This window comes from Rana temporaria, chromosome 5 (assembly GCF_905171775.1).
Source record: "Rana temporaria chromosome 5, aRanTem1.1, whole genome shotgun sequence".
Lineage (NCBI taxonomy): Eukaryota > Metazoa > Chordata > Amphibia > Anura > Ranidae > Rana > Rana temporaria.
In genome coordinates this window covers 359,204,729-359,326,624 of record NC_053493.1, presented here as the reverse complement: position 1 = coordinate 359,326,624, position 121,896 = coordinate 359,204,729, and the positions used below count along the sequence as shown (strand labels likewise).

The window sequence follows — 121,896 nt, the reverse complement described above, 5'->3', positions numbered from 1 at the left end:
GAGTGGATTATAGGATTGTACAAGCATTTTAACTCAGTTTACACTGGGGATTCCTGACAGGCAGGGAGGGAGAGGGGGAGAGAAGACAGCACATTACATGGTAAGACCTACCCCGAAAATAAGCCCTACTGTGTCTTTTGTTGGCATAATTAATATAAGACCTGGGCTTATTTTTGGGGAAACACGGTATATAAAACGCCTCTGTAGTAGGAGGAGGGGGGGCGGCTGCAGAGCTGGCACAGAATTTCCAAACAATAAAGAAGGCATCATGATATGGAACCGAATATAAAGGGGGCTTGACTGGTTAATCTATTTTGGTGCACCCAGTATTATACCATCTCTCAGGAGAGCCAAAATATGTTAACATTTTAAACAGTTTTTACAATACACATATTAAAACAAAATAAAATATTTATCAGTTTGCATATTTCAAAGCACAGGATTTATACAACTCAATGATATAACATTCACACCGTCTCTTGATCTTTATCCTCAAGCCCACAGTACAAACAGCCAATACTACACACATTAGATGGAGCCATGATAACAAGACCCCATGCTTTGATAGACACACACACACACCCATGAGGGCCTTGGAAGAAGAACCGCGATGCATCACAAAGTCTCAAATGATGGTCACCGATATCATAAATCCTCATGATTGTCAGTACTGGAAAGATATAAGAGTGTTGATTTTATATACAAAATAGGACCTGTTCCAGAACACTCTGGTGAAGTAATTCACATATGGAGAATAATTCATTTTTATTTCATGGCAGAAGCGTCCATATTTTGAGTAGGCATACATATCCCCATCCTCGTTCAGCACCTGTCAGCAGGAAGAACAGGCGGTCAGAATTATTAATGCAGGTACATAAAGCATCAACTAAAGACATCTATAAATATGCAGATGGACAACATTTGCTTAATTACGTAACCCAAGGAAGCCAGAACTGCCAATATGCAGGCAGAAGTTAATGTAGATTTACAGTAATATGAATCATTAAAAAAAAAAAAAAAAAAAAAAATAACAAAAGCTTTAACATGTTAAAGAGCAGTTCCACCCAAATTTGGAACTTCCTCTTATCCCACTCCTCTCCCCCTTACATGCCACATTTGGCATGTCATTTTTTTTGGGGGGGGTGGGGGCTTCAGGAAGAGTGGGACTTCCTGTCCCACTTCCTCCTTCCTGTAGGCGACTAAGCTTAATCGCCTTCAGAAAGGGGCTGCTGTAGGCGATCGCCTAGGACACGTCACAGGTCCTAGGCGATCTCCTGGCCAATTACACGGCGCCGGGCCGCACCGCTCGCGCATGCGCAGTGCCGCTCGCGCATGCGCAGTGGGTGCCCGGCCGTGAAGCCAAAAGCGGTCACGGCCGGGTGCCCACACTGAGTCGCTGGAGTGCTGGAGCAGGTAAGTGTCTGTTTATTAAAAGCCAGCAGCTACACTTTTTGTTGCTGCTGACTTTTAATAAACATACAAATGGCTGGAACTCCCCTTTAAAGCGGGGGTTCACCCAAAAATAATTTTTTAACATTACATTCAGCTGAGTTGTCATAATGACTATCGGCTGTTTTCTTTTTTTGTACATACCTTATTTTCACCGCCGCTTCCGTGTATGTCTTCTGCGGGACTGGGAGTTCCTAATTGATTGACAGGCTTCCGACCGGCGCATACAGCGCGTCACGAGTTGCCAAAAAAGCCAAACGTCGGTGCGGCTCTATACGGCGCCTGCGCACCGACGTTCGGCTTCTTTCGGCAACTCGTGACGCGCAGTATGCGACGGTCGGAAGCCTGTCAATCAATCAGGAACGCCCAGTCCCGCAGAAGACATACCCGGAAGCGGCGGTGAAAATACGGTATGTACGAAAAAAAAAAAAAAAACAGACGATTGTCATTAGGAAAACTCGGCTGAATGTAATGTTAAAAATTTATTTTTTGGGTGAACCTCCGCTTTAATGTTTCTTTATAAATATTTTCAATATTTTTTTAAATTGCAACATCCATTTAAATGAAACCTTGTGATCCTGCTCTAAGGGCTTTTCTTAGGCGACAATGCTTTATCCATATCTCCCAATCGTGTTCCTGCATTGTCACCAGATCTTCTGATGAAGAATACAAATGGCCATTCCAACACACATTATACAGACATGACACAGTCATCACAAACAGGAAACTCATCCTGGGAATTGCCATGAAGCCATCACTGGATTGCATGTTAGACACATTGGGGTTTATTTACCAAAGCTAGAGAGTGCAAAATCAGTCTAGATTCTGCAGGGAAACGGGTCAGCTTCTAAACCTCAGCTTGTTCAATTAGGGTTGGCAATAAAACCTGGACGCTGATTTCTATGCAGAAGTGGGACTGATTTTGCACTCTCCAGCTTTAGTAAATAAACCCCATAGTGCTTTAGCAAACAAAATGTCACCCCCTTGGAATTCACATCTACTTAAAAAAAAATGTTTTTTTTTTTATATGGTGTTCACATAACAAGTTACTTCAACATATTATTGAAGTTTTTTTTCTCAGGCCCATTTAGAACGATGATGAGCTGCATCATTCAGATACAGCTTCTCATTTCACACTGGTATGTGTGTTCCTGCACCCATGAGAAAGCCTCAATTCAGCTGTATAGATGAGCAAAGCTTCCAATCACACAGCACGGGAAGGTGAAGTAACAGACACATGCTTCTCATTTGTCATGTAGTCTCCAATACCCATTTGTACTTTTAACTGTGCTGTAAATGAATGGCAGCTCTGTACATCCATAAAGATGAAATGATCATGTCGTATTGTTGGAAAATGTGTATAAATACCAGGTGGTGAGCTGCATCTTGCAAACTTGGTTAATCACCGGAATAAGATGCTATTGAATAGCGGTCCCCAAACTATAGCCCAGTGGCTGGTTGCAGCTTGCTGTAAATCAGCTCGTACAATGACTTTAATGCTGGGAGGCTTTTTCTACTTCTACCATCACCAGTCCTGGTGGTGGTACCTTTTTCTACCCCTACTGACACCTTAGGGCAGAGGTGGCAAACACAAGGCCCGCGGGCAGAATCCGGCCCGCCAGGCCTTGTCATGTGGCCCGCGCAGTGGCACGCCAGCCTCCACTTCCTCTTCTCACAGCCGCTATCTGCTGCTAACACGAAACGGGTCTCCTTGGCAATCAGAGTAAACACTTCCTCCCTCTCCTCCTCAGTACTGTGTGTAGCTGAGCGCATGCAATGTGGATCCAGCATGTACCTCCCCCAGCAGTTTTTCAGCCTATCTCCTGCAGGCTGCTGCTTGAGTGGGAGGGAAAGGGATGTGCCTGACCCCTGAGACCGCGCCCGCCTGGAAGAGGGAGGTGTGAGCAGCGGGAGCCGAGTGACTGTGAACTTCCTGGAAGGTAAGATCATCAAGCAGTACATCTTGGATTAGTTAACAGGCACCTCTATGCTGAGTCTGCTGAGTTACTGCAGCTTAGCATAGAGGAGCTGTTAGCTGACAAATCAGATTGAATCTTTTCAAGTGGCACAGTGGTGCATGCTTTCCTGACCTCCCTGGTGTGTGCTCTCCTCACCTCCCTGGTTTGCTTTGGGAGGTGGGGGGACTGTGGGGGTGTGTAGGAAGATGCGTTTAGAGGTGGGGGTTGGGGACATAGTGCTGGGTGCAGGGGTCAGAACCCAGGAGGAGGGGTGGAAGTGAGATGTTGCACATTGGGCACAGCACACCCTAAGCTCTGCCCTCCGTAGCGCACCCCTGAATTCCTGCACTCTGTACGTAGCACACCCCTGAATTTCTGTACATAGCACACCCCTGAATTCCTGCACTCTGTATGTAGCACACCCCTGAATTTCTGTACGTAGCACAACCCTGAATTCCTGCACTCTGTATGTAGTACACTCCTGAATTTCTGTACGTAGCACACCCCTGAATTCCTACCCTCTGTACGTAACGCGCTGCTGAACCCTGCACTCTGTACGTAGCATAATCCTGAACTCTGCACTGTGTATGTAGTGCGACCCAGATACAACTGGCCCTTTGAGGGCAACCACACTGCTGATGCGGCCCTCGACGAAATTGAGTTTGACACCCCTGCTTTAGGGGATAATTTACTTCTTCTACAGACACCAGAACTTAATGGGGGGGGGGGGGGTGCTTTTACTAGTCTCACCGATACCAATACTGGATGATTTTACCATTTCCACTGATACCAATGCTAGAGGGGGGGGGGGGGATGTACCTACTTTCACTGACACCACTGCTAGGGAGGCTTTTACTACTCTCCTGGATATCAATGCTGGGGGGCATTTACTTCTCTCACTGATACCAATACTGGGGTGGGGGCTTTTATTACTTCCACAGACCACCAACATAGGAGCATCTGTGATTCCAACTGACCACTGATCCTGCATGTGCTGCCATATTTTTGTGTAGGACTGAACAGGCATCTAAGTGATATGTTTTCCCCTAGATATGTCTGTCCACCTTTTCGGATAAAGGCTTTAATTCTCTATCAGACCTTTTCTAATTTGATTAAGTTAATCCAAATTGTCCAGATCAACAAGCAAGGCATGTCAAAAAAACCCAAGCTAGGAATTTACTGCCGCAGCCACTGGCTGTGCCGGATCATTCTGGATGATATACATTTGCATGGTCAGGGATCTGCTTTTGACCACTGGATGGTACCTTAACATCCAAATGCTCTCTAATATCTATGGGTAGCTTGAATCACTGAACAGTTGCTCTCTCTGGGTAAGTGGAAAGGCAGTGATGATAAATACGGAGGCAGCCATGGCCGACCTTCTGAAAATGCTAGGTAACTGGCTATTATTCTGTTCCACTCATCCCAATCTAAAACTAAAACTTTACGTTTGGGAGGACCAGCAGGTTTATGTCAGACATTATCCACTTACTGGTCTTAAATGCTTGTAGCTTTGCCTTTAGCAAGTGTCAGAGAACTAAAGTCTGTGGAAGCAGGGAAGTTTTGGAAATCATGAACTTCAAACAAAGCATGCTATGCTGCCCCTGAGATGCCAAGAAAACTATGCATGTGACTGTTGCGAAGTCCATCTGGTCTTTAACTACAATTATGGAAGCCAGTGCCAACATGCAATGAGGAATGAATCACTGAACAATTGCAAGGAGTCATCGTTAATTTGTTTGATAAGCCAGTGATGTCATTAAGCAGGGCTGGTAATCCCAGCCGATCATTACACATTGGAATCAATGATGACCAGTTCGACTTTCACAGGGAGTGCAGTCAGAAACAAATAAAAAGGGCTTAAAAGCAAAGCAACACTTACTCTTTTGGGGACCTTTGCAGTTCCCCTGCTACATTATATTGGTGAAACCGTTTTATGGAAAGGTAAACTTACATGATCATTTGCAATATCCAGCAAATCTTTTACTCTGCAGCCCTTGATTCCAGCTACCTCATTACAGATTGAATCTTCGATCACCACATAGTTTGCTTTATAAGAGGTTAAGATCTTGTATATGTCTTCTGCTGACCTCATGCTATAGATCTGATAAATCTGAAAAAGACAAAAAGAAAAGTACATATGATACAAACAGAGCTGTGAGAGAAAAATGACTAATATATTAGTTCCTAATTCATCCAACTGTTGCTCTGGCTCCCTCTAGTGGCCCATCAAAGGAACGTTTTTAAAGAGACACCAATATGAATGCAATTTGTGTTTATTGAATGATCATGGAGAAGGTTATCTTATATGTGTTTTTTATCAAGCAAGTGCCAAATCTCCCATCATTTAAACTGTATACAACAATATAATCTATCTAGTGTATATCTATGACAATGCCTCCGGAATTCTTGCTGAATGACTCCAGTAATAACATCTAGTACAGGCCAGGCCATTCTGATAATGTGCTGTATTCCAGATTGTATTATAATTTAGAAAGACTTTGCAACTTGTTAAAGACACCCCTGTGTTGAAGGTGTCAATGAAAACAGAAGTTTTCAGAAGTAAAAAAAATTGTACTTAGCCACTTGCCCAAAGAGCACTTTCACCCCCTTCCTGCCCAGGCCAATTTTCAGCACGGTCACACTTTTAATGACAATTGCGCGGCCATGCAATACTGTACCCATATGAAATTGTTATTTTTTTCACACAAATAGAGATTTCTTTGGATTTAAATTTTTTTTGCTAAATAAACAAAAAAAGACTGAAAACTTTGAAAAATAACCTTTTTCATAGTTTGTTATAAAATGTTGCAAACAGGTAATTTTTCTCTTTCCCTGATGTGTGCTGATGAGGCGGCACTTCTAGGTGACACTGATGGGCAGCACTGGAAGCATTGGTGGGACTGCACTTATAACCAGGACACTGATAATCAATCCCGAGCCATGCTGCCTACATCCATAGACACAGACAGCACAGATTGGCTCTGCCACCATTCTCTCGTCACAAGATTTGATTGACAGCAAGATTTGATTGACAGCAGCAGGAGCCAATGACTCCCATTGCTGCCTCCCTTTGAGAGAAAAAGAGAAAGAGAAGAGAGAAAAAGAGTGTAGAGATCCACTGCTCTTAGGCAAAGCGCTGGATAAAAATTGGCCTGCATTAAGATAAAAAACCTTAAGTCTTTAGAACCACTTTAATGCAAACTCTCTAGACAGAAGCGTGCATGGGAGCTACTAAAACGCTCACAAGCAATGATCAAAGTGCTCCAAATTCCTGACTACAAGGACAACATCTCAGGCTTATCCCAGCCTCAGTGTGTGTTCACCACTGAAAGCTCTTACAGGTCTGTTGCTGCTCAATTCCTAAACAGTATATAGGCATACCCCACTTTTAAGTACACAATGGGACCAGAGCATGTATGTAAAACGAAAATGTACCTAAAGTGAAGCAATATCTTTTTCACTTCTGGGGGGGGGGGGGGGGTCAGGGCATATAGTGGAGGGCCATGGGCTGTAGTGAGTGGGTCAGGGAGTAAAGTTTACAGTACTGTACAGTAATCCACTTACGTTTAGGGAGTAACTCTGGGCGGGCAACTCTGGGCTGGCATGGCGGGCAACTCTGGGCTGGCATGGCGGGCAACTCTGGGCTGGCATGGCGGGCAACTCTGGGCTGGCATGGCGGGCAACTCTGGGCTGGCATGGCGGGCAACTCTGGGCTGGCATGGCGGGCAACTCTGGGCTGGCATGGCGGGCAACTCTGGGCTGGCATGGCGGGCAACTCTGGGCTGGCATGGCGGGCAACTCTGGGCTGGCATGGCGGGCAACTCTGGGCTGGCATGGCGGGCAACTCTGGGCTGGCATGGCGGGCAACTCTGGGCTGGCATGGCGGGCAACTCTGGGCTGGCATGGCGGGCAACTCTGGGCTGACAATGGCGGGCAACTCTGGGCTGGGCATGGCGGGCAACTCTGGGCTGGCATGGCGGGCAACTCTGGGCTGGCATGGCGGGCAACTCTGGGCTGGCATGGCGGGCAACTCTGGGCTGGCATGGCGGGCAACTCTGGGCTGGCCGGAACTTTGGCTCTTCACTTGCGGCCTCTTCACTGGCGACAACTCTGGGCGGCAGCTCCACCTCTTCCAGGCCATACTGCGGCTGCGCGGCGTGGGTTGTCTGCACTTGCAAGGTACTTTATGTACACTCGCGGGTATGTCTGGACCCGTAAGTGTACTTAAAGCAGGGTATGCCTGTAGTATAGAAATTGTATACATTACATGTTCATTCCTCTTCATCAGTTCTTCGTCATTGTACACAGGTAAACTTGTCACCATCCATCCGGTACAGAGTTTAATGGCACCCATCAGCTGAGGACTCCCAGCAAACACTGCAGCCAAAGGAGCCTGGCCTCTGCAAGCAAAATGACAATGAAACTTTTATGTTATTTATTATTATTATATACAAGACAGAATCCTCTCATCAGTATGGCATTATTTTTTTTTTTTCAGGCTTCTTGTCCTAGGGTGACAATGTTCACTCATTGTATGTTTCTATGAGGGAGCAGCGCTGTCACCCTCAGACAGGGACTGTGTAACCTCACATGCACACTCGATGTTTTTCTATCCCTCCTAGAAATCTTTCCTCCTGGCAGGGGCGTATTGGAAGAAAAAATGCTTGACGCTTGTAAAAGTGTGTAACATACAGTATTTAGGCATGTCTAGTTGTGTGAAATGTTTGGGAATTAATTCATTTCATTATCCATAATAATAAATTATTCTGGGCACTGAAATTAACACTCAAATCGCTAAATACGCCTAACGTTTATCGACGTGTTTGCACGTGTTTAGAAGCATCAAGCGATTTTTCTGGAATAAATTCTGCTACTCCGGGACTGACAGTGAGTTTTCTTTCCTGCTTCTAAACGCCAATGTGAACATAGACACATAGGCCAACATGAACGAGAGTTTAGAGGCAGGAAAAAAACAGCAGGCGCCCCCAGGAGAAGCTGAAAAAACATCCAGTGCGCATGAGGCCTAAAGACTACAGAGCACCTCACCTCCTCCTCTCCATAACATATGGGGGTGTTCTGCAGTTCACAGAGGTGAACTGGTCACCAGCTTCACATAAGGCAGCAAACTGAATAGGACAATACCGGATTTCCTGGTGGATCAATTTTTGGCCCTTATCAAAAAGATTTAATAAAAAAAAAAAATCAATTATCTATTTGACAGATCAAAAGGGAAAATAGGATTTTTATAACAGCTTACCTGTAAAATCCTTTTCTTTTGAAGTACATCACGGGACACAGAGAAGCATAGTAATTACTATGTGGGTTATAGAGAGTACCTTCAGGTGTGGACACTGGCACGCCCTTAAGGCAAGAAGTTCCTCTGTGCTCTGTGTCCCGTGATGTACTTCAAAAGAAAAGGATTTTACAGGTAAGCGGTTATAAAAATCCTATTTTCTTTATCGTACATCACGGGACACAGAGAAGCATAGTAATTACTATGTGGGATGTCCTAAAGCAATGCTATGAGGGGAGGGAGACCTCAAGAAATAAGCCGGGCGCCATCAGACATGAGGAATCAGACTGCAGCCTGCAGCACACTGCGCCCAAAGGCGCTCTCCTCATTCTTTCTTATGTCCAATTGATAAAACTTAGTGAAAGTATGGACAGACGACCATGTCGCGGCCTTGCAGACTTGAGCCATGGAGGCTTGATGATGCACTGCCCAGGAAGTACCCACCGCTCTAGTGGAATGTGCTTTAACCTTAAACGGGGGAACCTTTCCCCTCAAGCCATAGGCTTGAGTAATGACCTGCCGAATCCATTTGGAGATAGTGGACTTCGACGCTGCCTGCCCACATCTGGGACCTTCTGGCAGGATAAACAATGTATCAGTTTTCCGGACCTGAGCAGTAATCTCTTAATACGTCTTAATACATCTAGCGTATGTAAAGACTTCTCCCTTGCAGAACTAGGTTCTGAGAAAAAAGACGGGAGAACAAGATCCTGATTCAAATGAAATTTTGAAACAACTTTAGGTAGGAAAGCCGGGTGGCCAAGCTAGGAAGCTTATTATGGTTCACTGGAAGGCCGAGGCTCCTCCGACGCTGGCTGAATGGATCAATAACATTGGGACAGTGCTGAGGATGGAGAAGGTGATATATCAACACAGGGGTAATGCCCAAAAATTTGAGAAGTTATGGGCAAAGTGGCTGGATGTGCCGGGTCTGGCCCCTGTGGACCTGGTGATGGACAGGCTTCTGGGCATTAATATTGGGTGAGGTGGGCATTGAGCCAATTGTCGGGAGGGAAATGTTTGACTTGCTGGGGGGGGGGGGGGGGGTTTACCTCCTGTTCATAGATGTATTCTGAGTATGTGGCTGTCTCGCTGCAGATCTTTATTTTCCCCGCACTGTTAAGGGGACTTTGTATACCTTGTACCTCTGTAAACTAAACTAAATAAAATTTTGTTGGATTTAAAAAAAAGGAAAGCCGGGTGGGGCCGTAGGACCACTCTATCCTTATGGAATATAAGGTACGGTTCCTTACAAGACAAGGCCGCCAACTCCGAAACCCTCCTGGCGGAGGTTATGGCTACCAAAAATATCACCTTCCTGGTCAGAAGGACCAAAGGAATATGAGCCAAGGGCTCAAATGGTTGTTTCTGTAAGACAGAAAGGACCAGATTCAGATCCCATGGACACAAGGGAATCTTGACTGGTGGACTAAGCCGGATCATACCTTGCAAAAAGGTTTTGATCAGGGAATGTGTAGCTAGTGGCCTTTGGAAAAAAATCGATAAGGCCGAGATCTGGCCCTTAATGGTGCTTAGGGCCAACTTCATGTCTGCCCCTAACTGCAGAAACTCCAGAATTCTGCCAATGAGATACCTCCGGGGATGCCAACCCCTGGTCTCGCACCAGGCCACATAAGATTTCCAAACTCGGTAATAGATAAGTCTGGATGCCGGTTTTCTGGCATTAATCAAAGTAGATGCCACCGCATTAGAGAGACCCCTTTTCTTTAAGATATGGGACTCAATAGCCAGACCGTCAAATTGAGAGACGGTAAGGAAGGATGGAATATTGGCCCCTGGGACAATAGGTCTGGCCGAAGCGGCAGGGACCACGGTTGCCCCACGGACATCCTTACAATGTCCGCGAACCAGGCCCTTCTGGGCCACGCTGGAGCCACCAGAATCACTGGTCTTCCTTCCGACTTTACCCTGCGAAGAAGACGGGGTAATAATTGCAGCGGAGGAAACGCATACATTAGGGAGAACTGATCCCATGGGAACACCAGTGCATCCGTGCCGTAAGCAAGTGGATCCCTTGTCCGGGACAGAAAGTTGCCCACCCTTGCATTGAACCTCGATGCAAAGAGATCGACATCTGGTGTTCCCCACCTCTGACAAATGCTCTGAAAGATGTCGGGGTGAAGAGTCCATTCCCCTGGAAGCACCTGTTGGCGGCTTAGGTAGTCTGCTCGCCAATTGTCTATTCCCGGAATGAACACTGCAGATATGCATGGGACATATTTCTCTGCCCAGGTCAGGATTCGATTCACCTCTCTTTGGGCTGCACAACTTCTTGTGCCCCCCTGGTGATTTATGTATGCCACGGCAGTGACATTGTCTGATTGAATCCTGACCGGAAGACCCTTCAACCTGTCTGACCAAGCTGACAGGGCTAGATAGACTGCTCGAATTTCCAGCAGATTTATGGGTAGAGACCTCTCGGAGGCTGACCATTTCCCCTGGAGAGACAAACCTCCCAGGACTGCACCCCAGCCTAGCAGACTGGCGTCCGTGGTCACAACCTGCCATGTCACGGGAACAAAGGACTTCCCCTTTAGCAGGTTCCGGGGAACCAGCCACCAACAAAGGCTCTGCCGGACTGACCGGGAGAGAGACATAGGGAGATCCAAGGCTTGAACCTTTTTGTTCCAAGCGGACAGAATGGCATGTTGAAGCTCCCTTGAGTGGAACTGCGCAAATGGGACGGCCTCGAACGAGGCTACCATCTTTCCCAGTAACCTCATACAGAGGCGAATGGGAGGCTGACGCTTTGCTTTGACTAGTAGAACTAGTTCTCTTAAAGCCTCGAACTTCCTTTGGGGCAGGAAGACCCTTCTTAGCTTTGTGTCTATGAGTAGATCCAAATATTCGAGCCTTTGCACAGGCATTAAGGCTGACTTGTCCATGTTGAGTACCCAACCCATGGATTCCAGAAATTTTACGGTTCTGTGTACCGCTGAGTTTAGATCGGCCACTGACCGGTCTACTACCAATAGGTCGTCTAGATAGGCTACTATGGATATGCCTTGAGACCTTAGATAGGCTAACAGTGGAGCCAATACTTTCGTGAAAACACGAGGAGCGGTGGCCAGACCAAAAGGTAAGGCCACGAATTGGAAGTGGCGCTGATTTACCGCGAAGCGAAGCAGCTTCTGATGGTCGAGAAAGATAGGAACGTGCAAGTATGCGTCCTTTATATCGATGGACGCTAGTAGTTCCCCTCCTTGCAGGGAGGCCACCACTGACCTGATCGATTCCATCCGGAATGATTGGACCCTTAGGAACTTGTTTAAGGCCTTGAGGTCCAGGATGGGTCTTACATCCCCGTTTGGTTTGGGGACGGTGAAGAGATTGGAATAAAACCCCAAACCTTGTTCTTCCACTGGCAGCTCTCTGATTACCCCTTGGGATAACAGATGATCTAAGGCCAATGCTAAGGACCTTCTTTTGCCGAGGTCCTTTGGGACGTTCGAGGTTAAGAAGCGCGGTGGAGGAAATTCGCTCAACTCCAGCTTGTAGCCCCCGGAGACCGTAGAGAGGACCCACCTGTCTTGGATCCTGTCTAGCCAAGCCTCCGCAAACAGCTGAAGTCTTCCCCCCACCCGGCTGAGTGGGGGAGAACCTTCATAATGCTGACTTAGTTGCTGGCTTGGCCTGTGGCTTACGGTTCCAAGGTTTTTTAGAAGCCTGAGGCTGGCCCTGTGGCTTCCCACCTGCATTGAATCGTCCAGGAGGCCGTCGGAACTGCCTGGTACCGGAAGTACTAGGGATAGGAGAGGAGGATCGCTTAAAGGAGGGGGGACCCCTAAACCTTTTCTTTACTGGCAACAGTGTACTTTTGCCACTGGAAATTTTCTGAATGTAAGCATCCAGATCTTCCCCAAACAAACGCTCTCCATGAAAGGGAAACCCCGCCAGTAATTTTTTACACGGGGCTTCAGCAGACCAGTTCTTCAGCCAGAGTAACCTGCGCATATGAACCAGCGAGAGAGTGAGACGTGAGGACTGCTGAATGGAGTCCTTAATAGCATCTATGGCAAAACATAATGCTCTGGGAAACTCAGCCAAATTCTGGGCCTGTTGTGCCGGCAATTCCTTTAAGACCCCTTTAAACTGGTCCTGCAAGGCCTGGCAAATCCCAATAGCCGCAATTGCAGGCTGGGTTATTCCTCTCGCCGAAGCAAAAGAGGTTTTTAATAAAGTCTCTAATCTCTTGTCTGTCGGATCTTTGAATACCAGAACATTGTCTACTGGACAGGTCAAAGATTTGTTTACGCAGGACACAGCTGCGTCAACCTTGGGGATGCCCCATCTTTTAGTGAATTGTTCCTCCATGGGGTATAAAACCGAAAACTTCTTAGGAGGAAGAAAATATCTATCTGGATGTTCCCAATCCTTGTAGATAAGCCCTTCCAGCAGGGGGTGAACCGGGAAGGAATAATTAGCTTGAGGAGCTTTTAAGGAGCCTAAAGATGAGACTGCACTTGAAGCTGGTTCTGAAAGTGGCAACTTGAAGGCCGAACGGACCATCTCAGTGAGGGACTGGACCCACAATTTTTCGGATTGCGACGCCGAAAAGGGTTCTCCCAAAGTGGAATCCTCAGAGTCCACTACTTCCAGCTGACCTTCTGCCAGATCTCCAGAGGGTAAATCAACCTCTTCTGAGGATGCATGCCCCAAATCGAGGGACTCCTCAGAGGGAGAGGGGGACCTTGTGCGTTTTTCCCTTGAGAGAGAGGATGCAATCAAGGTCGCTAATCTTTGCTCCAGACCCCCCATAGCTGAGGCCAGAGCCTCCTGTGTCACAAAAACTGGAGCAAGTGGGACAAGGGCAGAACAGGCATCTGACAGCCCTGATGGTTCACCCTGGGCCTCCTTCAATTTTTCAGGAGAGGAAGCAGCCGCAGGAGCATGCCCGAGATCCTCTGAGCCAGATGGCGATCCCTTTGCTTTTTTGCTTCTAGTCCCTGAGCCTTTAGCCATGATAAAGCTGAGGTTCTCACAATAGTTGCAACTACTTGCGAACCTATAGACCAGCACTGACGCTGCTATTTGATGGTTGCAAGGTGCAGAGCCCACTATGCGCCTTAAGCAAATGTCACTGTCCACCACCAGTACTAAATACTGAAGTATGTGCACAAGATCTCTGTGTCCACCGTCAGCCAGAACCAGTTAGGTGGACTGGAGCATATAAGGACTAGGTGTATCACCTGACCTGCTCTGTCCTGTAATCTCAAGTCTCATAGAGAACAGCTGAGATAGACCCCCTGCGCGCATGCGCACGCGCGCCGCTGCTAGGCGCGCACCACGAGGCTACGCGCGCACATGTCGTCACACGCATCTCACGGAGCACGCCGCGCACATTCGTGCGCATCGGAGCAGCGTACAAAAATTTCATTTGTGCACGCGCGTGCGCCTAAGACACATCAATGTCGCGCGCGCATGACGCTACGCGCCATGCATGAGGATGGAACCCACAGCTCCATGTGAGAACCAGGTAAGCCAAGTGAAGCCAAACATTTTGGACAACTTTTTTCTGCTTTTAACCTGCACAGGAGGGGCTAACTACCTGACTAGAGATACCCCTCCTCCCCACAACACACAGGACCATATAGGAGAAGCACAGACAGTTAGCTTTAGGCAAACATAATGGCTCAAATAAAGGAAGGTTACTCCTAGGACCAAGTCCTGAAGCACCTTCACTTACCTGATCCAACGCTGCAGGACTCTGCATAACAGACAGTCCAATCTTCACCCATCACGGAGAGCAGCGTCTATAGACCTTCAGGGACCGGGGTCCATGGACAGGAACACCACACCCCTGGACCCATATCGCACCCTGTCAGTAAACTTTTGGTATTAGGAAATTGACCAAAGTACTGAATAACCAGGATCCAGCTCTCAAAGAGAAGCATTACAGGCCAAACCCCGTTCTTCTTAACCGGGGCCCGGGTACCGTCCACTTTGGCTCAGAAGCACTTTGGACGGATCCGGATTTCATGGAGGCTTTTTACATCCAATATGGATCCCTCCAGTGGAGCTCCTTGGAGCACATGTTCACTCGTGATCAACACCTTAGACACTGGCAAAAAACTGAGGCACTCCCGGTATGGGAGGGGTTATATAGGGGAGGGAACTTCTTGCCTTAAGGGCGTGCCAGTGTCCACACCTGAAGGTACTCTCTATAACCCACATAGTAATTACTATGCTTCTCTGTGTCCCGTGATGTACGATAAAGAAATAGCATTTTTGGTATTGTTTACATACATCTTAGTATGGTGCTTAGAAACAAGATTCAAAGCTGAAAAGCCCAATGTGATAAAAACAGAAGTAAAAATGTTGGCAGGTACAATTTTTATGATAGACTCGACTGCAGGTCTCCTTTGTTATAATTACTTCTCCCTGCCTATCAGCATCTATAGGCCCATGCAGAGCTCAGCGAACAGCTTCAGCACAGTCGTCGTGTTCTGAGACAAAGTAACTTCCATGTGCAGGAATTTCATTTCCAGCCTGGCCAATCAAGAGGCCAAAGGCTCTGAACTTGGAAGAGAAAATGTAAGCGCTGTCAACAGAGGGAAGTGCCAAGATTGTAGTGCTTGAAGGGATCACTTGTTTGGCAAGTCTGCCATAATACGATATGCTTACTAGCTTCAAGGGTGCCCAACCAGTGGCCCGCAACCTCCTGCTCTGGGATGGTGGGTTGGCAAGCCCAGATAGCAGGTTGCCGATGCGCCATCCCAGAGCATCAGTGTTATGAATGAAGTCGGCGTTAGAGAAAGAAAGCAGCTGCAGAGCCGAATAAACTGATGCTTCCTGTATAGCGCCAGCTCCTGTCACAATCAATACCAAATGCACTCTGCCTGGGACAGCAACAGCCGGTGAAAACTGAATGGAAGACTGTTATTAAAGGTGTGTTTATTACTGAAATCAGTGTATATATGGGCATATCTGTTCTTCAGTGGTTACTAGGCCACTTTTAAACGAATCCTGCACCTGCGGGTTACCTGCACTGAGCCAAAGACTTCTGTTATTACCTGTGGGTTTGCAGCGCTTTCAGAAAGTGTACTGTACCATCAGGCTATAATAGAAGTCTATGGCAAAGTGCAGCTAACCTGCAGGAAAGCCACAGGTGCACGTGGCGCATCAGTGTGAAAGCAGCCTTAGGACCCAGTCAGACTTTGTCTACTTACCCCTGCTTACCTTCACTCCAATACGTAAAAAACACAACAGAAGGGTATCTGTCCACTTACGTCGGATTGAATTGGAAGGACCATAGAGTAGCGTGGGCTGTGTCCGTATCCGCTCTGCATATGCAGCGAAGACACAGACCTGTCCGCCCATTACACTTATTTTGGCCCATGACCGGTTACCAAGTCGCTTCGATAGTCCCTCGCTCTTCATAAGGTTGGGCAACCCTGAGCTAGCTCCTGGGGTCCCAAAATATTTTATTGTGGTGGTTTTACTTCCTTTTAGAGGCTAGTCCCACTCTTTGCACCATGTTACACCCACAACTATTCCCTCTTTGTGATGGCGTGCTGGGGTTCTTCTCCCCACAGCATCTGTCACTTTTGAAATCGGCACATTGTCCCATTCACAAAGATCCGTGAACGAATAAACTACAAATCCTGTCCGCCTCTGTGGCAGTTCTTCATGGAACAAGAGTGCTGTAATCACCAAACTCGTCCATTGACATTTCCTTCAGCTCTCCAACTGAAAGCCCGTACTTCAGTATGAACAGAGAGCTGGAGGAAGAGTCTGCTCTGCAGGCTTCTATGGGAAAAAGAATAAATACACTTCTTCCCTGCAAATGTATTACTTTTTTAAGGTCAACTTAGCCTTTAACAATATTATTACAATCTACACTTTTAAAAATGTCAGCAAACAAACTTTAGCCCTGGAATATCTGATCATGGTTAAGCAGACATTGGTTGCTACTCTGACTCACTTCAATGCAGTAAAACCTGTATTATTTCTGGAACAAAGATCAGCACAGCTGCTGATGACCAAGAATTGTGTACTAAACATTGAATAATTATTGTTTAGTACACAAGACTTTTTGAACCTATGGTACGTGTAGATATAAATGTTCAAACATACAATTTTGGCTTAAAGACCTATAATTAAATTCAATAAAAGGATAAAATGTCCTGCAAAATAAATTATGGAAACGTCCAAAAGAAATGTTTTGTTTATTTGTAAAAGGTTAGTTGTACTAAAGATTATACAATAAGGGATCGTTCAGCGTTGGCGGGGTTATTAGCGTGTTAAAGCTGATCAGAGACAAAACACAGAAGACAGAGGGTTGTGGCTTTTATGTTTTTCCCAAAATAGAAAAAAGTCTAAATAAAAAAAAAAAAAACAGAAAGGACAGAGTGGGACTTTCACAATCAGAAGATCTCAAGAAATGTAATATGCGTTTAACAAATCCCATTAAAACTATACTGTCAGCAAAGGGTGCAATTGACTTTTAATTATACAGAAAGTAGAATACATTCATAAATCTGCATTTATAAAAGGCATAATGAGCTAGTATGCATAGCATACTAGCTCATTGTAAATTACTTACCTGAGAACGAAGCCCCTGCAGCGGTCCTCGGACACCTCCTCCGTCACAATGATACCCGGAGTGACTTCCGGGTATCGCTGCTCCGGCGCTGTGACTGGCTGAAGCAGCGATGACGTCACATTCGCACACGCATGCAGGAGCCGCCACCAACTGCATGATGCCGTTAGTAGCGGCACGCTCAGTGCGCCTGCAAGCCGTTGTCTACGGCGCATGCGCCGTGGACATCGGTGCCGTCTTTCATGGAAATATCTCCTTAACCGTGTAGGTTAAGGAGATATTTCTTGGACCTACAGGTAAGCCTTAATCTAGGCTTACCTGTAGGTCAAAGTGGTCTGTAAGGGTTTACAACCACTTTAAAGCAGCTGTGCAAAGTAAAGGAAAACCTGAAAACATGGCCCGTTGGAGGTACTTGAGGACTGAGGTTGAGAACCACTACTCTATACAATACTTAAAGCGGAGGTCCGCCTAAAAACATAAATATTAAAAGCCAGCATCTACAAATACTGCAGCTGCTGACTTTTACCCTGTCCAGGGCGCCCGTGATGTCGGCAGCCGAAGCCGAACAGTAGCTCGGCTCTTGGCAGCTGCTGACACCATCCTCGGTGAGGGAATCAGGAAGTGAACCACTTCCTGGTTCCCTACTGCGCGAGTCAGGCTGTGCGTCCTCACTGGTCCCTGCTGTCTTCTGGGACCTGTGTATCTCCCAGAAGACAGCGAGACAGGACAGAGTAGGCGCAGGAAGTGGTGTAGGTCACCTCGATCACCGAGGTGATCTATGCTCGGAAGTGGGAGTAAATACCCGTATTAGACAGGTATCAGCTCCCTCCTGAAAGGTGCCAAATGTGACACCGGAGGGGGGGGGGGGGTTTCCAAAAAGTGGAAGTTCCATTTTTGGGTGGAACTCCACTTTAAGTGTTGCCATCAGCTCAACCATTAGGCTACTTTCACACTGGGGCCTGTCCGCATCAGGGGTTTTAGCGGCGCTCTACAGTCGTTTTAGCAACGCTTTTTGGGCGATACCCCCGCTAGCAGCCGAAGAAAGGGTTAAAACCGCCCATGTTGCAGCACTTCCGAAGCGCTTTCGGAAGCACTGTCTATGCATTTTAATGGGCAGGGGAGGTTTAGGAGTGCTGTATACAATGCTCCCAAACCGCCCCAAAGATGCCGTTTGCAGGGCTTTTACTCCCCGTCCTGGAAAACTAACAATAGGGAGGCATGCAAGGTGATTTTCAGGCGCTATTTTTTAGCAATAAAACGAATGAAAAACGCTTTCAGTGTGAAAAGTAGCCCAACTGTTACTTCTTTACTTCCAGGGCCTTAGGCTTCATTCACACTTCTCAATTTGGAATTGCAGGCAGAATGGCCGTTATTCTGCATTTGTTTCCAAATTGCGTGGCAATCTCTGCACAACGTGTGACGTGCGTTTGGGTGCCATTATTCTTTAATAGCACCCCAAAAGATAAGCGATTCTGTCGAAATTGTCACATGACAGGATCACGCGGCATACCGCGTCTTAAAAAATCGCGTGAAGCTTGCCGTCCGAAAAGGAGTAGGTGCTTCTTTTCGGATAACAAGCGTGCATAGGGCAACCCATTCAACTGATGGCCATATGTGACATGCAAATCACTCAACTAAAGTCGTAAGCAGGATCGCTTGTTCCCACAACATAAAAGTGTGAATGCAGAGTCATGCATTAGCCCTGAAATGAATCCACAGGGCAGCTAGTTCTATTCAATCAACAGGCATACACTGGAGTTATGATACAAATGTGTTTTAATTTTTGCTTTTTTATAAGAGAAACTGAACTCTGCAAGTTGTTCCCTAAAAGAGGCAGGCAGAGGGCAAAGGAATAGTCACCAGTATTACCCATTGTTTCCCTGTAGCTGATCGTTCCCCATTACTGACCTACCAAGCCTTGTTCTGCATTGTACAGCTCTGTGGAGGTGGCCATCTTGGTAGAGACAGAGCTTTGCATCCCCATGTCAGAACCTCCAGCATAGAGAACTATGAGCAATGCCTCATTCTAAATCTCCAAAGGCAGCAATATCTTAGATCCCACACTGCAAACATACAGCTATGAAGCTCTAGGCACAGGCATGCTCAACCCGTGACCCACGGAGCCCTCTGATGTGGCCCGCAACCTCAAACTGAGGAAGTGCATGCCCGGGTCAGATAACCGGGTGATTGCAACACATCATTGTGAAAGCAGCTTTATAGGGGGCTCAGACAGTAAGGGCTTGTTTATATTTGTGTTCTGAGTGCGGTAAAGCCCCATAATTCATTGTGGCCCGTGACCAGTTACCATATCACTTAAAGTATAACTTAAGGCAAAACTTTTTTTTCGTTTTGGACAAAGTGCAGAGGGATTAGAACGCTTGGCAGGTTTTTAATTGTGGTCTGTGACCCCGTTAGAGAGATTCATCCTCTATTTATCTTGCTTACCATTATCATCCCACATTTTGGGTTGTCCCCAGAAAGGTAATAGAGGGGACACCAATTCTGGTGACCTGGGGGTCCTGGAGAAATCTCCTCAATTTGCAGGGATTTCCCTCACTTCCTGGTTGGCTATGACACAGGAAGTGAAGGGAAATCTACAGAAAGGGACACAGATGGTAAAAGAAATGTTTTGCCTATAGTTCTACTTTAAGTGGCCCACACTATTCATAAGGTTGAGCGCACCCCTGGCCAAGGACTTCCAGAAAAAGTAGATTAGGCTCAATTAACATTTCTAGATGTGCCCTAGAATACAGTAAATGTACACTTATTGAAGCTCTGGTCGAATTTAAAGCTCTGCATCTTGCAAAGAATGCTGCAGAGGTTCACCTCCCACAGTCCGTTTTACTGTAATAGAGCATTCTGAGGTTCTTCTTTAATGAACCCAGTGTAGGGCTCATGTACAGCTCTACCTATGCTGCACACTTCTATTAACATGCATTATACATCTGTATTAGTTAGTGCTGACTGTACAGTGTGCGAGAAAAGAGGACAGCGCTATAGAATTAATATTACATTTTTTTGTGTTGCTTTTACTATTGCCATTTGTGGGAAACATATCATTTCTTACTTTATCCAGTTCATGAGCTCCACGGTGTCAGACTCATAGTGTTCCTCCAGTTCTGATAACTCACTGACAATTCTGGGTATGAACTGTTATTGAAAGCAAAGAACAAACTATGAGGTAACAGCCTGTTTATTACATTCTACTAGCCTGTATGCGTAATAAGGAGCTATAATAAAATGGTTCTTCAAATTCTTATATATAAATGCCAACTGTCCACCTAACGTACAAAATATCTGCAGTTATTACAGATCATTTTACCTGATGACTAGTTTTCTTGTTATAAATGGAGTCTCCTTCCCTGATAATAGTGTAAAGTGACAGCCCGGTGTCATTGTGAAAATAAACCTGCCCAATACATCCTTTCCAATGTCATCAGTGACTATGCGATTCATGTGCAGTTAGATGTGTCCAATTTGTACCTGCGATAGGTACAGCTTAAAGCACAATTTAAAATCTCTGAACTCTGGGCATTAAAAAATTTTTTTATCCTACCTAAAACATCCTGACACTGATACTAACTGACACTAATAGTAATTACATTTATTTTTTAATCCTACCTAAAATACATTGACCCCGCCCCAAGTCAAACTGATCTACTTTTTTTACATTTTTCTCCTCTAGCAGGAGAGAAAGATGCAATGGTGTTGAGAGTGAAAATCTGATACAGCTGTGCTTTGTAGCCAATCAGCTTGTTTAAAGGGGTTGTAAAGGTAAATGTTTTTTCACCTTAAACCGGTTCTCCACCCTAAAGTGGAGTCCCGCTGATCGGAACCCTCCCCCCCTCCGGTGTCACATTTGACACCTTTCAGGGGGGAGGGGGGTGCAGATACCTGTCTAAAGAGAGGTATTTGCACCCACTTCCGGCCACACGCTATGGGAAAAAGACGGGCATTCCGTCACATCCCGTCTGTCGCCCGTTGTGTGCTGGGAACACTCGGCTCCCAGCACACAGCGTGTGAGCCAATCGGCGGGCGCAGCGCGACTCGCGCATGCACCGTAGGGAACCGGGCAGTGAAGCCGCAGCGCTTCACTTCCTGGTTCCCTCAGCGTGGATGGCGGGGGGAGCAGCAGAGTGACGAGCGATCGCTCGTGCTCTGCTGCGATCGGCGCTGGACTCCAGGACAGGTAAGTGTCCTCATATTAAAAGTCAGCAGCTGCAGTATTTGTAGCTGCTGGCTTTTAATATTTTGTTCCCATGGCACATCCGCTTTAATGTATCCTATGCATTAAGGTGGAAAAACATCCGATGATACGGCCCCCCCCTCCCGTTTTACTTACCTGACCCCTTGAAAGTCCCGCGCGCGTCCATGTGATCCTCTTCGGTTCCCGGCCTGGCCGTTGATTGGCTAGGCTGGAGGGATTGATAGCAGCGCAGCCATTGGCTGGCGCTGCTGTCAATCACAGCGGATGACGCGGTGCGCGGGGCCGAGTGATACAGTCGGCGGCTATGCCCGCCGCTGTATCACGGGAGCGCTCTCGCAAAAGCTTTCCACCATGTGAGCTCGCTCACATGAAGGTGGAAATCTTTTGCAAGGAGGAGCCGAGACAGCCGCCGAGGGACCCCAGAAGACAGGGTTTGGGAACACTCTGTGCAAAACGAGCTGCACAGTGGAGGTCAGTATAACATGTTTGTTATTTTAAAAAAAATTGCCTTTAGTGTTCCTTTAATTAAAGTGATACTAAAGGTTTTTTTTTTTTTTTTTTTTAAATAACAAACATGTCATACTTACCTCCACTGTGCAGCTCGTTTTGCACAGTGTGGCCCGGAACGCCGTTTTGTGGGGTCCCCGGTGGCTCCTCCCACTTCAGATAACCCCCTATGGGAAGCGCTCTCCCAAGGGAGTTACCTTGCGGGCGCGAATATAACCCACTTCAGCGAGGAGAGATTATATATAAGATCCCTCTCTCGATAGATAGATAGATAGATAGATAGATAGATAGATAGATAGATAGATAGATAGATAGATAGATAGATCTCTATCATATATATCTATCTTGGCTTCCCAAAGGCCAAATGTGAGGGGGTATCAATGTACAATACTGCAACAGTCAAATCCACTAATATGGTCTCGGAATTCAACCCCGATTGATGATTGTTCCCAGCTCCTGGTCATTATTAGGGACATTTATACGGGCTGCTTAGCCTGCCTTTGGTTTGTGTATTGCTCTACCTTATTAGTGGTGTTCTATAATGCCCTGTCTTACTTTCTCATATGGAGTTGTCATATATTCTTTCCATTGTGTTTTCTATAATGTCTGATTCCTTGAACATTAAATAAAAAAAAATCCACTAACCCTTGAAGTCAGGATGTTATAGTAACATTTGGGCCTATAAATGACCTTACCTCTCTCCATAAGCTGAAGCCGATGACTGTGGGGACAGCTGCACTTAAGATGAAAGCCTATAAAACAAACAGGAAGAGTTGGTGTGTGAAAGCTGAGATTTAGTGTACATACCTGTACACCTAATGGGTAAACCTATATGACACAATGGGGTCGAGTCACTAAAACTGGAGAAAGCAAAATCTGGTGCAGCTCTGCATAGAAACCAATCAGCTTCCATTTTTTCTGTTGTCAAAGCTTAGTTGAACAAGCTAAAGTTAGAAGCTGATTGGCCACCATACACAACTGCACCAGATTTGGAACTCTCCAGTTTTAGTAAATCAACCCCAATAAATTGATTAGTAATGTAAACAGGTAGGACATTTTATTAAATGGATTAATCTAATAAAACATTATATAAAATAATGCAGCACTGTAGGGAAGCCGTCTTTCATGACTCTAGTACACAGTTTAAGACTAATGTGGATTTCTTACCATCAGGACTGGATGTACAGCTTTCACACGGATCCACCTGAGCAGTGTAATCCACATCTCAGGGGAACAAACACCGAAGGCAGCAAGGACACAGACATAAGGCGTCCACAAGTACTTCACTCTGAAAATACAAACCTTCACGTGTTACCCTAAGCATTACATGGTAATACTAACTATTGCTATAATCATGACAATATAATGATGCATGTCTCTGTAACAGCGGGCCACAAGTTCCACAGAGTCTTTAGCAGTACAGGTTGCCCAAGTCTGTTGAATGTAATCTGATATTTTTTATTTTGAACCTATACACAGTGGGGTAGATTCAGAGAGAAATTACGCCGGCGTATCCATAGATACGCCGCGTAATTGCTAAGTTGCGCCGGCGTATCTACTTTCTGTATTCAGAAAGCTAGATACGCCGACTTTAGCCTAAGATAGGACTGGCATAAGTCTCTTACGCCGTCGTATCTTAGGGTGCATTCTGACGCTGGCCGCTAGGTGGCGCTCCCATAGTTGTCAGCGTAGAGTATGCAAATTACATACTTGCGCCGATTCACAAACGTACGTGCGCCCAGCGGTAGTTTTTTACGTCGTTTGCGTAAGTCGTTTTCGTCGTAACGTTGCTCCTGCTATTAGGAAGCGCAGCCAATGTTAAGTATGGACGTCGTTCCCGCGTCGCGATTTGAAAATTTTACGTTGTTTGCGTAAGTTGTCCGTGAATGGCGCTGGACGCCATTTACGTTCACGTCGAAACCAATGACGTCCTTGCGACGTCATTTACCGCAATGCACGTCGGGAAATTTTAGGGACGGCGCATGCGCAGTACGTTCGGCACGGGAACGCGCCTAATTTAAATGATCCACACCCCCTACTGGATCATTTGAATTACGCGCGCTTACGCCGGCCCCTTTTACGCTACGCCACCACAAATTACGGAGCAAGTGCTTCGTGAATACAGTGCTTGCTCCTGTAATTTACGGCAGCGTAGCGTAAAGACGATACGCTGCGCCGCCGTATCAGTGCGCGCCCCTACCTGAATCTACCCCATTGAAGGCAGTCAGTCTGTATAACATCCACAAAACAACATTTTTGAAAGTGAGGGCAGAGAGATCAGAGAAGACACCACATCCCAATATAATCGTAAGAAAAAGGGATAAAAAGAGCAAACCTGGGGACTTTTTGGGTGTCAAGTCAATAAATAGATTACAACAGATAAAATGTTATTACAACAATAAAACATGATAAAAAATTCCTTATTATATCATGTGTTATATTCAAGGCATATACAGACACTACCACTCTACATGTTTCACTTCAAAAAGCAGGAGATTCAGGTGTACTGTATTACTGTATGTGTGTACTGTATTATATATGGATAGATTTAGATCTAAATTTGATAAAACATGGACAGAATAAGTCTAAAATGGTTTCAGTAGACACCGTGTTGGTTGATTTCATAGTGACTACAGGAGGGAGATGGATATAAATTATATTTCTTATATGCCACTTATAGGAGTTGGAAACAATGATAAGCATCTACTAGTGGTGCAACGGATCGTCACTGATCCGTGATCCGAACGGGTCACCGTGTTCTGATTGGCACACCACGCGATCCCTGGAGTGCTCCGGAGCGGCACCATCTTGGTACACCCGGGGGCGGCTGTCTTGTCAGGAAGTGACGTTTCGTCGCCGCCATCTTGCTCCACCCCACACTCCTGCACAGTAATGATAGTGAGAAGGGGGCAAGCGGACATCTTGTTGCACCCAACGGAGGTTTAGATTTCACAGTTCTTTTCAACACAAAACTGAGCTTATGTGCTTAAACACAGTATTTGGAAATCCAACAGACTGTTTACATGTTAAATTTTAAAAGCAGCAGCAAACCTTACATGCTTGCTAATGTGACAGAACACCTCTGATTTTCATATTTAACTAAATGTGAAAATAAGATGTTCTTTCACATTAGCAAGCATGCAAGGTCAGCAGGATTGCTGCTGCTTTTAAAATTTAACATGTAAACAGTCCGTCAGATTTACATATACTGTATTTAAACACATAGGGCCAGATTCAGGTAGGGAGCGCGTAACTCTGTGCGGGCGTAGCGTATCCTATTTACGCTACGCCTCCGCAACTTTGACAGGCAAGTGCATTATTCACAAAGCACTTGCTCCGTAAGTTGCGGCGGCGTAACGTAAATTGCCCGGCGTAGGCCCGCCTAATTCAAATGTGTAAGATGTGGGCGTGTTTTATGTAAAATCATTGTGACTCCACGTAAATGACGCTTTTTATGAACGGCGCATGCGCCGTCCGTGAACTTATCCCAGTGCGCATGCTCCAAATTAACCCGCAAATAGTCAATGCTTTCGACGTGAACGTAAATTACGCACAGCCCTATTCGCGAACAACTTACACAAACGACGTAATCAACGGAAAATTCGACGCTGGCCCAACGTCCATACTCAACATTGACTACGCCTCATATAGCGGGGGTAACTTTACGCCGGAAAAAGCCTTACGTAAACGGCGTATCTGTACTGCGACAGCCGGGCGTACGTTCGTGAATAGGCGTATCTAGCTGATTTACATATTCTAGGCGTAAATCAGCGTACACACCCTAGCGGCCAGCGCAAATATGCAGTTAAGATGCGACAGCGTAGGAGACTTACGGCGGTCGTATCTTAGCAACATTTAAGCGTATCTCAGTTTGAGCATACACTTAAAGTTGCGACGGCGCGGATTCGGACTTACGACGGCGTATCTACTGATACGCCCGTCGTAAGTCTTTCTGAATCTGCCCTGTAAGCTCCGTTTTGTGTTGAAAATAACTGTGAAATCTAAAACGCCGGTGGGTATAACAGGATTTGTCTTTTTTTTTTTTTTTTTTTGCTGATCCGAAAAATTATCCGATCCGTGACTCTGATCCGATCCGTGAGTTTTTTGATCTGTTGCATCCCTAGCATCTACTGTATATCTCTACTGATGAGATATTCCGATATACCATATTTATCGGCGTATACCGCGCACTTTTTTGCCCTGAAAATCAGGGCAAAATCGTGGGTGCGCGGTATACGCCGATACCCGCGCCGAGTTTGAATACTGCGCCGACATATACCGAGCGCAGTACACTCGGGTATAGTCGGGCAGTCTCGGCTCCTTCCGCGCTCACGTCCTGGACGTACAGGACGTCAGCGCGAGAGTTGCCGAGCCTGCCCGACAATACACGAGTGTACTGCGCTCTGTATATGTCGGCGCAGTATTCAAACTCGGCGCGGGAAACGAGCGGGAAGGAAGCCGGACCCGACGAAAAGGACACCCGAAGCCGCAGACGGACGCCGGACCCGACGAGGCCGCCGAACAAGACACCAAAACTGTAAGTACAAAAAAAAATTTTTCCACAGGAATCCACTGCAACTTTAGGGGTGCGCGCTATACGCGGATAAATACGGTATGCTAACCCATACTTATCGGATACTCGGCACACTAGTTCCTCTCCATACCTGCCACTCTCCATCCATATTGTTGGCAGCAGGATAATTAAACTGATCCAACTCTAAGTGTCATATAGGAAATATACTTTATATCAATCTCCCTCCTGTGGTCACTATGAAAACCAACCATTATGCCACTATGAAACCATTTAGGACAGGTCTAAAGATATCCGCATATAATACAGAACACCCGAATCTCCTGATTAAACTTTTTGAAGCGAAACATGTAGAGTGGTAGTGTCTGTATATGGCTTGAATAAAACAAAGGATATGAGGATTTTTTTTATCATGTTTTATTGTTGTAATAAAATAAAATGTTATCCATTTGTTGACTTGACATCTAAAAAGTCCCTAGGTTTGCTCCTTTTCATCCACAATACAAACACAAAAATCCAGCGGCTCTTACCCCTCAAAGGTCATAGCAAGGGAGCCCAGGAGAAGACTTTGGATGACATGGTAGATGACCTCTGGTCTTTCTCCTATCCGTCCTTCCCTAGCGAGGATATGAGCACTTACAGGCACACCACTGTAAGAAGAATATTGAATTTAAGACATAAATCCTCTGGGATGAGTTCATAGCAACAGTACACAAGAGACTTAAAGAGGCACTGCAGTCTGCTCACATAATTTGCAATAAAAACATCTTTGCTATTCTGAAGCTTCCCTCCAACCACTTTGCATATTATTTTATATATACTGGGATTCTGTACTTGCCAAATATGCTTCAGAAATCTCCCTCCACTGAGTCTGGCTGCAATCATTTTAACTGTGAGCAGCTGAAGCTGCTGCCTCTTCACTTCCTGGATTTACAGACACAAAGACATACTTCCAGCTCTGCAGCTCTCATTGGCCCTCTTATGACTCATTCCCCTCCCCTTCTGGCAAACTCTCACGAGAGTGAGAGAAAGGGCTGGGCATAATGTCATAAGCCTAGGCTTTTTATCAGACAAGAAACAGGAAGTGGGCTGTACAAAGTATTTACAGGCAGAAAAAAAAGATTTTACTATTCAAAGTTAAAACAGCAAAGGCCGAAGATTTAATAGATGGAAAGATGAAAAAAAATCACTGAAGGTCCACTTTAAGCAGCCCGCAGACAACTCGATTTGCTTTCATTCCACTCCAGCTGTCAGGAGAGAGAAAATTAGCTTGATTCCCCTTATCAACAGTCAATGTTGATGGGGGGGGGGGGTGAGCCTTAGATAAGCTGTGTGTTTCTGTGATAAATTTGAGTATGAATTGCTCCACGGTGCAAGCAGCTACAGGAGGTCAGTGGGGGCTTGTTATAAAGCCTATTTACAAATTATAAACATGTAATTTTTTTTGAATATTAATAGTTTGGCCACTGTTGCACTTTAAAAGCAATGTAGAACAGCTTGTACAGGTCAACAGTTTTAGTGACCATTGTAAAAGTCAGGGTACTTAAAGTGATTGTAAAGTCTTGTTTTTTTTTCCCTATAAAAATAACAAACACTTGCCTGCCCTGTGCAGTGGATTTGTACAGAGCAGCCTGGATCCTCCTCTTTTTCGGGTCCCTCTTTGGTGCTCCTGGCCCCTCCCTTCTTTTGAGTGCCCCCACAGCAAGCAGCTTGCTATGGGGGCACCCGTGCCGAGCTGCAGCTCCCCGTTTCAGGCTCAGGCAAGTATTAGGGAGGAGGGGGCTGAGATACACAGGCTTTTTAGAATGCATTAAGATAAAAAAAAAAAACTTCTGACCCCTTTAATTTCAGAGTCTTAAATATACAAGCAAAATGCAGCTATGCTAAATCTTATATATTCCATACAAAAAGCATTAGACTGCAACACAATATACCCACATGAATGAAATTAAAGTGGTTGTAAACTTCAGACATACAATATGAACAAAGCATATCCTTCTATAGTGTTTTCTTGTCTCAATTAAAAGTATAATTTCTGTCTGCTGCTTCACTCCTCTGTCAATTTTTCCTGACACCAAGAGAAAAAAATTGACAGGGGAGAAACCTCCAGCAGATTGACAGCCTCAGCTCTGTTCCTGTGAGCTTTGTGAAGGAGGGCGAGTCCCTTCCCTCCAATCAGCTCTCAGAGCTCACCTTACCAAGCTCTGCAGAGAGTAACTTCAACTCTACACCCCCTTTTTTCTGAACTCTCAAACAAGCTTCATATATTCTGGGCTTTGAACAGATGTAGAGAAAATACTGCAGACAAGCAGGTATAACTTATGCAGTAGGATTTGTTTCATCTCTGTGTATCACCTGAGGCCAGTCACTTCACTGGGTATATGTAACGGTTTACAACTACTTTTTTCTAAAGCAGGGAATTTCTTACCAAATTCTTTTAAATATTCCCTGGCATATGGAGCATAGGCAGATGAGCAAGACAAGGATGTAGAAAGGCAACAAGGAAGACTGAGTGAGCCGTATAAGGTAATCCTGAGATGGTGGCTGGAAGGACTCCAGGCAAAGCAGCCAATTCACTGTGAAGTTTCTATGGTACAAAAAAAAAAAAAAGACAATACGGTTAAGGGCAAATCACAACCTGGCAAATTAGTCCAAACTGCAGACAAAATATATTTTCTTTTAGATCTGGCTGGAGTAAAAAAAAAAAAAAAAAAAACTTTTAGGACATTTCTAAGCTTTTTAAACACTTGCCACCCAAGCCAAATTCTGGAATTCCTCTCCTACTTGTAAAAATCATCATTAGGGCAGCACAGTGGTGTAGTGGTTAGCACTTTCACCTAGCAGAAAAAGGGTCGCTGGTTCGAAACTCGACCACGACACCATCTGCTTGGAGTTTGCATGTTCTCCCTGTGTTTGCGTGGGTTTCCTCCGGGTACTCCGGTTTCCTCCCACACTCCAAAGACATGCTGGTAGGTTAATTGGATCCTGGCCAAATTGGCCCAGTATATATATGTATACGACCGTGTCGCAACCGTGTCAAGGTCCTACAGGGTAAATGACCGCATCAGCCAGGAAGACACTGGCTGTAAAAAGCGCCTAGAGGCGATTCAGTTTGCATGTGTAGCGCTATACAAGTCATTCATTCATTATTTTGCAAGAAAAATTACCCAGGACCTCCAAATATTATATATTTAGCACAGGGGTTGACAAATTTGCTTGGAATCTAGGAGCCAGCTAAAAAAGTTAGGAGCCAGAAAACGCACCCCGTCCCGGCGAGCTTGCGCGCAGAAGCCAACACATACGTGAGCAGCGACCGCATATGTAAACGGTGTTCAAACCACACGTGAGTTATCGCCGCGATTGGTAGAGCGAGAGCAATAATTCTAGCCCTAGACCTCCTCTGTAACTCAAAACATGCAACCTGTAGAATTTTTTAAACGTCGCCTATGGAGATTTTAAAGGGTAAAAGTTTGTCGCCATTCCACGAGCGGACGTAATTTTGAAGCGTGACATGTTGGGTATCAATTTACTCGGCGTAACATTATCTTTCATAATATAAAAAAAATGGGGATAACTTTACTGTTGTCTTATTTTTTAATTAAAAAAAAGTGTAATTTTTTCCCAAAAAAGTGTGCTTGTAAGACCGCTGCGCAAATACGGCGTGACAGAAAGTATTGCAACGATCGCCATTTTATTCTCTAGGGTGTTGGGATAAAAAATATATATAATGTTTGGGGGTTCTAATTAGAGGGAAGAAGATGGCAGTGAAAATAGTGAAAAATTACATTAGAATTGCTGTTTAACTTGTAATGCTTAACTTGCATTACCAACGGCCACCACCAGATGGCGCCAGCTTACACATCTGGTGGTAATAACTTGTAATACCAACGGCTCACCACCAGATGGTGCCCCCCTTCCAAGCCAAGTCGCCAAGTCGCCAGGACCCTATTTCTAGTTGCCATGGCGACCTGGCGCCCGGGATTTGTCTAGCCCTGATTTAGCATAGACCCTAGGGAATAATAAAAATGGCGGTAGAAAAACAAAAAACAATATTTACCCCAATTTTTAGTATAATGTGAAAGATGTTGTTACGCCAAATAGACATCAAACATGTCATGCTTTAAAATTGCGCACACTCGTGGAATGGCGCCAAACTGTAGTACTTACAAATCTCCATAAGCGACACTTTAATTTTTTTTACATGTTAAAAAAGGAGGTCTTGTTCTAGAAATATTGCTCTCTCACTACCACATGTGTGGTTTGAATGCCGTTTACATATACGCGTGCGACCTACATATGTGTTTGCTTCTGCGTGTGAGCAGGTCTATGATGAGCCCCTGCCGGAGGCAGATTCATTCTCCAGCTCCCCAATTGCCTGGGAAAGACGGAAAAAGCAACAGAGGGCGGCGGGAGGACGTTCCCCCCTCCCCCTGTAAAAGCAATCATGGCTTTTACATTGCAGGGAATCTCCTGCTGAAAAAAAAGGATATATCTGGATGATGCCTGTAGCTCCACTTTAAGTCCCCGACATCATATGACGTCAACCCGGGGGAAGTGGTTAATATTTGTGTGGTCCCACTGCCAACATTTGGCCGACCATACTTCCTATTTAGTAATCAAAACGACAACACTGGCAGTAATAAAAATTTGCAAAGGTTTTGACCAAGTAAGTATTTTGAATGTAAGAGTTACGTCATACAAAAACTTCAACAAAAGTTTCTTGGACGTAACAACATTGTTTCAATACAATATATTTAAATTATTTAATTTACATGTAGATCAAAGGTTTGACCTTTGATATGCATGTGTCAGCAAGAACCACACAAGTAAAAGAATAGATACACCTTTTTTTAATTAACCAACAGTTAAAGCTAATCAATTTTCAATAACACCTTCCCCCTACTCCCTTTAGCAATTTTTTTCCGCGGATGTATTTTTCTATTTTTTTTTTTACCATTAATATTTTATTGTAAAAAAAAAAATTTTTTATTCAGAACATAATATTTTTTTTTTAGCAAAATTAAAAATAAAAAATCATTTTTTCATTTGCAAATAACTTTTTTATGGTTTGAGTCAGAAACATAGGGCCAGATTCTCGTAGAACTCCGGCGGCGTAACGTATCGTGTTTACGTTACACCGTCGCAAGTTTTCAGCGTAAGTGCCTGATTCACAAAACACTTACCTGTAAACTTGCGGCAGTGTATCGTAAAGACGTCCGGCGCAAGCCCGCCTAATTCGAATGGGGCGTGTACCATTTAAATTAGGCGCGCTCCCGCGCCGAACGTTCTGCGCATGCTCCGTTCGCAATTTTCCCGACGTGCTTTGCGTGAAATTACGGCGCCCCGACGTGTTTGTGAATGGCGACGTACATAACGTACTTAAAAAATGTATAATTCGAAGCGGGAACGATGGCCATACTTTAACATGGCTGGTGTAAAGTTAAGCAATGAAAAAGATTGCTTAACTTTGCGACGGGAAAAACCGACGTTACGCACGCGAGTAGGTTCGTGGATCGCCGTAAATGCTAATTTGCATACCCGACGCTGGAAAACGACACGAACTCCACCCAGCGGCGGCCGAAATATTGCAGCCCAAGATCCGAAGGCGTACGAAGCCGTAAGCCTGTCGGATCTTAGCCAAAAGCCGTCGTATCTTGTTTGTGAATCACAAACTAAGATACGACGCGGCAAATTTGAAAATACGCCAGAGTATCAGTAGATACTCCGGCGTATTTGTTCTGTGAATCTGGCCCATACATTTTAAATATATTCAATTATATACTAGTTACAATTTATAGTAAAAAGGTACATTAATAAAACCAAACGCAAGGGCAATTTTTTGGTATTTTTGTATATCTTTTGTCGATAGAAGATATTATTTTTTGGGGGAAAGTCAATATTACAAAAAAAGCCTAGTTTGTCCCCAAAACTATGTACAGTATCTTACAAAAGTGAGTACACCCCCTCACATTTCTGTAAATATTATATTATATCTTTTCATGTATCTTTTCATGTGACAACACTGAAGAAATGACACTTTGCTACAATGTAAAGTAGTGAGTGTACAGCTCGTATAACAGTGTAAATTTGCTGTCCCCTCACAATAGCTGAACACACAGCCAGTAATGTCTAAACCGCGGTCCTGTTAAACGGCTGTATGGTCTTGGCCACCGTTCTACAGCTCAGTTTCAGGGTCTTGGCAATCTTCTTATAGCCTAGGCCATCTTTATGTAGAGCAACAATTATTTTTTTCAGATCCTCAGAGTTCTTCGCCATGAGGTGCCATGTTCATGTTGAACTTCCAGTGACCAGTATGAGAGAGTGAGAACACCAAATTGAACACACCTGCTCCCCATTCACACCTGAGAACTTGTAACACTAACGAGTCACATGACACGGAGGAGGGAAAATGGCTAATTGGGCCCAATTTGGACATTTTCACATAGGGGTGTACTCACTTTTGTTGCCAGCGGTTTAGACATTAATGGCCATGTGTTGAGGTATTTTGAGGGGACAGCAAATGTACTCAGTTATACAAGCTGTACACCAGGGGTGTCAAACTCAATCTCATCGTGGGCTGCATCAGCCTTATGATTGCCCTCAAAAGGGCCAGTTGTATCTATAAGATTTGGTGTCCAGCGCATCCCCTGCCCTTTACATTAGATGTCAAGAGTCACCCCACCATCAGAAGTTGAGTCCCCCACTCTCCCTTACAACCCAGTGCACCCCCTTTTCCTTATGCTGCTGCTGGGAAGAAGCTGGATGCATTGCTTGAAAGGGCCTGGAGTAGGACCAGAGGAGGGCTGGAGCTCTCCTGCAGCTGCCGGAGAGGTGCAAGGGCCACATGAAATGGTCTGGAGGGCCGAAGTGTTTGACACCTGTGCTGTACACTCACTACTTTACATTGTAGCAATATGTCATTTCTTGTCACATGAAAAGCTATAAAATATTTACAAAAATGCGAGGGGTGTACTCACTTTTGTGAGATACTGTATATATTACTTTATTATCCCATGTAAATGACAAAGTTATCATCCAAATAAACAGGCCCCTGGGGGAAATAAAAACATTACTGTGGTTCATAAAGGGTTTACAGTTACAAGAGCTAAAGTACTTTGTCTACTCTACCCTACTAATTTGAAAAAAAAAAAAAAAAAAAAAAAAAAATCGGAGAAAAAAAATGTTTTAATCAAAAAGATTTTGGCCTTATTTAGCATTATGTTTAATGTAAATAAAATTCTGTTCTACTTACTTAGTCATGTTCAGTCCAAACTTTACTTCAAGAGATTTCAATAGTTGCCGGTTTTCTTTATGAGGAATTACAGTCTTAAAATAAAAAAAAAATATATATATAAATCTTTAGATTTTCCAGTCTCATGTTAGACAAAGAGGAATAATTCACAAGCTGGGTGGATGACCCCTTGTGATCCTGAACTTTACAATTTTGAATTGGCTAAAATGAACCAATTATTCATCCGTGCATATAAAATTACTATCCAATGGTGGAAGAATTGGTCAACTCAGCCTGGTGTTGATGAAAACATACTAGAAGATATTTAACCAGTAAGGACAGAAATATAGAAGCTCCAGAGCTTCCATTCCTATTCTTTATTCACTGCTTGGTATGTAACTGACAAGTACCAGGTGTCATGGCTGGTTTCTTGAAGCTGTACTCCGGGAAAAAATCTAAAGTCGTATTAAAGGTTTGGCTTTTAAAAACAAAACAACATGTTATACTTACCTGCTCTGCGCAATGGTTTTGCACAGAGCAGCCCCGTTCCCATTCTTCTCGGGTCCTCCGCCGGCGCTCCTGGCTCTTTCCTCTTGACCAGTGCCCCCATAGCAAGCTGCTTGCTATAGAGACACTGGTAACGTGCTCGCTCCTAAACCCTGCTCTATGTGTCCATAAGACACAAAGAGATGCAGCTCGGACCCGCCCCCTCCTCATTGGCTCACTGGCTGTGATTGACAGCAGTGGGAGTCAATGGCTCTACTGCTGTCTAAGCCAATGAGGAGAGTGAGTTCATTGACATCTGAGCCTCTTGTGCACATTGCTGGATCCAGAGGGGGCTCAGTTGAGTATAAGGGAGAATCTCTGCAGGGAGCAGCACATAGAATGCATGAAGGTCAAAAAACTTCAGTTTTTACAACCACTTTAACCTTCCAGTGGGGCTTTCCTAGCACTGCAAGGGTTAAATGCTCTTTTTTTTAGGGTACTATTAAAAAGCAGTTTTACTTACCTTATTCCTCACTCCTGCAGGCTTCCTCCTCTCTGTGCCAGCAGCCCCCCCAATGCTGCTTCTATTCACCACTCCATTGGTCACAGGCACTCGGACACTGTTATGTACAAGGCATCATTTGCTGACTCTGCATTGCAAGTGAGAACACGGAGGGCCCACCCATACCCCCAAGTTGCAAAGAGAAGAGGAAAGTCCCAGCTGCCAGCAGAGCGAGAGATAATGTAAAGGAAACTTAGTGAAGCTAGGCTTAGTCCACCCAAAATCAATGGTAGTGTTTTACCCGAGGTTTGAATAAACCCACTGGTGCTTAGAAACAATGGGCCAGATTCACAGAAGAGATACGACGGCGCATCTCCTGATACGCCGTCGTATCTCTGAGTGTATCTATGCGACTGATTCATAGAATCAGTTACGCATAGATAGCCCTAAGATCCGACAGGTGTAATTGACTTACACCGTCGGATCTTAGGATGCAATACTTCGGCCGCCGCTGGGTGGAGTTTGCGTCGTTTTCCAGCGTCGGGTATGCAAATTAGGTTTTACGGCGATCCACGAAGGTTTTCGCGTTCGTTACGTCGTCGCTAGTAATTTTTTCCCGTTGCAAAGTTAAGCCTGCTTTAACATGACTTAACTTTAGATGAGCCATGTTAAAGTATGGCCGTTCCCGGCTCGAATTTCAATTTTTTTTTTAATTTGCGTAAGACGTCCGGGAATACGGAAGTAGGTTACGCACGTCGCTCTTCAAAAAAATGACGTCACTTCGCGCAAAGCATGGCGGGAATTTCAAAACGGAGCATGCGCAGTACGTCCGGTGCGGGAGCGCGCCTAATTTAAATGGCACACGCCCCATTTGAATTGGGCGGGCTTGCCCCGGACACCTTTACGTTACACCGCCGTAAGTTTACACGCAAGTGCTTCGTGAATCAGGCACTTGCGCTGAAAACTTGCGGCGGTGTAACGTATAGACGATACGTTACGCCGCTGCAAGTATATGTGAATCTGGCCCAATGTTTCCTAATAATAAATCACTCCATAGACTGATAGATACTCCATCACACAACTGCTTCAGAAATAGGAAAAGTAGCATTTTTGATAATGTGTTAATTTGTGTAGCTGTGCTTTAATTATCCTTGCAAGTAAAATGTCATACAAGTGCTATTCACAGTACAAGACTACTTACCCTTATCAAATAATGCAGGGACACAGAAATGGTAAATGCCAAGTAAAAGTACATTATCTTCATCACTTTCGCTCTGAATGTGCCCTTTTTAACGCCAACCTAAAAAATTGTAAAAAGTATAAGTTAACTGACATGCAACAAATGACAGGGAATGCTTCTAGTGATGGGTCATCCTCAGCAGAAGAAAGATCTCTTTTAAAGGGGATGTAAACCCAATTCATAAAATTTGAGCTGGGCAAATATATCTGCAGTGCTTTCTTATCTCTTCCCAAAGCCCTCAGTCCCGTGGCTTTCTCCTGCTCATTTATTCTATTATCAGCCCGATAACTCCTGACAAGTTCTCAGTCAAATGTGATAAAACCAGGCTGAAATGTGTGTCAGTGCGGGTGCTATAAATAGATTAGCAGAGAGCTGGTCTATTCACAGCACAGCTCTGCAAGTCTCTGCCTATGTGGAGGGGGGTGTGCCTTTCCTCCAGTCAGCTGTCTCACAGTGTATGGCAAGAATCCACACCCACAGATAAATAAGGAAGAGAAAATTCTAGAAGGATGTGTACTTTCTAAACAGTATATAAAGTTGAAGGACAGCAGATATACATGTAAAACTTATGTAGGGAGACTTGTTTAAACCCTGTGTATCATCTGAGGCTTTTCACTTCACTGGGTATATGTGAGGGTTTACATCCACTTTAAGGGACTTTGACCAATCTGACATTATCTGGGATTGTAATGTCACAGCTAGTTTCAGACGAAGGGCAGGGCCCTCCAGCGAGAACAGAGCTCCAACCACTTATCAACTGGTCCTTTAGGACAGCCATGTCCTCTACTGAAAAAGTGTAATGCAGGGCTCTGTCAGATCCACAGTGGCAATAGACCACTTTTGCACAAAATCCTCACTAAATGCATACAAGGCTAATAGGTGTTTAAAATATAAGTTTACCTTTAAAAAAATAAATGCACATCTTTTTTGCAGGTGAATTTTTTTTTTGCATTTATTAGTTTTTTTACTTGAAGCCTGGAAAGCATTGCACCCGTGATCTGCTGATCTTGCAGACTTGTAAGTGTATCTGTCTGCTCATACTTTGTACAGGCAGGCAGGCAGATACAACAGCGCCGTGGTAGTTCATTGAGAACTACAAGCCGACAGCTGCAAAGACTGTCAGTACTTGTAGTTCCCCATTCACAGAATTTTGTGAATAATTGACGCACCAGGGCAGGCAGAGCCCCGCACGGCCGCATTTAATTTTTTTAAATAGTGACCGTGAGTGAGAGAAAGAGATCCCCTGCTTGCTGTCACTAGAGGCAGCAGAGCAGGCAGCGGCTGCAGGAGTGGGAACATGTTACACGCTCCACCCTAAAAACAGGGAGATACAACAAGCAAAGGTCACTGCCCCTACCTATGACTGGTCTATACAATAAGGAGCGCTGGAAAGGGCGCATATACATTCAAAAACTTATAATATCCAGGCTCAAACTTACCGACCAATCAGCAACCAACAAAATTCACCTGTCTAACTGTGTGCGTTAAAAACAGAGGTTTAGTTGTACGCATTTGCAAATGCATGTGTAAGCTGCAGGCCCCGCCAAGGCGCTCTGTATACTGCAGTCCTAACTATAACATTGCATTTTAAGTCTCCTCAGTAGGAGCACATGACTGCTGATGGATAGATAAGGGGCAGGTGACTGGAGGTAGCCCAGCCCTCATTAAAGGGGCAGGAGCACACTGCACACTCAGCACATGGAAGCAAAGGTGCCAGTCACCTGCCCCTTATCTATCCATCGGCAGTCATGTGCTCCTACTGAGGAGACTTAAACTGCAATGTTATAGTTAGGACTGCAGTATACAGAGCGCCTTGACGGGGCCTGCAGCTTACACATGCATTTGCAAATGCGTGCAACTAAACCTCTGTTTTTAACGCACACAGCTAGACAGGTGAATTTGGTTGGTTGCCGATTGGTCGGTAAGTTTGAGCCTGGATATTCTATGTTTTTCTAAAAACAGGTAGAACATGTAATATGCTCCCAAAGATTAATGCATCATTTAAAGGAAGCAAAGAGCTTGATGGGGTGCCTCCAATCTCCATAGAGAAACAGTTGGAAATGCAGGTGCAAAGTGAGGGTCTTTGGGGCTTTAGAAGTTTTAAACAATCTAAAGCTTGGTTCAAAAGTTACCTGCTGATCTGATGAGGTTTTCAAACATTACCACAGATTGATAAGAGCAAGTTGATTTCTTTAACACATTTATCAAAGAAATTAAAATAAAAAAATAGTACAATACAAGAGGTACTATGAATTAAATTCCATCATGCAGTACCTGGAGGCTTTTGGCAATCATACAACCCACAACAAGGCTTAGAAGAGGGGATGTCAGCAGAGCCGAGTTCTCAAACTGTAGTAAATATCCCAGGAACACAGAGAACAGGTACATCTTATGGACTTCATAAACCTAAGAAAAATAAAAAACAAAAAAATCAAATGTTAAAATACAAAAATTGTGGCAGGACCACCTTAAAGCCTAGTAAACAGGCCAAATGTCTCGTGCAGGTTGAACGGAAAAAAAAACAACAACCTAACAGCTCAGGTTGGAGCCGCTGAAATAACAATTTGATGTTAGTACAGTGATCTCCCCTGCTGTGCTATTGTGTTCTGACAGGAGCATACCTCCCAACTGTCCCTGATTTCGAGGGACTGTCCCTGATTTGGAGCAATGTCCCTCATTCTCCTCATTTTGGTCTGATTTATACAGATGTATATAAAATGCACTTTTTATCTATCACAGAGTGTTTCCCAGTGCTAAACCTTTCATCTGATTTCTAAATTGCTGCATTTGTAAATTCCAAAAGCCAATATAAAGAAATAGTAGTGGTAAAAAAAAGCACTTGTGGGTTTAACCAATCTTATTTTTTTGTACAATTCTCCTTTAAGGGGGCGTGGCAAGGGGGTGTGTCCTATGCCTGCATACTTTTGCTGATAGGTGTCCCTCATTCCCATCTCAGAAAGTTGGGAGGTATGCAGGAGTACGCCCCCACCCAGAACACTCCAGTCAGCCATTGGCTGAGAGCGCTGATTGGAAGCTGGTCAGCAGACCTTTTTTGTTCATAAGCCTTCGACAGAAGCCAGCCAAATGGCCGGCTTCTGTCAAACCAGCTGCCATACACACAGGCCGAATGTGGGCTGGCTTCTATTATGCCAGCTAATGTCACCTGATATTCGGCCCGTGTGTATCAGGCTTTAAAGTGGATGTAAGCCCTTGCATATACCCAGTGAAGTAAACAGCCTCAGATGATACAGAGATTAAACAAATCCTCCTACATAAGTTTTACATATATATCTGCTGTCTTTCCCTTTCTATATTCTTTAAAATTCTTATATCGGGCTAGAATTTTCACTTCCTCATTCAGCAGTAGGAGTGTATTCTTGGCTTACACTGGGAAACAGCTGATTAGAGGAAAGGCACCCCCCCCCTTCGCCACATAGGCAGAGACTTGCAGAGCTGTGATGTGACAAGACAAGCTCTCTGCTTATCTATTTATAACACACATTTTCAGCTGCTTTTATCGCCCTTCTCTGAGAAATTGTCAAAAGTTATCATGCTGATAACATAACAAAACAGCTAAAAACATTACAGATATATGTGCCCAGGTCAAATTTAATGAAAATCGGGTTTACATCCACTTTAAAGCGGAGTTCCACCCAAAAGTGGAACTTCCGCTCACCGGATCCCTCCCCCCCCCCCTCCAGGGCCACAATTGCCACCTTTCGGGGGGAGGGGGACAGGATACCTGTCTGACAGGTATTCTTTCCCACTTCCGGGAGTCTGGGCTGCGGCCCGTGACGTCAGCGCAGGGCTCCCTTCTCTGGGCCAGTAGAAGAGAGGAGTGGGCCTTGCGCATGTGCAGTAGGGCTCCCAGCGTGAAGCCGAAAGGCTACACTGCCAGGTACCCTTATCCGCAATGGCGGCGGCAGCACCCGACAGCTGATGGAAACATCAGCTGCCTGTGTGGACATCGCTGAACTCCAGGACAGGTAAGTGTCCATTTATTAAAAGCCAGAAGCTGCAGTATATGTAGCTGCTGGTTTTCATTTTATTTTTTCTGGGTGGAACACCTCTTTAACCACTAGCCGACCGCGCACCGTCATTATACGGCGGCAGGTCGGCTCTCCTGGGCGAGAGCCCGTAGCTATACGGCGGCTCTTTCAGCCGCCACTAGGGGGCGCGTGCGCGCCCCCGCTCGCCCCCGACTACCGTGCGTGTGCCCGGCGGGCGCGATCGCTCGTTACAGAGTGGGGACCGGGAGCTGCGTGTGTAAACACACAGCTCTCGGTCCTGTCAGCGGGGGAAACACTGATCTTCTGTTCATACAATGTATGAACAGAAGATCAGTGTTTCCCCTAGTGAGGCCACCCCCCCCCACAGTAAGAACACACAGGGACATACTTAACCCCTTCACCGCCCCCTAGTGTTAACCCCTTCACTGCCAGTGGCATTTTTATAGTAATCCAATGCATTTTTATAGCACGGATCGCTATAAAAATGCCAATGGTCCCAAAAATGTGTCAAAAGTGTCCGAAGTGTCCGCCATAATGTCGCAGTACCGAAAAAAAAAATCGCTGATCGCCGCCATTACTAGTAAAAAAATATATTAATAAAAATGCCATAAAAATACCCCCTATTTTGTAAACGCTATAACTTTTGCGCAAACCAATCAATAAACGCTTATTGCGATTTTTTTTTACGAAAAATATGTAGACGAATACGTATCGGCCTAAACTGAGGAAAAAATAAGTTTTTTTATATATTTTTGGGGGATATTTATTATAGCAAAAAGTAAAAAATATTCATTTTTTTCAAAATTGTCGCTCTATTTTTGTTTATAGCGCAAAAAAAAAAAAACGCAGAGGTGATCAAATACCACCAAAAGAAAGCTCTATTTGTGGGAAAAAAAGGACGCCAATTTTGTTTGGGAGCCACGTCGCACGACCGCGCAATTGTCAGTTAAAGCGGCGCAGTCCCGAATCGCAAAAAGTCTTCTGGTCTTTGGGCAGCAATATGGTCCGGGGGTTAAGTGGTTAAGGGTGCATTTAAACCGCTGTGTTGTTGTAGTGTGTAAAAAGAAAACCCCATCTACTGCATAATGCATGGGTCTTCAAACTACGGCCCTCCAGTTGTTCAGGAACTACAATTCCCTTCATGCCTAGTCATGTCTGTGAATGTCAGTGTGTTATAATGCCTCATGGGATATGTAGTTCTACAACAGCTGGAGGGTCATAGTTTGAGGATCCCTGGATAATGGGTGGTGTTTCCAGCAAAAGACACCTTTTATTAGGAGAAATCATAACTCATAAAAACGCACAACACTTAAAACACACCAAAAAAAAAAAGGAAGGAAGGAAGGAGGAGTTTGAATGTAACCCAACCTGTATTCAGCTATGTGTGTTTTATGGTGCACCCCCTTTCTAGTGTACATACATGGGTTCGCATCCTGCCAGGCTTTACCAGTTTTGGTAAATTTAAAGGAAACTGTACAATGAGACTGTAATGTGCATCGTTGGCTTCAAGTGACAAACATAACGGCCAAAGGTGTGTAAGCTCTCTAGCTCACCAACACTGTTACAGAGAAACAGGTAGGTAGGACACCATCACGACTTCCTGCCTGGCGGTCTCTGGCTTCAGTACTTTCAGAGTTAATTACCCAGAACAAGCACGCAACCAAAAAGGTCATAAGATCTAATGTGCACATTTGTTTCAGATGACAAAACTCTGAAGCCACTGAATCTGCATTATCGCCAGGCAACTAGCATTTTCAAAATGAGAGGTCTGAAATGGTAGTTTCCTTTAGCTTTGCTTGTCTTACAGCATGCTAGGCTATCCTTCTGTGTTTTCAAGATCAGTAAAAATGCTGTGAACACCTGCTAGGACTCCTGTATACTGACACTACACCAGCACCTTTATACTTAAAAACCAGTTCTGCTTTAAGTATATCTTTCTCCTTCACAGGTAACAGATTGCTTTAGATCAGTCGATCTTTATTTGTTACAGGTACTGTATTTATACAGTACCAACAATTTTTGCAGCGCTTTACATATTGTGTCTTGCAGTGTAGAACGAAACTGGAGTACCCAGAGGAAATCAATGCTAGCAGAGGGAGGAAATGCAAACTCCATGCAGATAGTGTCCTGACCAAGACAAAGTTAGCGTTATGGGTTTATGTATCTTAACAGTATTAACCACTTAACCCCCGGACCATATTGCTGCCCAAAGACCAGAGCACTTTTTGCAATTCGGGACTGCGCCGCTTTAACTGACAATTGCGTGGTCGTGCGACGTGGCTCCCAAACAAAATTGGCCTCCTTTTTTCCCCACAAATAGAGCTTTCTTTTGGTGGTATTTGATCACCTCTGCGGTTTTTATTTTTTGCGCCATAAACAAAAATAGAGCGACAATTTTGAAAAAAATGAATATTTTTTACTTTTTGCTGTAATAAATATCCCCCAAAAATATATAAAAAAACTTTTTTTTCCCTCAGTTTAGGACGATACGTATTCTTCTACATATTTTTCGTAAAAAAAAAAAAAAAAAAAATCGCAATAAGCGTTTATTGATTGGTTTGCGCAAAAGTTATAGCGTTTACAATATAGGGGGTATTTTTATGGCATTTTTATTAACATATTTTTTTTACTAGTAATGGCGGCGATCGTCGATTTTTTTTCGGTACTGCGACATTATGGCGGACACTTTTGACACATTTTTATAGCGATCAGTGCTATAAAAATGCATTGGATTACTATAAAAATGCCACTGGTAGTGAAGGGGTTAACACTAGGGGGCGGGGAAGGGGTTAAGTATGTCCTTGGGTGTGTTCTTACTGTGGGGGGGGGGGGGGTGGTCTCACTAGGGGAAAACACTGATCCTCTGTTCATACATTGTATGAACAGAAGATCAGCATTTCCCCCCCTGACAGGACCGGGAGCTGTGTGTTTACACACACAGCTCCCGGTCCCCACTCTGTAACGAGCTATCGCGGGTGCCCGGCGGCGATCGAGCCCGCCGGGCACACGCATGGGAGTCGGGGGCGAGCGGGGGGCGCGCGGGCCTCCGGCGGCGCGCACGCGCCCCTAGTGGCCGCTCAAAGAGCCGCCGTATAGCTACGGGCTCTCGCCCAGGAGAGCCGACCTGCCGCCGTATAATGACGGTGCGCGGTCGGCAAGTAGTTAAGATTTATGCTACTGAGATGCAATGAAGGATCAGAACACATTACTAAGGCCCCTTTCACACTGGGGCGGGAGGTGCGGCGGCGGTAAAGTGCTGCTATTTTTAGCGGCGCTTTACTGCTAATTTTGCGGAGCTATTCAGCCGCTAGCGGGGCAGTTTTAGCACCCGAAAAAGGGTTAAAACCGCCCGCAATGCGCCCCTGCAGGCGCATTGCCAGTGGTATAGCCGCGCTGTCCCTTTGATTTCAATGGGCGGGAGATGTGAAGGAGTGGTATACACACCGCTCCTTCACCTCTCCAAAGATGCGGCTAGCAGGACTTTTTTTCCTGTCCTGCTAATCGCACTGCTAGCAGCAGCTGCTTAGGGTGGGTTTGCTGGTGCTATTGTTAGCGCAATAGCGTCTGCAAACCGCTCCAGTGTGAAAGGGGTCCAATATTAAATATTTGCTCAAGTTCAGTCTTTACCTTCTCTTTCTTGATCATGGAGAGGCCATCAAGCAGACACAGCGATAAGGCCTGTATGAAAAGCAGGTAGTGGCTGTACTCCCACATCATTATAAATGTGTAGGTAGATGCACTCATCAACAGGTAACAGAATCTCTGGAAAGAGAACAGAGCATTAACATCTTGATATTAAATGGTCCTATTTGTAATCACAGCATCAGACTCTAGTGCCCTATGCCACAGACAAAATTTCCCTCGGTTTAGGCCGATACGTATTCCTCTACATATTTTTGTTTAAAAAAAAAAAAAAAAAAAAATCGCAATAAGCGTATATATTGATTGGGTTGCGCAAAAGTTATAGCGCCTACAAAATAGGGGATAGATTTATGATTTTTTTTTTTACTAGTAATGGCGGCGATCTGCGATTTTTATGTTAGGCCTGCGATATTGCGGCGGACGTATCGGACACTTTTGACACAATTTTGGGACCATTCACATTTATACAGCGATCAGTGCTATAAAAATGCACCAATTACTGTATAAATGTGACTGCAGGGAAGGGGTTAACACTAGGGGGTGAGGAAGGGGTTAAATGTGTATCCTGGGTGTGTTCTAACTGTGTGGGGGGAGGGGACTGACTGGGGGAGGTGACCGATGCTGTGTCCCTATGTACAAGGGACACAGATCGGTCTCCCCTCTCCCTGACAGGACGTGGAACTCTGTGTTTACACACAGAGCTCCACGTCCCTGCTGACACCGACGATCGCGGGCACCTGGCGGACATCGCGGCCGCCAGGCATGCGCATCGGGTTCCCAGTGATGCGCCGGGCACGTTGTTTTCCCGCTGCGCGCCCCCAGCGGCGCGCACGGGGAATGTCAACAACAAAGACGTCCACTCGGCAATTGAGAGCCGCGCTGTGGACGTCTTTCGTCCATAGCGCGGATCCCAAGTGGTTAAAAGGAACCCCTTTAATGAGGAAGTAAACCCAGATGGGTTTTAGTTCAATTTTTGCTCAATGAAAACCCTGTAAATTAAAAGCATAATGGGCTAGTATGCATCGTCCTTCCCCTTTAGAAGAGGGAAAATACCTCAGAGGCCTGCTGTGACCATCCAGAGAAAGACATTTTGTTCAGGCGACTCACCTCTGCATATACATTGCTGCTGTTTCTTAAAAAGCCTGTGAGTGCGGCAACCTGACATGCGAAGTATGGGAGAGCCCAGTTTTCTCTCAGAGGAATGGAGTCTTCCATGCGGGTGGTATCTGTCCTGAAATAAAGTGCATTTATTGATCAAAAGCATCCCTAGCTAAATTAGAAAAAGTCATATTTGTGTATATAATAGGCTTTGGTGATGAGCCATTTATTTCTCAGACATTATACTGAATGTAAACCCGTGCAATATATTTCTCTTTTTTGCTCCATTTCAGTTTGTTTCAACAATTTGGAATTTGTGACACGATCACCATGTATTTTTTGTGATTATTGAACAGAGATAGCAAAATACTTTCAATGGTATATTAATTACACTGTATTTAAATTATTAATTATCATGATATTAATTAATGTTATACATAGATTAATCGGTACAGCTTGGCTCACTATAACTTTGTATATGACATACCTGGCCAATGCCCCTGGAAGCTAGAAATCGCTGAAGAAGACACCGCTACTTCAGTGATCTCTACTTGCTTCTGGGTTCTATGCCAAGCAGCTACTCTCCTGCGTTGTGAACATAGAAGGTTGGCCACTCGGCATGGGCGACATTCAGAGAATGCTTTGCATTCATACAGAAAACGCAAAGTATTCTCTGAATGGTGCCCACGTCATGCAGCCGACCTCCTGTGTTTACAATGCAGAAGATCAGCCTCTCAGCAAGGGACCCCGAAGCAAGTGGAGATCACTGAAGTAGTGGGTGTCACTGTCTATCTGTCCTTTGCTTCCAAGGCAGCGAGGCCTGCGGAGGCTGCTAGAGATCTTTCAAATTCTCATTAGCTTATTTGATACAGCCATACAACCCAAGGCTCAGGTGGCTTTGCTGATCACAATGCCCCGTGCCTGAGCAAAGTTACAACGGCAGCCAAGAAAACTATTGCTAGGTCCTGGAAAACGCCCGCTCTCTGCATTTTTGGCCTTTTTCAATCCAATTTTAGCACCCAAGAAAGGATACACGCCAAAATTGTGGCCACTGTAGATAGATAGAATCTACAGTGGCCACAAGATAGAATCAGCCCATGCTTAAAAATTCGGCAACCCTTGGCAGACAAATTCTTACCCCGACACTACGCTGTTAGAGCCCTGACCTCTAGTACTACTCGCCCCCTATTTTTTTTAGTGCAGAGACACTTGTCGGGTCAACCCCCGGAATGCCCTCCCCTCTCACCCTACCACCCTTCTCCCCCTACCCCCTTATCTTTTCCTATTCTTTACTCCAGATATATCTGGTGACTATTTGCCATGAGCGAGCCCCAAGCTATGGCTGGGGAGGGGCATTACTTTAATCATAATGTCTTCATTGTATGCTGGTGTTTCAGGGTCTTTGGGGATTCCCTGAACCCTTCAATTATTCTATAATGTCTTTATTGTTACTTGTTTGATTCTGAAGTTGTTGTTTTTTTCCCCATTCTTGACCCCCTTTATTTTAAAGCGGTGGTTCCCCCTTAAAAACAACTTTTTCTTATTCCACTGCCCCCCCACATTCCATCACGATTAAGGCTATTATTATTTTTTTCATGCTGTACATACCTTAGTACAGCATATTCACCCGTGCATCCGGGTTGCGAGTCCCGCGGGAGTGGGCGTTCCTCACATGCTGTTGATTGACGTTTTGCCCAAAAACGAGCTCACCCCCTGTCGCGTAAGCCGCGTCACGATTGGTGAAAGGAGCCGAACGGCGATGCGCATGCGCAGTATAGCGCCGACTCGCCGTTCGGCTCCTTTCGCCAACCGTGACGCGGCTTACGCGACGGGGGGGAGCTCGTTTTTGGGCAAAACGTCAATCAACAGCATGTGAGGAACGCCCACTCCCGCGGGACTCGCAACCCGGATGCACGGGTGAATATGCTGTACTAAGGTATGTACAGCATGAAAAAAATAATAAGAGCCTTAATCGTGATGGAATGTGGGGGGGCAGTGGAATAAGAAAAAGTCGTTTTTAAGGGGGAACCACCGCTTTAATAAGCTTCTTCTCACCACTTCTTAGAGAACCAGGCCGCTTTCTATTTCTCCCTTTATGGAGTTTTGTTTTGCCTAATTTGGTTTTAAACTCTTTTTTAATAAAATTTTAGGAAAAAATATAATACAAAACAATTAAAAACACGGGTACAAAACAAGTAAACACACTAGTAGTATTCCTAAAATAAGCACACAAAAAAAACAACATTAAAAATCGAGGGGATTCCACGTACCCCGCCGTATGCATACAATTACCAGTTTACATTACATAGAAAGTAAAAAAAAGGAGGTATGAGACAAACCCTACTCTTTAAGGAATGAATACCTTTTCCAGTCTTCCTCCCGACTGTGGTCTAGAGTCCATCCAACCTCTCTGTTTAGACCCTATGTACCCACCCCCCCAAAAAAAGGTACAAACTATTTATATTATTTAGGAGGGAAGTACCAGGGGGTCCCGATGTGGCTACCTCCCTGATTCTACCCAACGCTTCCCATTCTGTGCTCTATTTCCCTTCACCGCCAACCTTCTCAGCCACCTATTGATCTAGTCCAGCCCAATTTTGGCATTCTAGTTCTATAAACATATTGCCCTTAAAAAAAAAATGTGAGCTATTTGTTATTGTTTATGGGTTATTCTCAGGGAGAGCCACCTATAGCTGCCATTTCTATTTCTTCCTGTGTGGAGTTTTGTATTGCCCAACTTGGATCCCTTGGGGCAGATCCACAAAGATCTGCATCGGCGCAGCGTATCTAAGACGCTAAGCCGCCGTAACTTACTTGGCATAAGTTTGAATCCTCAACAAATTTGCGCCGTAAGTTACGGCGGCGTAGTGCATCTCTCGCGGCGTAAGGGCGCGGAATTCAAATGCGGCGGGTAGGGGGCATGTTTAATTTAAATGAAGCGCGTCCCCGCAGCAAACGAACTGCGCATGCGCCGTCCCTAAAATTTCCCGCCGTGCATTGCGCTAAATGACGTCGCAGGGACGTCATTGGTTTTGACGTGAACGTAAAAATGGTGTCCAGCCCCATTCACGGACGACTTGCGCAAACGACGTAAAATTTTCAAAATTAGACGCGGGAACGACGGCCATACTTAACATTGAGTACGCCACCATATAGCAGCTTTAACTATATGCCGGAAAAAGCAGAACGGAAACGACGTAAAAAAATGCGACGGCCGCGCGTACGTTCGTGGATCGTCGAAAACAGCTCATTTGCATACTCGACGCGGATTACGACGGGAATGCCACCTAGCGGACGTCGAAAAATTGCATCCGAGATCCGACGGCGTACGAAGACGTACGCCTGTCGGATCTAACCCAGATGCCGTCGTATCTTGTTTTGAGGATTCAAAACAAAGATACGACGCAGTAATTTTTAAATTACGCCGACGTATCAGTAGATACGCCGGCGTAATTTCTTTGTGGATCTGCCCCCGTATGTATTTCAGGAAAAAACGTTTGAAAAAAAAAAAAAAAAAAACGGGTTCCAATCCTTCCCTACTCCGTAAAACAAGTTTTGGCTATGCACACAGTTTAACGCTAATATAAACCACTGTGGGTGGTGTGAACCTCCATATACTGGTTGGCGGTTTAAACCTTACAATGTTATTAGTATGGTACACTGCTAATGTCTGGGAAATGCCCACTTTTCAGGGGTTTTACAGCTAGAATTTAATATTTAATAGCATTATTGTGAATAACCAATCTTTTTTTATTTCTTAAACAGAGTAAAAAGTCAGCTTTAAATGAATTCCAGTTAGTACCTGTTAATAATAAACCAGGCAGCTGTCAAAATCCCAGCCAGCCAGGTGCCACTCATCATCCAGCTGGTGACAAATAAGGCACCGATATATATTCCTTGTAGGCCAAATATGATTCCGATGTAGAAATATACGGGGTCCACGGCACCCTGTGAAGAGACCAGACACAGTGGTAAGAATATCTGCACTTTGTACAGGAGAAGAAACAATCTCAGTTCTGTCTCTGTGATCGATTCCAGGGAACCCTTCCCTAGAGCATTTGGTCACATAAAAGGCCTCACACAGCGACAAAAAAAAAAAAAAAAATTAATAATAATAATAATAATAATAATAATAATAATAATAAATATAAATATATATATATATATATATATATATATATATATATATATATAAGCGCTGGCGAGAAGAATTAAGGCTGCTCTGTGCAAAACCACTGCCCAGAGCAGGCAAGTATATATATATATATATATATATATATATATATATATATATATATATATATATATATATATATATATATATATATATATATAAAAAAACGTACCTGCTCTGTGCAGTGGTTTTGCACAGAGCAGCCTTGATTCTTCTCTTCTCGCCAGCGCTCCTCCCCCTTGACCAGTGCAATAGCAAGTCACTTACAAAGGGGGCAATGGTGTGTGCTTACTCCAAAGCCCTGCTCTATGCATCCATACGACCCAGAGCCACAGCTCGGGCCCACCCCCACTCTCTCCTCATTGGCTCACTGGCTGTTATTGGCTCCCACTGCTGTCTCGGCCAAAAGGGAGTCCTGGGACAGTCAAAGCACTCATACACACAGCTGGATCAAGAGAGGGCTCAGGTGAGTATTAAGGCCCATACACACGATCTGACTTTTCGAAAACAACGGTCAACAGATGTGTTTTATCGTACAATCCGACTGTCTGTATGCTCCATCGGACAAATGTTTCCGGGTTTTCAACGCACAAATGTTCGATGTGCATGCTCTCAAACTTTCCGACAACAAATGTCCGATGGAGCATGATCCGATCGTATGTACACAAGTTCATCGGACTAAAGTATAAAGTACAAAACACGCATGCTTCGAACCAATGCTAAAAATCAGACAATAGCAGAAGTTGCCCAAAGGGTGGCGGTAAAGAGCTGAAAAGCCACGTTATTTGGTGAATGTTGGCTGAAAAAGTTCTGCCATGATTATGTAGAACAAGTTCACGGTCAACGCCCTTTGAACAAAAATCCACGGATAAGTCCGATGGAAGTCTAATCGTGTGTATGAGGCTTAAGGAGGGGACTGTGGGGGAAGCAGCACACAAGGTTTTTTACTATCACGCTTAAAAATGCATGAAGGTAAAAAACCTTTAGCCTTTACAACCAACCACTTTAACTTTAGCTCTCCTTTAAAGTGGTTGTAAACCCCCCCTTTCACCTTGCTCCCATAGGTAAGCCTAGATTAAGGCTTACCTGTAGGTGCAAGGAATATCTCCTTAACCTACACAGTTAAGGAGATATTTGCAGTATTGAATGCACCGATGTCTACGGCACATGTGCGCCGTAGACAACGGCGCGGGAGGGATGTCATCGCCGCTCCGGACAATCACAGCGCCGGTAACAGGAAGAAGCTCCGAGGGGACATGGCGGCGGCGGCCGAGGAGAACTTCGATCTCAGGTAAGTGCCACATAATGAGCTAGTATGCTGTGCCTTTCTCTTGCAGGGTTTTTTTTTTTTATATATAAAAAAAAAAAAATTGTGAGGGTTTACTTCCTCTTTAATGACATTTCTAGGGAAGTGACCCTGAAAGTTGTAGAATTTACCTTACTACCAGACATGTGATACAGGGCACTGGCTATGAGCTCCGGGTACAGGGTCATCTGCTGGACAGCATTGATAGTCTTCATGGGCACAGTCCTATTGTTATAGGCCAATTCAAATACACCTGAAATAAAAAGCACATCAATTAAAATTCAGAGGCAAACAAGAATAGTCCAAAACAAAGTTAAGCTAAGTATCATGTGTTTGATAGATAGCTAAGAGTTCTAGATTACTATACCTCTTTCAAATGACGGGGCTCGCAGCATGTCTTTATAAAATGAATAGTACACGGCTCCATCTCCCTGAAAAGTGATTTCTCGTTCAAGATCCTAGAGAGGAAATAAGTGCAACACAGTGTTAACTATATACCCATTTTATTTTTATTTTTTATACCCATTTTAAATCGGTATTACTAGAACTTTGCTATTGTTATTCCTGTTCCCTATAGAATTCTTTTTTTGATAAATGTTCAACCTTGCTCTGCAAAAATTACAAATGGAGGCAAATGAGTCACTATGGGCAACAAGAAGCGTCACCTACCAAAAAGCACTACACCACAATCAGAGTATCAAACCTTAAAAGAGAAGTTTTGTTTTTCTACCTAGGTGGATGCAGCATCGATCTGATGCTACAGTTGATCCCAGTCGGCTTTAAGACTGAGAACTGAGCGATCAAACACTACTGATCGCTCAGTTCTCAGTGTTCCATCACCAGCACTCTGCTCTTCCCTAACCCGCCCCTGCACTCACCTGAAGCACTGGGCTGTGTAGGGGGTGGGAGCAGCTGGCTCAGTCTCTCAGAGGCTCACTGAGAGGCTGAGCCAGGCGACGGCCCATTGCTGGGTAGATCTGGTCCATATGATCATGATCTTTCCACAGCATGGACCGGCTCTGTGACATCAGCCGACCGTGGGCTTCAGCCCGCTGTTGGCTGAAAATGGGTCACAGGACTGTAGAACGAACTGCACTTCTGTAATTCATGGGAGAGGTACAGCCAAACAAGCTTTGGTTGTACTTCTCCTTTATAGAGGAATTCCAGATACAAATATTTTATACATAGTTATATCAATCATGGCCAATGTTCCTGGAAGCCGGAAATTAATGAAATAGACACCGCTCCCCATTGATCTCAATTTTTTTTTTTTTGTAAAATCTTTATTTGTGAATGGCATAGCAATACATCACAACTGATGTTGTCAAAAGCGTCTTACATCAAACAATAAGCCATCTATATACGGGTTTTCAACATAACATAGAAAGAAAAACAAGGCTGTCTTTGAGAAAAGAGAAGGAGGGAGCAACTAATCCCATTGGGACCCATTACTTATGGTAGTATCACAGGGAGCCTGAGGGTCTGAGGGTCAGGCACATTGATCTCAATTTGCTTCTGGGTTCAGGAGGTAAGTCGCTCTGCTTTGCATTTGCAGAAGGAATCCTCCGATTGGATGAGGTAGAGAGACGGGGTGGTGACATCACTTCAGTGATTTCCAGATTCCAGGGGCATGCAGCAGGAAGGATGGTGGTATGTACAAAGTAACATTGGTCCAAGCTAGTGCAAAATTTAACAATGATAGATGAAATTCCTCTTTAAAGAGTAAATAGCTCTTACTTTTAATTCTGATCTAGAGATATTTCAAACAAGAGATGTGCCCCACCTTTACAATCATGACGTCATTACTGCCGATCTTTTCCACTGGAAGCTGTGTCACACGCTTATGCCGCAATTAGGCTAAACCAATGGACCTCTCCGAACTGTGACTGGTGCACCACAATCTACAATTTAAATTATTTACCCTAGATTGTGGTGATCAAGGGACCCTCCGCTTCTCCGATTAGAGAGGAGATGCCCACTAACTGGTGGTTAGTTTTGTACAACACTTAGTCCAGGAACCCTATTTATATAGCTACCTTGATGATGAGAGAAAGCACAATGAGGGACATTTGTCAGAATGCCAACATTACTGGGCTTGGCATCCAAATACACTTTTGCACACTGGTACCGACTAGTATTCCAGTATTTCTCTCTCCCTCAGTTTTTCTCCATCACACTAATGAGACCCCAAAGCTGATGGAAAGAGGCAAGGGAGGGTCAAACAAGGATGATATGCAGGCAACTGACATACTCATCAACTGATGATGTCATTGGTTATTAGATTGTAAGCTCTATTGAGCAGGACCCTCTTAATCCTCTTGTATTCTATTGTATTATAACTGTATTATCTTTCTTTTATATGGTAAAGCGCTGCATAAACTGTTGGCGCTGTATTAATCCTGTATAATAATAATAATAGGAGGTTAGGAGGTTGGCAGCTAGAAGGTTGTAATGATGTACAATGAAATCCTGTGACTTTGTGTAACTAAAAAGGCAGATTTCATCCACTCACTGACTTGTAAACAATTTTGGGGCAATTTTTAGGCATTTTGCCTGGGCACCCTGGTTGAAAAAGGCTGCTTTATACATTGTGCTGTACGTTACATACTCAAGACTACAACAAACCATACTCTGCGCCAGGGCCGATCCGCCCTATAGGCTCAATATGCAAGCCGCCTCCTTCCTCCTCCCTCCCCCGACCGCCCGTGTTTCGTCAAATTAGGCGACCCGTCAGAATGTGTAACGGAACCGATGTTATGTCACTGCCATCTTGCTACACCCCGCACTCCTCCATAGTAAAGATACACTGAGAAGGAGGAAAGCGGACATCTTGTTACACACACTGGAGTTTTGCATTGTACACTTATTTTTAACAGTAAAGTGAGTTTATATAGTGAAATACAGGACTTAGAAGTCTGTGTGACTGGTTACATGTTGAATTTTGAAAGCAGCAAACTTCAGATTAGCAAACCTATGAGATGAGAAGGCTTCCCGCTGCTTTTACAATCCAACATGTAACCAGTCAGACGGACTTCTAAGTACTGTATTCCACTATATAAACTCACTTTACTGTTTAAAATAAATGTAAAATGCAAAACTCTGGTGGGTGTAACAAGATGTCCGCTTTCCCCTTCTCAGTGTATCCCTACTATGAAGGAGTGCCGGTTGTAGCAAGATGGTGGCGACGGAACGTCACTTCCGTTCACATTCTGACGGGTCGCCAAATCTGATGAAACACCGAGCCAGGAGGAGAGAGGAGCGGGCATTGCATATATGCCCAGCAGGGTTCCCAGCGTGAAGCCGAAAGGCTACACTGCCGGGTACCCTTACCCGCAATGACAGCACGCGACAGGTGATGGAAACACCAGCTGCGGGTGCCGACATCGCTGGACTCCAGGACAGGTAAGTGTCAATTTATTAAAAGCCAGCAGCTGCAGTATGTGTAGCTGCTGATTTTTAATTATTCTCTTTGGGCGGAACACCACTTTAAATTCCTTCATTCCTTTCAAGAAATGGACACACTTTTGCTAGGTTCAGACAGACTGCTATGGACAATAACATCACTTAATTTTGCACTATTTTCACATCAAAGTAACTTGGATGAGAGAATTCATAAGACACCCCAAGGCCCTGGTCAGAAGCATGTGAAAGCATAGCTGTATATTACACTTCTCTTTTATGTTTTAAGCAGTTAGTAGATAAAAGGGAGAATCGAATACACGCTACTGAAAACATACTTTCAATGACGAAACTCGCTCTATTACATCAGAAGCATTTCCAGCCAAATGACTCCACTAGAATCTTTGGTTATTAGGGTAAGGCATGTTTAAATAAAGATAAAGGATAGCTCAAATCTTTTTTTCTTCTAATTAAAAACAGCTTTGCCCTGGCCTTTGCTGACCCCTGGTACCACAGGTAAAACATGGTGGATTAAATGCCTGACCTAGTGTGCCACAAGCCTTGTTTACTTCTGGTGTCCTGAGGTCACAAAGTCGCCAGCTCTAAGTGGATCCTTAGGACAGCATTTATCTGGCCGGCAGACCTCTGCAGCATAAAGAATGTTTCTTGTGAACTCAAATAAAATCTAATGCTTGTGAGGCACTTATGCTAGCCATACACTTGCAAATTTCCCCATGCATGCTAAACAGCATATAAGGAGGTGTCTACAATGCTGGATATTGTACTGCAGCACCCATGGTGGTGCGAGTACCCCAACAGTAACTGCATCTGATTGGATGCAGTGGCTGTTTGGCTGACAATTTTCTACATCTGAAGTCAACAAGTCAGGTGGACAGGGTCTCCTATGGCTCAAATCTTGGTTGACCCAGCAGAAATCAGCTGAAATTGGAGTCACATAGAGCTAGCCTTAGGGTGAGTGACCCTACACAAAACTACTATTATTATAATACAGGATTTCAATAGCGTCAACCGTTTGTGCAATGCTTTTCATTAGGGCAAACCGCACATTTACAATACAATACAATACAGGAGGAATCAGAGGGAAAATGAAAGTACAGTTGTTATGTGGAGGCAGGATAGGCTTCTCTGAAGAGAAAATAAATCAGGGATTGCCTAAAACTGTACAGAGTTGAAGATAGTCGGACAGATTGGGGTAGGGAATTCCAAAGGATAGGAGAGGCTCGGGAGAAGTCCTGGTAGACGAGCATGGGAGGAGGTGACGAGGGAACTAGAGAGTAGGAGGTCTTGGGAGGAACAAAGAGAACAATTTGGTTGGTATCTCGAGACTAGGCTAGTGATGTAGCTGGGGGCCAAGTTGTGGGTGGCTTTGTAAGTTACTGTTAGTATTTTGAGTTTAATTTGTTGGGCTAATTTGTTGGGCGAGTATCAGCTAATGAGTTAAAATGTGATTCCGCGCTATGGATATTTTAAATTGGCAGGACTTGCATTCCTAGGGAGTTGAAAAAAAGAAAGGACTGCAGCCTCTACGCGTTACGGTCACCTAAATGAAGTAAAAGTGTATGAAGAAAAATGGTAGAAGATTTGGCGCTGTTCTATAATTCAATTAATAAATTTGGCATAGTAAAATATTAAAAAAAAACGTTGATATCATTAAAGTGCATACATGCCTGTGTGCAATGGTGGAAAGTGCCCAATGTTGCAATAAATAATTTGCAATCAAATATAGACCACTGATGTGATCATATACAAGTCCATATGGAAAATAATCACAGAATCTGAATATTCCCACTCCTGCTGAGTGATATAATACATGCTAGTAAACAAAGTGAAAACAAATGTGCAATCAAATATAGACCACTGATGTGATCATATACAAGTCCATATGGAAAATAATCACAGAAAATATTCCCACTCCTGCTGAGTGATATGATGCATGCTGGGTGCCTTGTGCCCGCACTAATATATATATATATATATATATATATATATATATATATATATATATATATATATATATATATGTATGTGTGTGTGTAACAAAAAAAAAAAAAGAAATAAATTACTGACACAGTCCTCACCTCATCAGTGACACCTATCAGTGCTGCATATTAGTACCACTGTTACATGACATAAAAAAAAGTATTGGTAATCGTTATTCGCGAGTACTTGAAATCCCCTCTCTTTTCCCCATTCTCTCTGCAGGGCTTCTGGGACAGATCAGAGCAATTCTGATTGGTCAGAGCCGGCACAGAGAATTTCCCCCGATCTATCCTGGAAGCCCTGCAAAAAGAAGAAGGGGGAATTTCAAATTCACAGATTGCTACACCAGCTATGTGGGCACTGACAACTCCATTACCAATGGAGGCAAGTACAGTGGGGACCAGGGGGTAGGGAGGATGTAGGATGTTAGTTCACCTTTTCATTTTTTTGTGACAATGTGAACTAACCCTTTTAATTAAAGTTCTTGTGCCTGTCACTCAGCTTTAGAGTGTCACAAGAGATGCAGGATCTCACCACTTCCTCCACTGTACCGCTATCTCCTATCATTTTGACTTCCTGACAAGTTACTTGCTGCCTCTTGGTACGGATCACAGCGACAGATAAGCCTTGCAGAACTTCAGCAACTAACAATATTCTGTAGAATTCTTACCCTCCGACTAGAAAACCAGAACTTGCGCTCATGATACGTGGATAGGTAAATTGCATACATCATGCCACATGTGACCATTAACAGGCATCCAACAAACAGCTTTGCAAACCACTGCACACCTGAAAAGATGAAAGAAAAAAGTACATGAATGTCTATTTATTCTTTTGAAAAAACATCTTTGACAACAACTTCACCCAAAAAGCCGTTCTTCACAGGAAGCTTCGTGAGTCACAGTTGTTACGGGACCCGGACAGCCTTACTAGTACTGTAAAGCAAGCTTTGTGGGTTCACCATGTCATCTGCCCTCCATTTGTCTCTCTTTAGTGACATAAAGTATCTCACAAAAGTGAGTACACCCCTAAATATTTTATTATATCTTTTCATGTGACAACACTGGAGAAATTACACTTTGCTACAATGTAAAGTAGTGAGTGTACAGCTTGTATAAGAGTGTAAATTTGCTGTCCCCTCAAAATAACTCACAGTCATTAATGTTTAAACCAGCCATCATTAAATGGCAGCCCGCAGTCCATCAGATCGCCAGTGTGTTGCCGTATTTCAGCAGTTATTTGCAAGGACAGTGAAGTCGCGTTTGCACCCCGCCTCTGGTTGCTGGGACACCGTTGCGTGTGGGGGCCCACATCCTCCTGCGGCTCTCACTCCCAGCTCCTTCCCCCAACCGAGCCACGAGTTGGGGCATGATGTCACGTGCGCACCCCGCCCCTCTGCTGCTCCCGTCTCGCCTCTCCCTCCTTGCGAGGTATGATGCAATATTCCATGCAACTGGCTCACTGCAAAACTGACTGCAACCTCCGTTTCGAGTTCTAGGAGAAGCAGTATGCAATACAGGAGAAGTATGTCATAAAGAATATTTTTAGGGTTGCACCGATACCGGTGATACAGATTTTAAGCATTTGCACGAGTATCGGTAAAATACACCAATACCTAAAACTGATACTTTCAGACTTGTTTTTGTTAGCCGTCAGCGGGATTCTCCCACTACCTGGGCGGTGAGATCACAATGGGTGGGGTCTTCAGAAGATGTCAGCGGATGGCCGTACCCCAGGACTATATGAGTAAAGGCACACGTCGGGAACACACACACACACACACACACACACACACACACACACACACAAACAGTGGGAGCTAGTGTTGGGAGAACTGGAGGAAGAACCGGCAGAGGAAGAAGAACCGGCAGAGGAAGAAGACAACAGAGAGAGAGAAGAACCAGCAGAGGAAGAAGACAGCAGAGAGAGAAGAACCAGAGGAAGAAAAACCGGCAGAGGAAGAAGGCATCTGCACAGCGAGAAGAACCAGGAGGAAGAACCAGAGAAAGAAGAAATCAGCGCAGTGAGAAGACAAGCTGGAGCTGCTTTAATAAAAGACTTGTGTACTGGTTTTATTTTTTACATTTTTTGGGGGGTGAATGTACCCCATACTCATTTACTTAGGGTGGTGGGCTGAGATCTGGGGCCCCCCTTGTTAAAGGGGGTCTCCAGATTCCGATAAGCCCCTCTGCCCACAGCCCCTGACAACTACCACCCAAGGTACTTTGGGGTGGGGTGGGGGGCCCCCCTGCCCCAAAGCACCCACCCCCCGCACATGTTGATCCTGACCTGCCAGGGTGTGTGCTCAGATAAGGGTCTGGTATGGATTTTTTTTGGGGGGGGGGGGCACTCCATTTTTTATTTTGGCGTGGGGGTTCCCCTTAAGATCCAAACCAGACCAAAGGGTCTAATATGGTCGAATCAAAGTCAGATTCATTGAAGTCGCATGGAAGTCAGACATGAAGTCGTACGACAAAGCCGGAGTGGAAGTTGTCCAACTTCCATGTTGTACCAGTGTGAACCTGGCCTGAAACACTAAGGTAAAAAGAAACCGTGCATCTTTCGGTTTCTTCATCTACAGTCTCTGATTTTTTTTTTTTTATGTTCCTCGGTTTAACCCCTTATTAACCCTTAATTTACTCTAATCAGCCTCAATGAACGCCTTATTCTCCTCCATTTCATTATAATTTTTAAGCCGATTTCTTTTTTGGTTCACTTCAATTTATAAACCATTAATAATTACAACTTTTCTTATTCGTTATTTTTACACATTTAACATATATTTACATGTTTCACATTGAAAAAAAAAAAAAAAAAAAAAAGCACAAAATGAAAAAAAAAAAAAAAAAAGTTTATTTTTCATTTGTAAATAAGTTTTAGTTGCTTTGTACCATTGCTGGCAGCTGAAGTGCAAGCAAAACTGTTGCGGCAGGTATCAGTATCAGCGAGTATTAAAAAGTATCAATTTTTTGTAGCTGCAACAGTAAGCAGATATTCCACTATTCCCTGTACAGATAAAGATGGCAACTTTAATGATGTCACCGGGAAAATGGTTCCGCCCACACGCTGGATGCACATGCTCAAATCAACACTCCAAGTGAACACTATTTAGTATAACCACTTGAAGACCTAGGTAGTTTCTGGCTCTTGTGTTTACATGTGACAATCAGTTTTTTTTTGCTAGAAAATTTCTTAGAAACCCCCGAACATTACATATTATTCTTAAAGCGGAGGTTCACCCTCAGAGAGCACATTTTCCCCTTAGATTAATGCTCGTTTTTCCTAGGGGAATCGGCTAGTTGTTTTAAAATATGATCCGTACTTACCGTTTACGAGATGCATCCTCTCCGTCGCTTCCGGGTATGGGCTGCGGGAATGGGCGTTCCTTCTTGATTGACAGTCTTCCGAGAGGCTTCCGACGGTCGCATCCATCGCGTCACGATTTTCCGAAAGAAGCCGAACGTCGGTGCGCAGGCGTAGTATAGAGCCGCACCGACGTTCGGCTTCTTTCGGCTACGAGTGACGCGATGGATGCGACCGTCGGAAGCCTCTCGGAAGACTGTCAATCAAGAAGGAACGCACGCTCCCGAAGACCCATACCCGGAAGCGACGGAAGAAGATGCATCTCGAAAACGGGTAAGTACTGATCATATTTTAAAACAAATAGCCGATTCCCCTAGACCAAACGAGCAGGAATCTAAGGGGAAAAGGGCAAACATTAAATAAATGGGTGAACTCCCGCTTTAAAGCAGAGACCCTAGAAAATAAAATGGCGGGTGTTGCAATTTTTAATGCCACATTTTATTTGCGCAGCAGTTTTTCAAAACATAATTTTTTGGGGTAAAAAATATACTTTTTTGAATTTTAATGCAACAAAAATAACACAATACATAACTCAAATTTTTGGTAAAATATAAAGATAATGTTATGCAGACGAAATGAATAACCAACATTTCACGCTTTAATATTGTGAACACGCGTGCAGCGGTGGCAACAAACTGTGTACGTTTTACTATCCATAGGCAACGCTTTAAAAGCTTTTACAGATTACCACTTCAGATTTACACAGGAGGTCTGCAGGCATCATCCCAGTATAACCACCTGAATTCCAGCAACGTGACGGTATGTCCCTGGTTGTCCATTGGATTAATGTTGCTCAGTTTTGTCAACTCCAGGTTTATGTATTGTGAATTTTGGCAGGTACTCTTCGACAAGCACAGGCATTTTCAAAAAAGTAACCATCACTGAACTTACCGCACCCATGCTTGGTACAATAATTGTATTGTGAGACACAGCTATAAATGGCTGGACCCTGTGTAATGAACACTGAGCTTCCTGCAGTTGTCCAGGATAACAGACCCTCCTATAGAGTTGAAGTGGCCTCTGTGTGAAATAATGAAGACTTCTTTCAAGCTTCATGCTCCTGAGAACTGCTGGAGCGGATCAGGCTGGATACTGTGCTGTGAACTACTCTACAGCCACATACAATGGCCGGTCTGTATATGGCAAGCAGTGCAGGGTTGTGTCTTCACCAGGATTACAGGAAAGATAAGATGACTGCTGATGCCCCAAGTAACACAAGACACCAGGATATTACAAGTGTACATTTCTTCATTTATACAGTCACGCTCAAAAGTTTGCATACCCTGGCAGAAATTGAGAACTTTGGGCATTAATATTGAAAATATGACTGATGATGCCTATCAAAAGCTACTATAAAAAGGTAAATAAAAGCTGTGTGCATTGCAGAATCAGATCTCGATGACTAGTTAGAGTCGGTTCACACTGCAGCGGCACAACTTTGGGGGCGACTCTGCAAGTCGTCCTGAGGACGACTTCAGAGGCGATTTCTTCTATAGAGAAGTCAATGCAGGTCGCCCCGAGCCGCCCCCGAAGTCGTACAGGAACCTTTTTCTAAGTCGGAGCGACTTGCGTTGCTCCTATTATAACGGTTCCATTGCATTCAATGGGACGCAACTCGTCAGACGGCTGAGCCGCCTGTCGTGTCGCCCCAGTGTGAACCGGGTCTTAAGATGTGTCTCTAGAAACAAATCCAATCCAATGTTTCATGTTGTTGCATCTACAGTTGCATACCCTGGCAGAAATTGTGAAATTTTGGCATTCCTATTGAAAATATGACTGATGATGCCAAAAAAAACTTCTTTTATTTAAGGATAGCAATCACATGAAGCCATTTATTATCACATCGTGTTTGGATCCTTTTTTAAATCATAACAACAGAAATCCCCCAAATGGCCCTGATAAAAAGTTTACATACCCTGGAATGTTTGGCCTTGGTACAGACACAGAAGGTGGCACACACAGGTTAAAATGACAATCAATTAAAAAGGTTAATTTCCCAAATTTTTGGCTTTTAAATTCTCAATTAGTGTCTGTGTTTAAATAGTCAATGAGTTTGTTAGCTCGCATTGATGCACTAAGCATGCTAGACACTGAGCAATGAGGACAGTCAAAATACCTGCGTAACAAGGTAATGAAACTTTACAAAGATGGAAAAGGATATAAAAATATATCCAAAGCCTTGAATATGCCAGTCAGTACGGTTTAATCACTTATTAAGAAGTGGAAAATTAGGGTCTCTTGATACCAAGCCAAGGTCAGGTAGACCATGAGAAGATTGTAGCCACAACTGGTGAAAGAATTGCCCAGGATACAAAGAAAAACCCCACAGGCAGGAGAAATACAGGCTGCTCTCCAAAAAGAGACAGTGTGGTTGTTTTTAACCACTTCAGCCCCGGACCATATTGCTGGTCAATGACCGGGCCACTTTTTGAGATTCGGCACTGCGTCGCTTTAACTGACAATTGCGCGGTCATGCGACGTGGATCCCAAACAAAATTGGTGTTCTTTTGTTCCCTACAAATAGAGCTTTCTTTTGGTGATATCTGATCACCTCTGCGGTTATTATTTTTTGCGCTATAAACAAAAATAGAGCTACAATTAAAAAAAAAAAATGAATAATTTTTCCTCAGTTTATGCCGATTCTTCTACATATTTTCGTAAAAAAAAAAAAAAATTAAGCGTTTTTTTGATTAGTTTGCGCCAAAGTTATAGCGTCTACAAAATAGGGCATAGTTTTATGGCATTTTTATTAATATTTTTTTTTTTTACTGTATTGACTTCTATACAGAAGTCGTTTTGCAAATCGCCTCTGAAGTCTTCCTCAGGACGACTTGCAGAGTCGCCCCCGAAGTCGTGCCGCTGCTGTGTGAACCGACTTTAACTAGTCAGCGAGATCTGATTCTGCAATGCACACCGCTTTTATTTACCTTTATAGTAGCTTTTGATAGGCACTGGAACCACCCCGTTTGAACTATGAAGGTGAGATTTTAATTGATTATGATGGATACCTCTCACACTTTTAAACATGAGCTCTGCCAAGATTTTCAGATATGACAACTGCATTTGCACGCCCTTGAATTGCACACTAACTGTGCAGGATATACAGGCCAACAATGCATAGTAAGCATAGATTCAGCCACTCCACTATCACCACAAGTTTTGGGCATGTCAGCAATAAAAAGTAATAATGCATTTTGTTATGTGAAGATCTTACATTTTGCCGATATTCCTAGTTTCGACCTTCCTTTTGGTTTTTTGGTCTCTTCAGGGTCCTTCGTTACTGTTTCTTCTGAGGATGCGGACGTGTTTCTTTGTCTCAGCTCTTCTTCTGGTGCACCTTACAAAAAAAAAACACACACATTATTAAATAAACAGTATAATCTTTGCTGATAATTACAGTATCTCACAAGTGAGTACACCCCTCACATTTTTGTAAATGTTTTATTATATCTTTTCATGTGACAACACTGAATAACCACGTCAGCCACGGACCATATTGCTGCTCAATGACCGGGCCACTTTTTGCGATTCAGCACTGCGTCGCTTTAACTGACAATTGCGCGGTCGTGCGACGTGGCTCCCAAACATAATTGGCGTTCCCACAAATAGAGCTTTCTTTTGGTGGTATTTGATCACCTCTGCGGTTTTTCTTTTTTTGCGCTATAAACAAAAATAGAGCGACAATTTTGAAAACAAAATGAATATTTTTTACTTTTTGCTATAATAAATATCCCCCAAAAATATACAAAAAAAAAAAATCCTCAGTTTAAGCCAATACGTATTCTTCTACATATTTTTCGTAAAAAAAAAAAAAAAAAAAAAAAAAATCGCAATAAGCGTTTGATTGTTTTTTTTCGCAAATAGCGTTTACAAAATAGGGGATAGTTTTATGGCATCCTTCTAAAAAAATTTTTTTTACTAGTAATGGCGGCGATCAGCGATTTTTATCGGTACTGCCTCATTATGGCGGACACTTGACACCAATGGCATTTTTTTTAGTGATCAGTGCTATAAAAAATGCATGGATTACTATAAAAATGCCACTGGCAAGGAAGGGGGTTAACACTAGGGGGCGAGGAAGGGGCTAAGTATATTCCCTGGGTGTGTTCTAACTGAAGGGGGGGTGGGACTGACTTGGGGAAATGACAGATCGCTGTTCATACATTGTATGAACAGGCGATAGGTCATTTCCCCCTGACAGGACCGGGAGCTGTGTGTTTACACACACACAGCTCCCGGTTCTCGCTCTGTAACGAGCGATCGCAGGTGTCCAGCGGCGATCGCGCGCTGGGATCAGGGACAAGCGAAGGGCGTGCGCGCCCCTATTGGCTGAAAGGCGAGATGACGTATAGTGTGTTTGGGGGTTGTTATGTTGGAATGCTACCATGCGACCTAGTTTCTAAAGGGAGGGGATCATGCTCTGTTTCAGTATGTCACAGTACATGTTGGCATTCATGGTTCCCTCAACCCCCACCCCCCCGTCCCCCCCCTCCCCCCCCGTCCCCCCCATTCAACCTCTGCAGCAATGCTAGCAGCACTAACACATCTATTTCCCACAGAAACCTCTGCATATGAAGCTGAGCACGTGCACTCCACTTTTTTGGTTGTCCATGGTGAGGTCTGTTCTGAGTGAAACCTGTCCTGTTAAACCACTGTATGGTCTTGGCCACCGTGATGCAGCTCATTTTCAGGGTCTTGGCAATCTTCTTATAGCCTAGGCCAGGGCTCAAAATTTCAAGTCCTGAGCTACTAGCCAGGCCTCAAGAGTAACTCGCCACCAGTTACCCCACCTAATTGATACATTGCCCTGCGCCTAATTGCACCCGTAAACACGCCCTCGTAGATTACCTCATGGAATGACAATGTTTTATGCAGAATCGAGTTACAAAATTAAATATTACCAACAACAACTTTAACAAAATGGGACAGGGCACTGGGGGCAGACCAGAGGGACAGGGCACTGGGGGCAGACCAGAGGGACAGGGCACTGGGGGCAGACCAGAGGGACAGGGCATTAGAACTGGGTCTCTCCCCCATTCTCTTCCTGTCTCCTCTGAAACTCCCATCCATCCTCTCTCTCTCTCCCATTCATCTCATCATCAGGAGCCTGTGTGTGCAGCTCCACGCTTGCATGTCCCCACTTCCCCCTTTTATTGAGGCTGGCAGTGAGGAGAGGAGCTGCAGCACAGCGGGAGGGAGTACAATCCAACGCTGAGATCCACACAACTGCACAGCCATTGACACCATAGCACAGCGCACACTGACAGCGCACAGCACACATTGAGACCAGTCTGCTCACAGTGCTCAGGCTAAACTGTTGGACACTTACATAGAGCACAAGGAGAAGAAAACGGCACAAACTGGAAGGCTGCCGCTCTCATGTCAGGGCAACTTTCAGTGAGCGCTGCACCAGAGTGGTAATTTTTGCAATCCTCCACCTCACTCATTACTTTCTGCTCTCCAGCTACATTGGTCGGGGCCCGGGGGAGGGGGGCAGGCTCAGAGAGGTCATACTGTTAGGTCCCATGGCTTAATGAGAATTGTAAGGAGAGCACCTGTGTACTGCTCTGCCTGTGCGCGGCTCACCAGACTACTTTTCCTGAGCATGCACCTTTCCTCTTCGGGACTCTAAGTGTAGGCACAGATTGGAGGGAGATTGCTCATGCAGCCCGGGCATCACTCACCCCCAGCTTAAATCCACTCGCCAAATGCTAGTAGGCGAGTGGAAATTTTGAGGGCTGGTATATACTGTATACTGGAATTTGTATTTATTTTTTATACTAATGGTGGCGAGTAGCGACTTATAATGGGACTACAATAGTGCATGAGCAAACTGCCATTAAATGATGCTAGGTGGAACAGACTAACTGCCACTGACAACACCAGGGACATTATTACAGTGATAATATTATACACTTTCACTGTACTGACACTGGCTGGGAAGGGGTTAACATCTAGGAAAATCAAGAGGGTAAATGTGTGCCTAACTATATTTAATGTGTGCCGCTTTTACTACTAGATCTCTCCCTGGAAGGCTCCTGCTGTGTACAATCACGGTGGATGTCAGACGGGGGGGGGGGGGGGGAGGTAGACAGCGGTGTACAAGTACATCGCTTTGCATATTGCGAACCACCTGTCTGCAGTACATTGCGGGGGGGGTAGTCCACAAGTGGTTATAGTGGTTATAGTGACGTAATGAATGTTAAGTAACTTGTGAACAGTAGACTATTAGCTGGATTCATGTAGACGTGCCCAACGTTAGGCAGGCTACATCGCCAGTAAGTTAGAGAGGCAAGTGCTGTATTCACAAAGCACTTGCGTCCTAAGTTACACCGGCGTAGCGTAAATGTGCCGGCGTAAGCTCGAATAATTCAAATTGGGAAGAGGTGGGCGTGTTTTATGTAAATAAAGCATGACCCCACGTAAATGACGTTTTGAACGAACATGCGCCGTCCGTGGACGTATCCCAGTGCGCATGCTCCAAATTACGCCGCAAAGACTTATTGGTTTCGACGTGAACGTAAATTACGCCCAGCTCCATTCACGGACGACTTACGCAAACTACGTAAAAATTAAAAAATTCGACGCGGTTCCGACGTCCATACTTAACATTGGCTGCGCCATCTTTTTGGTGGAATATCTTTAGGCCTGAAAACGCCTTACGTAAACGGCGTATCTTTACTGCGACGGGCAAGCATACGTTCGTGAATAGGCGTATCTCGCCGATTTACGCATTCTAGGCGTAAATCAGCGTTCACGCCCCTAGCAGCCGGCGTAAATAGAAAGCTAAGATACGACGGCGCCGGCGGTCGTAACTTAGCTAGATTTAAGTGTATCTCAATTTGAGAATACACTTAAATATACGACGGCGCAGATTCAGAGTTACGACGACGTATCTACTGATACGGCGGCGTAACTCTACCTGAACCTGGCTATCTGGGTGCAATGTCAGGCTCCTGAACAGTCTTCTAGCTTTTCTGCAGAAGTACAAAAACAGTGACCCTGCCAGGTATTCCATGAGCTACTAACCTTCTGTATTGAGGTGACAATGCTGCTTTTGCTGCACTAAAATCTCAAGCAGTGTTGTCAGCCCTGCCTATAGAACAACTTCATTTTATGTCCTGAAGAGGAGAGGGGAAGATGCTCTGTAGTCCAGCAGGACAGCACTGGCAGTATATATCATTTTGTTCTTTCAGACTGCAGGACGTAAAATAAGGGCTCTGTGTGCATGTGGATAGATCTTTCAAATATTTAGGTAGAATGCACAAGTAGTGTAACTAATCGGTGCTCTTGCTACAGGGCTGATAACAGCTTCCTCTTCATAACTGCTGTGAATTAGGAAGGGGAAGATCTCACACAGTTGTCAGTTCTTCTTACTACCCTGTGAGTGTTAACCGCTGCTGTACAAACTAAGAGACAATTTGTTGCCAATAAGGCATTAAAGAATGGTATTATTGATGGTGAAAGAAAACCTTCATTCCTAGATACCCAGTAACACCTGTATTCTATGTACTCCCTAAAATACATAAGGATTGAAACCAGAGAGACCAATTGTGGCAGGAATGGATTCTGTGACTGCACCTGATTCTAGATATTTGGATAAGATTTTAACCCCTTGATACAACATACAAAAGTCATATCGTATCACAACTGATTTTTTTTGACAACATATTACAAAAGGAGGAGTACAGCCAAAGCTCGTTTTGGCTGTACCTTTCCTGTAGATCACAGTTTGTTCTGCACTCCCGTGACCCATTTCCAGCAGAGACCCGGCTGAAGCCCGCTGTCGGCTGATGTCACAGACGCAGTCCGGGCTTGGGAAAGATCATGACAATGAAGTCGAGATCCACTCACATGCCTGGACCGGCACCCAGCTTAGCCTCTCAGCCCAGCGCTCCAATGAGTAAGGAGGGGGGCAGAGCGGAGAGCAGTGACTGACCGTCACCAGCTCTCCTGAGAACCAAGCGATCGGTAGTGTTGTAAAAAAGTCCATACATTACTTCTCTTTTAAGAAAGTGAAGGTGCCTGCAGACTCCATTCTTGTGAGACATTTCCAGCTTATATACTTATATAGCACATAAACTTGGGGCCAGATTCACAGTGAGAGTACGCCGGCGTATCTACTGATACACCGGTGTACTTTCAAATTTGCCGCGTCGTATCTTTAGTTTGAATCCTCAAACCAAGATACGACGGCTTCTGGCTTCGATCCAACAGGCGTACGGCTTCGTACGCCTTCGGATCGTAGGTGCAATACTTCGGCGCCCGCTGGGTGGAGTTCGCGTCGTTTTCCGCGTCGGGTATGCTAATTACTAGCAGCTAGTTTTTAGAATTTTTTTTTTTGCGTAAGTCGTGCGTGAATAGGAAAGGACGTAACTCACGTCTACGTTCAAAAGCACGGCGCAAAGCACGGCGGGAAATTTCGAAACGGAGCATGCGCATTTCAATCGGCGCGGGGACGCGCTTAATTTAAATGAATCACGCCCCCTACCCGCCCAATTTAAAATACGCGCCGAGAAATACACTACGCCGCCGTAACTTACGGCGTGAAATCTTCCTGGATTCGAAATTCCGGCAGGTAAGATACGGCGGCGTAGCATATCTCTGATACGCTGCGCCAGGGCAATTCTTTGTGAATCTGACCCTTGATGTTTTAGAATGCCGTGCGGTTACAGGAGTCTGAATTGTATGCTCCACATGAATTCAAATTTTCCCTTGATCTATTACAATTGGAATTAAGGCCGAGTTCACACCTATGCAAATTTAATGCACATTTCCCCAAATTCAATTCGCATAGCAGGAGAATGTGACTGGCTCTCTATGGAGCCGGTTCACATATCTCCGCAGTGGGTCTGGTGTGGTGTGCCGGAAAAACGTGTGCCTTTTTTGGTGCGTTTCAGGTTCTATTTCAGCCCAAAATTCGGGCTGAAATCGGTCCTGAAATGGTGAACCAGCTCCCCTGCTGTGAGCCGCTTGTGGCTACGGTGTGAACCCGGCCTGAAGAATAAATACGTTTTTTTCAAGGATCAGCATTATGTACAATTATTGGGTGCATCTTTGGGCTCACTTGTTGCCACCCCCATATGCTAATGTGTTTATGCCTATGCTGGTATCGGTTTATTGACAATATTTTTGCAGTATGGGAGGGTGAGTCTTTATTTTTATTTGATTTGTTTTCGAAATATCTGATACTGAGTTGGGAACTTAGGGCCTGATCCACAAAAGGGATACGCCGGCGTATCTACTGATACGCCGTCGTATCCCTGTTTCTATCTATGGAACTGATCCACAGAATCAGTTTCTCATAGATAGGCAGAAGATCCGACATGTGTAAGGGACTTACACTGTCGGATCTTAGGATGCAGTACCGCAGCCGCCGCTGGGGGCATTTCTCGCTGAAATCCAGCGTCGGGTATGCAAATTAGCACTTACGGAGATCCACAAAGCTTTTACGCTTCGTTTTTTCTCCGCAAGTATTAGTTTGCCGTCGTAAAATTAGGGCTGCTTTTACAAAGTTTAAAGTTAGTACACCATGTAAAAGTAGACCCTTCTTTCCCGCGACGCTGTCAAATTTATTTTACATTTTTTTTTTTCCCGCCGCATCTTTTTTTTTTCCGACACAACTTTTTTTACCCGGCGCGATTCACAAAACTCGGCGTAACGTAAAACCGCGCAAAGCACGTCGGGAAAATAACGTCGGGAGCATGCGCAGTACGTCCGGCACGGGAGCGCGCCTAATTTAAATGGGACTCGCCCCATTAGATTAGGAACGCCTTGCGCCGGACAGATTTAAGTTACACCGCTCAAAATTTCTAGGTAAGTGCTTTGTGGATCGGGCACTTAGGTAGAGATTTTGCGGCGGTGTAACTTAAATGTAAAAAGTTAAGTTACGCCGGGTTTTTGTGGATCAGGCCCTTAATATCCTTTCAGACAGGCATTCTTTTAAATCTCTGTGATTTATATGTCAAACTTGCAGATCAGAAACTATTGCTCTATTAACCTAGCTTTCATCCACATGGGGTGTTTAAATCAATTCCCCATAGCCACTGCCAGTTTACAAGAGTTAAAGTGTTAGTGCACCTTTACAAAATATTAAGATGAGCTAATACTGGACACCCTCTCTACCACCCCGCCCCCCCCCCTAGTCCCCACTGTACTTACCTCCAGCAATGCTAAACTGTCACCACCCCAGGGATTTAAAATCTAAGCTCTTTTCGGGATGGACTGGAGATCGATTCCGATTGGCTAGTGCTGCCGTCAGAGTGATTCGATCTCACCCATTCTAGAAGCGCTGGGATTCCAAATCTCGGCACCGCTGAACTGGCTGCAGGGGTGGTGACAGCTCAGCATTGCCAGAGGTAAGTAGAGCAAGAAACGGGTTGGTGAGGAGACTGCCCTGTTTACTGTGAAAATGACAGTTGCAGTTTGGGAGTTAACCACAGGGGGCGCTGTAGGAGTTAGGGTTCACCTAGTATGTGTTTACAACTGTAGGGGGGTGTGGCTGTAGGACTGACGTTTACAACTGTAGGGGGGGGGGTGTAGCTATAGGACTGACGTCATCGATCGAGTCTCCCTATAAAAGGGATCACTCGATCGATGCAGCCACCACAGTGAAGCACAGGGAAGCCGTGTTTACATACGGCTCTCCCCGTTCTTCAGCTCCGGGGAGCGATCGCGACGGAGCGGCTATAAATGAATAGCCGCGAATAGCAGCGCCGTCGTCCCGGATCGCTCCCCGTGGGAATCCGAGAGCCGCATGTAGCGGGGGGGTACCGATCGGACCCCCGACCCACGTCTAGGCAGGGACGTACAGGTACGCCCATGTGCCTGTACGTGCCATTCTGCCGACATATATCTACAAGCGGCGGTCGGGAAGTGGTTAAAAAAAAAAAAAAATAGTAACAGATGAAACATATTGGATTAAGACCCCTTTCACACAGGGGCATTTTTCAGGCGCTTTAACGTTAAAAAAAAAAAAAGGGCCTGTAAAGCGCCTGAAAGAAGCTGCATCTGCAATCCCAATGTGAAAGCCCGAGTGCTTTCACACTGAGGCGCTGCGCTGGCAGGGCGTCAAAAAAAGTCCTGCAAGCGGCTTTTTGCAGCGCTTTAAAAGCATTGAATACACCGCTCCTAAAGCCCCCTTCCCATTAAGGGAGCTTTTTTTTAACGCCAAAAGCTCTTGAAAAACGCCCCAGTGTGAACGGGGTCTTAACGACGCTTTACCAGCGTTTTTTGGGTGCAGGCAGTGTGAAAGGGTTCTGAAAGCACTCAGGCTTTCACATTGGGATTTCATGCACTTTACAGGTTGTTTTTTTTTTTTTTTAACGCCAATGCGCCTGAAAAACGCCCCAGTGTGAAAGGGGTCTAAATGATAAATAAACTGCCAGCTAGGGATTATTCCCCCACTGCATTAAGGAAGGAGTACATCTAGATATACAATGCAAGAGTAATGAAAACAAGCATATTGCATTTGTTTCCCAATATCATCCATTTTCTCAAGAAATGTATCCAATAATTTCAAAGCATTTTGGCAATATTATGTAACAACTATCTTGATATTCCAGAATTTATTCATCAGCCACACCCTTCCTATGAGGAAGTAAAGTACCATCTTCGAGAACATAGTTTGAGCAGAATTTTTTATTTATTGTTTAGGTCCATGTAAAACAGGTTCCTTTCCATGCCTTATTTGCATTGCATGTTCTTGTATGATCAAAGGAAATGATTTTAGCCACCTGCATCAAGGTTACCAAATAAGAAAGAAGGGCTACTACACCTGTCAGACTAATTTTGCATTATATTTAGTTAAAAGGAGAAGTGCATTAAAAAAAAAAAAACACACAACACAACCCCTACACATTCACTTATATGGCTGCAGCTGTCCCCTGCTGATTCTAAGAATGTGAACCGAGTGATCACATGACCGCTGATTGCTCAGTTCTCTGCCTTCACTGAGCAGAGAGCTGGCCGGCTGTATTTGGGTCACAGGAGTACGGAAATAAGTGCTCTTCTGTGACCCAGAACAGGAGAGTGGCCAAAGAAAGCTTTCTTTTAAAATCAGAGGCACCCTGTTAGTCAGGAATTGAGTTGTGACTCGGACAAACAGATGTCCTATGTTACACTACAGACTTGCTGTACAAACCCCCCTGCATTAAACTGTGTTAGTTAATTGTCTTGCTGGTAAGACTGTAAACCTGGCCCCAGGTGTCCCAGTCTCATTCTGCCAATACCAGTTAAGCCTGTCACCTTTACATTCATAAAGGGCAATATAATTACTGTATATACTCGAGTATAAGCCGAGTTTTTCAGCACATGCCTCCCTCGGCTTTTACTCAAGTCACCTTTTTGCACCTAATCTCCCGGATTTTTGGGGACCTGGTACCGGCCGCCCATAGGTCCCCTGGACCCCAAACTCATATAGCCCCACTCTTCTTCTACAAGTGTGCAAAGTTTGTTGTTCGGGGGACCTACGGCCGGGGAGTACCGATTTTTCAAAGCCGGGCACCCCTTCCATAGACTCCCATGTTAAACGGTAATTTCTCCGGTAAATTTGGGGACCCGGTACCGGCCGGCCGTAGGTCATCTGGACCCAATCTTGGCACACATATAGCCCCACTCTTCCTCTACAAGTGTGCAAAGTTTGCTGTCTGGGGGACTTACGATCAGGAACAGGGCTGTGGAGTCGGAGGAAATTTTGGGTATCTGGAGTCGGAGGAAATTTTGGGTGCCTGGAGTCGGAGTCTGCAAACAATGCACCGACCCCAACTCCGACTCCTACTAAATTTAGATTATCGGAAAATTTAGGAGTCGAAACATTTATCTACCGACTTCACAGCACTGATCAGGAAGCACTGATTTTTCAAACCGGGCACCCCTTCTATATACTCCCATGTTAAATGTAAGTCTAGTCATGGACACAGTGAGGCATGGGCACAATGAGGCATGCAGATGGACACTCTAGGCTTATACTCGAGTCAATACGTTTTCCCAGTTTTTTGTGGTAAAATTAGGTGCCTCGGCTTATATTCGGGTCGGCTTATACTTATATTTTTTAGGCAGCCTACCAAACTACATAGCAATAACAAAGTAAAAGTTCAAAACTTTAGACATGTTTATAGTTTTCCTAAAGAATTAAACCTCAAAGTTTGTGCTCACCTTCATTTTCCATATTGAGAAGTTTGGAATGTACTCGTAGAGCCGAGTTTATGTCTGTCTGTATGTTGGGAACCAGACCATTAACACGCAATGCAGTTACAACATAGAGCAGCCGTTGTTACAGGGAAAAGCAGTGTGTTGATTCTCATTGCAGACCTTAAAAAAAAACAGAAAAAAAAAAAATCATAAATTTAGTACTTTAGTACTATACATCAATAGCTGAGTTTACAAAAAGGAGCAGGAGCTTCTTTGGGGCAACAAGCATCACACTAGGGATGTCCCGATACCGATACTAGTATCGGTACCAAGCATTTCCCAAAGTACTTGTACTCGGGGGGGAAATGCTCCGATGCTTCACCCGATACCTGGGCAGTCAGGTATCGGGTGGTGGGGGGGAGTTACAAGTCTTCTCCATGTTGTGTTCGCCCCCCGTGTTGTCTTCTCCCAAGTGCCGTCTTGTCCCCCGTGCTGTCTTCTCCCCGTCCGTGCCGCTCTCCCCCCGTGATGTCTTCTCCCCATCACTGACTCTGTCCATTCACATAACTGAGCATCGTAACCTGTGTTTACGATGCTTCAGTTTATGAATGGGGAGGAGCTTCTCTCCATTCATTTCAGCTGAGGCTGCAGAGAAAGGGACTGGGGAATCTGTGTCCTTAGTCCCTTTCTCTGTCTTAAAGGGGAGATGTCAGAGGTCTGTTAAGACCCCTGATATCTCACCAAAGCCCCCCCAACAGGGCTAATGAAAAAAATAAATAAAAATTTGCAATAAATAATTAAAAAAATAAAATGTAAATAATAATAATTAAAAAAAAAAAAAAAAAAAACACACACACACACACACACACACACACACACACACACACACACACACACACACACACACACACACACACACACACACACACACACACACACACACACACTGACAATCCACTACCCCCCCCTCTAAAAAAATAAAAAAAATCATTGAAAAAAAAAATAGTGTAAAAAAAAAAAAAATACTGTCACATGACATTAAAAAAAAAGTATCGGTATTCGGTATCGGCGAGTACTTGAAAAAAAGTATCAGTACTTGTACTCGGTCTCAAAAAAGTGGTATCGAGACAACCCAACTTCACACAATGCGCTTTGCTTCATGACAATCGTGGTGAAACCGCTCCACTTTTTAGGTTCCATTGAAAATCATGGCACCTGAACCTGTGTTTTCTGATTGTAGTGTATTTTGAGATCGCGGGCAGAATTGCAGCGATTGACAGGTGTGACTGGAGGCCTAAAATGTTTGTATATTACAAGTCAGCAGATGCAGTGTTTGTAGCTGCTGACTTTTAACGTTTTGTTTTTTTATAAATGATCGGAGCTTCACTTTCAGTCTTATCTTATCCAACAGATATTTTTCAAGCAATTTGTCAGGAAAGAATAGATACAAATATTACTATTCTGACAGCATTCAGTGCAGGGAAAAAAGAGAAATCTGGAAGGCAGAAGTTGTGTTGCCGACAGGCGAGTGAGCTAATTAGAAACAGGAACTTTTATGACCTTCATATTCAAATGTTTTACCCAAACTAGCCTGTCTATGGCCAGAAGCACAATACATTACCTATGAGTGTAGGAAAATATGCATAGAGCCGCTTCTAGAACTATGCTGGCTTACCAGCCGTGCTCTGCACACAGACTACAGAAGAAAATGCATCAAATCCTTGACTAGAAGAGTATTTTTGCTCCTAGGGCTGCCGCCTCTGATCAATTTATTGGGACAGTGTCGATGTCAGAATATAATGTCCCCAGGGGGGTGGCACCTGGGTGTTTTGAATCGCAGGCAGATTTGCCGCAATTTGCGAAAACGCCCGGGTGTGAATGACAAATCGCACATTTTAGATGCCATTCATTTACAGGGCACCTAAAAACGTGGTGTGGTTCTTACACGATAAATCGCACTTGCAATCACAGCAAACTGCCTCGCGTGAAGCTTGTCGCCCCAAAAAGTTTAGACGCTTCTTTTGGGTGACATGCTTTACGCGATGCGGTGTGCCGCGATTGCAGCATAATTTATCGTGCAAAAATAGTGGCAGAACCGAACCGTGTTATTTCAGATGCCATTCAAATGAATGGCATCTAAAATGTGCGTTTTGTCATTCACACCTGGGCGTTTTGGAATCGCAGGCAGAATCACTGCAAATCTGCCTGCGATTCAATACACCCAGGTGTGAATGCAGCCTAACACTACCCTCCCCCCAGACTGACAATGCTGTGCCCCCCCCCGCTCCTTCATCCAGAGTGTAGGCAGCTAAATACGGGAGGCATGTAACTGGCCAGATCAACTGGTGAAAACAAAAACTAAAAAAAACTAAAAACAATGCATAATGATTGGCAAGTTGTCAGGGATCGCATTTGCAACCCGGCCCCCCTGTACACCTGGATAGGAGGGGCAGCATATGGAGAAACTGATTTTCCTCCTGCAGCTGCTGAAAGCCTGCGTCTCCTCCTCTCTCTGCGGCTGAAGGAGGAAAATGGAGGGGGAGCAGCTTCTCTACATGCTTCCCCTGCCACAACTTCTATCCAGGTCCTGCTGCCCCCTGTGTGCCCTCCTGCCCCCCCCCCCTCCACCGGTGGCTGCTGTGGGGAGGTGTCTGGATGGAGAGTGGGGGGAAGAGGCTAATAAATATGTCATTTACAGACCCCTTCCTTTTCTGAATAGACCGAGTCAGTGATAGGTGCTAATCACCAATTCTGTTCATTCATAACGAAAGCATAATAAACTGTTTACTATGCTTTAGTTTGCGAATGAATGGGAAGCTCTGTAAAGAGCTATTCCTGTCCATTCATCGTGTGCATCTGAGGCTGGAGAGAAGGAGATTGAGGGCTGGGTCCTCAATCTCCTCTTTGTCTCAAAGGTGGAAAATCAGAGGTATGTCTAGACCACTGATATCTCACCAAAACCCCTCCAGCAGGGCTTCTAAAAAAAAATGGTAAAAAAATAAAAAAAAAAAAAAAATAATAAAACACACAACAATAAAAAAAAAAATTCTGACAACACCAGTGGCAGAACTACTGGGGTCCCAAAGGTCACACTTGCGACCGAGCCCTGGCATTCCACCTCAGGGCTCAGAAGGAAGGGCCGGGGGGCACTATAGGTTTTAGTTACGCCTCTGTAAACTGCAATATATTACATTTTTGGGTTTGGAGCTTATTGCCACTTTAAATGCCTGTAGGTTGTTCTGCAGTCATGCATGTGTGAGTGGCAGTGCACATTCTTCTACAGGTTCCCATGCCGAGTCTAACTGTCCATGAAAAGGCTGCCTTCTGCATGTACTCAGCGCACCATAATACAAAATAGTGCAATGTGGTGTGCTGCAGCTCATGTCCATTAGCAAGAATGAATGGCGCCAATGTGCAGCTGAACACTGCGGTACCTTGCACCCGAACACATGAACTACTGCAGTGCGAGAGTAAAGTGAGCCTTTTGTCAAACAACAAACGATCTCATACATAAACACAGGGGTTGTGGGGTGTACACCCCCAGAGGGCCCCCCTGGAATTTATGGGGAAAGAGGGCAAAGTCCCCTATCAAAGCCCAGCACACTGGAATGATGGGCATACAGAGCTGTGTACACGGGAATGATGGGCATACAGTGGTGTGCACACGGGAATGATGGGCATACAGAGCTGTGTACACGGGAATGATGGGCATACAGAGCTGTGTACACGGGAATGATGGGCATACAGTGGTGTGCACACGGGAATGATGGGCATACAGAGCTGTGTACACGGGAATGATGGGCATGCAGAGCTGTGTACACGGGAATGATGGGCATGCAGAGCTGTGTACACAGGAATGATGGGCATACAGAGCTGTGTACACGGGAATGATGGGCATACAGAGCTGTGTACACGGGAATGATGGGCATACAGTGGTGTGTACACGGGAATGAGTATACACGGGAATGATGGGCATACAGGAGGTGTGCACACGGGAATTGGTATACATGGGAATGACGGGCATACAGGAGCTGTGTACACGGGAATCATGGGCATACAGAGCTGTGTACACGGGAATCATGGGCATACAGAGCTGTGTACACGGGAATCATGGGCATACAGAGCTGTGTACACGAGAATGAGTATACACGGGAATGATGGGCATACAGAGCTGTGTACACGGTAATGAGTATACACATGAATGATGTGCATACAGTGGTGTGCACACAGGAATGAATATACACGGGAATGATGGGAATACAGAGGTGTGTACACAGGAATGATGGGTATACAGAGGTGTGTACACAGGAATGATGGGCATACAGAGCTGTGTACACGGGAATGATGGGCATACAGAGCTGTGTACACGGGAATGATGGGCATACAGAGGTGTGTACACGGGAATGATGGGCATACAGAGGTGTGTACACGGGAATGATGGGCATACAGAGCTGTGTACATGGGAATGATGGGCATACAGAACTGTGTACACGGGAATGAGTATACACGGGAATGATGGGCATACAGAGGTGTGTACACAGGAATGATGGGCATACAGAGGTGTGTACGCAGGAATGATGGGCATACAGAGGTGTGTACGCAGGAATGATGGGCATACAGAGGTGTGTACACAGGAATGATGGGCATACAGAGGTGTGTACACAGGGATGATGGGCAAACAGAGGTGTGTACACAGGAATGATGGGCATACAGAGGTGTGCACACAGGAATGATGGGCAAACAGAGGTGTGTACACAGGAATGATGGGCATACAGAGGTGTGCACACAGGAATGATGGGCATACAGAGGTGTGCACACAGGAATTATGGGTATACAGAGGTGTGCACACAGGAATGATGGGCATACAGAGGTGTGTATACAGGAATGATGGGCATACAGAGGTGTGCATACAGGAATGATGGGCATACAGGGGTGTGCACACAGGAATGATGGGCATACAGGGGTGTGCACACAGGAATGATGGGCATACAGGGGTGTGCACACAGGAATGATGGGCATACAGGGGTGTGCACACAGGAATGATGGGCATACAGGGGTGTGCACACAGGAATGATGGGCATACAGGGGTGTGCACACAGGAATGATGGGCATACAGGGGTGTGCACACAGGAATGATGGGCATACAGGGGTGTGCACACAGGAATGATGGGTATACAGAGGTGTGCACACAGGAATTATGGGCATACAGGGGTGTGCACACAGGAATGATGGGTATACAGGGGTGTGCACACAGGAATGATGGGTATACAGAGGTGTGCACACAGGAATGATGGGCATACAGAGGTGTGCACACAGGAATGATGGGCATACAGAGGTGTGCACACAGGAATGATGGGTATACAGAGGTGTGTACACAGGAATGATGGGTATACAGAGGTGTGTACACAGGAATGATGGGTATACAGAGGTGTGCACACAGGAATGATGGGTATACAGAGGTGTGCACACAGGAATGATGGGCATACAGAGGTGGGTATACAGGTGTGTGCACACGGGAATGATGGGTATACAGAGGTGTGCAGACAGGAATGATGGGCATACAGAGGTGTGCACACAGGAATGATGAGAATACATAGGTGTGCACACAGGAATGATGGGCATACAGAGGTGGGTATACAGGTGTGTGCACACGGGAATGATGGGTATACAGAGGTGTGCAGACAGGAAGATCTTACAGGAGCTGCTGCACTGTCACCCCCTGCACAGCTCATACCCGGCAAGAAACAAAGTAAAGTTATCACAGTCACCAAGGAGACCATGCTGAGCTTCTGGGAAAGAAATAGTTACAGTGCCTTCCTCCAGAACACCCTCCCCCACATCTTCCCTCATTGCTGTCCCCCCTCTGGCCCGGGGGCCACACTGTTACCTACCAGCTGCAATGTCCCCCAACCTGGCCGCACAGTGCAGAGCGCCGAGTGCCATTCACAGAGCCCAGACACAGGAAGTAGGCGGCCTCAATCGAGTGCCTATCCGAGGTTGAGCCTGATCATTGTAAAAAGAGGAGCCTGAGAAATGCAGATCTGCAGGCTGAGGGCTTTCCTGGTGTTCATCATCCACCTCTATTCATTTGTAACCAAAACGAATGTCCACAACTGCATGCAGCAGATACATATTAGCACGTCTTTTATACTTACTGTATATGATATCAATAATGGGAATTGTATCAAAGACTATCATTTTCCTGAACGCATTCTTTATTTACTTACAACATTATTTCACACCGACTAAAACTTTTGCACAGTACTTATATATATATATATATATATATATATATATATATACACACACATATACACACACATATACACACACATTCATCGGCCACTTTATTAGGTACACCTGTTCGTTTGCTTGGCAACACACATTGCTAATCAGCCAATCACATGACAGCAACGCAATGCATTTATCAATTAAAGTGGTTGTAAACCCATAGACCCCTTTCACACTGAAGCATTTTTACAGCGTTTTATTGTTAAAAATAGCGCTATTAAAATGTTCATAAAACGCTCTCAATGGACCCTTTCACACTGAGTCCTGCAAGCAGCATCTTTGGAGCAGCTTTTGGGCGCTGAAAAAAAACTCTCCAAAAACGCCCCTCTCCATTGAAATAAATTGAAAGCGATGTACAAACGCCTTACCCTTTCACACTGAGGCGTTGCACTGGCGGGGCGTTTAGAAAAGTCCTGCAAGCAGCATCTTTGGAGCAGCTTTTGGGCGCTGAAAAAAAACACTCCAAAAACGCCCCTCTCCATTGAAATTAATTGAAAAGCGCTGTAGAAACGCCTTACCCTTTCACACTGAGGCACTGCAAAAACGCCCTAAAACGTTAGGGTCTTAGCGGTGCTTTACCAGCGTTTTTCGAGCTCTGGCATTGTGAAAGGGCTCTGAAAGCACTCAGGCTTTCACATTGGGATAGCAGCTGAGGATTCGCTCAAATAACGATCCAATAATGCTCCAATAACGCTTGAATAATGCTCAAATAACGCTCAAATAATGCTCGAAAAACGCCCCAGTGTGAAAGGGGCCTTACAAACCACTTTTTGATACAGGTAAGCCTATAATGAGGCTTACCTGTAGCTACCCCGGATATCTGCTAAACTGCACGGTTTAAGAGATATCCCCTGTATCTGCATGTGCCAAAGTCATCGGCGCATGCGCACTGAACCAATGGCACATCATGCCGTTGCTTCAGTTGGACTGTGCCGTTACCGGCTGCTCCCGCGCGCACGTGGCTCCGGCCAATCACAGAGCCCCGGAAGGAGGAGTGAGAAGATGGGCGCAGTCTGCACAGGAGACAGCGTTGGATTAGTTTTGCAGGTAAGTGTCACATAATGGGCTAGTATGCGATGCATACCACCTGGGTTTACTTCCTCTTTAACAAAAAGGAAAGTAAATGAACAAAAGAGAAATCCAAATCAGATCAATAATTGATGTGACCACAATTTGCCCTAAAATCATCATCATAAATTCTTAGACTTACACACAGTTTATGAAAGAACTCTGCAGGTAGGTTTTTCCAAACATCTTGGAGAACTAACCACAGATCTGTGGATGTAGGCTGCCTCAAATCCTTCTGTCTCTTCATGTAATCCCAGACAGACTCCATAATGTTGAAATCAGGGCTCTGTGGGGGCCAAACCATCACTTTCAGGACTCCTTGTTCTTCGTTACACTGAAGATAGGCTGTATGTTTGGGGTCATTGTCCTGCTGCAGAATAAATCTAGGCTAAACGCCTCCCGAATGGCATGGCATGATGATAAATATCTGCATATGCGTGTGCAAGGGGTGTGCCTGGGCACACCCTAATCCTGGGGTTGGCGACCTGTCAATGGTGGGCAGGTGACAGGTAAACCGCAATCCTTCCTTGCAGACCCTCAGAACCTGGACAGGAGAGGTGGCGGGGGTGGAATTCAGTGGAAGCAATCTGTATTTTCCTCCTGCAGCAGCTGAAAGTAGGCTTCTCCTCCTCTACCTTTTGTCAACATTCAGCTGCCACAGGAGGAAAATATAGGGGATCCGTACTAATATATGCAACCCCTCCTTTCCCTGTTCCTCTTCCTTCTGTTGCCCGGGTCCCCCATGTGCTCCCTTCCTCCCTCTTCCTCCCATTGTTTCAGGATTGGAGCTTTGGGGTGCACACCCTAATGCAATAGGCTACGCACACCTATGAATATCTGCCTTTGTTTCTCAGCATTGAGTAACCATTGATCCTGATCAAACTTCCAACTCCATTTTCCGAAATGCAGCCCTAAACTTGCAAGGAGCATCCACCATGCTTCACGGTTGCCTGCAGAAACTCATTATTGTACCGCTCTTTAGCCCTTTGGTGAACAAACTGCCTCCCGCTACAGCCAAATACATACCTCCCAACTGTCCCTGATTTCGAGGGACTGTCCCTGATTTGGAACAATGTATCTCTTTCCCACCATTTGTCCCTCATTTTGGTCTGATCTATATAGTTGTATATAAAATGCACTTTTTAGCTTTCAAAAAGTATTTCCCAGTGCTAAACCTTTCATCCAATTTCTAAATTGCTACATTTGTTTATTTAAAAAAAAAAAAAATAGTAGTGGTTAAAAAAAGCACTTGTGGGTTTAACACTTTTTTTTGTATGTTTCGCCTTTAAGACCCCATTCACACCTGAGCGACAGCCGCGTTCGGCGGTAGCGGCGTATTTTGCCGCGGGTGTGAAACTTTCAATTTTTTTTTTTTCAAAAGTCTTCCCATTGCTGTCAATGGGAAAACGCCACTGTCGCCTGAAAAAAAGGGTCCGGGACTTTTTTTTCAGGCGACAGGCGTTCGGCGTCTATGAGATGTGAACCATCTCCATTGACAGCAATGGGAATTCTCCCCTCTAGCGGCAGAAGCGTCCGGCGTCGGGCGTTTTGTCGCTCAGGTGTGAATGCAGCCTAAAGCGGCGTGGCAGGGGGTGGATCCTATGCCTACCTACTTTTGCGAATAGGCGTCCCTCAATCCCATCTCAAAATGTTGGGAGGTATGTGATTGACTGCTATCCCCAGTCGCTCCTCGGTATCCCCCGCAGGCCGGGAATTCCGCCAGCAGCCGCCGTACACTCGCCTGCACTGAGCACCGCTTGGGCTGCCCATGTCACGCACCTGAGGAATCATGGGGGACAGGACAGGCTGGACCACTGGAGTCCCTGGGTGGGGGAGGTCCGGGTGCTGCGTAGTCTGCCTCATTGGAGGTGTACGGTGACAATAGGGGCTGGAGGAAGTCACACTTGGGACAGCAATGGCAGTCACGGCAGCACAGGATTGGAATGATGTTGCTTACACACAGGAGAGGGAGCACCGGCTGCCCACCCCCACGCTACACCACTGGGCTGGCCCCGCTGGATGACATCATCGACATTCGGCAGTTGATGGAAAATCGCGAACGGGCTGCATCAGTTTCATTCCGGGACACTGTACTGTCCCGGAATGAGGGTGTCCGGGACCCAGGACAGAGCTACCAATTGCGTGAGAAGGTCCAGCCAAATCAGGGACGGTTGGGAGGTATGCAATTATCTGTGGATGATCTTCATGGAGTCCTGGCCTGGAGTGGTGAGTAAAATCCACTGATCTACCTTGTGTATGTGTGGGGGAGTAGTCAGTAGTGTGAGTAGTGCAGGAAATAGTGTAGTGGTCATGGGGGTCAGGTAGGTCAGTGCAGGGGACAGGGAAGTCAGCGTAGTGGGCAGGTAGGTTATAGTAGTCAGGTAGGTCAGTATAGGGGTCAGTGTAGTGGGCAGGTAGGTCAGTGTAGTGGACAGGTAGGTCAGTATTAGGGTCAGTGTAGTGGGCAGGTAGGTCATTTTAGGGGCCAGGTAGGTCAGTGTAGTGGACAGGTAGGTCAGTGTAGTGCACAGGTAGGTCAGCGTAGGAATCAGGTAGGCACTTGGATCAAGGGACTTACCCAGCAGGAGCGCAGAAGCCATGGTCACCAGTAAGGTCTGCCGGCGCTTGTGCTGCTTTTCTGCGGTCCCACATGGCAGCACCTCTCTATTTGTCAGCTGGAATCTCTACCGGCCGGCTGCCTCTCACACAGTGCAGAGTGGCTCCCCCTGGTTGTGATGCTTTCCTGTACATAAACAAGGGATTATATTCTGCAATGCTCTGAGGTCTGTGATAAACATTCAGCTTGCACTGATGAAGAGGCACTGATGGGCATCATTGAAGGGCACCGATAGGCGGCACTGATGAGGCTGCACTGAGATGCAGCACTGATATGAACTGATGGGCAGTACTGATGAGGTATGTTGGGGCTGCACGGATTATAAGCATAGATGTCCCCATTCACACTAGCTGGTTACCGTCTCTCTCCTCTCCTCACGCTGTGACAGAGTGAGGGATGGAATGTTGATAACCAGCAAATGTGTTTACTTGATCACCTGAGATTGAACACAGCCAATCATGTGGCAAAGAGCTGCTGTCATTGGCTCTTTACACAGATCGGTGATGTCCTACGGTCACCGTTTGCCATAGATCGCCACACACATGCACGGCAAGAATTGGAGGACGTCATGGTGGCAAATTGCAGAGGTGATCAAGTACCACCAAAAGAAAGCTCTATTTGTGGGAACAAAATGATAAAAAAATTGTTTGGGTACAGTGTACCATGACTGAGCAATTGCCATTCAAATTGCGAAAGCGCTGAAAGCTGAAAATTGGTTTGGGCAGGAAGGTGCGTAAGTGCCTGGTATTGAAGTGGTTAAATACCACCAAAAGAAAGCTATATTTGTGTGAAGAAAATGATAAAACATTTGTATACAGAGTTACATTGCCAGTTAAAGTAACACAGTGCCGATCATGAAGGTGCTGGTCATGAAGGGGGTAAAGCCTTCTGCAGGTCAAGTGGTTACTGCATTTCGCCACTCCTGGCTTGCTAACAAGGATAAGGTATACTTCCCATATCCTTGTGAACAAGCCAGAAGTGGGGACACCCATGAATGACGGTTGCTTTTGGTTTGGAGACATCAAGGTATGCAGTCAATGCACCGGTTACTAATAATACTGCAAGAAGAGCTAATTGGATTGCGGCTGCCTTTTTCCTATTTTCATTGCGTGAATGGGTCGTGGTCGTTGGGAGGTAGTGCCCACTAAACTGGCAGAGGATATAATTCCTGCTGCTGCCGTAGCATGTGTACACCCCGGACCGCTGCCATTCCAGCTCAGCTGCATGGTTTTACCCCCCCCCCCCCCCCCCCCCAACTGCTAGCATAAATCTGAAGTTTAGGTTGGTATGGCAATTTTTACATAGTTACATTAGCTCAGCTTGGACCAATGAATGTGTCATAACTGTGGGACTTCTGTAGTAATACATACCACTACTCCAGTGATCTACATTAGCTTCCAGGTCCCATGCCTGGGTGGCTGCCCTTCTGCATTGTGAACACAGGAGGTCCCTCATCACGGGCATTATTTAAAGTGTTACAAAACCAAGGAGCCTGCATTCAATGGGGCAGATCCACAAAGATCTGCCTATCTTTAGGCAGGCGTAGCGTATCTAAGATACACTACGCCGCTGTAACTTACTTTTTCTTCTTGTGAATCCTCAAAGAATCCGCGCGGTAAGTTACGGCGGTGTAGTGTATCTATTGCGGCGTAAGGGCGCGCAATTTTAAATGGGAGTGATGGGGGCATGTTCTATGCAAATACGTCGTGACCCGACGTAAACAAAGTTTTTTTGGAACGGCGCATCCGCCGTCCTTAAAATATCCCAGGGTGCATTGCGACAAAGTACGCCGCAAGGACGTCATTGGATTTGGCATGAAAGTAAATGACGTCACATTCCCATTCACGAACGACTTACGCAAACGACGCAAAAAATTCAAAATTATACGCGGGAACGACGGCCATACTTAACATTGAGTACGCCACCATATAGCAGTTTTAACTATACGCCGGAAAAAGCCGGATGGAAACGACGTAAAAAAATACGACGGCCGCTCGTACGTTCGTGGATCGTCGGAAATAGCTAATTTGCATACTCGACGCGGAAACGCCACCTAGCGGCCGTCGAAAAATTGCATTTAAGATCCGATGGCGTACTAAGGCGTACGCCTGTCGGATCTAACCCAGATGCTGTCGTATCTTGTTTTGTGGATACAAAACAAAGATACGACGCGGGAAATTAAAAATTACGCCGGCGTATCAATAGATTTGCCGGCATAATCCTTTTGTGAATCTGCCCCAATATATCTGGTCTCCCAAAGAACACAGAACATGGAAATGCAATTATTTTAGTAAAGATAAACTGCTAAATACCTTTTCTCATCAGCAGTATATAGCAGTCTTGTGACTTCTATCAGTGTCTGGTTAAAGCTTGTAGGAGGAGTTTTCATTATCCTTTGACTGTCCTATGAGGCTGCATGACCCCTGTCTTAAAAGTGCTGATTGGCCCTGACAGTATTGGGCCTGGGAAGTGATCCCTGAGCCACTGAATATATCATTTCAGGGAGGCAGGAGTCCTGTGTTCCTTTATATCCAGAGACGCTGGTTTTTCCACCTGCAGATGAACAAAGCGGCAGAGGAGTGAGTGGGAGGTATGTATATGTGCTACATAAACTCACAAAGTGGACCTGTTACATTGCAAGCATACTGTATATATGAGTGTCAAAACTACTTATCTCTATACTTCTTTGGGTCAGTGACTCAGACAGCATTCAAATTAAAGGATTACAATGACAGCAGGGTACCCAGCATTCTCAAAGGACCCTTCAATAATGATAACATGACACTGTCCTGTGTAGTTGAATGAAACGCATTCCCCTGTGTGGCCACTAGATGGCAACAAACTACATTTTTTTATTTTTTTATTTAAAAGTGTTTGCATGTTGTTTCTCTATCCTTTTTAACATGCTAACGGGCTCTGTTTGCAAATTAACATGTATCTAATAGTGGGAAACAGATATGGGCACCTCTCTCGAACTCTTAACTAATGCCCATGTGATTGAGGCCTTATAAAGCAGAGAATGTTAGCCAGATTCACAAAGAGTTACGCCGGCGTATCAGTAGATACGCCGTCGTAACTCGGAATCTAAGCCGTCGTATGTTTAAGTGTATTCTCAAACTGAGATACACTTAAACCTAGCTAAGATACGACGGCCTGCGCTGTCGTATCTTAGCTGTCTAGTTCCGCCGGGCGCTAGGGGCATGAGCGCTGATTTACGCCTAGAATGCGTAAATCAGCGAGATACGCCGATTCACGAACGTACGCTTGCCCATCGCAGTAAAGATACGCCGTTTACGTAAGACGATTCCCGGCGTAAAGTTAGTCGAACAAATAGCTGGCCTAGTCAATGTTAAGTATGGCCGTCGTTCCCGAGTCGAAATTTGAAAAATTTACGTAGTTTGCGTAAGTCGTCCGTGAATGGGGCTGGACGTCATTTACGTTCACGTCGAAACCAATACGTCCTTGCGGCGTACTTTGGAGCAATGCACACTGGGATATGTCCACGGACGGCGCATGCGCCGTTCGTAAAAAACGTCAATCACGTCGGGTCACGAATAATTTACAAAAAACACGCCCCCCCCATCCTCATTTGAATTAGGCGCGCTTACGCCGGCCCATTGACGCTACGCCGCCATAACTTAGGAGGCAAGTGCTTTGTGAATACAGCACCTGCCTCTTGACTTACGGCGGCGTAGCGTATATGCGATACGCTACGCCGCCTCAAAAGTAAGCCAGTCTTTCTGAATCTGGCTATGTGACTTTAACCAAACATTAAGGCTAGGTTCATATCTATGCATCTGTGGTTGATGCGGTTTTGAGGACTGTTTTCTGGTGCATTTTGCATTTTTTCATTGCAGTTTTTGGCATGTTTTACTGTTGCTAAGAGGAGGTGTCTGTTGTCATGCAGGAAGTGCATATAAATGTGTTTCCATGCATTTATGCACTATGGTGTGTGTAAAAAAAATCCCTGCACCTTTCCAAAAAAACGGTTCCCTGAGAGGCTGAGCCAGGTGACGGTCCAGACATGTGGGTGGATCCCAACCATATGGTCACAATCTTTCCCAAGCCTGGATCGGTTTTGTGACGTCAGCTGACAGCAGTCTTCAGCCCGCTGTCTGCTAAAAACAGGTCGCAGGAATTGCAGAACGAACTGCATTACTGAGAAGTAGTGATGTCGCAAACCTAAAATTTTCGGTTCGCGAACGGCGAACGCGAACTTCCACAAAAGTTCGCGAACGGGCGAACCGCCATAGACTTCAATGGGCAGGCGAATTTTAAAACCCACAGGGACTCTTTCTGGCCACAGTAGTGATGGAAAAGTTGTTTCAAGGGGACTAACACCTGGACTGTGGCATGCCGGAGGGGGATCCATGGCAAAACTCCCATGGAAAATTACGTAGTTGTCGCAGAGTCCGTTTTTAATCCATAAAGGGCATAAATCACCTAACATTCATAAATTGTTTGGAATAACGTGATTTAAAACATCAGGTATGATGTTGTATCGATCAGGTAGTGTAAGGGTTACACTGGACCACTTTACATTACACAGCACCTCTGGACCCCTTTACATTACACAGCACTGCACCACTGGACCCCTTTACATTACACAGCACTGCACCACTGGACCCCTTTACATTACACAGCACTGCACCACTGGACCCCTTTACATTACACAGCACTGCACCACTGGACCCCTTTACATTACACAGCACTGTACCACTGGACCCCTTTACATTACACAGCACCTCTGGACCCCTTTACATTACACAGCACTGCACCACTGGACCCCTTTACATTACACAGCACTGCACCACTGGACCCCTTTACATTACACAACACCCTGCATCACTGGACCCCTTTACATTACACAGCACTGCACCACTGGACCCCTTTACATTACACAGCACTGCACCACTGGACCCCTTTACATTACACAGCACTGCACCACTGGACCCCTTTACATTACACAGCACTGTACCACTGGACCCCTTTACATTACACAGCACTGCACCCCTTTACATGACACAGCACCACTGGACCCCTTTATATTACACAGCAGCTTGCACCACTGGGCCCCTTACATTACACAGCACCCCACAGCTCTGGACCCCTTTACATAGCACCCTGCATCACTGGACCCCTTTACATTACACAGCACTGCACCACTGGACCCCTTTACATTACACAGCACCCTGCACCACTGGACCCCTTTACATTACACAGCACCCTGCACCTCTAATCTAACTAAACTATACAGTGTATAAATATATGTACAACTCCTGGTGATGTATATATATCCTCTACACACTGTAACATTAACTGACTAGCCTGCTCTATCTAACTCCAAAGAATCACACTCTCTCTCTCTCTCTCTCTCTCTCTCTCTCTCTCTCTCTCTCTCTCTCTGTCTCTCCCTGTAAACCACGCAGCACAGATTACAGAGAAAAAAAGAAAAAGCAGACTGATTGATTAGCCCTACCAAGGGCTGTTTGGGGTGCTGTTCTAACAGCAGAGATCAGATGAGTCTTTCAGGACTGGAGTACACTGGCCTAAGCTAGCGCTTTCCCTATAAAATCAGCAGCAGCAACTCTGTCCCTCCTCTCACTAAGAATGCAGGTTCAGAATGAATCTAAAATGGATGCTGCCCTAGAGGTGGGAGGGTCAGGGAGGGAGGGTATGCTGCTGATTGGCTGGAATGTGTCTGCTGACTGTGAGGTAGAGGGTCAAAGTTTGCTCAATGTTAATTAATAGGAGGCGGATCGAACATCGCATATGTTCGCCCGCATCGGCGAACGCGAACAAGCGAAAATCGCCGCGAACTATTCGCCGGCGAACAGTTCTGTACATCTCTACTGAGAAGCACCAACAAGCTTTGGCTGTACCTCTCCTTTAACCGATCACAGTAAAGAGGCTCTTTACCACATGATCAGCCGTGTCTCACGGCTGACCAAGGTGTAAACGGGAAGAGCCATTTATCAGCTTTTCCTCACTCGTGTCTGACAGACGCGAGTAGAGGTGAGCCGATTGTCTGCTCTGCTGACGGGGGGGGGGGTCTGCACTGATTGTATTTCAGCGCAGCCACCCTGTGGATGCCCACACTGGACTACCAGGGACGCCACCAGGACCATCAGGGATGCCCACAACAGATGGATGACCAGGGATCAGGGCTGGACTGGGACAAAAATGTGGCCCTGGACTTCATCCAGACTGGCCCATTTTGACAGGTCTCTCCCATGGCGCCGGACAACTCCCGCACCCCCCGGCCACCCAAGCCCCCTCTCCCCCTTCACTAGCCGTTCTACTTTATTAGAGTAGAACGGCTGGTACTGGTACTCTTATAGGCAGTACCAGTGGGGAAGCTAGACATTATTTCACCCGGGGCAAAGAATCAGTTCGGTGCCCCCCTTATGAGACAAGATTAGGCAGAAGTGAGAAACTCCCAGGCCATAGCTGTTGAGTCAGCTGTCTGTCCCCTCCCCCATGCTCCTCTGTCATCCCCCCTGCTCCTCTGGTCCTCCCCCTGCTTCTCTATTCCCCCCAGGTGAGCGATGCGGGGAGGGAGAGGAGGTGAGCGCTGCGGGAAGGGAGAGACAGAGGAGCGGAGGGGACGCGGTCCACTGTCACTGAAGCCGGCCCACTGAGCCATCGGTCCACCGGGAAACTCCCTGTAGTCCCAATGGCCAGTCCATCCCTGCCAGGGATGCCACTCTAGACCACCAAGGATGCCAGTAAGTGCCCAAACAATGCCAATTAGAGCCCACGCGTGCTGAATGGTGAAAATTGGCCTGGGCAAGAAGGGGGGTGTAAGTGCCTGGTATAGAATTGGTTAAGGGAAAAACTGTCCAAGCTCTGGATGGAATAAGGATATCAATAGGCATGCTATAAACAAGAGTAGATGGTGCCAGAAGCAAAAAGCACTTATTATTAGGCCCTCAATGTTGTCCCCACTTGATTCCCAGCCACGTGTCTGCTAAGATAGTGACAAACCAGTAGTGAGCTGCTGTGTTCTTAGCTATTCCTCATCAACCAGAAAAAAATATCACCAGAAGAAAGGGGAAGGGGTCTCTTCTGCCACAAATCTGCAAACAATTATTTGAGGGCATGCTAAAAATGTAGGCGCTAAATTGTGGGTGTGGCTTCAAATCATGGATTTTGTGGTGTAGTTAAATGTGAATATGGCCCATAAAGTGTCATTGGATTTGATTTTAAAAATCCTTATTTCAGTCCCCATTTGTGGCCATCATTTGGAAAATATGCGGAAAATGTGGCGCTCATATATGGTGCTTATGAATACAAACAGGTTTTTTCTCGTATAAAGCCTCTTGGCACATTTTGTTCCACACATAACCTTCCCTGTATATAACTGTGTATAATTTTGCCCTTGGCAATAGTTCCATCTTTACCTTCCTCAGATTTTTACTTGGGAAATTAGGAGCTTCTTTGATATAGGATACGCACACATTTGGGTTTTACTAATATACAATAATATTATTTAATTATTTTTGTTTGGAATCCGATTGATGCAAGGTGCGTTTGTGTTGTTGACATAAATGATACAGTTCTTAGTTCAGAATTGATATGTAAAGCATCTGCGTTTCCCATGTGTTTATACTGTGGTGTTATTTGGATGATTTCCACACTTCTTGTTTTCTCCCTGGTCTGTACTTCCCTCCTTTTGGTTTTTGGAAGGGAAGGATATTGTTTTTTTTGTCTCTGTGGTGCCAGCCTTTCACCACCCTTTCTCTCCCTATCCGGTGCCAGGGGGGGTCATACATAGATATGTGTGACCCTTCTTTTTCCTAATGGGTTTTAATTAACCCTTGGGGTTCTGTCACCAGTGGTATTTGTCCCTGGCCCCCCCTTTTTTATCCCTCATGTGAATGTCACCCTAGAGGGATAGGGGTCAAAACCTGGAGACTATGTTGTATTTATACGATATTTGTCCTCTCTTTCCTTTGCCTTCCTTATACTGTTCCGAGTCTCAACAACCGCCGAGAAATGTTTCATGGGTTGTTGCCCGTGGTGCAAAGCTTGGACGGTTGGAGTTGCCCCGCCGCCCTGTTCCAACATGACCGAACCCATTCTGTTTGGATGTTTACATCCGGGCAGCGGGATGTGACTCGGGAGGTGACGCGGATACGTTCATTACCCAGAGCGAGCTATGTCCCGCCAGGTGGGGGCGGGTGCCATGAGAACGCGGCATGTCTCCAATGCGTGCCGCGTCATTACTACCTATGACACGGCACGTGTTGACACGCTGCGCCATCTTTGCTGTGAGCTTGGCGCATTAGTTGGGTGCCGTGAAGCCACATGACCGGAATGGACCAATGAGGTCCAGGAAACTGGTTTAAAAGGACGCCAAGGAGAGTACATGGTGCCATTCCCTCTCCTCAGCTTGATAGCTGAAGAAGCTTCTTGAAGGAGCTAGAAGGCTTTACATGTGGAACCGGTGGACAACTCCTCTAGGATTCCCTTTCAAGCTGGAGGAGCCAGTTTTTTGAACTAGGAGCTGTTTTTCTTTCTTCCACCTTTGTGTGAGTACGTTTTTCTGCCATACCCCTCCTCTATATGCTTTTTAGAAGTGAGGGTTATTGCTTAAATTATAACAGCTCCCTTTATTTTTTATTTCATTACTTTTTGGCACAGCATCTAGAAATGGTATTTAAGCATCATGTTCTTGGATAGTTATTCGGCTCTCCTATAGGAAGTGAAGGGTGGAGGAGCTATCAGGTCACCTGTGGCCAGGTGACAAGTGCACCCCATTGGGATCAGAGATGCACCACAGGGTAGTGAACCCTATAGCCGACTGCTGCAATCAGAGAGAAAGTGTGAGCACAAGATTCCCCAGGGAGCGGAGTCTAAGACTCAGCTTTGTGTTCACCAGAGCCTCTAGTGGTGAGGATGGCCTTCGCTGCAGCTGGATCCAGGTCGCGACCCCTGGGATCCCCTAGGTCATGCTCTGCAGTGAGAGAGGGGAAGCAGCAACCAGGACAAGCGATAGTGATAGGTAAACCGAGGTCAGGGCAACAGGCAGACAAGGGTAACCGAGGGACAGGCAAAAGGTCAGGGTCACAGGCAAACAGGAGAAGTCAGGAACGAGCCAAAAACGGTACACAGGAAGGTAAACGTAGCACACTGCAGACAGGAACTTAAGCTAACAACAAGGTTGAACAGCAAAGCAGACCTGCAGTGCAACAGTTAATATAGACTTCCTGGGATGGCCTGGGGTGGGGCCACACAGGAAGGAGAGATGATAAAAAGGCAACCAAAAGAGTGTCAGGCCTCTAATGGACACATGAGGAGAAGGTAAGCTGCCAGACATTATTGCATGTCCATGACAGGAGCGCACAGAGAAATAAGGGGAACCAATACCACAGTCTTCATAGGAAATGCATTTGCCCTTTGAGGATACTGAAATTTGAAATGTGAGTCACTACCTGTTTATACCAATAAGGGGAAATGTGGTTCAATATTTGTTTGATATTAAATTAATTTTTTTATTTATTATAGATAATGATACAACAATATCCCTGATGAAGAAATGTTTTAATATAACTACTTGAAACGCATTGGATAAGCTGCTCTTCTTCTTCTACCACCAGTTGATCTGGAGGTTTTTTTGAATCTTGGCAACTGTATCATCTTTATCTATTTTTTTCATCAAAGTCCTTATATGTTTTTAATGTCTAAATAGGATATATTAAAATATATTTATAATATTTTTTGTATAATAAATGAATTTTTTTGCTATACTTTTGTTTTTTGTTACCTAAAAATTCCCAATACTAGAGGTTTTTCAATAGTATGAATACAAACAGAAGCCTCAGTAGGAGAACCTTATAAGCCTCTTGTACATGGGCCTGGCAGCTAACTTGCGATTCATGGTGGATTGGTGGATTCATGGTGGATTGAATTGTCAGGAGTTCAACTTCATAGCCATGTGTATGGGCAGACAGCTAAGACAAATTAGAAACGTGCTTTGACAGCTGTTTTTTGCCATCTGACAAGGGTCACATGAAGGGGCCATACTGTATGGTTACTTCAAAGTGTCTACACACCATAAAAAGCAGCAGTTACATATTTGCAGTGATGATACATTATACACAATTTTGATATACCACTGCCACTGGATGGCAGTAAAATTCTTTATGAATGTTTCAAAGAAGCTCATGTGCTCATTCTGCTACAATAAAGCAGCCGTTCTCAACCAGGGTTCTATGGAGCCAGGTTTCCAAGGGTTCCTTGAGCTGCTTATTGACCTGATGGTGCCCGTGTTTGCTGCTATTGCTGACCTTCATTTAAAAATGATAGTAAAAAAATTGAGAGGAAAGGAGAGCACACATCTGCCCTAATGCATTAAAGGGGTTGTAAAGGTACAATTTTTTTTCCCTAAATAGCTTCCTTTACCTTAGTGCAGTCCTCATTCACTTACCTCATCCTTCAATTTTGCTTTTAAATGTCATTATTTCTTCTGAGAAATCCTCACTTCCTGTTCTTCTGTCTGTAACTCCACACAGTAATGCAAGGCGTTCTCCCTGGTGAGGAGTGTCGTGCCCCTGCCTTGGACTACAGGAGAGTCAGGACGCTCTATATGTTGCAGATAGAGAAAGGAGCTGTGTGTTAGTGGGCGTCCTGACTCTCCTGTAGTCCAAGGGAGGGGGCGAGCACGACACTCCACACCAGGGAGAGCTCGCCCCCTCCCTTGGACTACAGGAGAGTCAGGACACTCTCTACGCTACAGATAGAGAAAGGAGCTGTGTGTTAGTGGGCGTCCTGACTCTCCTGTAGTCCAAGGGAGGGGGCGAGCACGTCACTCCACACCAGGGAAGAAATAAGGACATTTAAAAGCAAAATCGAAGGATGAAAGGGGTCTTATGCTGATGATATGTTGTTGTTTTTGAGAGATGCGGGTCCATCATTGGAGGGAGTTTTAGAATTATTAAACACCTTTTCACTATTTACAGGGCTTAAAGTAAACTGGTGTAAATCTCTACTATTTCCAATTGATCAAGGAGCACAGGATACAGCTGCTTTAAATTTGCCATTGAAATGGGTAACAGAATTTAATAATCCCGGTATAATAATATCCCGACGAGTTGAAGAATTCCGAATGCTGAATCTAGATCCAATAATACAGGAGTTTAAGAAAAAAACGAAGGGTCTGGGAAGCACTACCCCTGTCCTTGTTGGGACGTATACATTTAATAAAGATAAGGAGATTCTTCCTAAATTTCTGTATTTATTCAGAAATTCTCCACAATGGCTGCCTAAAGGTTTTTTTATACAGTTACATGGTATTTTCTCTTCCTTTATATCTATCTATCTATCTATATATATAAAACTCAACGTGTCTGTGTGTGTATGTATGTATGTTCCAGCATCACGTCCAAACGGCTAACTTGGCACACATGTTACTTATATGTCAGCAACAAACATAGGATAGGTGGTTTAACCCTTACCCACCCCCATTTGCCATGGTCGGGGTTTTTCTTTAAAGTCCCATTCAACTCTATGGGAAATACATGTTACTTCATAACTTCCAAACGGCTGTAGATATTTCGATAACACTTGGTCACATGTTACTTATATGTCCACTTAAACTATAGGATAGTTAATTTATCCCTTAACTACCCCCATTTGTGAGGGTCTGGGTTTTTGTTTAAAGTCCCATGCAAATCAATGGGAAATGTATGTTCCCACATAACTTCTGTACGCCTGGAGATATTTCAATAATACCTGGTACACATATTACTTATATGCCAAATAAAAATATATGACAGTTAAATTAACCCTTACCTACACCCTTATATAAAAGATGGGTATATTTATATTACTATAATTTTCCTCCCCAAAAGGTTAAGATAGGAAGACCGGGCAACGCCGGGTATTCAGCTAGTGGAAAAATAAACCAGACAGAATTGAATTAACCACACTTATACGACCGGCAGCACGGGGGGGGGGGGGACTTGCCTTCCCAGACCTTTATAAATACTATCTTGCTACACATGGTTGAACCCGGATAAATATAACCCTGCTACAATGCTGGAGGCCTCATTGGTCCATTCAGTGGAAGCACTCCAAGCACTGCCATCTCGCGGGTTAAAATCCAGGCATGACCTGACCCCTTTCATGACAACGACAGTTAAGATATGGAGAGCGAGTGTAGCAAAAGAGGGATATTCGGAAACAAATTTATCTCCAAATACTCCACACATAGGCACGGCGGATTCACAAAACACTTACGCCGACGTATCTCGAGATACGCCGTGTAAGTGTAAATATGTTCCGTCGTATCTGTGCGCCATGCCCACAGAACTATATACGCCTGAAAATAGGCTTCCTACGACCGACGTAACTTTCCTACGCCGGCGTATCGTAGGCGCATATTTACGCTGGGCGCATTTGCCGCTCCCATTGATTTTGTATTCAAATATGCAAATTAGGGAGATACGGCGATTCACGAATGTACGTGCGCCCGGCGCAGGCTACGCGCGGTGCGCGTAAGTTCAACGTCCGCCTAAAGTTATTCCACATAAAGTAGGTGTAACTCAGCACCAGACGTGCACAGGTCAGCTGGACAGCAGCTGCAGCAGCACCGTCACGGACGAGCTGAGCAACCACACTTGCAGGACAACACCTGTATGCCAACATGCCAGGCAGGGCCGCCATCAGGAATTATGGGGCCCCTTACACAGCTTCAGGCATGGGCCTGGGAAGGTGCTGCCGCGAATTGAGAAAGACGAAATAAAGAAAAATATATATAAAAAAAGGAACTAAAAAGAATATTAAAAAATTTAAAAAATATGAAAAAAAAAATTTTTATAAAAAAAAAGTGACTTGCCATCTGGGGTCCTGTGCTCACACACACCACATTCACTTCACATTGGATTAGCCCAAGTCCACCATGCAGTGGGAGCAGCAACGCCACGCCAAGGCCCCAATGGTGTTACTGCCCATTCATACCACATTCACATGGTCTTGGGGATAACTTCTCCCCGACGACCCAGGGTGACACGCCTTGCTGGCAGGTATGTCACCCACACATTCACACACCAGTCACACTGTAGCCTGCACTACTGACCATGTATATTCACTACAAAAAAACAAAAAGGGTTCATGCCATTGACTGACATGGCATGCCCTTACTGGAGGCCGGCACATCCTTCTATGCACGACACTCCAAAAGAAAAAAGCTCATAACCTGAGCAAAAATAAATAAAAAATAAAGCACTAATTTGCCCTGTCGTGGGCCAGGCATGGTGCCACGGCTCCGGCTCCTCAGTTGTCTGGGAGGAGCCTCGGGTGGGGGGGTGGGGCATCAGGAGGAGGATCATCCCCAGGTCTGCCACTCCTGGCAGGTGCTGGCTGCCTGCCCTCCAACGCCAGGGCAATGCGGGTGAGGACCGCATTAGTCTGCGCCTGCATCCGCAGCTGGCGGGTGGTGGTGTGCCGCTGGTGGCGCCTCGTCTGCCTCCCCTCCGCCTCAATGGCAGCAGTGTTGGCCTGTACAGCCACTGCAAGGCTCCTAACCTCTGCCACGAGGCCTGATGTTGTGGCCTGCAGCTCCCCAACGCAGGTGACCAGAGCAGCGCAGTTACCACTCACATCCTGCAGACTGTCAGTTATCTGGGCCGAGGAGGCCAGGCTGTCTGCCCAACGGCGCAGGTCCCCGGCTATAGCACCCATATGGCGGGTCTGGCGGGCCTGTTCCCTCGCAAGATTTTCCTGGAGGGATTCAGGAACACCCCTTGTCTTCCGCGTAGCCTTCCTGGGGGCAGGAGAGGCTTGGGGCCGTCTGTATGGGGAGGCCCTTGAGGGGCTTCCCCTGATGGGGGTGGACCCTGAGGGGCTTCCCCTGATGGGGGAGGAGGGTGAGGGGCTTTCCCTGATGGGGGAGGAGGTTTGGGAGGGTCCAGGGATGATGTTCTCCTCTGCGAGGTAGACACCTTCTTCAAGGTCCACTTGCTCCTCCTCAACTTCCTCTAGAGGAGAGGTGTGGGCACACTCCTCCGGGGATGGCATGGGTCGTCCAGCAGCTGACGATGGCCCAGCTCCCCCCAGCACACCTGTGGATGACACAAAGCATTCACATGTTGGTGGACCCACACATTTGTCACATGTTCCCTTACACCCCCTCACATGCTACACACCGGATAGGGGTTAAAAAACACTTACCTGTCCTCAAGGCCTGGCCCCTGGAGTCAAAGCCCTCCAGGCCCTCCACTTGCTCCCTCTCCAGACACCTGGCAATCACCTCCTCATCGGCAGTGAGCCTGATACTACTGGCTGGTCCGCCTCCCGTGCCCCTGGCGTGCCTCCTCATCTTGGCCAACTTAGCCCTGACCAGACGACATAGGTCATTGATTTTTTTCCCAATGTCCTTTGAGGTCCTTTGTTCATGTCCAAGGGCATTGACCTGCATGGCAACCTCCTGGAAGATCTCGTCCTTCCTGACCTTGCTGGTCATGCCACTCCATGCCTCATGGAGGTACACATCGTACCTGGAGATGGCAGCGATTAGGATTGCCTTCTCCTCCGGTGTAAAATTATTTTTCCTCCTCTCCCTCTCAGTCTCTGGTGCAGACATAGCAGAGATTGCAAAAGTACCTACACCAATGGTAGAAAAGCTGCTGGTGTACTTTTGCGCTCAACGGGCGCATGTCTGGGCGTATTTATGCTCTGGGCGTAGGCGGTGGGCCGGCGTATCTTAGGAGTTATGCTGGGCGTAGTTGTGAGCATGCGCAGAGGGGCGCGGAACATACGTCCACGTCACGGCGCATGCGCCGTTTAAGATACGCCGGACGTAAACCACTGCGCCAGGCTCGGACCATCATTTGCATGGGGTCACGCCCACTTACACTTACGCTGGCCTGCGCCTTCGAAAATACATTACGCTGGCGCATCTTGGTGAGCAATGGCTTTCAGAATACAGTGCGTGCCTCTCCGCGCTGCGCCGGCGTAGCGTAAAAACGATATGCTACGGCGGCATAAATATGCGCTAATGTATGTGAATCCAGGCCTTAGACTCTATTCAAGATCCGGGGGCATGTAATATATTGGCAAAATTAAGGCAAAAATGTAAAGCTATCTGGAATTATGTTAAGAAAATTGTGAAAATAAAGAATTTATTTAAAAAAAAAGATCTGGGGGCATGGATTAAATTTGGGGTTAAAACATTTTCTCAGGTAATATATAAAGATGAAGGCCTGGATTCACAAAGCACTTGCGCCGACATATCTCAAGATACGCCGATGTAAGTACAAATGTGCGCTGTCGTATCTATGCGCTGACCCACATACTAAGATACGCCTAAAAATAGGCTTCCTACGACCGACGTAACTTGCCTATGCCGTCGTATCGTGGGCGCATATTTACGCTGGGCGCATTTGCCGCTCTCATTGATTTTCTATGCACATATGCAAATGAGGGAGATACGCCGATTCACGAACGTACTTGCGCCCGGCGCATAATATACGCGGTTTGTGTAAGTCGTACGTCCGCCATAAAGTTATTCCCCATATATGAGGCGCAACCCATGCAAAGGTATGGACCAGGGAACACAAGCCGTCGTATCTTTTGTCCTTTAAGTGGTACGTGAATATGACTAGGCGTAGGTTACGTTCACGTCGTAGGCAGTGATCCGTCGTATCTTAGGGAGTAGTTCCGACGTGAATCAGAGCATGCGTACTGGATGCGTGCACGGGACGGCGCATGCGCCGTTTGTTATTCGTATCTTTATGGCGCTCGGCCCATCATTTGCATGGGGTCACGCCTCATTTGCATGGTTCACGCCTACTTCCACTTACGACGACTTACGCCTAAGAAACCCAGCGCAGATTTGGTGGCAAGTGCTTTGTGAATTCGGTGCTTGCCTCCCTGCGCTGCGTCGGCGTAGCGTAAAGAAGATACGCTACGGCGGCATAAATATGCTCCGATGTATGTGAATCCGGGCCGAATATAATATACTGGAAAGTTATACTTTCCGATATATGCAGTTGACACACGCGCTATTGGCTCAGTTTCCTGAGGATATTCCACAATTAGTGGAATCAGGATTAAAGCAAATGGGTAGGAAAAAAAGTGAAAAGAATTTAATTTCAACTTTGTATACGTATTTATTAAACACAACATCGTCAGACATAAGTAAACTATGTGAATGTTGGGGAAAAAAAGATGTCCCAAAATTTCAGATATTAGTGTCACTTTGTGATTAATTGATACAATTTAAAGCGGGGGTTCACCCAAAAATCAACTTTCTGCCATTAGATCCAGCATACTGCTGACATCTGCAGTATGCTGGGTTTTTTTTTTTGTACTTATCGTTTTATCAGCCTTTGTTATCCGGCTCCAAATGGGGATTCCTTCCGGGTATAGGCGTTCCTAAGCCAAGCGGAGTTGATTGATGGGCTGCTAAAGCACGTCACGCCTTCCGAAAATACTCGAAGTGACACTCGGGTGTTTACAGCGCCTGCACAGTCAGCTCTACACGGCAGGCGCATAAACACCCGAGTGTGACTTTGGGTATTTTCGGAAGGCGTGACGCGCTTTAGCAGCCCGTCAATCAAATTTGCTTGGCTTAGGAACGCCTATTTCCCACAGAAATCCCCGCTCGGAGCCGGATAACAATGATAAGTACAAAAAAAAAAAACAGCATACTGCAGATGTCAGCAGTATGTTGGATCTAATGGCAGAAAGTTGATTTTTGGGTGAACCTCCACTTTAAGATAACACATAAAGGTTGTTATTATAAGGCCCCGTACACACGAACGAACATGTCTGCTGAAACTGGTCCGCGGACCAGTTTCAGCAGACATGTTCGGTCGTGTGTAGGCCCGAGCGGGCAGGATTCCAGCAAACATTTGCCCGCCGGGCCTTTTCCCAGCGGGCAAATATTTCCGGACTTGTTTTAAAACAGCCCGCTGGAATCCTGTCCCCTCGGACATGTTCGGTCGTCTGTACAGACCTACCGTACATGTCCGAGCGCCCGAGAAGCCTTGTTATAGGCTTACCTGTAGGTAAAAGTGGTGTAACATGGTTTACAACCACTTTAAGCTGTCCATACACTGAGTAAATTTTGTCTGGTTCTTATAGAACCGCATGGAATTCACTTTGTGGGTGGCCCTGCTGCCTGTTATCCTTTGTTTGAAAAATGAAAGAATCCAAGTGGAAAATCGAACAGCGACTGCCTCCAATCAGCCAGCGGTGACTATCAGAATATAATAGCACGGCATGTGGGAATTGTCCATCACACTGTGAGCATGGATGGAGAAATCTGTTAGATTTTGGCAAACAACCTATCAGTGTATGGTCAGACTAAAGCCTCATACACACGATCGGACTTCAAACAAACTTTTCCGTGGATTTTTGTTCGAAGGGCGTTGGCCGTGAACTTGGTATGCTTTTTGAGCATATGGTTATGGTTTTTCAGCTCTTTACCGCCACTCTTTGATCATCTTCTGTATTGTTGTCTGATCTTTTGCATTGGTTCTGAGCATGCGTGTTTGTACTTTGGACTTAAATCCGATGGATTTCTGTACACACGGCAGGACTTTGCACCATAGGACTTTTGTTGCCGGAAAGTTTGTCTGTTTGCAGAGCGAACATTTGTACGATGAAAACCGAAAAAGTTTGTCCGATGGAGCGTACACACGGTCCGATTTTTTGAAAAACCTGCTCATTTTGAAGTTTGTTGTCAAAAAGTCCTATCGTGTGTATGGGCCTTAACTGTTCCATGAATGGTTGTTATCAGTAGCTACACCTCATTGATGTTTGTGCTCTTATTACCTGAAGCAAACAGGGTATAAACAAGAGATTGCTGTTACTATCTGAAGAAAACACGGTATAAACAAGATTTTCTGGTAAAAGGTATTCCACAAATGTCTGTAATTATTAACCGTGTAAGAAGAGGGCAGTGAACACGTAGACCATAAATATGTTTACTAGTTACTCCCGGCTTGTACTCCTATCACCTGGAACATCTTGTGTAGAGTGGAAAACATTCCTAGGCTGCTCTGTATAATGAACTCTCACTGAACCCACACAACCTATACACCGCTCCAGCACTGCGTTTCCAGGAAAGCTGCATAAGAACGAGACACCCGCATGTGTTCTTCCTTCTGCAGTTCCTGCCAGTGTACACACATTTTCTACACCCCCGAATCCTATCTATGAAATAAAATACTTGTCTGCCTGCTTCTTTGAAGGCCCATGTAGGCCCATTGAGGTGTATCATTCTGTCGCATTGTTATGCGTCAATGTGCATTTTGTTTGTGCGTTGCCATATCTTTTTGGTGAGCATTTCCAAAGCAGTTCTAAAATGTTATATTTGGAGTGGATGGGAGGCATTATACAGGTTCCAATGTTCTTGTTGTTTTAACTAGGTGATAGTATAGTTATATTTCTTGTGTTGTTTGTTGGTCTTTCTTACCTTGTAATGATTGGCTCGAATGTTGCAGCTGCAGTTTTATAGTGTCATGGCCGAACAGTTCCTCTGTGTCCATTGTTTGCTACAGCTAGCCTGTCCCAAATTGCCAAGGGACGAGTCAACTTCCTGTTCCGGGTCACACAGAGTCCAGGGTATGTGCTGCCATCCCCTCTGTGTTGCATTGCAAATGTGGAAATGTAATGTGATGCAAACACATCTCTTCCAGCATGGTGACCTCTTTGTATATGCCCTGCCTGTTTGTGTCTGTGTCAGATCTAACTACTATTTAGCTCTCACCTGCACCAGTGCTAGACTGAGAAACCGTGAGGATTGTAGGATATATTGTTTCTTTACAGGAAGTTTCAGTTCCTAGACTACAAACAGAGGTTATGCATTAACCTCTGCAGTGCCATGCTGCATCCCTCATATTTGGACACAAACTAAAACTTCTGATATGGGAATTTGAAGACTTACTTTACTATAGACTACATACAGGGTAACAAATGACACCATGGGGGTTATTTTCTAAAGGCAAATCCACTTTGCACTACAAGTGCACTGCAAGTGTACTTGAACGTGCACTAAAAGTGCACTTGGAAGTGCAGTAGCTAGCTGTACATCCGAGGGGGACATGCAAGGAAAATACAAAACAACATTTTAGCTTGCACATGATTGAATTAAAAAAAAATGAGCTTCCCCTCATTTCAGATCTACCCCTCAGATTTACAGTGACTGCACCTCCAAGTGCACATGCAGTGCACTTGTAGTACACTTGTAGTGCAAAGTTGATATGCCTTTTGTAAATAACCCCCCATAAAACTACAGAATCAATGCACATTTTATGCAGGTGAAAAGCACAACGTCGAATGTTTTGTATCAATCAGCAGCACTGCAATACTTTGCACATGAATACAGTCATACTTCAAACTATTTATGAGATTACACGGTGGACACAGAGATGCAATAGATAACCTAATATCATATCTTAGCTATTGATCAAATTCCCCTTACCTCTGTGTGACATATCAATCAAATGGGTTGTCTACTATAGAGCAACGTATCAAAAAAGTGCAGCAAAAACCCAAAAATAAACTCATCAAACACACGAACATAAAGGTGAACCTAGACTTTCTGTGTACGTGAGGCATATAATGAATTGGTTAGAACTTCACCACAAAATCCTATAACGGATCCCCCCATGTTACAAACACATCTACAATGTATAGTAACCCAGGAGTAAAATGCACACAGAACCCAGAGTATGGAAAAATCACCACCTCCGCTAACCAGCTAAGGCATAGGCGTATAAGCATATCCTGTATTTGTCTGTAAAATGTGCCATAAAAGTATATCTGTTTTTATTATTCATTTTGAATAGTGTATGGAACAGTTAAAGGGGTTGTAAAGCCTATACCTACTTGCTCTGTGCAATTGTTTTGCAAAGAGCAGCCCCAATCATCCTCTTCTAGGGTGCCCCTTTGGCACTCCAGGCCCCTCCTCTTCATCAGGGGCCCCCAGAGAAAGCTGCTTTCCCTGGGGTCACCTGTGTGGACTTGCCCCTGAGTCCTGCTGCTGTGTCTATTTCATCCAATCAGAGAATGCTTTGCATTCATTCAGAAAATGCATAGCGTTATATGACTTGCACCCATGCTCAGCATGGGACCTGGAATCAAATAGAGTAGCAGTGTCTACTTCAGGGATTTCCAACTTCCTGAGGCATTGGCCAGGTATGATATATACAGAGTTACATTGTGATTATGTATAAAATTTCTAAACCTGGAATTCCTCTTTAAAACCCTCTGTGCCCTATTAGAGGAATTTGCTTTGTATCCTGTCCTGTACATACAACAGCAAGTAAGAAGGAAGAAAATCCAGTTTTAGACAGCTATCACCAGAACACGTGTTTTCTCTATTCTTCTTCTAGAGTCAGCTCAAAGTTTGAGATTTCCCCAAACTTGTTGTCCCAGTAATAATGGTCACCAGGACAAACGGAAAGGGCGAATCCCAGTAGTGTGGATGCAGGCAGCAATACATATTTGACCTGGGCTCTATACCCTTACCACATAACCCAAATAAAAAAAACTGTTCGGGCTTTAAACATACCTTAACTCTTTTACTCCTTTTAAAGTGCTTCCATGTATCACAAGACCATTATTAAAATCTTATGCCGCATACACACGATAATTTTTCGGCATGTAAAAAACATTTTTTAGCATCTATAAAAAATGTTGTTTTTTTCCAACTTCATCATTTAAAAAACGTTGCCCACACATGATCGTTTTTAAAAAATGCTCTAGCAAAGCGCGGTGACGTACAACACGTACGACGGCACTATAAAGGGGAAGTTCCATGCGGATGACGCCACCCTTGGGGCTGATTTAGCTGATTTTGTGTTTTTAAAAGACGATTTGCGCTTTTCTGTCTGTTACAGCGTGATGAATGTGCTATCTCCATTATGAACGGTAGTTTTACCAGAGCGAGCGCTCCCGTCTCATAACTTGCTTCTGAGCATGCGCAGGTTTTTTAACGTCGTTTTAGCCCACACACAACTATTTTTTACAACCCGAAAAATGACATAGTTTAAAATGTCGTTAAAAAATGAAGCATGTTGGGAATTTTTTTTTCGTTTTTCAGAACCCGAAAAATGATGTGAAGCCCACACACGATCATTTTAAATTACATTTTTTTTAAATGTCCTTTTTTTCATGCCGAAAAATGATCGTGTGTACGCGGCATTATGCCTCGTACACACGACCAGTTTTCCCCTCGGGAAAACTGCCATGACAGCTTTTGGCCGGGAAAACTGGCCGTGTGTGTGCTTCATGGCAGTTTTCCCGACAGGAAAACTGCCAGGAATCACGGCGGGAAAAATTAGAACATATTGGCCCGGATTCACAAAGCACTTTTGCCAACGTATCTCCAGATACGCCGCGTAAGTGTAAGTATGCGCCGTCGTATCTACGCGCCGTGCCCATAAACTGAGATACGCCTGAAAATAGGCTTCATCCGACCGACGTAACTTTCCTACGCCGTCGTATCGTGAGCGCATATTTACGCTGGGCGCATTTGCCGCTCCCATTGATTTTCTATGCACATATGCAAATGAGGGAGATACGCTGATTCACAAACGTAGTTGCGCCCGGCGCATAATATACGCGGTTTGGGTAAGTCGTACGTCCGGCGTAAAGTTATTCCCCGTATAGGAGGCGCAACTCATGCAAAGGTATGGACCAAGGAACACAAGCCATTGTATCTTTTTTAATTTACGTTGTATGTGAATATGACTAGGCGTAGGTTACGTTCACATCGTAAGCAGTAATCCGTCGTATCTTAGGTAGTAGTTCCGACGTGATTCTGAGCATGCGCACAGGGATGCGGCCACGGGATGGCGCATGCGCCGTTCATTTTAAGTACTTCTATGACGCTTGGCCCATCATTTGCATGGGGTCACGCCTCATTAGCATGGCTCACGCCCACTTCCACCTACGCTGGCTTACGCCGAGGAAACCCAGCGTATCTTTAACAGCGAGTGGGAGAAAGTGTTTTGTGAATCCAGTGCTTGCATCTGTGCGCTGCGCCGGCGTAGCGTAAAAGAGATACGCTACGGCGGCATAAATATGCGCCGATGTATGTGAATCCGGGCCGTTCTTTTTTTTCCTGTTGCGATTCCCGGCGGTCTTTTTCCCGGCAGTTTTCCTATGGGAAACACTGCGGTGGAGCATACACACGGCCGGGATTCCCGACCAAAGCTCTCATGGCAGTTTTCCTGCCAGGAAAACCAGCCGTGTGTAGGGAGAAAAAGCTGCCGAGCAGGTTCTCGGCTTTCCCCTAGGTTTTCCCAGCAGACTTTTTACCGCGGGAAAACCGATTGTGTGTACAAGGCACTAAAAGGGCTCAGGTTCTTAGCCTTTAGCGTCAATGCCATGGGATGGGACAGTCCTGCCCTCCTCACACCCTTATTTCTATTCCATGTTGCAATTGTGGATGTGTAGGATAGGAGCACAGGAGTGCCCGGTGTAGTTCCCCAAATTGGACACTAGATGTCCTCAAAATTAAAGCTGAAAAACCAAAAGGTCCTGCAAAAAAGCCTGCCCCTGCATCACAATAGTTAACTTGATTAAAGCGGTAGTTCACCCCCCCCCCGACACATTTTACCATCGAGACAGGCATTGTAGCGCGAGCTACAGTATGCCTGTCCCGATTTTTTTAACCCCGGACTCACCTTGTAATCCGACATCGTAGATTTCGGCTCCCGCGGGGAATGGGCGTGCCTATGGAGAGGGAGGATGATTGACGGCCGGCCCTGGCACGTCACTCTCCCCGAAGACAGCCGGAGTAGGTCTCGGCTCTTCACGGCGCCTGCGCACAGGCTATGCGCACGCGTCGTGAAGACCAAGCCTATTTCGGCTATTTCCGGAGAAGCGTGACGCGCCAGAGCCGGCCGTCAATCATCCTCCGTCTCCATAGGCACGCCCATTCCCCGGTATCTTCGATCTACGACTACAAGGTGAGTACGGGGGTAAAAAATTCGGGACAGGCATACTGTAGCTCGCGCTACAATGCCTGATTTTAAGGTAAAAGAAAAAAAATTTTTTTTTTTTTTGGTCGATAGGGTGAACCCCCGCTTTAAATATATCATTTGCAACTCAAGAAATGTGACATTTTCATTGGGATGACTGAGCCGCCGTTTACACCGGTATGACTTGTCATGCGATTTGACAGTAAAAAATTGCATGACAAGTTGCACCCTATTCGTGCCTATAGAACCGTTCAAATTGGTGCGACTCCAACTTGCATCGATTTGAAAAAGGTTGCTGCACTATTTTTGGCACTTTCAAGTCCACTGCCATAAAACCTGAGGAAGATACAGATTGCTGGTGGTGCTGGTTAGGGGGCCTCCCAGGGGTGTTCCTGCATTGGTGCCCAGGGGTGGTTTCCATGCCCATAGTGCCCTGTTGGGTCTAAGGAAACCAACCTATGGAAGTCTCCTCCACCACATTTCCTTACACATGAAGGACATGCAGTACCGCACATGGCTGGGCTGCTAAACAACAGATGGAGATTCCAGCAGCCCCAGTGACTGCTTGCTAATTGGCTGTTACGTCTGCTGAACTTTTTGTCCTTGTGCCCCCAGCTTTATATGCTCCTCTTTTCTGCTGTCAATCAACAGTCTGAGACTGGACTGTAACTCCCCACCCACATTCCCTTCCCTTTAAATTGATGTCACTGTGGGGGTTAGCCACCAAGCCTAGTTCTGAATGCACAATGCGATATTATCTTGAACTAGTTTAGGGTTTAGGCTAATTTTGTTATAGTGGTTATTTAAAAACAACCTCTCCCCTTAGGCTAGCCAAAGACAAAACAAAATGTGTCCAGTTCTGAAGGATCAGGCTAAATTTCAATCCATCTATGGGCAGGCTGGTTGTACTGAAGCCAATCTATTAATCGACTTCAGTACAACCAGCCTGTCAAGTTCTCCTTGCGTGATCACTGCCAGCGATAGCCACCTTGTATTCTGATGGTGGGGAAACCCCCACTGTCAGAACACAGTAGCGTAGCCCATGGTTGAAGGAAAGAACATTTCATAATCTATGGCTTGCTTTACTATCAAAAATCTAATTTTATCCCTTTCATGCCTAAGCCTATTTCTGACATTATTAGGCAGCCGCGAGGCCCCTGCAGGGGCGAGGCTGAAGGCGACCGCCTAATTTGTCTAATTAGAGAGCCGCCTCTGTATGACAGGTATCCTTTCCCACTTCTGGGAGTCCCTGCCGCAGAGCTGTGACATCACCGCGGGGCTCCCTCCTTCTCCCCCAGCCGCCGGCCCAATAGGAGAGAGGAGCGGGGGCCTGTAAACATCAGCTGCGGGTGCCGACATCGCTGGACTCAAGGACAGGTAAGTGTCCATTTATTAAAAGCTAGCAGCTACATTATGCGTAGCTGCTGGCTTTTAATTATTTTTTTCAAGCCCGGAACACCACTTTAACAAGCCATTTTAAAACTTGCAGCACAATTCCTTGCTATCTGGGATGCCCCACGTTTGTATAGCAAAAATATAATTATAAAGCCTCGTACACACGATCAGTCCATCCGATGAGAACAGTCTGATGGACCGTTGTCATCGGTTAACCGATGAAGCTGACTGATGGTCTGTCGCGCCCACACACCATTGGTTAAATAACCGATCGTCAATGCTTCCAAGCATGCGTCTACTTGATTCTGAGCATGCATGGATTTTTAACCGATGGTCGTGCCTACTAACGATCGGTTTTGACCTATCGGTTAGGAATCCATCGGTTAAATTTAACCACTTGCTTACTGGGCACATATACCCCCCTCCTGCCCAGGTGAAATTTCAGCTTCCGGCACTGCGTCGCTTTAACTGACAATTGCGCGGTCGTGCGACGTGGCTCCCAAACAAAATTTACGTCCTTTTTTCCCCACAAGTAGAACTTTCTTTTGGTGGTATTTGATCACCTCTGTGGTTTTTATTTTTTGCGCTATAAACCAAAAAGATGACAATTTTGAAAAAAATATACAATATTTTTTACTTGTTGCTATAATAAATATCCCATTTTTTTTTAGAAAAAAAATTTTTTTTTTCAGTCTAGGCCGATACGTATTCTTCTACATATTTTTGGTAAAAGAAAAAAAATCGCAATAAGCGCAAAAGTTATAGCGCCTACAAAATAGGGGACAGAATTATTATTTTTTATAGTTTTTTTTTTACTAGTAATGGCGGCGATCTGCGATTTTTATTGGGACTGTGACATTATGGCGGACACATCGGACACTTTTGACACATTTTTGGCACCATTCACATTTATACTGCGATCAGTGCTATAAATATGCACTAATTACTGTATAAATGTGACTGGCATTGAAGGGGTTAACACTAGGGGGTGAGGAAGGGGTTAAATGTGTACCCTGCATAGTGTTCTAACTGTGGGGGAGGGGGACTGACTGGGGAGGTGACCGATCTGTGTCCCTATGTACAAGAGACACAGATCGGTCTCCTCTCTCCCTGACAGGACGCTGTCTCTGTGAGAGCCGGCAATGAGAAATTATCTTATATGTTTACACATGAGATCATCTCTCATTGGCCGCACAGATCGCCTACCAAACGGCCACTCCGATTGGCCGTTCACGGCGATCTGTGATTGGCTGTGTCCAAGGGACATGGCCAGCACAGAGTTTCCCCGTTGCGCGCAGGGAACGAGGAAAGGGGCGGACGTCAATTGACGTCCTGTTGGATTTTCAGGTCCGCGCTGTAGCCGTCATTCGGCTATAGCGCGGGCCTCAGGTGGTTAAAGCAAGTTGGCTTTTTTTTAACCGATGGTTAAATAACCTATGGGGTCCACACACGATCGGTTTTGACCGATGAAAACGGTCCATCAGACCGTTGTCCTCTGGTAAACCTATCGTGTGTACGAGGCCTAACAGGAGGTGAGGACGCGCCTGCTCACTTCCACTGAAAAGCAATCCAAATGCAGAAGAGCGGCGGGTTTAGACGCACATCTAAACCTAGCTTGGGAATACCGGGGCTTGGTAGAAAGAGATTACACTTGTTCTGAGTGTGTGTCATCATTAATGGTTTTTATGTTGTTATTATGACTCCATTATACCGTCTTATGACAGTGCTTCCAGCAGTGACACCTGACTTCCCTTTGTAGTACGGCTTTCACATGCTGACTGACCTGTGCATACAGACGTGAGGAATTTCTTTTGTATACAGTCATCAGGCATGCTGTGTTCACAGACACAAACACAGAGATCACTGAATAACAAGAACCCGGATTGATGAGCCATCCTCTGTGTTGTAAACAATAACGGCCATGAATTAGTCATGAAAACAAATGTGTACAAGAGTCAGCGTGCGGATAGTGAATCTCTATTTCTCCTCCAATGAATGGAGATGAGATGATGGCTGAATGGCATTAAAATTACATAAACAGATCTATTATTTATGAGGAGACACTCAGTGTGTACACATGTAAATAATGGATCACAGCCCGTATCCAGGGAACAGCCCATAGTATATGCTCAAAGCAATTAAATATTTCATCGTGCCAGATTTTTACTACCACAGCAGAGTAATCAAGCTGATATCAGCACGGCGGGACACGGCTACTATTCTACTATTGGAGCGTACAAGTGGTGAGGGGAATAATGCGCTAATGAGAAAATAAAATAAAAACAATTGAAAAATAGCTGATATTGGATACTATTGGAGCGTACCTCAATTTTTCCTAATATCATTATAGCATTAGAGATGCTTGTCTGCTGTAGGGCCTAATTTAAATGATCCACGCCCCCTACCAGGATCATTTGAATTAGGAGGGCTTGCGCGGGTGGACTTTACGCGACGCCGCTGCAAGTTTACAGGTAAGTGGTTTGGGAATCAGGCACTTGCCACTTAAACTTGCGGCGGCGTAACGTAAAGGACATACGTTCCGCCGCCTCAGATCTATAAGAATATGCCCCGATACCTTTTTTCCCAAGTACTCACCGATACTTTTTTTTCAATGTCATGTAACAGTTTGACAGATGGGGACTGATAGGTGGCACTGACAGATGGCTGGCACTGATAGGCGGCACTTATGGGCACTGACTGGTGGCTAGCACTGGTGGCTGGCACTGATAGATGGCACGTATGGTCACTGACTGGTGACTGGCGCTGATGGGCACTAATAGGTGGCACTGACAGTTGGCTGGCACTGACAGGTAGCACTTATGGGCACTGATAGGTGACACTTGTGGGCACTGATAGGTGGCACTGATTGCACTGATAGGTGGCACTGATTGCACTGATAGGTGGCACTTATGGGCACTAATAGATGGCACTGATTGCACTGATAGGTGACACTTATGGGCACTGATAGGTGGCACTTGTGGGCACTGATAGGTGGCACTGATTGCACTGATAGGTGGCACTGGTAGATGCCACTGATTGCACTATCAGTGCCATCTATCAGTGGCCACAAGTGCCACCTATCAGTGCCCATAAGTGCCACCTATCAGTCCAGTCACAGTACAGTACAACCCCTTTAAGGACTAGGAACTCTCAGTCCCTTAGAAAATAGCACAAGTGTTGTAGGCTGCATACCAGAGTATCTCCAACTCCACTGTAGACACTGATCCCAGCAATACTGCCTGCAGGAACTACCAGTCCCCCTGGCTGCTTCTTCACCAGCTGCTCCGAAGATCTCCCAGGGCAAGGGAATGGAAAGATTAAGCACAACGCGGTCTTCCAGAAAGGCTTGCTACAGGTGGCAGTCTCTCCCCTTGCGAGTCCTTAGGTGTGCGGATGTACTCACATTGTTCCCTCGCTCCCGCTGCTTCCTCAGGTAAGATTCCTTTCAAACAGCACTGCTGTCAGGATCCCCACAAGCCAACCTGAGCTCCAGTCTGATCCCCCCCCAGACTAGGGGTTCCCCTCCAAGGCCGCCAACAGCCTCCTCAGCGCTCCATCTTCCACCCAACACCCTGCTGACCTGACTCGTCCATATTTAAGGGCTGGCTCAGCCACCCTGCCAGGCCCACTGCCTAGGGTAGGGTGACCAGACATCCCCAGTTTCAGGGGACAGTCCCCTGATTGAGGACACTGTCCCCGCACCAAGTCTGTCCCTGGTTTTGTTCCCAGATTGGATTTAATAGGGGGCAAGGGCAATTTCAAAGACAGTCAGTGCAGAATTAAAATTGAATTACACCCCCCCGCTCCACCGTGCCTACTAGCATAGGGGGGGTTGTATTTTTCCCATTATCTGTGCCCCTTTCTGATGATCATGTGCTGGTCGGATCGGAGGGAATGTTTCTTCAGCTTCGCTCGCATGTTCTTCTGCCTTGGCTCAAATCCTAGCCAGCCACCTGCCTATCTCCTTGCCGGAGTGATCTTCCTCCGCTCCCCATCCAGTAGGAGCCGGGGCCCGAAGAGTAAGACTTGAGAGACTGTGAGGCAGGCGGCGATGGTCAGAGAGTCGCTGATTGTTGCCATTACTAGTAAAGAAAAAATATGTCCCCAGATTTCATTTTAAAAATCTGGTCACCTTAGCCTAGGGAGTGTTTGTTACCCTAAAATAAAAATAAAATATTGATCCTGTTCCTGAAAAGCAGTGGTTCTCAACCAGGGTGGATATAAATTATGATTTTTTTTTTTATTATTATTGAAAAGAAGATATTTTTATTTAAACCTGATTCTTTTTTTTTATTTAACCACTTCAATACAGGGCATTTCACCCCCTTCTTGCCCAGACCAATGTTTAGTTTTTAGCGCTGTCGCACTTTGAATGACAATTGCGACATGGCTCCCAAACAAAATTGGCGTCCTTTTTTTCCCCACAAATAGAGCTTTCTTTTGGTGGTATTTGATCACCTCTGCGATTTTTATTCTTTGCGCTATAAACAAAAGAAGAGCGACAATTTAGAAAAAAAAAAACACACTATCTTTTACTTTTTGATTTAATCAATATCATAATTAAAAAAAAAAAAAATATATATTTTTTTCCTCAATTTAGACCGATGCGTATTCTTCTACATATTTTTGGTAAAAAAAATCGCAATAAGCGTATTTGATCGGTTGGCGCAAAAGTTCTGGCATCTAAAAAATAGGGAATAGAATTATGGCATTTATATTTATTATTTTACTAGTAATGACGACGATCTGCGATTTTTTTTTTTGTGACCGTGACATTGCGGCGGGCATTTCGGACACTTTTGACACATTTTTGGGACCATTCACATTTATACAGCGATTAGTGCTATAAAACTGCACTGATTACTGTGTAAATATGACTGTCAGGGAAGGGGTTAACACTAGGGGTTGAGGAAGGGGTTAATATGTTCCCTAAAGTGTGTTCTAACTGTAGGGGGAGGGGGACTCAGAAGGGGAGGAGATCGATGTGTGTTCCTCTGTTCTGGGAACACACATCTGTCTCCTCACCGCTGACAGGACATGGATCTGTGTGTTTACACACACAGATCCATGGTCCTGCCGTGATTTCGGGAAATCGTGGGTGCCCGGCGGACATCGCGGCCGCCGGGCATGCGCACCGGGTCCCGAGCAATGTGGCGGGGGCGCGAGCGCCCCCTAGCCGCCTGGGAATGCAAGGACATCATATGACGTCCAGTCTGAAGGAGGAAGAGTTCCCGCCGACGTCATTTTACAATGACTCGGTAGGGAAGGTGTTAAATCGATTTTTTGGATTTTTATCAAATTTATTTTAATAAAATGCTTTTGGAGTAAAAATCTATGTAAAGATCGTTTTCTATTTAAGATACAATAATAATTGAGTTTATTCAGCATGAGGCTGTAGAATCTGCAAAATGTTTATTTTTTGTAAACTAATTCAATGAATCCAAGCTCTGCAAGCTGAGATAACATGACACTGGGCAGGAAGGGGTTAACATCTAGGGCGATCAACCGGTTAAGTATATGCCTTACAAGCGTTTATGTGTGTACTGTCTGTTGCTTTTACTGGGGATCTAGTTGTTTTCATTCCCTGCTTAGCAGGAAATGAAAAACCAACTACAGGGTGGGCCATTTATATGGATACACCTTAATAAAATGGGAATGGTTGGTGATATTAACTTCCTGTTTGTGGCACATTAGTATATGTGAGGGGGGAAACTTTTCAAGATGGGTGGTGACCATGGCGGCCATTTTGAAGTCGACCATTTTGAATCCAACTTTTGTTTTTTCAATAGGAAGAGGGTCATGTGACACATCAAACTTATTGGGAATTTCACAAGAAAAACAATGGTGTGCTTGGTTTTAACGTAATTTTATTCTTTCATGAGTTATTTACAAGTTTCTGACCACTTATAAAATGTGTTCAATGTGCTCTCCAGTGACATGCGGCGAGTGCTACACTGTGGGCTCTTGCTGAATGAAGCTAGGAAAGCCACTGATGTTTCTTCATTAGACCCCTTTCACACTGGATACGCCTATAGCGGAGCGTTAAAATCGCGGTAAATTCGCGGTAAAACACCGCTATTTTACCGCAAATTTTTCTGAGATTTTAACACTTCGCTATAGGCGTAGCCAGTGTGAAAGGGGTCTAATGAAGAAACATCAGTGGCTGTCCTAGCTTCATTCAGCAAGAGCCCACAGCGTAGGCCCTCGCCGCATGTCACTGGAGAGCACATTGAACACATTTTATAAGTGGTCAGAAACTTGTAAATAACTCATGAAAGAATAAAGTTACGTTAAAACCAAGCACACCATTGTTTTTCTTGTAAAATTCCCAATAAGTTTGATGTGTCACATGACCCTCTTCCTATTGAAAAAACAAAAGTTGGATTCAAAATGGCCGTTTTCAAAATGGCCTCCATGGTCACCACCCATCTTGAAAAGTTTCCCCCCTCACATATACTAATGTGCCACAAACAGGAAGATAATATCACCAACCATTCCCATTTTATTAAGGTGTATCCATATAAATGGCCCACCCTGTAGATCCCCTGTCACTGAACGCTGTGCTGTTTACACTCAGAACTCAGTGTCGATCACCGGATGACGGTGGACAATGATCGATATCGTAAGAATCACAGCACAGCCAGGTGGGCACTGGGCACATGTGCGTGCCCCTTACTTGGAAATGCAGAATCACGGATATATAGAGTGGCGGCCTGTAGCAGTTAAGCTACATGGGCCGGTCGGTAAGTGTTTGTGTGTATATTACATTTTTGCAAAGGATGAACTATGCCTTGAACTGTTTCAGACAGATTGCATGTTCATTTTAATGAGAACAGATTGTAAACGCACAGCACAACTGTTCTGTGACTGGTAGTTGAGCTTTCATAAACAATGTCCTCTGTCTAATGCAAATGAAACAGATTACAGGTGTGCCACGGCAAGCAAAGACCTGTTAAGGCTTTAGGGTGTAGTTATGAGAACTTCACATAGGAAACAAGTCACCTTCCTTGTCCTTGTTATTCAGCCTCAGTATTTGAAGGAAAATTGCATTTTTATGTATTTTTCTTATTTCACAAATGATGCTGCTTTCCCAGTTATACACATAATTGGCCAAAGCCACCCTGTCAGTAACTGAAAAATGCAGTTACCAGATCTAAGTACTGGTAAGTTACAATATATTACATTTTTGTTTTCGGTTTGAAGGGCTCATTCGGCTGTTGCTGGAATACGCTGCCCAGATTAGCCACAGTAAATTTCTGATGTGGGCTGTGTACGTCTAGGAAAGACTGCATGAATGAGCCCACAGGCTGTAGAGATCTGAAAAATATCAGCTGCAAATGTGGTTTACGTCTCCAGAAATGAGGTCACTCTGTGGGGACTGTTTATCATTGACCTTCACAACCATGCTGAGAAAGTAACAGATAAACTCGTCAGTTATTTGGTGCGTTAAGTGTGTGTATATAGCTGTGTGTATATATGTGTGTTTGCTATGACTCCTGGCTTTAGCTCATAAACAAATATTGCCTCACCTCAGTCTTGTGATTAATGAGGTCAAAGAAAATGTTCAGAACATCTCCTGAGCAGCCCTAACACACCCAAAGATTGCCTAAATCCACGGGAAACAATTATCCCATGGCCTCTGCTTACTCTACATTTTATTTGGCAAGGAAGGATAATACATTTTATTCATACTTGTAAATAAAACAAGGAAGTATGATTTCCTGGTGACCTACCCAGGCTATGGTGTAATATGCTCATGACTGTCAGGCAAATACCTTTCCTGCAAAATATCTTCCTGGTTCCTAATGGGATTGCTGTAACCTGACTGGAAGAAGTCTGATTTTCATACATGGGAACTTACTGGAATTGGCCTGATAAATGCTGGAATTTTGATGCAGTTGCCAGTTCATTACCAGAATCTGGAAATATCAAAATTGGCACGAAACATGCTGTGGTGGCCACAGTAACTGGAATCCCTCAGTTCAGCAAATGTACTCATTAATTGCAGTGTTCAACCAATCAGATATTCTGTAATTTCAGCCAGTTGGGAGGTTCTGATTCTGTCATGTGACAATGTCATGCATGCCATGACTGGCTGCAGTTACAACCAGAATTAAAAGCACAAGCAACAGGGTAAATGGGGGACTGAGGTACGAGAGGGGTGACAGGAGATACTGGAGACTGGAGGAAATTGACCATTTAAGCAAGAACAGAGTAATAATTGGTGCTAATGGGTAAACAAAAAAAAAACGATGGGTCTAGAGACATTGGAGTAAGAGAGAATGGATCTAGAGGTACTGGGGTAAGAGAGAGTGGGTCTAAAGGTATTGAGATGAGAGCATGGATCTAAAGGTATTGAGGTAAGAGAGGATGGCTCTAAAGGTATTGAGGTAGGAGAGGATAGGTCTAGAGGTTTTGGGGTAAGAGAGAATGGGTCTTGAGCAGTGGTCTCCAAAGCGTGGCCCTGGGGCCAGATGTGGTCTTTTGATTGCCTTTATCTGGCCCTTGGGACACCATTCCCTTCACTGGCACAATGGAGCATAATTCTTGTCACTGACACCAACAATGGGGTGCTATTCCTCCCACTGACACCATCAAAAGGGCACAATTCCTCCCACTGACACCAATGATGAGGCACAATTCCTCCCACTGACACCAATGATGAGGCACAATTCCTCCCACTGACACCAATGATGGGGCACATTTCCTTCCATTGATACCAACAATGATGGGGCACATTTCCTTCCATTGATACCAACAATGATGGGGCACATTTCCTTCCATTGATACCAACAATGATGGGGCACATTTCCTTTCTATTGATACCAACAATGGGGCACTATTCCACTAAGTGACTCCAACAATGGGGCACTAGTCCTTCCAGTGACATCAACAAGGAGGCACCAGTCCTCCCTCTGACACTGGATGCCAGGACATTTTCTACTACCACTGGCTCTAGTCTGGCCCCCCTAAAGTCTGAAGGGCAGTAAGCTGGCCCTTCGTTTAGAAAGTTCCAAAGCTTAAAGCGATAGATGCCCATTCCATTCCTGGGACCTCTGCTCTAGTTATGTATAATGTATACACCTGGATGCAGATGCAAATTAATAGAAGCTTTGAATTGCCATTGCACACTCCCCATATTTTCTTTTTTTATTTCAATATATTTTTATTGGATTATTCAAAATTTTACAATAGTAGCAAATAAAATAACAATGTTTTACAGTATACAAGAGGTGAAATAGCATACATCTTCGATTGCACATATACAATGCTAGTTAGGAAGTTGAGTATATACAATACTGTTTAAATAAGGTAGAGAATTCCTAGTGATACTTAATGTTGAAACAAAAATCTAATTTCAATCGTAGAAGGGAGGATTGAACACTCCCGAACACCCCCAAGGGGACTGACAGTGCCCGGGAGGCAATCCTTCCATAAGAAATGTTAACTAAACAAAAAGAGTAAATATTAGTATTAAATTAAATGAAGCAAATCATGTCAGGGTATCGTACCAGAGATCCCAATGGATCGTATATTTATGAAGTAAGCCTAAGGATGATGCCAGTATTTTTTCATAGGAGTTATGAAGGTTGGTAAGGTCAACAGCATCATCGGGAGATGGCGGATTCGAATCTTTCCATTTCCTAGTAATAGATAGTCTAGCCGCTAAGAGGAAGTGAGTTACAATTCTTTGTAGATTAGCTGGGAATTTTTCTATTCCCAGGGATAACAGAGCCAATGCCGGATCGGGTGTTACTTGTGTTTGTGTCAAATCAGAAATTGTTTGGAAATTTTTTGTCCAGTAGTTGTTAAGCTTAGGGCAGCTCCACAATATATGAAATATGTCCCCTTTAGCAGTACAAAGTCTCCAACACGTGCTGGGGGATTGGGAATTAAATTTAAACATTACTGCTGGAGTATAATACCAACGTAGAGTAATTTTTGTAAATAATTCCCATAGGGAGGTGCACTTAGAAGCAGATTGATTGGCTTTGCAAGCTATATGCCATTGGTTATCAGTAAAGTAACATTTAAGGTCTTTTTCCCACTGTAGATGAGAAGAAGATTTAGTGAAAGTACGTTTTTGTTGTATTAAATTATAGAATAAGGAAATGCCTCTTTTTTGTTGTACTGGTGATGTCAAATAGGACCAAGCCGAAGTGTGAATGAGCTTAAAGAAATGGCCTAGTTTATATAAACAATGTACCACTTATGTATATTGAGAATAATTAATGTGAGGTAGGTCATATTCGGATTGAATAGATTGGAAGGATTTAATGTATCCATTCGAGTAAAAGTCCTGTAGATAATTAATGCTTTTTTTGTGCCAGGAAGCAATCGGAATGTGACTAATAAGAAGGTATAAAGCTTGGATAGGGACCTTAATATCAATGCTGGGATCTGTTAGTTCAGAAGAGGTCAAGAATTTAAGCCATGTTTTAATGGAAACAGCCATTGTAGGTGGTAGATGTGTTGGGATTTTAACCCCCAAAATGGCCCCATACAACCAAATATTGGTTGGGCCATACGTACAGTAACTGGATTCAATATTACCCCATTGAGTAGTAGAAGTAGTGTTAAACCACTCTCTCACTTGGGTAAGAATGGAGGAATGATAATAATCTTGAAAGTCAATGTATCCCACTCCTCCAGACATTCGATGTTTAATTAATTTGTTATGAGCACATCTAGACCTCTTTCCCTTCCAAACAAATTTGGATAAAAGCGTTTGCAAGGATTTAAAAAAAATATTGGGAATAGGAATAGGTAAATTCCGAAAAAAATATAACACCTGTGGAAGATGAATCATTTTGAAAGCAGATAATCTGCCCCACCAAGAGAATTCGTGCTTGCTCAGATTTTGAAGGTCTGCTTGTAATTTACTTCTAAGGGTAAGGTAATTATATTCATATAGTGATTTGGTAGTTCCCTTACAGCACCAGTTCCCTTACATCTGGGAGGACACTAAAATTCCATATTTGGGTATCAACCCATATTTTCTATTACTGAATTGCGCAAGAGGAAGCATGACGTCTGTATTTTACAAGTCTTTATTGGGAAAAGCTTCTAGACAAGACATTTTATTAGATATACAATTAGCTGACTTCATTATTACTTTACAAAGAGGCAAACCATTCATCCATAACAATTATTTGGAAATTACTATATAACTATATAAAGCCTCAATACAGAACACAGTGATTGGCCCTGCTGGTTATAGCCAGTGGTGCTGATCGATCAGGAAAATTCAACAGGGTAGCTAGCTGTACAGAAGTCCATCGGTGCCCATACATTGATCAATTGAACTGTACAGTGCCTTGAAAAAGTATACCCCTTCAAAATTTTCCACATTTTGTCATGTTACAATCAAAAACATAAATGTATTTTATTGGGATTTTATGTGATAGACCAACACAAAGTGGCACATCATTGTGAAGTGGAAGGAAAATTATAAATAGTTTTCGATTTTTTTTACAAATAAATATCTGAAAAGTGTGGCATGCATTTGTATTTAGCCCTCCTGAGTCATCAATTTGTAGAACCACCTTTCACTGCAATTACAGCCCCAAGTCTTTTTGGGGATGTCTCTAATGCCGCGTACACACGATAATTTTTCGACATGAAAAAAACAAAAAATGTAATTTAAAATGATTGTGTGTGGGCTTCACATAATTTTTCGGGTTCTGAAAAAGGACAATTTTTTTTTTCGAACATGCTGCATTTTTTAACGACGTTTTAAACAATGTCGTTTTTTGTCGTCATTTGCTTAGACGTTAACGTAAATGGCGTCCAGCGCCATTCACGGACTTCTTACGCAAACGACATAGAATTTAAAATTCGACGCGGGAACGACGGCCATACTTAACATGGCTTAAGACAACTAGGGCTCAGCCCTAATTTTACGCGGCGGAACTCAACGTAAACGACGTAGATTTAGAGCGACGGGCCCGTCGGAGCGTTCGTGGATCGCCGTAACTGGTCATTTGCATATTCTAGGCCGGCCGCAATGGCCTCGCCACCTAGCGGCCGGCCTAGAATTGCATCCTTAAGATCCGACAGTGTAATTCAATTACACATGTCGGATCTTCGTCCTAACTATGGGAAACTGATTCTGTGGATCAGTTCCATAGTTAGGACCAGGGATACGACGGAGTAACAGCAGTTACTCCGTCGTATCTCTTTTGAGGATTTGGCCCATAATAGTTAACTGATTCCTTTTAAAAACGATTAAAAATAGATAAACATCAATCATGTAATGTACCTGTAGTTTCTAGTTTCGTTTTTGCATGTTGTTTCCTGCCTCTCTGCCTTACAGAGCATACAGAGCCATATAGCAGTGATGGTTTGGAAAACGAAACTAGAAACTAGACACACTGGCCCAGATTCTTGTAGAATCGCCTATCTTTAGGCGGGCGTAGGGCATCTGAGATACACTACGCCGCCGTAACTTAGAGCGGCATGTCCCGTATTCTCAAAGAACTTGCGCTTTAAGTTACGCCGTCGTAGTGTAACTGGGCCGGCGTAAGCCCGCCTAATTCAATTGTGGAAGTGGTGGGCGTGTTTTATGGAAATTAACCGTAACTCCACGTAATTGACGCTTTTTTGAAACGGCGCATCCGCGCGCATGCTCACTATCACATCAAATTTTCAAATTAAATTGCGCCCGCTCAATGCCTAGTCGGCGTGAACGTAACTTACGTCCAGCCCAATTCACGGACGACTTACGCAAACGACGTAAAACGTGAAAAATTCTACGCTGTTCCGACGTTCATACCTAACATTGGTACGCCTCATCTACGCCTCATAGAGCAGGGGTAACTTTACGCCCAAAAAAGCCTAACGTAAACGACGTAAAAAAAAGCGCCGGTCGCACGTACGTTTTGAGAATCGGCGTATCTAGCTCATTACCATATTAGACGCGTAAATCGACGGAAGTGCCACCTAGCGGCCAGCGTAAATATGCAACTTAGATAAGACGGCGTAAGAGACTTACACCGGTCGGATCTAAGACAAATGTAGTCGTAACTGATTCTAAGAATCAGGCGCATAGATATGACGCCTCAAACTCAGAGTTACGACAGCGTATCTGGGGATACGCCGGCGTAACTCCTACGAGAATCTGGGCCACAGTACTCACACCTCCTTGATTAGTGACCACAGAGAGAAAGCTCCCAGCACTGTGGTCATCAGAAAACAGACAACCAGGAAGTGTGGAGATCAGAGAAGAATTACAGCAACTTGAGAGCAAAAACGAACAATGAGGACATGAAAACAGCACTGCATTAAGGTAAAGGAAGCTATTAAGATAACAAAAAAAAAATTCCTTTACAAACCCTTTAAGCCCAGCTTGTGGGATGATGTGCTTTCACCTTGGGGACATGTAAATGACAGGAAATGGGTAGAATGACACAAATGTCTAAAAAGAACTGTTAGCGCTGGACTGAGGAGGAATCTGGGGACAGCATTGGGGAGTGGGGAGGCTAACTGGGAATTGGAAAGTTTTACTTGAAAAAGATTTTACATGTACCACTTGTAGCCAGCAGATGGTGTGCTCAAGTCTGTGCTCCACCATATCTACTGAGCCATTTTACTGCTATGCTGCGAGTAACCTGCATGGCTTGTGCAACAAAACATTCACGTGGGGACTCAAACAATAAAGAAAAGTTGACAGAGCTCCAAACTCTTCTCCAAACTGAGCTTAGTATTACTGGCCATACATTAATATATTTTTAATGAACATTCATATAAAAATTTCCAGTATATTTGGAAGCTTGACAATTCAGTTTTGAAATGAATGATCTTTTTCAATTGAAAACCACATTCACTGTTAGAAATTCCGGCATTCGAGAAAAATATTCTATCCTGCTCCTTTGAATTTTATCATCACTGTGGCCAAAAACGAACATCAATTTTTACCCACTGACAATTAGAAAATTGAAAGAATGTTCCCCAAATTTTTTTTTTTAAAACTAATTTCTACTAGTGTATAACCAGCCCAAAGCAGAACTTTACGTCTTACTAGTTTAATAACTGTTAATGTTCTTTAACAAAAGAATATACATTCCAGGCGCATGCGCGGAGGCACCCGTGATGGCTGCTTAAGCCGGGAGCTCCGCACTGACCCGGTCATCTTGCCGCCCTAGCCCGGAACGAGAGGCAGCCGACGGCCCGAATTTTGGCCACACACTTGGGGGAACCTTAGGACTGCTTGTTCATGTACAGCAGTGCGGTCCGGCGGGACCCGAGGACCCGTTATTCGCCGGTGGAGATACCGAGCGATTCCAAGATGGCGACCGCGCCTCAGGTAACAGACGCCAGCGCTGGGGGGAAGCAGGAGGACAGACAAAATATGTCACAAAAACCCATCTCCTATGCAGACATGACTGCCCATGGCGCTCCCGCTCTCCTGTCTATCTCACCAGCGGCCATAACTCCTAATATGGAGAATCCCTCACAGCAGCACTCAGCCTCTCCTATCTCCCCCATGGGAGCTGCACTATCCCCCTCAGGAGCCATTTTCTCCTCAGGCATCCCTGAACCCATTATGCCTCAAAATGCAGGGGAACTTTTTCTAAAACTCTCTGAATTGCTGGAGAAAGGCCTGGCCAATACTGCCAACAAAATAACGAATGACATTAGAAATGATTTCCAAAACCTCGGCTCCAGAATGGAGGTGATAGAACAGAAATTGGATATCACTGTCTCTAGGGCTAATCAGAACACTGACCATATACATGCTTTGCAAGAACAACTTGACACTGCTTTGAACAGAATTGACGACCTCGAAAATCGTTCAAGGAGAGAGAATTTTAGGGTCAGGGGGATCCCAGAATCCATTCTGGACGTTTCTACAGCAGTGCAGGACCTTATAAAGCACCTGCTACCGTCAATAAACGCTCATAAATTAGAATTGGACAGGGCACACAGGTCTCTTGGCCCTCTCAGAAAGGACGGTTCACCTAGAGACATTGTGGTAAAGCCACATTACTACACAGTTAAAGAGGAAGTAATGAAAGCCTCACGTCAACATCCCTCCATCCTGTTCCAAGGAGTCAATGTACAAATATTTGCGGACATATCACCTCTAACCATCCAAAGGCACAGGGCCCTGAAACCTTTGCTATCCATTCTGCTGCAGAAAGAAATTCGATACTGGTGGGCCTTCCCATTTGCCCTGAAGTTCTCACTTAAGGGAAAAACTTATTCCTTCACATCTCTTCCTGAGGGGGAAAAAATTCTACTCTCCCTGAAGCTTATTACGCTGGATCCAGCGATGGACACCTCCACCCCACAGGCAGGATCATCCAAACGACCTACTCCTACCAGCCCTATCTCATCGCCATGGAAATTCAATAAAAGCAGACGTATTAAGGACTCAGTCACAACCTGACTTTTTTGTGTCATCAGACATGCTTTCCTTTTAAGGTTCCTGAAATGCCCGTGACGGGGCATTTTTTACCCGGGGTTTTCCAACAACTTTGGGAGAT

General features: G+C 45.0%; 1 protein-coding gene across 1 annotated transcript; it reads right to left on the bottom strand.

Annotated features, from left to right (window-relative positions):
• Positions 1-359: 359 nt before the first annotated feature.
• On the bottom strand, positions 360-78,127 carry DPY19L4 (dpy-19 like 4). The gene is made up of 20 exons (XM_040354691.1): positions 77,986-78,127; positions 72,119-72,274; positions 62,178-62,300; positions 56,271-56,389; positions 50,568-50,658; positions 50,332-50,453; positions 48,523-48,668; positions 44,730-44,853; positions 43,608-43,742; positions 38,245-38,376; positions 35,932-36,030; positions 33,764-33,837; positions 28,940-29,098; positions 27,042-27,161; positions 23,148-23,268; positions 22,676-22,732; positions 20,334-20,416; positions 7,678-7,810; positions 5,362-5,520; positions 360-829 (listed from the first exon to the last, which is right to left on the bottom strand). The coding sequence occupies exons 2-20, from the start codon at positions 72,129-72,131 to the stop codon at positions 665-667; spliced, it is 2,175 nt and encodes a 724-aa protein (XP_040210625.1). The 5' UTR covers positions 72,132-72,274; positions 77,986-78,127; the 3' UTR covers positions 360-664.
• Positions 78,128-121,896: the final 43,769 nt, after the last annotated feature.

Bases quoted from the DNA above. Each gene is read 5' to 3' on its own strand.
- DPY19L4 (XM_040354691.1), bottom strand. The intron at 38,377-43,607 runs GTAAAGACTGAA...TATTTTTCTTAG, and splicing joins CCATGATCAAGAAAGAGAAG to GTTTATGAAGTCCATAAGAT. The intron at 29,099-33,763 runs GTAAGTAGAACA...TTTGTACCATAG, and splicing joins TTTGGACTGAACATGACTAA to AAACTTCACAGTGAATTGGC.